At 42.9% G+C, this 144179-nt stretch overlaps 1 protein-coding gene across 4 annotated transcripts; it reads left to right on the top strand.

Annotated features, from left to right (window-relative positions):
- The first annotated feature begins 75754 nt into the window (after window positions 1-75754).
- LOC132591044 (rho GTPase-activating protein 12-like) lies at window positions 75755-143499 on the top strand. 4 transcript variants are annotated; one of them, XM_060263919.1, is made up of 7 exons: window positions 75755-76507; window positions 119489-119752; window positions 125728-125868; window positions 130232-130312; window positions 139935-140060; window positions 143015-143083; window positions 143325-143496. In XM_060263919.1, exons 1-7 carry the CDS (start codon window positions 75824-75826, stop codon window positions 143439-143441), a joined length of 1482 nt encoding a protein of 493 aa, XP_060119902.1. In that variant the 5' UTR covers window positions 75755-75823; the 3' UTR covers window positions 143442-143496. The 4 variants fall into 4 exon arrangements, with proteins under 4 accessions (XP_060119902.1, XP_060119903.1, XP_060119905.1 ...); XM_060263920.1 differs by lacking the exon at window positions 143015-143083 and having other exon boundaries at window positions 143325-143499; XM_060263922.1 differs by lacking the exon at window positions 125728-125868 and having other exon boundaries at window positions 143325-143494.
- The last annotated feature ends 680 nt before the right edge of the window (window positions 143500-144179 follow it).

Here is a 144179-nt window from a genome sequence, read left to right as displayed (position 1 = left end):
GATTAATGATTCTAGCCTTTTAGAGTATACTGAGACGTAGAACACAACTCCCAAAAGAAGATATGTACTATAATCATAACAGTTAATGCTATGCATGGGCCTAACCTGGATGGCCCAGACTAGCCTAATCTTTTCAGATCTTAGGAACTAAACAGGGTTGCCCCTGGTTAGTACTGGGATGGGAGACATCAAGGAAGTCCAGGGAAAGACAAACTCTTGCCTTGAAAACCCTACTGGGCCACTGTAAGTCAGCTAGGACTTGATGGCACTTCCCATTATCATAATCTACCATGGACATTTTTTGTTGGTACTTATGTTCAAGCCTCTGGGACCTCAAACATGGAGCAGAACACATCAACATTAATAATATGATACGTTTCATTTGAAAGGACCCAAACATTTCGCTTCCAAGACAATAATACTGATTAGTGAAAATGTAACCCCAGGAGCAATTTCTGTACTTAAAGTTTGGTCCATGCATTCTTTCAATTATTTATTTGATTGTACCCCACTTTTCTCACCCAGTGGGGGACCCAAAGCAGCTTGCAAGATCCCACCCCCTCTGCTTTCCCTCACAACAACAGCCCTTTGGGGTACATTAGGTTGAGAAAGTGTGACTGAGCCAGGTCACTCAGTGAGTTTGATGGAAAAGGGGGATTCAAACCTGGTTCTCCTTGATCCTAGCCCAGTGTTCTGACCAGTATACTATATTGGCTCTCATTTATTGTTGTTGACTTAAATTGAGATATTTGGTGCTCTTTAAACAAATTACCTGTTCATACCTTTATTCCACTACTTACCTAAGTACTGGTTAAGAGTGGTGGACTCTAACCCAGAGGACTGGGTTTGATTCCCCACTCCTCCTAAAGCCTCCTGGGTGACCCTGGGCCAGTCACAGTTCTCTCAGAACTCTCAGCCCCACCTACCTTACAGAGTGCCTGTTGTAGGGAGAGGAAGGGAAGATGATTGTAAGCTGCTTTGTGATTCCTCAGGGTAGAGAAAAGTGGGGTATAAAAACCCAACTCAGCTCTCTAACTCAGGCAAATCATTAGCTTGGTTGATAACAGATGGTACAACGGACCCATCACTGGAGACCATTGCAACGATGCATACTAATTTGGTTCACATTCCTGATACTCTGTTTCAAAGAGCCACTAGTTTTGATTTTTTTAAAAATATATATATATATATATATATATATATATATGGCTTTTTTTGAGCATGAATGCACAGGAAGTTCCGGCTGGCTTGGCATCAGGGTGTGTGGCCTAATATACAAATGAGTTACTGCTGGGCTTTTCCTATTAAAAAAGCCCTGAGTGGAACAATGGTGACACCAGGGGTGTGGCCTGATAGGCAATGAGTTCTTGCTGGGCTTTTTCTACAAAAAAGAGCTGTGTGTGTGTGTATTGTTTGTGAATAAGGTAGCTTCTAAAAAAAAAAAATTCAAGGCAATATTTTGGCATACTGCTATATTTAACTGTGCTCTTTTGGGGGGTTTCTTCTTGGAAACATCTTGCTCATTATGCTGGTTGTATAAGCAAGGCCATTTGGCTGAGCTTCCTGTGCAAAGGGGAAATGTGTTCTGGGGTTCTCTACTTCTGTCTCCAACATTTGATCTTGCGGATTGCACTGAAGCACATGAGATTCATTGCCACTTCATTGTTTGGCATATTCTATGCTGTGCAACAATTAAAAGACATAACCCTACCAGGAATGCTGAGAACTTTGATGTAAAACCAAATTTACTTTGATGGAACTCTTCGTTTACACGCAACTTGAGCTCTCAGGCCAACTTGTCTCAATGTGGTTGTTGGCTTTTTGACTTGAAGGCCATATTGAACATTTTTGCATCTGCACAGTGATCACTTATGCTGCAAGGTGATGCCCAGGTCGGGCCTCAGTAAATAAATAACATTTGTGTCCACAGATCCAGGTGGGTAGCCATTTACCATCTGGAGGCTGGCAACTCTGGTGCTAGGCTTGTCTACTTGTGCTAGACCACTATTTTTCCAGGAACCCTGAAGTATCTTGTGTGACAGGATCACAGTGGAGGTCTGCCTTCACAACCTACAAAGAGAGACAAGCCTGAAGCAAAGGTGTTGGATCCAAACCATCATTCCAAAACAGAATAGGAGTACTCCTCTTGGTCTAAAAAGGCTTCAGGCTGGGCAGTTTATACGAGACTGTAAGTAAGACCGGTGCTACCATTAAGCAGCAGGGTGGAGGTGCATGTGGCAGGTTTTGGACTACCATTAAAGGCACCAAATTGTCAGCCTTTTAGTCTCTTATCGTCTTGCAATTATTTCTGCCTCAAGTTCCAACAGGAGTTACAGCAGGATGTCTAATCAGGATGTTGATGGATTCCAAGGTATCATCAGCAAGCACAGATAGCCAAAACAGCCAGTGTGGTTTGCGGAACAATTTGTAAATGCTGGCATTCTTCTAAGGGCCAAGGGATGTGGGAGGTCCTGAGGCAGGCGCGGCATTCTCACTCAGTGATGGAACATGTGTGGTGACAAGAGGGAAATAATTTGAATTACACCAGGATCTCAATGAACTCCAGGGACTGATGTAATCATTTTTCACAAGCTGGCTGAGTCAGGGAGGAGCACGTGCTCTTGACACCAGAAAGGGGAGGGGGAATAACACATCTATGATTCATAGGAAAGTCCTCTTGCCCTCAGGTGCTGTATGGAAACAAACAGGCAGCCATGTTTTGGCATCTGGCCATTGCCATAAATTCTGTAATTAGCATCCTCTGTAGAGTGGAGCAGGTCTGAGATACAGTTTAAGACTCCAGCTGATCCCATGGTAGTATTCTCAGGCTATGGGCAAGGCTTGGTATGACAGCAAGAATGGATTGATAATAATGCCCTCGCTGTATTTATGACCAATGGCATCTTTAAGACCAACAAAGTTTAATTCTCATATCCTGAGTTAAACTTCATTGGTCTGAAAGGTGCCACTGCACTCAAACTTTGTTCTGTTGCTTCTGACCAACATGGCTACCCACCTGAATATGTATGTATTCCCCTTTTCCTAGGGGTGGAGCCTTACAGAGGAGTGGTTGATACAGACTAAAAGGTTTGCAAATAATTCCCTGTTGCAATATAGATAACATTTGGCCCAATAGACAGAATCCTGTAACTTGCTGTCCACCAATATAGCTTGGTTTGCTAAAAGGATTGGATTTACCTCTCAACATTATGGTAGTTTTTTTTTTTAAGCTGCTGTTAACTCGAATATTATGCAATGTATTCTTCTGAAGTAGTCCTGTGGCATAGAGCTGTAAAGCTGCAGTACTGCAGTCTGAACTCTCTGCTTACGACCCGAGTTCGATCTCAGCAGAAGCTGGGTTCAGGTAGCCAGCTCAAGGTTAACTCAGCCTTCCATCCTTCCGAGGTCGGTAAAATGAGGACCCAGCTTGCTGGGGGTGAAGTGTAGATGACTAGGGAAGGCAATGGCAAGCCACCCTGTAAAAAGTCTGCTGTGAAAACATTGTGAAAGCAACATCACCCCAGAGTTGGAAACGACTGGTGCTTGCACAGGGGACTACCTTTACCTTTTTATTCTTCTGAAATCTGGCCAGACTATACTGCTTACCAGCAAGATTCTGTTAGCCAGATTTCAGACTGGCAGACCATTGTTTAGATTTTATTATGATTTGTTATGGCATTATAATGGTAGAACGTGGTTTAACTAATGTTGTTAAAAACCCTATGGAGCAGGCATTCCTAAATAAGTGTTCTGTGGAGTGTGAGGTAGAGAATTTGAATAACAAATATGAGCTATGAATTTAAAATAGTGGATGATACAAGCACCTTTTATGTGTTTGTGTATATTGTGCTATATCAGGTAACTGAGTAATAACTGCAGTTGTCAGTGACTGCTTACTCTGTTTCTGAATGCAAGTAAAATGACAGTGTCAAAAATCTCACCCAGCGTGTTGGGCCACTTGGAAATGTGTCTATGAGTATCTATCCACCTACAGAGCAGCACTCGACTGGTGTATGGTAAATGCCAGTCAGTAATTCCACTGAAAGACTAATCAGGGGATCATGACCTCCCTGCACTGGAAGCTGTGATGCAGGAGGAAGTTAGAACTGGCCTCCAGCTAAACCATGCTGTGTATTTCCTTCTAAATGTCTATTCAGGATGACAACCTGCTGACCTCAGCTGCTTTTAATTCTTCCATAGCTACACCTGACATGGGAGACCCATGATCTGATCAGATACTCAGACATAAATTTTACTGTAAAAAAAGTTTTAGGAAGAGGAAATCTAAATTAGGCGTCTATCTTTTGTTATGTTATGAAAATGAACACACCCTAAGGAATAAGCCATTTCCAAAAAGGGAAACAATATGGTATGCAGGGAGAGTCAGCATGGTGTAGTGGTTAACAGCAGCAAACTGTAATCTGGAGAACTGGGTTTGATTCCCCATTCCTCCACATGAAGCCTGCTGGGTGACCTTGGATCAGCCACCATTCTCTCCGCGCTCTTTCAGCCTTATAAGATGCCTGTTGCGGGGAGAGGAGGGAAAAGGTGATTTTAAGCCACTTTGGAAATCCTTAAACTAGAGAAAAGTGGGGAATAAAAACCAATTCTTCTTCCTCTTCCTCCTCCTTCCTGCAGCTGTTTTCATAGTCAAATTACACTTTGGAGGATCTAATCTTAGATTCCCAGTACCACATGACTAGCCATAATTCTGTGGCTTGGTTTAGGTGGACCTCTGTCAGAACTAGAATAAGAGCAAAAATGGAAGCTGGCAACCTGGGTCCAGTGCTTCCTCTAAGCTGTGGAGTCTTGGGAGCAAAATTTTTACTTTGTGAGCTACTGAAATTAAAGTTGGGAGTGAGTGATTTGACTACTGCATAAATTAGTTCTGGGCTCATCCTTCCTGAGCTAAGACAAAAATGTGTGAGCCAGAGCCTTAAAAACTGTGAGCTAACTCACACTAACTCAGAGGGAACACTGCCTGGGTCCCATGAAACTTTAGGACTGTAGGAAATGGGAACATCTGTCATCATGTTGATAGCAAAGGGGCCAAAACAGATGTGACATTGGAAGATATGTGGTTGGATCTTAGTGCTTTAAAGAGACTCATAGCTTCTGGGCAGGACTATCACTGGGAGAGATGCTGATCCCCTCCCCCACCCCCCCAGACAAACACTCAGTCTGTTGTTAGCTCTTGATAAGAAATAAGACAGGAAATCACTTTGCGTATTTCCCCCCCATTTCCTGGTGTGTGTGTGGCAGTAGGGAGCTGTTTCATGAGGCAGAACTGTGTAGCGATGCAAGGGCTACATGAACATATGAACATATGAAGCTGCCTTATACTGAATCAGACCTTTGATCCATCTAAGTCAGTATTGTCTTCTCAGACTGGCAGCGGCTCTCCAGGGTCTCAAGCTGAGGATTTTCACACCTATTTGCCTGGACCCTTTTTTGGCGATGCCAGGGATTGAACCTGGGACCTTCTGCTTCCCAAGCAGATGCTCTACCACTGAGCCACCATCCCTCCCCAAATTTATTTACATATTTATTTATTTACTTACTTCATATATATCCCACCGTTAACCCCAATGAGTCAGTTTCAAATTTTTAAAATAATGGAGGATATCTGGAATAAAGTTTTGTGCCTTGCCCCTGCCTCCAGCTCTGGTATTCCAAGGACAGTCTCCCATCCAAGTACTTGCCAGGGTCGGCCCTGCTTAGTTTCTGAAATCTGACAAGATTGGGCTTGCCTGGGCTATCTAGATCAGGGCTCAGATAATGATTCTTAATTAAGGACTGATTGGTTTGCCTCAGTGAAGGAGCACCAACAAAACTGAGGCTGCAAGCACATACACTAAATAATGCACTTTCCAACTGGTTTTACTGTATGAACCGGCAAAATCCAGGCTGATTCCGCACTCACCTGATTTTTCAGGTTTACACTGCGGCAGGGCAAATCATGGATTTGCCTTGCGCAAAATGGCGGCACGGAACAACTGGTGTGAAATCGTCAGCTTGCTCCGTGTGGAAACGAAAGCCTGCCCCGGACCAAGGTGAGTGCAGAATCAGCCCCAGTTGGAAAGAGCATTGAGGTGGATTGAAAGTATTATTTAGTGTATGTGAAAGCACCCGATTCATCTGTTCATGTCAATGGTATTCACTGGAACCAATTAGCAGCCCTGGCTATAGAGAAGCTGCCACTCAGCCTTCCACTTTGGCAAAGATCCACATGATGGGAAATCATGAGGCCCTCTGTCTGAAATCAGCATCAAGTGAAAAATCTTCAAGATTACTTCATTCTCAGTGGAGTAAAGGTTTGAACAACAACATTCTTTCTCATTCAGAAATTCTGACAGTTTCCTCCTTGGGTGACTTTATACAAAACAATTCCACACAAGGAACCAAGGGATTGTACCACCTCAGCCTCTTTGGTCTAAAGTCATAAACCAGTACAGCAATAAGCTTTTGACGATGTTTGGCTCAAAAGGAAAGTGCTCGGTACCACAGAATGCCATTGTGTTTCAACTCAGAACATTTGACAAAATGATATAGCTCTTAAAAATGTATTCAGTAGGTGCTGTGAGGGAAAGAACATGACTTAATTAGTAATTCTCATTATTTTCTACCTTCTTTGCACCATTTCCACACCAACCCCAGCTCTCCCCCACTTTGTCCTCCCCTATGACCCACTTCTCTCTTTTTCTTAAATGCTGTCTGTTCTCTGAGGCTATGACCTAGAAACAGGAAGACAGCCTATGGAGCACAAAGGGTATGGATTTGATGAATGTAGATAAGGCTGACAAATACTGAAAACAACCAGACATGAAACAGAGGAAGCACAAGGCTACTGCTGCTCATAATGTGATTGCCACTGATCCCTAAATTATAGAAGTGTTAATATTCCCTTATAATCCTTGGTTCTGAGGGCAGCTTCAGTCTGGTGCCAGAGACTCAAAGGAAACAGTTGTGTTAACAGCTGCAAGATTAAAATGCATGGTGATGAGTACACTAAATCCCTTTTTAATGTGCTCCTTAATGTGCACAAACATATTACTTATTTGTTCTGAGGTAATGGGTGTTTTATTCCCAGTGGATTTTCTAACAAGCTCTTTGGAACACTAATGGTTTTTAGTTCTAGCCTGCCTTTCGTGATCTATTTCATTCTTTCTCTCTCCTGGTCTGGAACAAAATTGCTCAAGCGCTTATCTCCTCACATGGCTTAAGATCAGAAGAAAGTTATCTCACATGTGCCTGTGTCCAGAGCCTGGGGGGTGGGCAGTCTGATCGTGATTAGATTAGTCTCTAATGGGCCACTTCCAGGACTAGTCAATACAAATCAAGTATATGAATACATCAATCTCTATAAGGTTTACAAGATTTTGCTTTAGGCCTTTCTTCCTCCACTGTACTTCCAGGGATCTGTAAAAAGTTTCTTCTGGACTCAGTTTTCCAAAGTGCAAAATTGGGATTTGAAATACTTGCAGTATATTGAATGTTAAGCGTTCGTATCCTTAGCAAGTGATGATCTAGCTTTGTCCTGTAATTAGGAAGATTGATTACTGGCCAAAGAGAGTAAAGAAAGCTAGTGTGATGTAGCAGAGAGTTAAGACTTGCCCCTGAGACCTGACTTTGATCCCCACTCGGCCATAGATGTCTGTCATCATCCACTGGCTTAACCCACCACAATATGGTTGTTCTAAACATAAAATGGAGGAGGGAAGAACCATGTATAATTCTTTGAGCTCCTTTGGGAGGATGACAAGAAGAAAAATATCTAAAAATAGGTAAGCAATAGAACAATTTTTACGTACTTCACAGGATAAAGATAACTACTAATAGATTATAATAAACATGAAAGCCTGTAGTAATCCATGCTGGTTTTCTGTTGGGGTAGGCAGCTGGCTGTATACCTCAAAACTGGGTCAGAGGAGCCAGATTTTCAATAGATGTCTGCGCAGTGCAAACAGAATAATTGTTTGCTGAGAGATCTCTCTATGCTGGTGTGAGGGTTCATGTCTCAAAAGTGTGACCAAATTACGGTACTTGTCCTGCTAAAGGTCTCTTCTTTCCATAGTCGTCCATCACTTAATTATGACCTATTCCAAACTTTTTTTTTTTGGCTTGTGATTTTGTCCAATTTACAAGTGTGGCACTGCCAGCTTCCATCCTGTCAGTAAGGGTAAAGGTAGTCCCCTGTGCAAGCACCAGTCATTTCCGACTCTGGGGTGACATCGCATCACAGTGTTTTCATGGCAGACTTTTTTACGGGGTGGTTTGCCATTGCCTTTCGCAGTCATCTACACTTTCCCCCCAGCAAGCTGGGTACTCATTTTACCAACCTTGGAAGGATGGAAGGCTGAGTCAACCTTGAGTCAACTACTTGAACCCAGCTTCCGCCAGGATCGAACTTAAGTCATGAGCAGAATTAGGACTGCAGTACTGCAGCTTTACCACTCTGTGCCACAGGGCGCCTTCCATCCTGTCAATAGACCCTTAATAATTGCTTTGGTAACAACACGAGAATCTTCTGCTAGTAAATTGTCTGTCAGAAGTTTGGTTCAGATTTGCAAGAGATTGAAACACCTTCCTTCAGATGGACTTCATGATTTGAATCATACCACCAGTGTGAGGCTTTCTGTTCATGTTACTAAGTTCAGGATTGCTATTTGCTAAAATAATATAATGCCTTTAACAAAGCTAGAATATTGGTTTCATAATGGATATAACCAGGGGTCGTTTTGTAAAAAAATAGGTGGTGGAGCTCATCAAGGGACTGTTATGTATCTGCACCTGCTATTCAATGGACAAGGAGATGGAACTCTCTGAAGGAGAAGGTGGAACTCTCAGAAAGGTTTAGGAGCTGTGCTCCTGTGAGCTCCCACTGAATCCGAGGCCTGGATATAACAAAAATGTTTAAAAGTTTCAAAATAAGAGCTATTGCATCCACTCCCACCCTCGCTTTTAATTCAGACATATATAAGCCCATGACGTAAATAGATCTTCAGCTCCTGTGATATTCCTTGGAGACAGAAATGTCTATGGATGAAATGTCTTTTGTGAGACATAACGTTTTAGAAGGAAAAACTTACATCTAATAGGATTAGAAAGACTGAGCCACTGTAATTACCAGATTAATGAATGGCACTGAGTCAGATTTGATCCAACCTGAAGACTTCCATCATGCACCACTCTACAAATTCTTCAGAGCTTTTTGGAATCCACCAAACAAAGATAATGTGCTGCATCATAGAGAGGATTCAGACACTAACAGAAATGGTAAGTGGACAGTCTTTCCAGGATGGTGCCATATGGGAATGCAGGCAAGGGTTACAATGCAAATATATTTCAGCAAATGGGAGCGTTCCCCAATCTTGTTAAGCCTTTGAGTACCTCTGGAAGCACTGCCATAAGATGGCTGGGAACTTTAAGGGTGGAGTCAGGAGACTTTCCCATTCCTTAAAATAAATAACTAAAAATACAACAGTGCAGTTCCCTTGAATGCAGTATTCATCTCTTTGTCCCCCAGCAGCTGCACTTCCACTAAATGAAAATGAACACGCGCACACACACACCCCTCACAAAGCAGCCCAATTCAACATAGCAGCATGCACACACTTTGTGATCTCACTGGGCCAATTGACTCACAGGAGTTGCTGAATATAACCATGCTGTATTCCAACCAACTTCTTTTAGACTAAAACAAAAACAGAGCAGCCTAGGGGCTGGAGGTTTCCTCCAAACAAATAGGGGGCCCCTTATTTTAAGCCTGCACAGATTTAAAGGCACACAGTGGCTGTTGGGGCAGGGCTTCCCCCTGCCAGACAGACAGCTGGCTTGTGGTGGGGAATAAAACTGGGGATCCCCCACTGAGACCTGGGGACTGGGGAGCCTAAACCACCCCGTGGAAATCAATGTAGTATAGTTATTAGAGTTTTAGACTAAGATGTGCAAGATCCAATTTCAAATTCTCATTCTGCCCCATGGCAGACCTTGGGCGAGTTACACATTATCAGCCATTGAGTGACCTCAGACCAATTATACATTCTCAGCCTAGCCTATCTTGCAGGGTTGTTGGGAGAATAATCCAAAAAAAGGAAAATACTGTACACTGCTTTGGGTCCCCATTGCAGAGAAACGCAGCATATAAATGAAGAAAATAAAAATATAGCCAGGGCATTTTTTTAAAGCAGGAATGCACAGTAACGCAATTATGGCTGACTTGGCATTGGGGGTGTGGCCTAATATGCAATTTAGTCCCTACTGGACTTTTTCTACAAAAAAAGCCCTGTGTGGAACAATGGGGATGTCAGGGGGTGTGACCTAATGTGCAAATTAGTTCTTGCTGGGCTTTTTTGATATAGCTGAAGATTGTGGGCAGATAAAACTCAGCTTCATCATCGGGTGGGAAGGGGGAAAGGAAACAGGGGAAGGTGAGGATATGGTGATTGCCAGGAGGAGGAACAGAAGAAATAAGAGTCAGAAGGAAGTGAGGTGCCATGCCATTGGATCCAGCAGCAGGCAACATGCAATTGGATCTGCCCCAGCAGCCCAAAGTACAGAACTCAGCCATAGTTTTCCTGAATGGAGACTGCTGCCGGGGGAAAGAAAGAAGAAAGCTGAAGTTGGGATAGGGTAGGGTAGATAAAGGTAGACTGGCTAGTTGGAGGAAAGAAAGCAGAAAAAGGGGAGAGATTATGACGACTTTCAGGAAAGGGCGAGAGGAAATGGGAGGAAAATGAGATGCCTCCTGCATGTCCTTGTGGGTCTTCCACTTGTTTAATATAATTGCTTTGTTCATTCTTAAGTTCACTATGTTTGTCTGGGTGGATGTGGGATATTACAGCATCTTTGGGTATCTTGGCACATTAAAAATAATGTACTGTTGTGATTCTAGAGACTTTCTATCTCTGATTGCTGAAAGATAAGAAGACATTGGATTTATATTCTGCCCTCCACTCAAGAGTCTCAGAGCGTCTCACAATCTCCTTTATCTTCCTCCCCCACAACAAACACCCAGTGAGGTGGGTGGGGCTGAGAGGACTCTCCCAGCAGCTGCCCTTTCAAGGACAACCTCTGCCAGAGCTATGGCTGACCCAAGGCCATTCCAGCAGCTGTAAGTGGAGGACTGGGGAATCAAACCCGGTTCTCCCAGATAAGAGTCTGCACACTTAACCGCTACACCAAATCAAACCTGCTTTTTTGCACTTATGAGGTACTGGATATCTCTTTGAGATCCTCTATTTATATTCTGCTTAGTATATGCCATAAAATATATCGCCAAAACCTTATACTCCCAATGCAATGCTATCATGTGTTACTCATTTATGTCAACAAGGAACCTTGGAGTTAATTCTAAGCTAAAGTTCAGAGGTAGCTCAGGGATAGGCTGCTTTATATAGCCTCTGTACCTTAAGGAATTTGTTATACATAGAATGAAGACAGAACAAGGGGATTGTCTAACAAGATAAGTGGGGCAGTTAGATTGCTGGTTATATTTTCAGGTCACCACTCTTAAAACTGTAAAGAAGGAATAGAGGACTACAAATTTTGGTCACAAATTCCAGTGGAGTAGCAATGCTGCTGGTTTGTTTGTTTGGTTTTTTAAAAGACAAATGGTCATATGGTTAAGGAGGAAAAAAATTGCTAATGGCACAGTAAGAGCAATGGAATGTAACATGTAGAGGGTGTAACATTATTATGAACAATTCTTGTGTATTCAAGAAAGTAAGGTGACTATTTGCAGAGCAATAATTGGTGATAATATTTAGTTTATTTTAGAATTTTGTTTCCACAAAGATGTTCCAGAACTCTGTTCCACCATGTTCCCCCAGAAAAAAAGCCCTGACTTCAACCATGGAGAATCTCTTTGTTATCTCTCCATATAAGAGAATGATTTCCATGCCTTTATTGGTATAACAAAACTTTGTTTTTATTACTATCATTAACTTTCTATTGAAATTAAAATAAAATACTCCCACCCATCCTTACAATAACCATCTGAATAAAATGTATTTGACTCTTTCTGTCCCAATGAGTTTTTGCTTTGTACATTGGCGATGTTAGTCAATGTGTTTTTAAGGGTGCATTGTACATCTGGGTGATAAGTAGGCTTTTTTTCTTGTTGATTTGATGCTTTGCGTTATTGCTGATTTTATTGTTTTTTGCTTGTTTTATGTTGCTTTGCAGGTCTTAAGGGCAAAAAGTGGGTTAGAAATACTCTAAACTAAACAAATTAATATCACATTGTCTGCTGCCTGGATTTGCATGTAGTATTAATAATTCACATGTGAATCAATACTGTGTAGTGTGGTGGGTAGAGTATTGGACTAGGACTGAAAACCAGTGCAATATAATCAGCCCTAGACTGGGAGACCAAGGTTCAAGTGCCCAGTAGGGCATGCATATCAATGAGTGAATCACCATTTTTAATCTAATCTACCTCACAGACTGGTTGTGGGGATAAAATGTATGGCCCTTCATCATTACAGAGAGTATTCTCTGAAAATGACACCACCATTTCTTGGTTCAAATCCACTTAATTGCTCTAAGGATTAGTCATTCTTTTAATGCTCTGCAGAGGATTTCCCAAAAATCTAATTCAAAGATCAGTAAAAACAACTTTAAACATACTGGAAACATCACATAAACAATTATATGAACAATCAGGGCTTTTTTTGTAGCAGGAACTCATTTGCATATTAGGCCACACCCCCTGATGTAGTCAATCCTCCAGGAGTTTACAGTAGGCCCTGTACGCTCTTGGAGGATTGACTACATCAGGGGGTGTGGCCTAATATGCAAAGAAGTTACTGCTACAAAAAAAGCCCTGTGAACAATCCTAATCTAGATGGGCCCTTCTTCTATAATTCATGTAGTTACTGACTAATGCCATCCCAATTAAGAAAAGTGCCAAACCAGGTCCTTGAAATATTTAGATGGCATAATTTAACAGCTCATTGGCTTTCTTTTCTTTCTCCCCATTTTGAAAGAAAATAAGATGTTTTATACACCATTCTATTAATAACACCATTCATAATTAAGTATCATATATTACCGTATATAGCCCAGTTCACAAAGTTGAAGATAAATTGAGTCCAGCTGGAAGCCCTGTGTTCTAATGATGTGTTTACTTATGCTAATTGCTTTAATATGTTTGTTTTATGTTGTGATCCGCCCTGAGCCCGCTAGTGAGGAGGGCAGTATAAATTTGAATAATAAATAAATAAATCCTGAACTCATTAGCTGCAATGTATTTAAAATGATGCAGTTCTGTTCAGGATTGCACTGCAAATAGACATTTTTTTCATCTGCTGCTTCTCATGGAGATTAACCATTTTGTGAGGCTCCAAGAACTTTCACACATAAGTGCCAGATAATGAGAGCAGATGTTCAGGAAAAACACTTTGGGAAAACTGGTTTTTGAAAGGGTCATTTGTCCTTTGTGTTGCTTTACAGATTGTGAACTTGAAGTCAAGAGAGTGCCCAGAGAACAGAGTGGTCCTAAAATATGTTATCACGCAGAGCTTGAAATTGTGCGGAAAACTGTGCCATTTTAAAAAAGAAAACTATGCATAATTAAACATTCTATGTGTAATTAAAAATAACTCTATCTGCAGGAGTTGTCTGATCAACCATCCAATATTTCAGTTGGATCTATTTGTAAAGCCCGAATTATTTGGAAGTGTTTCACAGCCTTCTTTCACTTACATGCTTAAGCGCAATGGGAAAAAAGGTCTTCTCAGTATCGGTTTTATTATCTCATAATATGCCTAAATAAATAAATAAATAATATGTAACTACATCACTCTGGCAACATGGGTGTTTTGTGGGTCACGCCTAGCCCCACGGGGCATATATATTTTTTGTTTACACTACAGATGAAATCAGCTGCTGACTTCTCAGTTTTGCCAAATGTCTTGTTCTGAAGTCAGCAATTCATGTAACCAGAACCTAACAAAAAGGTGCACGCAGACAATATCAACAGTATACAAGGTATGTATTTCGAAGCCAGGGTGAGGAGAAGCAACTGTACATTCACTGTGTTTATTGTTTTGAATTATGTGACATTACTTCCAGGAATCCTGAAGTTATTATGCAGTAGTCGATCTTGTCTTTCCGGCAGATGGCATTAAGTCATAATGGATGAGCACAGCAAATGGAATGTTCTCATGGCATGGTTGGGTAGGGTGTCAACTTTAGAAAGAACTTCCATTGCTGTAATAGGGATTAGGGGAGGGCAGTCTTCTAGGAGAACCTGAGACACCACAAAAAATAACAAATTGATTGTGAAAACAATTACAGCAATGCACGTTCAAAGGAAGGAGTGAATTAATCTCTATTTATTAACCTCTCATCTTCTTGATGGGATTTAAAATAGGTGTTTAACTGTCATGTACACTGGACTTTAAAGTTGAATAGAGACCATGACTATATGAACCTGCCTTACACTGAGTCAGATTACTGGTCTATCACAGTCAGTATTGTCTGCTCTGATTGGCAGTTGCTCTCCAGGGTCTCAAGCACATAACTTTCTGCTGGAATAAGCAACTCAGCATACCCAGACATTGGGAGGCGCTACATCATTCTAAGTGTGTATATGTGTTATCTCCTTGAATGGGGTGCCTCTCTTTGTCTTAACCTGGGAGCTGCCATCTGTCCCCCTTCTTTGTCCTCTCACTCTCTCACATGGCCTTCAATGCAGACATGTCTCTGCAGTACCAGTGTGTATTCAGATCTTCCCAATCCAAAAATATACCCCACAGAAACCTTATCAATATTTTCCAGGATCCCAAAAGTATCCAGGATTTTTGGGGAGGGAAAAAAAAATCCCAGATGTATTTGGGAAATACCAGCAAACCTTGAAAAACAGTTGAGGCGCTGGGGCAGATTGCTTCCACCATTCAGCTGTTTTCAGGCTTTCTTTTGCAGTCCCTTTAAACAGCAGGTGCCTTCTGAAGGCCCTGCAGCCCACAAAACAGCAAAGTTTTCTCCCCCCTTGCTCAGCTGGGGCTCTCTTGGGCAATTTGGTTTAAACCAAAAGAATCTGAATATCATCTGATCCCAGGGGGAGAACTTTCCCTGTGGATCATCTGGTGTTTTCCTAGACAGTCTGGTTTAAACCAGGCTGCCCCAAAGAGCCTGCAAAGCTGCTGATCCTGGGGTAGAGCTCTCCCTGCAGCTCAGCTGGGTCTCTCTTGGGCATTTCAAAATGCACAAGGCAGCCCCAGTTGAGCCAGTGATGGAAGTTCTCCCCACTGATTCAGCTACTATATAGGCTCTTTTGGATAGTCTGGTTTGAACCACATTGCCCAAGAGAGTCCCAGCTAAGCTGCAGGGAGAGATCTGCATCCAGGATCAGCTGCTTTGCGGCAGTCCAGCTTAAACCACACTATTAGGGTTTGTAGAATCTTTCGGGCTCAAGTGCCGTGTTCTACTGGAGAAAGTTTTCCTTCCAGACGTTTCGTTCTCAGCTGCGGAGAACATCCTCAGTGGTGTTGCAGCCGGAGCAGGCGCTCTGACCTTCTTGGCTGGGATTGCTGGAAAATCCCAGATCTGAACACTTTACTGGTATTGGGATCCAGTTTTTTTTTTCCTGAAATCCTGAATCAAAAAGAGAAAAAAATTTGCAAACCAATCCCTACTCAGCAGGTACAGTAGATACTGTAGGTAGATCGATTCCTCCAGTAGATACTGTGCCTTCATACTTCCACACACATAATGCCAGGCAGGCTGACCAGGGAAGGTACTCTTCCGATTAGGCTGCTTTCTCTTCTTTTGACTGCAACCTGAATCTGTTTGCATAAATACAAGTTTACCTCCTTTGCAATATACTGCTTGGGAGTTTTATTTACTGCACAGTATCACAGTTCTATAACTGGGCAAAACTCTGCTATGTTAACCAAATTGGGTTATGGGTGCCCAGAGTGCATTTTAAAGTTTAAAAGGAATTTTTCTTACGTGTTTGTTTTTCTCTTGCTTGAGCAATTACAAGGCTTCACTGCCTGCTGGCAAGAACAAGTGATGCTGGGAATTTGCTTCACAGCTAGTTCCATGCTCTGAGTTCAGAAAGATTTTTTCCCCTCATTCTTTCCCTTCGTTTTATTTTACTATCATGGACAATAGCATGAACCTAGAAAATCAAGGGTTGGGAGACTTTTTTTTTTAAATGTTAGCTAGAGACCTTCATCTGCATCTGTCTATAGGAACCTATATAGATAGATCCAGGTGGGCAGCCGTGTTGGTCTGAAACAATAGAATAACGGAGTCCAGTAGCACTTTTAAGACCAACAAAGTTTTATTCAGAATGTAAGCTTTCATGCACTAAAAGCACACTTCATCAGACAATAGTATGGGATGGAGTTAGCAGTCCTACATATAGAGAGAATTAGTATAGTGAAATAGTGAAAATGTTTTTAGCAGATTAAAAAGAATGACAAGTTGGGGTCTGGAAATCGTCGGTTTGGGTTGATTGAGCAGATTTCCCCCCCCCCCCCAGTCAAATTGGTCTTAAAGTTACTATTAGACTCCGACTTTGTTCTAGGAAGCTATACAGCAATTGTGCTGCTCTGGTCACCTCTGAAGTCTGGAGACCAGTCATAATTCTGGATGGTCATCAGGCCCCATCTGGAGGTTGGTAACACTATATAATTTAAGGCTGAATGTTGTTTTATGTTGTTTCTATGCTTCTGGTTTGTTTTATTATTTCTTTATTGCTTTTACTTTGGGACCTGTCTCAAGCAGGTTTCTGGCAAACAGGTGGAAGCAAATGAACCTGAATGTGGTGAATTTGCCTGGAGGTTGGCCACCCTGAGCCTGCTTTGGTGGGGAGGGCAGGATATAAATCCAATAAAATACATAAATAAATAGGTGGAGGGAATCCAAACTTTCCCACCCCTATGGCAGTCATCCAGGCTTTTCTGTGATCTTTCTTAAATTGACACAGCAAACAGGTTTGTTTGAGAAAGATTGGAGAAGAGCCAAGGAAAGCTATGGGGAGAAAAGCCACAATGCTATGGGGAAGCAACAGTATTGAACCCAGGACAAATAACCCAGGTGGAAATGCTCCATGTTGTATGTGGAAAAAAAAGCTTTGTTCTCCACACTCCTTCCTTTCTGGGTTGTGAGGATGACTGGAAAGGATTGTAAAGTAGTTTGCAAACTTTAAAAAATGTTTTGAATACAATAAACAGCTAGTGACCTACTTGTAGGAGTTGCTGAACCAGCTGCACGTCGTTTAGCAGATGTTGTAAAGATGTCTCATTGGTGTGGCAAAATGAAAATATTCCATACTGAGATGGAAAACTAGACTTTTTGGTGTCATACAGTTCTCAGGAAACATCCGGCCCACCTCTTGCGAGCTGCTTTATAGCAGCAGCGGAAAGGACCATCTAAGACTTGCTTACAGAAAACATTAATTTGATTGTAAGATCATAGCACCGAAATGTAGAAATGTAAATATTTATGTCTTATGGTTGTTAAATTGTGTTATGGTTTTTATCCTATTTATTATATGTTATACCCATGCATATGCATGACTATGTAAGCCGCCCTGAGCCTGCTTCGGTGGGGAGGGCGGGATATAAATGGAACTAAATAAATAAATACTATAATCTGATATTGCTTGCTTTTTGTATTATTTTATTCAGATACATACTTTGTCATAATAAGAACATAAGAAGAGGCCTGCTTGATCAGACCAGTAGTCCACCCAGTCCAGCATCTTGCCTCACACAGTGGTCAAGCAGTTCTTCTGGATGGCCAACAACATTTCCCCCGATGTTGCCTCTCAGCTCTGGGATTCAGAGGTTTAATGCCTCTGAATGTGGAGATTCCCCTCAGCCACCATGATTAGTAGCCTTTGATAGACTTATCCTCCATGAATCTGTCGAATTCCCTTTTAAATATGTCTATAGCCATCACTATAGCTTGTGGCAGCGAATTTCACATTTTAATCACTGTCGGTATAAAGTAATATTTTCTTTTGTCTGTCATGAATCTACTGCCCATCAGCTTCGTCAGATGTCCTTAAGTTCTAGTATTTGGGGAGAGAGAGAAAAATTGTCTTTGTCAACGCTCTGCACCCCATGTATAATTTTATAAACCCATATCATGCGGTTTATTGTTTCAGACAGGAAATATGTTTGAGGTATCATACTGAGGAGTACAAACCTAGAAGAAATGCAATGCAAATTCACCACATTCAGGTTCATTTGCTTCCACCTGTTTGCCAGAAACCTGCTTGAGACAGGTCCCAAAGAAAAAGCAATAAAGAAATAATAAAACAAACCAGAAGCATAGAAACAACATAAAACAACATTCACCCTTAAATTATATTCATAAAACTGGCAAGAGGCAGACCATAAAAAAGCTTTAAAAGATGAAACCCCTCATTTAAAAGCCTGGATAAAAATAAAATATTTTGGCCCAGCACCTGAAGAACTGTACCACAGGTGCCAGGAGAGTCGGAGTGAGGTCACTTGAAAAGTGACTTGCCAACACTGAAATAGGCCTGCTGCTGGTTGCTGCCCACATTATATCTACAGAGGGTTTGTGAGAAGGCAAGCTGGAAAGGACAGGAGTAGGTAGTTCTTGAAGAACCCCAGCACCACACCGTCCATGCCTGGGGTGTCAAACATGTGGTCTGGGGGCTGAATCAAGCCCCTGGAGGGCTCCTATCAGGCCCCTGAGCAACTGTCATCTTCTCCTTTCTCCCTGTGTCTTGCTTCCTTCTGCATAACAGCTTGCTTTGCAAGGCTCGCTCAGTCACACAGGCACTACAGAGCAAAACCTCTGTTTTCTTCATTGGCTGAGGCTCCTCCCTTGGGGAGGAAGGAGGGGAAGGCAGAGCTTGTTTTTCCAGATTCTCTCAATTGCACAGCAGAGCTACTGAACCAAGCCTCTCTTCCTTCTATTGGCTGAGGCTCCTCCCCTTCCCCTCAGTCCCCTGGGAAAGGAAGGAAAGACCCACACAGCTTCCTTTGCCCAGTTCCCTGGATACCATGGGAGAAATACAAAGAAAGCACCTTTAAGATCAACAAGTGCTAATGTTTTAAGTTTTAAAAAATATATATATTTAATTGTGTTTGTGTCCTTTATAAAGTTTATATCTCTGCTACTTAATCTTAAATAGGTACGTACATGGCCCAGCCCGACATGGCTCAGCCCAACCCAACATTGCCCGGCCCAACAAGATCTCATTTATGTCAGATCCTGCCCTCATAACAAATGAGTTCGACATCCCTGGTCTAGGCCTTAGAAAAAAGCACCTACACTTTGAATTGGGCCTGGAAACAGACAGGTAGCCACAGTGCTGATCCTTCAGCACAGAGGTGATATGATCCCTCTAACCAAACCTCAATAGCCTGGCTCCCAAAGGACTTTCCACAGATTTCAAAGGCAGCCTTACAGTAGTTGAACTTGGATGTGGTCACAGCATGGTTCATTGCTGTCGAATCATGCTTTTTGAGGAATGGCCCATAGCAGGTGTATCAGCTGAAGCAGACAATGTGCCATTCCATATAATATTTCTGTACATGCCTCCATGTATTTAGCACCATCAGGTGACTAACTACACCAACAGTTTATGACTTTGGATTCTTGCAGAGTCAACACAGAAAAGTTCAAGAACTGTTTTTTTTAGCATACATCATTTGTGTGGCACAGTGAACTAGTAGCCTGCATCGTTTTCTGTTTTGCTCAAACAAACGCGCTTTGCATTTGTATTGGACTGCATCCAAAACAGAATAGTTCTAATTTTAAAATGTTTGATTTTCTATACTGAGCACAGTTTTACTTTATTTATACTCTTGCTTGGTGCATGCTGGGCACGGGACGAGGGAAATAGAGGAGAGGCAGCCCTTTGCCAGTAAGGGACAGTAAAGCCAAATTTTTCTAGTTGCTCAGATCTGATGCTGTGATGACTACACCACACTTCTGGAGATGCGCAGCCTAAATCCCTGTCTAAAACCCCTCCAGCTACCAGCTAAAGGCATCCTGCCTGCCTGCTTGCGTCCTGGCAATCGCCGCTTCCAAGGCATTCACAGTTTTGTAGCTACTTCACTGGCTTCAGTGCACTTTTTGAATCAGGAGCTGAGGAGCCCAATCAGCAAATGTATAACCTCATTTACTTTTGAGAGAAGGAATTGTTTATTTCCAACTTGTATTTGGGGCGGGTGGGGGGGAGTGTGTGGAAATCCGTTCAGCTCTAATTTCAGTCGCAGACAGGCCATGCATTTCCTGATGGGATCAGACATTTCTTTGACACTTCATGAGAGACAGAATAAGGAATAATAAACTGCAGAATACATTTGGCCAAACTATAACCAAGAATGGGGAGAGAAGCTTGGAGTCCTGAACTAACACATTAAAAACAAATGCACACAAGTATGTGAGCCTTATTGCCGCCAAGTATACAAGCCAGCAGGCAGGATCTTGTGGAGTTTCTTGATGTAAAGAAATGCTCTTTCCTCACCCCACGCCATGACAGCTGAAAAAGATACAGCCAGAATGTTCTGCCAGAAATATGGCCTAGTGGGAGTGAATATTTACAGGTGTCTCTGCACTATTCCAAAAGCGCCACGTTTGGCTCCAACACTTCAGTTTCATGTTTTCTAGCTTTAAAAAGAATGTTATGGGGAGAACAAGGAACAGAACGCAGCTGGACACATTCTTAATCAGTGGCTGATTTTAACAGCCAGCCAGCTTCCCATCTCCCCTCACCTGGGCCCCCAGCCTCCCAGCTCATCTTAATTCTGCAAATATTCAAAAGTTTAAAAAAATACATAAAAGCATTAAGCACGCATGGGATTCCACAAAACTAAAGGCGCTAACAAATGTGATAGCAATGATCCCTGCTAAAACTTGGCTTCTTGTTCAGTTATGCATATTATAAAGGGGGGGGGGAGTGGGCTTTAAAGACCTGTAGTCCCCTGCCTCTGTGAAACAACAATGATATTCTGGAGACCCCAAAAGGGTTAGTGAATCTGAGGGTTGAAGGACTGAAAACTTTTCCCACTTCACTGTCCCGCTCTAATCTGAGTGCAATTTGCCTTTTACTGAAAGAAGGGAATCTATGAGTGACATCACTTCTGTCTGTACCCATAGATACTTCATGTGCTCGGTCCCTTACGCTCATTTTTCCTGGCGTTGAACATCGGTGTGCCAAGCTTCTGCTTGGTATAATAATTGACTAGTGTATTCTTATGCCACACTGCTCCAATCCAAACCAGTTGAAATCAGGAATCTGAGACTGGAGCAACTCTGCATAGGACTGCACTTACAGAGTTGTTCCCACCTGTCAGGGGCATTACTTAAAAACAGGCACCTGGAAACCTAAAGTCTCTTTGACAGTTTTAAAGCCATTCATTAACCACTTACCACTAATCCACAAGGCTGTGTGAAGAATGATCCATCTCTTCAATGATCATTCTGTACGGGCGCCAATCTTCTGACAAGGAGTCAGAAATTTATTCCAGGTCTTGGTGAAAACCTTGAATCCCAGCCAATGATAATCTCGTTTAACAATTTTATTTAAAATCCCTCATTATCTTTAAAGAAGAGTAGGTTTTCACATTCCACTTTTCTCTACCTTAAGGAGTCTCAAAGCAACTTACATTCGCCTTCCTTTTCTCTCCCCACAACAGGCACTTTGTGAGGTAGGAGAAGCTATAAATTCTGAGAGAATGGTGACTGGCCCAGGGTCACCCAACAGGCTTTAGGTGGAGGAGTGAGGAATCAAATCTGGTTGTCCAGATTAGAGTCCATTACTGTTAAGTATAACACCATGCTGGCTCTTGTTATCCTTGAACAGATTAAATGAAAAAGAATCACGATTGCACTATCTAAATGAAATTAGAAATACAAGCATATATCAATGTCATCCCTTATCCTACCTAGCCTACAATTTCTAAAATGATTACCAAGCCTTTTCAGAAAAGACAAGTCTCATTGCAATCCAGATTTAAGAGATTCAGGGCTTTTAGGGTATGGCTATCTTGAATAGACACAGTTACATGAGCCCCACTTGACTTTCTTGAACTATCCAATTTGTTTTCTCTACAGGCGTGATGTTAGACACCTCTGAGCATCCAAAAGATAATTGTTGCAAACTCCATTCCTTTAGGTCTTGTTTTATTCCAGACAGAAATCCATTGGTTCATAAGTCATCTTTCTCAAGGCTGAAGCTGTGGGTTTTCTAGAATTCTAAGAAAAGGCTATGTTGTAGATTTATACACGAACATAAAAGCAAACCTTCCCTGAGCCCATTTTGGGGGAAGGGTGGGATAGAAATCTAGAATAATAAATCAATCAATAAATTTTCAGGCCTACTATGTCAAAACATTCTAAATGGTGATTTTAAATTATACAAAACCAAGTACGCAGGGCCGTTCTGACCATTAGGCAAACCTAGGAGTTTGCCTAGGGTGCCAGATAGTGAAGGGTACCAAAAAGAGGAGCCTTCTCTTTTCCATGTGCCTTTGTAATGAAAGTCAAGGGGAAGTGGCCACTTGCTTGCCACCTTTATTTCCCTTCCTCCTCCTAGCCCTGCCAAGTACCAGCTATCTCTGCCACGGCTGCTCCACCTCCAGCACCCAGTAGCTCATCTGCTGGCTGCCTGGACTGCCTGTGACTGCTGCTGGATTTGATGAGGGAGGCAGCTATGGAACAAAGGAAACACTGAGATGAGTGGAGAGGCCATGATGGCAGCAGTCTTGAGTCTCCTCCCACGTAACCTCAGGCCCCACAAGAAGACAAAGAAGAGGGGATGGTGGTGGCATCAGGAAGAGGAGCACCATGTTCTGGATGACTCTGGTCAGGCCTAGTTTAGACACAGAAGACCTAGGCACGTAGTTAGCTTTCCCGTATCAAATCACTTGACTCCTAGCAAGAGGTACCTTTTTAAATTCATTTTGGGTATGGTATACCAGTAGGGTTGCCAAGTCCAATTCAAGAAATATCTGGGGACTTTGGGGGTGGAGCCAGGAAACTTTGGGGGTGGAGCCAGGAGACATTAGGGGTGGAGCCAAGATCAAGGCTGTGACAAGCATAATTGAACTCCAAGGGAGTTCTGGCCATTACATTTAAAGGGACGGCACACCTTTTCACTTCCTTCCTTCCATAGGAAATCATGAAGGATAGGGGCACCTTCTTTTGGGGCTCATAGAATTGGACCCCATGGTCCAATCTTTTTGAAACTTGGAGGGTATTTTGGGGAGAAGCACTAGATGCTATACTGAAAATTTGGTGCCTCTACCCCAAAAAACAGCCCCTCCACAGCCCCAGATACCCACAGATCAATTCTCCATGATTTTCTATGGGAATAAATCTCCATAGGGAATAATAAGCCTTCCAAGCAGGCATTTCCCGCCCCTCCCCCCGTTTTCTGACGACCCTGAAGCTGGGGGAGGGCCTCCAAACCGGGGGATCCCCTGCCCCCACCTGGGGATTGGCAACCCTATACACCAGTAAAAATATTCCTAGAGGATCTGGCCTCCATTTTATCTTTGAATTAAAACATAATCATCCACACTTTTAACAACTAACGTAAAATAATGTAATACCATCCATTGTTTTTTACATAGAAGATTAAAGGAGAGTAATTGTTTGAACCCATTGATAGTTATTATTTTAACCAAAAGTAGGCCAGTTACAGGCAAAGAGCAGTCCAGACCAATTCAGTTCCACATGTTCAAAGGTTGTCAAAATTGCCTTCCAACAATATTTATTTATTTATTTGACTTATATCCCACCCTCCCTGCTGAAGTAGGCTCAGGGCAGCTTATATATCTATAAAATGTTACATAAAAACAATTAAAACAGAAATAGACAATTTTTAATGTATTATGTCTATATTACAGGTGCTATAACAATCTTAATATAAACAAATATTATGTCTATAATACAAATGTATAACAATCTTACATTAGTAGTATATTTAATAATGGTGGATAGCTGCCTATCCATTCTGTCAATATTTAGCTTTCCTGCTTAATAAGGGCACATCTTCTTGGCTAACTTTTTATAACTTCAAATACTATGTAAAGTTTTTAATATTCCCAAATCTCTTCTTAAAATAAACACTGTTCATTCTTGTGACCTCATATAATAACAAAGAGAATCTAAAATAGTGATTGCAGTTTTTTTATATGCATGTGATTAAAAATTATTTTTATATTGCTCATTTTGAATGCCAACTAAGTGAAATGTTCCTTTCGGACTGCTCACTTCTCTCTCTATTGAATTGGGGGACGAGCAAAGTAATAGTTCACCTACAACCCTCCAAAACCTGAGTGTTGTCCCTGCAAATGTGCTTTAGAGCTAGAGCAGCCCTCCATCAAAATCCACTGATACCTCTCTGAATAAAGTCGATGGGTTGCTGTGGGAATACTGTTAGTCACCCCACCTCTTAAATAAATATTGGCTGATAGTAAAGTTTTAAAGGGCAAGAAAGAGCCATTGCTCACTAACTATATAGACAAATGTCCAAGGAGAAGCACAAAGAGCGGGAGAAAAGAAAGTGGCATTAATATAAATTATACATCAAAGTAATGAGAATGTGAATAATGCATCAGAATTATGATAAGTGGGTCTCTTCTAGCAGGGGTTCCTCTTATTTGGGCTATTTCCTACGTTGTTGTGTGCGCAACAAACAGTTCGTGCTTCTGCAGCAAAGGCATAAGACTGAGTGCCGAGTTCCCAGCACCAGCGCAGGAAAGTATTCTGTTGTGGAGGATGAGAGAGATGCTTGGCTGTTGATTTAGGGTTGCAGCATCAGCGTTGCAGCCCCAAGTGCACCAGTGATCAGGCCCACCGGCAGAGAGGAGGGGGGCTCACCTGGAGTGCTGGTTTTCCCAGCCATGAGATTTATTTTATGAATGAGGGCTTTTGAACGAGGGACATGACAACTTCAACACAAAGAATGAGAGCTTTCCCCCTATGAATAGGAACAATTCATGTAAAAAAAAAAAAGACTCAACGTGTTAATACTTACTTCAATCACCACCTTCTTGTAGGGTTGCCAAGTCCAATTCAAGAAATATCTGGGAACATTGAGGGTGGAGCCAGGGAACTTTGGGGATGGAGCCAGGAGCCAAGGGTGTGACAAGCATAATTGAACTCCAAAGGAAGTTTTGGCCATCACATTTCAAAGGACCACACACCTTTTCAATGCCTTCCTTCCATTGGAAATAATGAAGGATAGGGGCACCTTTTTGGGGGACTCATAGAATTGGACCACCTAGTTCAATCCTTTTGAAAATTGGAGGGTATTTTGGGGGGAGGCACTAGATGCTATGCTGAAAATCTGGTGCCTTATCTCAAAAAACAGCCCCATCAGAGCCCCAGATACCTAAGGATCAATTCTCCATTATACCCTATGGGAATTGGTCTCCATAGGGAATAATTTAGTGCCCAGCAGACATTTCCTTCCCTTCTTGCTTTCTGATGACCCTGAAGTGGGGGAAGGGCCCACCTGGAGATTGGCAACCCTACCTTCCTGACACTAATAACTTTGATCACTCACGACTCCCCTGGCTCTGAGAGGATCTTTCAAGTTCATTATCATCCTTATCACGCTTAAATGAATCATCCAGGGAGGGAAACGACTCTTTTCCTGATATGACTATTTAGATGGCAAAGGAGGGGAGGAATGTAGTAATTTACAGTGAATCCTAAAAAAATTCTCCTGGGATTAAGCCCCAATGAATAAATAGAATTTACTTCTGAGTCGACCTACTTGGGATCACTCACTCATTATTTATCCAGGGAAGGTCTCATTAGGCAAAAGTTTCTGAACTAATAAGGGAAAGTTCTTGTTGCTTCTGATGCTAACAGCTTGTGAGTGTTAAAATACAGAGCCGGAGTTACAGATCCATCAATCTTCTAACTGAAGCCCAACTGGGAAAAACAGCATTTCCATCTGGTATAAAGGGCAGCCTCTGTAGCCCTGATGGAGATGCCCCAGAACTAAAGAAAGGATCAAAGGCAGAGACAGAGCTGGCTGTTTATATAGCGGTGTAATTAATGCTCCAAAGCAGCTCCCTAGAGTTGAAGTCAACTTCATCAAGTTATCATTTATGCTTATTTAGATTTCTGTGCAGACTTTCAGAAGCATAAACATTGCAAGGTGCATAAGGGATATGAGAGAGCGCTTCTGGGCTTTGCCGTTAACAGCGCGTCTATGGAGGAGTGCTGTATGCACAATCAGGATCTTTCTTTTTGCAGGGGGCCCAATTAAACAGAAGAGGCCACATCACATGCCTCCGTATATATGGACAGAGGCTCTCTGCAGATGTTCAGATGCCATGCTGAGGAATGAGGCCAGCAGGTGAAATCCTGTTTCACTGTGCATATACAGTGCCTGCAGTTCTGAACTCTTGCACAATGTATAATCCTTGAACTAGGTATAGAGAGGGGAAAGCACATACTAATAAGCAGTTATATATAGGTGCGACTAAGTGATGCACTAGCAAAATATAAGGTACAGTTTCGATTTAATTTCAATCCTAGGATTAGTTGTGCTCGACTTGAACCAATCACTAAAGACAATTCTGAATTTTATTCAGCTTTTACTCGGGATTGGTAATGGAAAGGTTGTATTTATCTATTCTGTGCTTCCTATAGTGTCACTCTTGCTTATTATATGATTTGATATAAAATGTTATGCTGATATTCTAGTTTATGCTGATGGCTTTAAGTGTTTTCTGTTGTTCAGTGCTATCCTTTGGAAGAAAGATAAAGTTAAATTTAGGGGGGGGGGGGGATAGATTTATGAAGAGATTTGAGATGTGGCTGTGGTTCAGTGGAAGAGCCTCTGCTCTGCATGCAGAAGGTCCCAGGTTCAATCCTCAGCATCTCCAGTCAAAAAGGACCAAAGAGTAGGTGAAATGAAAGACCCTCTACCTGCAACTCTGGAGAGCTGCTGCCAATCTGAGTAGACAGTAGTGACCTCACAGACTGTTGGTATGACTTGGTATAAAGCAGTTTCAAGTAGGATTGCAAATCCCCAGGTGGGAGCAGGGGATCCCCCGGTTTGGAGGCCCTCCCCCGCTTCAGGGTCATTAGAAAGTGGGGTGGGGGTGGAGGGAAATGCCTGCTGGGCACTCCATTATTCCCTATGGAGACTGATTCCCATAGGGAATAATGGAGAATTGATCCTTAGGTGTCTGGGGCTCTGGGAAGCTGTTTTTTGAGTTTGAGGCACCAGATTCTCAGCATAGCATTCAGTGCCTCTCCTCAAAATACCCTCCAAATTTCAAAAGGATTGGACCAGGGGGTCCAATTCTATGAGCCCCAAAAGAAAGTGCCCCTATCCTTCATGATTTCCAATGGAGGGAAGGTATTTGAAAGGTGTGTGGTCCCTTTATGGCCAGAACTCCCTTTGGAGTTCAATTATGCTTGTCACAACCTTGCTTCTGGCTCCACCCCCAATGTCTCCTGGCTTCACCCCTAAAGTCTCCTGGCTCCACCCCCAAAGTCCCCGGGTATTTCTTGAATTGGACTTGGCAACCCTAGTTTCAAGGTTGTGTTGCTTCTGTGTTATTACTGTTCATGCATGCACTGGGAGACTGTGGCTGGCATCTGCACCACAACACATGTAAAGATGATAAAACAAATGTGTACCCAATCTTGATGCATGCTACTGTACTTGACGAAATGTTTCCCCTCCTATGTTTTGGGTATGCAGTATATGAATCAGTCTTCACAATCAAGGTACTAGCAGGCAGGGTTTGTTTAGGGTTTTTTTGTTAGGAAAACCCTGGCAGGAACTCATTTACATATTAGGTCATACCCCTGACATCACCATTGGTTTGCACAGAGATTTGTTTGAAGAAAAAGCCCAGCAGGAACTCCTTTGCATATTAGGCTACACCCCTGACACCAAGCCAGCTGGAACTGTGTTCCTGTGCTTTCCTATTTTTTAAAAAAACCTTGCTAGTAGGTAACCTTTTCTCTCCTAGCTATAGTTTGCCATGTAGATTCCATAATGGACTTACAAGGGTGCAACTCTTGGGAAGGTGCACTATTAATCTTTTTATGTTACTTTCCCCCTATGTCTTTATTATGTAATGCACACGCCAAGCACAGAAGGCATACATATCCCAGAAAAATTTCAATGCTATTGATGTCACTTTTTGTTTTACAAAAGTGAGAGAGGGAGACAGATTGAGAGGAGACATGTGGGGACAGACAGAAGCCCTTTTCTCAGACTGAACATGCGTGGGCTGTCAGGCTGGAGTCAGTGAGTTAATGCTGGTAAGTGGCTCTGTTCTTTTGTATTGTATGAGTCTTATTTTGGGCAGGGAGGGGGGTGGAGCGTGTGAAGATCTGAAATGTGGTGGCAACCCTTTCCTTCCCCATGACTTACATGCATTCAGCCTTCTGTGTACAGTCCCCATAGCATGGGGACACTGTATGCACATAGGCACTCTATGTGCAGTTTGGGAACCTCACACAAATATCTCCAGTAGTGTGAACAAACAATGCAATGTTTGTATGTGGAAGGGAACTGTGCACACAGGAGTAGAGCTCATGTACCTAGGGCGGGGAGGGGCTTAGTGCTGCAATCCCAGCTCCTCCTGTGTGCTTTTACTATGTGTGTTTTGGTTGTTTGGAAAGGGCTGGAGTGTTGTGTCTTCTTATATTTTTCAGCAGTAATGCTTCAGGGAAGCGTGTTTTCTGCCAGGAATACTGAGTTCAAGCAGTTTTGTTGCACTCAGATTCAGCTTATATCTACACTGCTTTCAGGCAGTAGTCAGATGTGTCATGATCATCTCAGGGACACAGGACTAAGCTGGGGCCCCAAAAAACTAGACGAGAATACTATTTTGTTTTTGTTTTTTTGGTTGCTCCAGCCTCAGGTTTTGACCTTGGATCTTCCAGGTTTGTTTTTTTTAAATCAGTATCTCCGAGTTCAGCTCTGGAGTGTCTCTGAATATTTCTTCCGTTCCAGTAGACATAATACCAAGACCTGAAACAGTTGCACCAAGTTAAAGTCTCCTTACTTCCTGTTTCCATTGTTCCGGCTAATAATGTTTGCAAGGTTTGCTGCTTACTGGGCTGATTCAGCACAGATGGGCTGGGATTGCTAATGCTTTGCAAACAAAATTTCATACTCTGCACTTCTGTGGCATTTTCTTTGTAGAATCTCAAAATACTTATGTAAATAATGTCAAGCGGAAAAGATGAAAAAGGTGGAGGAAAACCAGTTTGGCAACAAGGCACAGCATAACCCAACTCCGATCTGTACAAGTGTTGAAAAGAAACCCTACTGAAAATTTGTTGTGGGAACATTTGGCCATTAAGCCTGAGCCACTTGCTGGGAAGGGCGGGATATAAATCATAAAATAAATAAATAAATAAGTGCCCTTTGTGCCCTTTGTGCTTACATAGAAAACGAAGCATATTAGCAAGTACATAATAGCGTCTTATTAAGAGCACAGATAGTATTAAGGGATGAGAATCTTTTAACCAGAAAGAATGCACATATTATGTATTCAATGTACTTTTCCTGTGCTTTACCCCCATCACCATTAAAATCCAAACAAGACTATATTAGCCACACACCTAGCTATTAATCATATATTTGCAGTGGTGGCACCTCCCACATCCATATCAGTTTTTTGTGTAATTTGTGTGTGTGTGTGTGTACATTTACAAACACAAGATATATGAACTCAAAAGCCTGGGACCTGCTGCTTCAGTCTAAATATCACTGTCTGCGGGGGTTTTTTCATGTGAGATGTCTTGGTTGCTAGACATGCAAGTAGGCCTGATATGAGGATGTGGACTGAAGTCACAGCTACTGATGTCCTAAAGACACAGATATAGTTGGGGAAAGCCGTGATACTAGTTGTGTTAGAGGCAAAGGTCCCTGGGAAAGGTTGCCTAAACTCTTAGCTTTCCAATTATCACTTTCTTACCTACACTAGCAAAGCTGTTGAGGAGGAGAAAGCTGACAGACTTGTAGTTATAAATACTGAAGATGTTAATTCCTGTCCTGTCCCAAAGGCTCAGCTAAAAATGTGTCTTAAAAAGCATTTGCTTTTTACAGCCAAATGGAACATGACTTCCGATGGAAGAATGTCTTCTGTAGTGGTCCCATTCTGTCAGTTGAAGTGAGGGCTGTCTCTTCATTCATTCAGTTTGGGCAGCACTGTGCTTTCATTCAGTTTGGGGGGCGGTTTGCCCAGCTTGCTTTTAATAGTGTTTATAAAACACTTGGAGCAATGAGGATAAGCAGTGTAGAAATAGTCTAAATCAATAATAAAGTATCTAGAATTCTATTTATGGAATTGCAACAGCACACAGGTTAAAAGTCCTACTGGTCTTACATCCAGTCTGGTGTCTAACAAAAATTTGTTGTTCTCGACCTTTCACCCCAAAATATTTAGACAGCCTTACCTGTGTTATGTCCACCTGTTTCTATGATACTAGTGGCAGCCAGTGATGGAAATCACATGATGTAATGCTTTCATCACCATGGGTAAATTTCCATTAAAAAGTATTTGGAATGGGGGGGGTGGATACAAGGGTGGGCAGAGCTTGACACGGGACAACCAATTTCAGCAGCAGCAGCAATGGTTCTTTTTGAAGCACCAGCATGTCTTGCTGTGCCACTGTATGAGTAGAGAACAAACACATATATGATAGTATCTTTGTTATCTAGCATCCTACAAGATATCCCAGTTCTTTCCTATTTCCCGCCCCCCCCCTGCTGTTTCTCCACCCCCATCCCACTCCCTAATCAAGCCACTTCTCAAATCTGTTCTTGAATGTATTCTGTAAAACCAACCAGTGTTGCTATCTTGTACTGAACTCTGTGCTTACATGGAATCCCTGCAAACTTTGGCTGGGATGTCTGTGAGCCCTAAAGGTATGATTCCAGGTAGCAGCTGCATCACTTATGTTTCCATCCTTTGATGCCCCCCTTTGAAGTTGATATTAACATTCAGATTCTGAAACATTGCAATAACTGAGAAGTAGCTTGGATGGATAGTGTCTGGAGCGAGTTCATCTGAGGAAGTTAGAACTGCCAGGTCCGTGTTGGAAAATACCTGGAGACTTTGGGGGTGAATCTGGGAGAGGGTAGAGTTTGCGGAGGGGAGGGGCCTTAGCATGGTACAATACAGGGCTTTTTTGTAGAAAAAGCCTAGCAGGAACTCATTTGCATATTAGGCCATACCCCTGATGTCACCATTGTATCACACAGGGCTTTTTTGTAGAAAAGGCCCAGCAAAACTCATTTGCATATTAGGCCACACCCCTTGACACCAAGCCAGCCGGAATTGTGTTCCTGTGCGTTCCTGCTAAAAAAAAAGCCCTGTACAACACCATATATTCTACCCTTCAAAGCAGCCATTTTCTCTTCTTTTATTCTTTAGCCATATAATTACCCCAGGTTTTCTTTGCTTGTTGATCTTTTCCAGGGGAGCTGACCTCTGTCAGCTGGGGATCAGTTGTAAAAGCAGGAGATCTCCAGGTCCCACCTGGAGGCTGGCAACCTTAGAGGAAGTTAATGCCTAGACCCTGAAATACCACTCCTGTTTATATTTTATGCTCATCTATTAACTCCAGATAACTATTTTTGTCTCTGGCCAAAAGTATTGATATTAATCTATAAGAAATGGTGATCTTCATGGCTGTGAAGGAATTTGGACTTAGACATTTCCAACAGAAGTCTGTTTTCAGTCCAGTGTATTCATTGGGGTTTCTTCCTAAATCAACTGCATATTTTGTGGTTAATTTCTGGAAAACAATCTTGTCAGAATGACACAACAGCACCTCCAAAGGCGGCACCTCTCCCCTCTGCTCCTTCAGCTCCTTGGCAGCATCTTCCTACTCATCCCTTTATAGCAATTCTTTTAACCACCTCCTCACATAAAACAATACAATCACCTCCTCCTCCGTGTTCCCTTGGTTAACCCAAGAAAACATTGCTGGTTAGAAGCAGGAATTCTACTTCTCATTCCTGTAATTTTGTTGTTTTAAGCTGAGACTTTTCAACAACAACTGTTTTTTGGTTGTTCGTTGAATAATTTAAAATCACACACATGGCTTTAGTTTGTTATATGTCTGCTGGGATGTTTCCTGGTCTTGGCAGTCTTGAATATCAAAAGACCAGAGTATTAGTCCGTTCATATCAGAGAACTAATCAGATGGAATGACAGGACAATCCTAAACTGAATTAAACTTATTGACTTCAGTGGACTTAGAATGGGTAATTGTGCTTAGCTCTGACATTCCCCCACAGTTTTCCTCTCAGAGTAGCTTCTGATGTGATGATGCCATAGGAAAACAGGAAGCACAAGTACCCAAGGTTTCCTGTTCCTTCAGATCTCTGTTAGAACTTTTGTACTGTCGCCAGTGTTCCCTTTTAGCTGCAGAATCTTGTGAGCAAAAATTCTACTTCGTGAGCTACTGGCATTAAAGTTGTGAGCTACTGCATAAATTAGTGTGCTCTGGGGTCATCCTTCCTGAGCTAAGACAAAAATGTGTGAGCTGGAGGCTAAAAAAACTGTGAACTAGCTCACGCTAACTCAGCTTAGAGGGAACACTGACTGTCACCCTCCTCATAGGAGATACCCTTGCTAAGGTTGAGAACAGACCTGAAGAAAATGGTGCTGTCCTTTGAACAGAGGCATAATGTGTGTAAAGGAACAGTTGAAGCTTTTCATGTAATAGAGGTAAATGGTATCCCGTTAAACTTTTATTAAAGGAACAGGTCAGGTCTCCAGGTCTGCTGGCAACCCTAGCAGTTGGCCCTTTCTGATTCACTTTTGATAGTTTTCACATGCACATGAGGAAGCTTTTGTCCCTGTGGGGAGGGGGGGGGAGGGAAGAAATGATTTTTTTTTTCCTTTGGAGGTTTGAAATGAGCAAAACCTTCACTCTGAGTTCTAAGTCTCTCTGCCCCCCTCCGGGCAAGCAGGAAGGGGAAAAGTCAATTCAGTTGCTTTCCAGACTTACCTCAGTCCACCTTCATACAAATGCTAATAGGTCTAGACAATGGGATGGTCAAGCTCCCCCCCCCCCTCACTTCAAGCAGGGAACAGAGATTTAGAGGAACTAATCACTAGAGAGGCTTCATGAAGGAAAATTCTGGAGACTTCAGGAAAAGCTTCTCTGACTGGCCTGACCTGATCAGTGGGCGGGGGGAAAAGATGATAAAACTCGGAGGAGCAAGGAGGACGGTCTCTGTTTGGTGCACAAAACTCTTAACTGAGGTCTCAGGGAGGCAGGCATTCAACATGTGCTGGCCTAAGGAGCTGAAGGAAACTTCAAGGTATTGGTTACTCTTGAGAAATCTGTAGCTTCCTAAGCTAAGGCACATGTCCTATATTTTAACATCTGATAGGGCATATATAGAGAAAGGGACAGAACTGCATTTTACCCCTTTCTTTTAAATCCCTTGCTCAGTCTGATGCTAAAAGTATTGTTGTGAACATTTTCTTTTTAATAAATACTTTATAACCTTTGCTGCTGGTAGTGGTTCTTTGTACCACATAGACCTCCACCACCTTGGATGTGCTATTGTAACAGGAGCACTGGGGGAAGGCAGTCAGTCAGCAAGTGGTTATTCCTCCAGGGGCACACAAAGCAGTAAACGGTCCCTATGGTGAGCTGGAGCTGGGGAGTGGGAGACACAAAGGGAAGGCCTCAGAACTTGGAAGGGAAGCTGGGAGTCCTCCTGACCCTCCCAGTGGGTAATGCCTTGCACAGGTCAGATGGTGGCAGTGGGTTATCCCGGAGAGAAAGAAAAGCCTCTCCAACCTGAGTTAAAAGCACTAGACATTAGATAATGTGAAATACCTCAGACGGAGATCCTGGAGAGCCACTGCAAGTCTGAGTAGACAATACTGACCTTGATGGACCAGTGGTCTGATTCCATATAATCAACTTCATGTGTAAAGTGAACTTACATGGGGGAAACACAGCAAGAAGAAAGGGATGCAGAGGGGCATTATCCCAACTTGTGCATGCTTCGTTAACTTACACTCCCTCAAATATATACATGGGGCCACTGCCACAGAAGACTAGAAAAACTTGTTTGGGGAAAACCAAGTGGGTTGCAAATTCCATTGTTACAGGAACAAGAATGCTGTGATAGAACTATAAATAGAATGCACATGGAGACACTTTACTCAGCCCTGCTTCTGGTCAGGCAATGGCAGAGAGAATGTTGCCCTAATCTAGCCGTAAGCAAGCGTGGTTTTGCTTGCTTCTGGGATGGAGGGTGAGGGGGAGTAAATGAGGCATCTGCAACTACTTGGTGGGTCACTGAAACAACAGCGCATGCTGTAAGACTTCCTGTGGATGAAAACTGAGGAAGTGAAATGGAAATGTCTACACAGAGCACCCAGAATCTCTTGTGACCCCTTCAGAGTCACCCCTGAACTGGGCAGGCTGGACTGCTGCTATCCCGTATTTTGGGGGCTTCTTTTTCTCATTAAAAAACACTTTTATCTTACATTGATTGATAATGGATTCTGTCTAAGACAGGAATAGGCCATTTAGCTCTAGCATCTGAATACAATGGGACAATCTAATAATGTTCTGGCTGAACCAGAATTGTAAATATATCAGCTTTATTCTAGCCTTTCCTTTCGATAACAGCCTTCCAACACTTATGTAGACCTAGTTTTCATTTTGAAAGTTATTAAAGGCCCACCTAGGTGAATAATAAGAAGTTAGTGCTGAGAAGTCGCTCTCCATAAAAGCAGCTCTTTTATGTGGTTGTACTTTAGAGAATTATCATCCACTTGACCAGACTCCAATCTTACTGGCAGGCAACATCTTTTGTCTGTTTACAAGGTTGGCAACAGTAAGCCCTTTTGGTAATAGACCAGAAAAGGAGGAACACTTCATCTCTTTGCAAACTAGAAACATCCAAGAGGCAGACCAGCAGTTAAATGTCCTCAGTTGTTGGATTATGCCCAGGGCAGGCAGTTTTTCAGAATTTAGATGATACAGCCTAAGTTGGGAGGTACCTAATGATGAAAGCCCTTGGAGGTAAACTGGTCACCATACAGTAGAACTGCTGACATTGAGGACAGATGATATAACTAATTATGTAAACATGTGGTCATAATATCATGTGACAATCTTTGAGTTCCATAGCACCCCAGGATAACATGGCATTGTACATGAGACAGATTTTTGCTCTTAATTTTAGCCTTAAAAAATGATTTTCCCACAAAGTACTTGTTGAAAGGGTAGTCCCTAGATGCTGAAATATCACAAATTGCTGCAGAATTACTGCTTTCCCCCAACCCTGGCCAAAATTAATGTTGTTGTAGATCTATACACCTGGACACTGGCTCCTCATCTCCAGTGGGAGAATCTGAACACTCTGAGGAAGTGGGGGTCCTGGAATCAACCCAGGAGACAGCCTCCATCTGAAATACTACCCTTCCTTCAGGGGTGTTGTGTTGTACCATGGCACAGAGTGGTAAAGCTACAGTACTGCAGTCCAAGCTCTGCTCACGACCTGAGTTCTATCCCAGTGGAAGCTGGGTTCAGGCAGCCGGCTCATGGTTGACTCAGCCTTCCATCCTTCCGAGGTTGGTAAAATGAGTACCCAGCTTGCTGGGGGTAAAATATAAATGACTGGGGAAGGCAATGGCAAACCACCCCGTAAAAAAAGTCTGCCATGAAAATATTGTGAAAGCGACGTCACCCAGAGTTGGAAATGACTGGTGCTTGCACGGGGGTTTACCTATACCTTTAAGGATCACAGCAAGACAATATCAATTGTGAAGCACTTTGAGCACTGCAGGTGCTATGTAAATCTTTATAATTGCTAGTGAATACTTCGAACACATTAAGATGTCTTATACTAAGTCAGGCTTGTGGTCCATACAGCTCAGAGCTTCCTGCTCTGACTGGTAGTTGTTCTCCAAGGCCTCAGCCTGAAAAAGGTATTTCCCAGCATTAGGTACCTGAGATCTTTTTGGGTGCAGAGGAGTGATGTGGAGTGCCTCAAGGATCTGTGCTGGGACCTGTTTTGTTTAATATCTTTATAAATGATTTGGAACAGAGGGAATGCTTATTCAGTTTGGAGATGATACTAAATTGGGAGCTCTTGCAAATACAGCAGAAGACAGTCAGGATACAGGATGATCTTGAGAGGCTGGAAAACTGGGCTAAAATGAATTTTAACAGGGATAAATGTAAAGTTCTTCATTTAGGTAGGAAAAATCCAATGGGGAATGGGGGAGACTTGTCTTGGCAGTACTAGTATGTGCAAAAAGGATCTAGGGGTCTTATTGGGCTGTGCAGTGAACATGGGTCAGCAGTATAATATGGTAGCTAAAAAGGCAAATGCAATTTTGGGCTGTATCAACAGAAGTACAGTGTCCAGATCACGTGAAGTGATGGTATCCTTTGCTCTGGTTAGACCTCAGCTAGAGTATCGTGTTTAGTTTTAGGCACCACAATTTAAGAGATATATAGAGACAAGCTGGAACATGTCCAGAGGAGGGCAACAAAGATGGTGAGGGGTCTGGAGACCAAGTCCTACAAAGAAAAGTTGAAGGAGTTCGGTATGTTTAGTCCGGAGAGGAGACAACTGAGAGGTGATACGATCATCATCTTCAAGTACCTGAAGGGCTATCATATAGAGGATGGTGCAAAACTGTTTTCTGTTGCCCCAGAAGGTAGGACCAGATCCAATAGGTTGAAATTAAGAGTTTTTGGCTAAACATTAGGAAGAACTTCCTGACAGAGTGGTTCCTCAGTAGAACAGGCTTCCTCATGAGGTGGTGGGAATATCATTTTGATTTTCCTGCATTGTGCAGGGGATTAGATAATATGACCCTCGAGGACCCTTCCAACTCTATGAACTTTTTCACACAGCCTATGTATTCTGGTATGGAAGCTGGTCAGTTACTGAACAGTAACGGGTTTCTGCTGGCATTTCAGACAGACCTGACTCAGTAACTGGCTGCTACCGGAATACTGTCACCTTTTCACACAGTCCCACGGCTGTCCTGGTAGTGAGGCATGCCTGAGGCGTTACTAACAAAGAGCAGCTTCTTCCAGTTTTCAACCCCTCCTTCCGGGTTGAAATCGCTATGGGGCGCTGTGTGAAATGTCCAGTATCTAATCCGGGAGCAGTTTTCGCGCCCTTTTTTGCCCGTCGGCACGCGATCTCCGGCTTTTTTTTGGAACATTGGGCTAAGATCGCTTTAGCGCTATAGCGATGTATCACAACAGCATCACCATAGGGATGCCTGGGTTCCATTAAGATGCCAGAGATCACTGCCGCTGAAACTTGGTAACTTATCTCAATGGAGCCTAGTTATCTCTATGGTGGTGCTGTTGTGATACGTCGCTATAGCGCTATAGCAATCTTTGCCGACGTTCCCAAAAAAAATAATAAGCTGGAGATCGCGTGCCGGCAGGCAAAAACAGCTGGCGCTGGTGGAAGCGAGATAAAAGCGGAACAGTGTGAAATGGCTTGCTTCAATCACGAAACCCTACCGGGAAAAAAAAACACGTGTCTGAAAACTCCCATCCCTGTCTTGGATTACTGCAAGGCGGCACAATACCGACTCCCTTCTGGTTTCCACCGGTAAGTGTGAAAAGGCCCTATGATTCTATAGACCCTCTGCATGTGCTTTACCACTGAGCCATAGTCCCTAACAAATAGCCTGTTGAAGACATATTTTTTAAAGACATGGTGAAGATGTTTTTAAAAAATCCTCCCAAGGGTTGTTCACAATTCATAATGAGGTCATCCTGTCCTGTTAGTGAGAATCAGGAAAAAAATATGGCAACTAGAATTAGCAATATCCCTCTTTCAAATGGCATGTTACCATTAGTTACCAAACACTGAATCTAGCATTGTGAATAATGAAGTGTTAAAATCTAATCTCACCTTATCAAATATGAGAAATTGATTTGCTATACCTTTGGAATTAATGTATCTCATTTTATTTCAAATGTACAATTAATCAAGTTATTTCCCCGGGAGATGGGTTGCATGGAAACAGGCTTCTTCTTCTTCTTCTTTTAAAAAAAAAGCTTATTAACACACACACACACATTGTGAAGTACATTGCCTATGAAATATTAAAGGCAAGAATAGAACAAATCAGTACAGTTATGCAACCACTTGAAAATCTTTTGATCCATGCATGTCTGACTTCCAGCTTCTGCATAGATTTCCACAGATACTGCCTAGGAAATAGTTGAAAATTAATTCTAATGCAAAAATTATTTAACTTAACTGATTAAAATTTATCTTCTCATACCCGAATCTCATGATTGGTTCTAAGTCAATCTACACAAGGGAAAAAACATTACAAAAATAATGTCATAAGATGGAAACTAATGGTTTTCAATGGCCAAGTGGAGCGCATGGTCCGCACCACCAAGGAGGCCCTGGGGCACATAGTTCAAGGGGATTGGGATCACCGCCTGTCCGCCTTCCTATTTGGGAACAGGATCACCCCCAACCTGGCCACCGGCATAAGCCCCGCCGAGCTGCTCATGGGCAGGAGGTTAACCATCAGGCCAGACAGGTTGCACCCCGACTGGGCCCTGGACCTCCGCTGCTCTCCCGAGACCAGGGAGGCCACAAAGGGGTTCTTTCTGGGAGATCCAGTCTATGCGAAAAACTTTGCAAGCGGGCCTGAATGGATACCAGCTCAGGTGGTACGGGTCACCGGGTCCCACTCATATGAGGTCTCGGCAGAGGGGGGGGCAGCTCCTTTGCAGACACATAGACCAGTTGCGCCACTGCACCCTGCCAAAAGAACTGGCAGGGCCTGGTGGAGGGGGGAACGGAGAGGGTGTGATATTGCCACAAGAAGCAACCCTGCCGGCGCCAGCCTTGTGGACGGAAGAGCCCTCTTCAGTGGGGGAGATACCTCCGCAGGCTCTGGACAGTGCTCTGCCGATATCACCCCTCAACGAGGAACCAGCGGCGACGGACTCCATGGCCGCAGCTCCTGCTTCCTGGATAGAACCTCAGTGATCACACAGGGAGCAGCGGCCACCCGTTTATTTGAAAGACTATGTATCTTTAACTAGGGGGAGGAGTGTTGTGTCTTGCGTTTCGTCTCCGGAAAGTATAGCATAGCGCACCTGCGGGCGGCAACCAAAAGGGACAAACGCAGCTGCCTATGATGATCAGTGGCGGGAAGTTTAACTGGTCAGGATTGGACCTGACCAGAAAGAGGGTTGTTCCGGGTAATGTATATAAGAGGGGACCTGGCCCCGCCATCGCCCTCTTGTGCTGCACTCGCCAATAAAGCATGTTGTGTTCTAATCGTCTACAAGTCCAGTACATTACAGTTTACCAAGGGAAAACTGACATCACTTGTTGCTGCCAGTTCATTATTGGTTGATGATGACCTGCCATCAGGTAACTGATGGTCATTCAGCACTTGCAGCAAGTATTGACTGGGTGATGTGTGGCTGATTCTGGATAGAGGAATCTCCCCCGTTTTCAGTCACCCAATTTCTGAATTTTTTTTTGCATCCACATGACATTTCCCATTCACAGTAGTCAAAAATGGCTTACCCTTGTTGCAAAAAACTCTGCTTTTAGAAAACCTAACCCTCCCCACCAATACTCCCTCTAAGCTCCAAGCTGTGAGCAAGAATTCTACTTTGTGAGCTACTGCCTAAATTAGTTTGCTCTGGGACCATTTTTTTGTGAATGAAGACAAAAATCTGTGAGCCAGAAGCTAAAAAATCGTGAGCTAACTCTCACTAGTTCAGTTTAGAGGGAATACTGCTCCCCACCCAACCTGTTCCCTAGTATGATATTGCCAGGAATCTTTTTCTTGGGTCCAAAAGGGAAGGTAAATATTATGTTTGAATGAAAGCAAACATCCCCTTCCCCTGCATTTTCACTGTGAACTGCCAGCCTGAGTTTACTCATTTATTGGAGGAGGGATCAGGGCAACCTTGTAGCACAGTTACTGAAGTACAGGAATACAGTCTCAGGAAGATGGAGAAGGGAGAGTATTGAACCCCTGTGCATGTCATTTGGACCTTCTTCCCTCAAGTTTGTGGGATGGAGGAGAGAGTGATGTTATAATATAGTGGGTTCAATGCATGGCAGAGGTGAGGTGCTAGTGATTCCTCAGCCGTTTATTGATTACAGCATCTTGAGGCATACATATAAGACTGACTAACTGGGCCCACAGGGCCAACTATATACACTCTCGTGTTCCCGCGCAAGCGTTTGATTGGACCATTCAAACCAGCATGGGGCCCGTGATTGGAGCAGGGCAGCAGGGTTTTGGATCCTGCTGCCCATTGTTCCCAAGTCCCCAAGCTCTGGCCATCTGGCTTCAATGAGCCCGGCAGGAGCATGCTTTCAGTTCTCACTTGAGTCCTCATACATTACCTCCCTCCCCTCCTAGTTCATGAGCCCTGACATACATAGTCTTTGAGGTACGTCGGCTTGTGGTGCTTCCTTGTTGATTGCCTGGTTGCCGGAGAGGGTGGTGGTGCAGAGGCCGCTTTGGGCACGGTGGACAGAGGAGCCGGGGATGTGGAAGGTTTTGTTGGCAGCTCCCAGCTCCCGGATGCATCCTGCTCTGGCAGAAGGTCAGGGATCAGAATTGCAGCCCCCGCCAGTCCGGGGTTTGTCGGAGCCGGAACCACCAGTGGGTCCTGTGTTCCGCTGTCTTCTTCACCCTCTTCCCCCGCGCGCCTCTTGTGACCTCAATTGGTCTATGTGCCACTGCATTGTGAACCCCCCTTTGGTGGTGATCTCATAGATGACCAACCACATCTCCCAGGAGATTCTGGCTGGAAGCCATAATGGGCCACCCCCAAAGTTCTTTGTGTACACTAAGTCCCCTGTATCAAAACCCCTGGACGCTCTGACTGTGTCGGGTATCTCTTGCATGTCTGGGGCCCAATCGGGGTGCATGCGATCTAGGAACATCAACAGCCGCCGGCCCATGATGAGCTTGGCTGGGCTCCGGCAGGTGGCGGTACAGGGAATGGCATGCTGGGCTAGCAGGAATTCTGCGAGGCGGGCCTCACAGTCCCCCTGGATGATGCGGCAGAGGGACTCTTTTGTGGATCTCACCATCCTCTCTGCTTGGCCATTGGTGGCCGGGTGAAAAGGGGCTGACCTGATGTGCTGAATTAGATTCCGGCCGCAGAAGTCTTGGAATTCCCCTGACGTGAAGGCAGTCCCATTGTCTGAGACGAGAGTGTTGGGGAGCCCCTGGGTGGCGAAAACCTTGTGGAGCACTGTAATGGTAGCCCGGGAGGAAGTGGAGGCCACCAGGACTACCTCCAACCACTTAGAATAGGAGTCCACGATTAGGAAAAATAGCTGGGCTTGGACCGGCCTTTGAAGTCCAGGTGCAAGCAAGACCACGGGTTGCGTGTGGACTCCCACTGCTGGGCTGGCACTCTGGGTGGTGCTGGGCGGGTCTTGGGCACCTAGCTACCCAAGACTCAATGGCGTCATCGATTCTGGGCCACCAGACGTAGCTGAGGGCAAGGGCTTTCATCCGTACTATTCCCGAGTGCGAATTGTGTAATGCAGTGAGGACTCTGCCGCAGAACGGGGAGGCACCACTACCCGACCCCCCCATAACAGGCAGCCCTTGTGGACTGATAATTCGTCCCAGCGGGAAATGAACGCTGCAAACTCTGAGCCCACCCGGCCTGTGGGCCATCCCCTCCACACCCAGTTGAGAACCCAGGAGAGGGTTTTGTGCCTGGCCGAGAGACGCGCAATGTCCTTTGCGTGAGCTGGGTGGTTGGGGAGGTACTCTAGTAACATTATCTGGTGTGCTGGCACCGGATCCAGGTCCCCGGATGGTAGCGGCAACCAACTCAAGGCGTTCACGTGGCCCATAGCCTTTCTGGGATGGTATTGCAAGTCATACTGATACCCTGCTAGGAAAATGGACCACCTCAGGACCCTGGCCAACAGCATCTGGGGTGTTTGGCGGTTGGAGGCATAAGAACATAAGAACATAAGAGAAGCCATGTTGGATCAGGCCAACGGCCCATCAAGTCCAACACTCTGTGTCACACAGTGGCAAAAATTTTTATATACACACATACACTGTGGCTAATAGCCACTGATGGACCTGTGCTCCATATTTTTATCTAAACCCTTCTTGAAGGTGGCTATACTTGTGGCCGCCACCACCTCCTGTGGCAGTGAATTCCACATACAATCCCAGGAGAGGCTTATGATCAGTGAGTATGGTGAAGGGCTGACCATACAGATAATCATGGAATTTTTTAACCCTGGCTACAATAGCCAACCCTTCCTTATCTATTTGCATGTAGTTGCGCTCCGGTTTCTTCAATGTCCTCGAATAGTAAGCCACCAGAACCTCTCGGCCATCTGGCAGCACAAGTGCTAAGACCGCCCCCACCCTGTAAGGAGACGCGTCACAGGCTAAGACCACGGGCAGCCGCTCATTGAAGTGCGCCAGCAGGCTGTTCGACGTCAGCTGGTCCTTCACCACTTGGAATGCGGCTGCCTGCCGGTGGCCCCACACCCATGGGGCCCTTTTGTCCAGCAAGTGGTGGAGTTGTTCTGCTACCACCGCCTTGTGGGGAAGGAAGGTGTGGTAAAAGTTGAGGAGGCCCAAGAAGGCTTGTAGTTCCGCTTTATTAGTTGGGGTGGGGGCGTCGCAAATGGCCTCCACCTTTTCCTTCGAGGGGTAGATCCTGTTCGCATCCACCGAGTACCCCAGGAAGTCGATCTTGGGCACCCCCAGCATACATTTCTCCCTCTTCACCTTTAGGCCCGCTGAGTTGAAACGTTGGGGTACTGAGCAGAAGCGGGCTGCAGCGATTAACACATCGTTGAAAAATGGCTGGACCCCAGGGATACCTTTCAAAAGAGAGTCCATTAGATTCCGGAAGATCTCCGGGGCCACGCTGATTCCAAACTGGAGGCTGGAGACTTTGAACACGCCTCTATGCGTTACTATCGTTTGCGTCTCGGCTGTGGCAGTGTCCACCGGAAGCTGTTGATAGGCCTGGGCCAAGTCCAATTTCCTGAAAATTTTTGCCCCTCCTAGGGAGGCCAGCATGTGGCTCACTACTGGCACTGGGTAGGCATGGCCTCATAGTGCTTTGTTTACAGTACACTTATAATCCGCATAGAGGCGGACGCGGCCATCAGGCTTCACTGGGGTGACGATGGGCGTTTCCTAGCGTGTGTTAGCGACTGGCTCTAGCACTCCCTGAGTTACCAGGAGGTCTAGCTCCTCCTCTATCTTATGTGTGAGGGCAAAGGGAACTCACCGTGCCTTCAGCCTTACGGGCTGGACGTTCGGGTCCAGTTGTAGGGACACTGTGGGGCCTGTGTAAGTCTCCAGGGTCCCGTCAAAAACTGCTGGGAACTCCCCACAGATGCTCTGGAAGTCTCTGGGCCATGTGGGGACCTGATGTAATCCTGTTACTTGGATCCCTAAAGGCCCAAACCATGTTTGGCCCAGCAAGCTGCAGAAGTCCCCTTCCACAACTGTGAGGGACAACCATCCAGAAAAGTTGCCGTACTTCACCCTTGGGAGCCCCACTCCCTTAACTGCAATCTCCCATTTCTGATAGTCCCAAACTATAAATGGGGATGGCTGCGGAAAGTCCTCAGAGAAATGATAGTCTGTCCGGCCCCCGAATCTACTTCTATTTTGCATGGTTTGCCCTTGATGTTAACAGTCACTTGCAATTTCCTGGGGGAGGGCAGGGGAAGTTGGCATACCTGCTCTTCTGAAGTGGTGATGTAGTGGAGGTCTTCCACCACGGCGGCATCCTGGTTTCTGCCCGAGTCCCGCTGGCTGGCACTTCTCAGGGTGGAGCACTTGGGCTGGGAACTTTTGCAAGATGGCACGTTTTTCCACATTGGTGGCAGACTGTATCTCGGAATCGGTAGGAACATCACTCATGGGGGTCCCCGTAGCTGGCACACTCTCGAGCAGGCGCTGTCTCGGATGCATGGTTTGGTGGTTTCTTCTGTGCCGTGTGCTGTAGTTTGTGTGCATCGTCTTCCCCAAAGTCCTCTGACTCGGATAAGGAGGCGGCAGCTCAATGTGCAGTGGCTTGTTCCTTCCTCGATTTCTCATACGCTGTAGCCTCCTTGATGGCCTTGGCTAGGTCAGTGTCATCCTTTCCCGCCAGCTTCCATCTCAGTTTCTTGTCCTGAAGGCTGAAGATTAACCGGTCCCTTAACGCTTCATTGAGAACTGGGAATTCACAGCGGAGTGACAACCGGCAGAGGGTGGTGATGAACTCTGCCACCACTCGTTTGGATGTTGGTAGCGCTCTGAGAACTCGAGGTGGTGGGCCAGGATGGTTGGTTGTGGGGCGAAGTGCATCATGAGGGCCATGATGATCTCATGGAAGGTGGCTGCCTTGAGGGTCACAGGCACCATTAGCCCTTGGGCCAACTCCAGGACGTCCATGCTGCAGGAGCTGAGCAGCAATGACTTCTTTTTGCGCCCTGTGACCTCGTCGTAGTTGATGTGGTACTCCAGTTGCTCTAACCAGGTCTCCCACCTCTCTGGGCGGCCCACATCGAAGGCTTGAATTGGTCCTGGCATAGTGACCATCTTGTCATTGGTGGCAGGCCGAGCGCAATGCTGGATCTGAACAGTGATGCGCGATGTGACGCCGGCTGGGCTGCTCACCAGGATCCCATCCTCGTCACCACTATAATATAGTGGGTTCAATGCATGGCAGAGGCGAGGTGGTCGTGAATCATCAGCTCTTTATTGATTACAGCATCTTGAGGCATACATATAAACATACAGACCACCAGGGCTCTCTCCTCTTACCAACCACTGAGGGAAAAGTTTCCTCCTGGAGCCTGAAGATTCCCAGCAGCCGCAAGAAGTGAGGCACCAACACCAGTCAAGAGGTAGCAAGGACAGGCAGGCAAATGCCTGTGGGAAGCTTGGGCTCACCGTGTGTGAGGCAGGGCAGCAGACAGCAAGACACCAAATTGACCAACAATTACACTTGCAACATGACCACCATGGGGAAAAACTTTGTGTGGAATCAACCACGTTAATCCTAGCCATAATTATTGTTTCCTGTTTGTGTTTATTATGTATTGTGTTTATTATCCTGCCATAAGACTTAGTACTCCAGTTGCAAAGTTCTAATTTGGAGGGAACTGCTTCCAGAAGTAAGCAATGGAAATCCTCACTCGGATTGGATAACCATAGCTGGTCTCTCATAGGGTAACCATAGCTGGTCTCTCATAGGGTTGCCAGCCTTTAGGTGTGGCCTGGAGATCTCCTTTTTTTAAAAACTGATCTCCAGTTGGCAGAGACCAGCTCTCCTGGAGCAAATGACTGCTTTGAAGGGTAGTCTCTATGGCATTGTGCCCTGCTGAGGCCCCTCTCCTCCTTAAACCCCACCCTCTCCTGCATCCACCCCCCAAGTCTCCAGGTATTTTCCAGCACAGACTTGGCAACCCGAAGAAGGAATGACCACAAGGCTCTTTTATTGTTTTGCTACAACATGACTAGCCTTTCATAACTTAGTTTTGGGCATCTTACTTTTATTTGCAGTGATCCTGGTCTGGAATACACATCCAGATTGTGGCTGCTGGTTCTGGTTTGGCCTTCTTGGGATTAAGAGTTTGCCTCTGTAGCAAGGTTTAATTGCTGAAACAATAATCATATGGACTTCAGTTCTCAAGGTGAGGTCCAAGGTTCTTGCCCAGCATTTTAGAAATCTGTTACATGCAACAAAAGTATATTTTGGGAAAGGAAAGAAAAGCACAGAAGTAAAATAGAAATGATGGTCTCTTTGCAGCTGGACATTATGTGCAGTTTAGATTTTTGAAAGAGAAATTGGGGCATTCTAAAGTTAACCTGAAAACTTAAAATAGAGATGAAAATGTCATTAAAAAAAAAATCTTTGGAAGGTTATCCCAGTAGACCTCCTGCTTCATCTGATATCTGGTCCTCTGTAACCTTCACAATGACATCTCTCTCCATTTGTGCATACTTTCCATCCCAAAGGACTTTAGATGCCTGCTGCTGTATCAAAGTCTTAATTTATGCCACAGCAGTGGGAGTTGCAGATATGGTTTGAGGGCATTAAATAGCTGGGTGTAAGCACCTGAATCACTTCTCCTTTTGTTCAGGAACAGTCAGAACAGAAGAATGCATTTGGCAGGCATTCTTTATCGGCAAAATAATTCGATTCAGTTTCTTTCATGAAATGCCAAGAAATTAGAAGGGTATGTATTATGCCACGTCAGTGGAGTTAAAGGGAAGCCACTTCTAAAATGGAAAGCAGACTAGTGATGTCAGTGGGAGAAAGTGATACGAAACACAATGAATGGTTCTCCTATGGAGCGTAGAATAATACTTGCCTTGCCATAATAATGAGACGGAGCGCACTTTTTGTAGGCTACATCTAGATCACAGAAGGCAAGGACGGCTAACTTCTTCAACCTGGAGGGGCTGAATGTCCCTCAAACAAGTTTCTCAGCAATTATGCAACTCCCCCGCCCCCCCCCCCCAAAAGCCAGAAATTCTTATGCTGGGATGGAGGCCTCGTGGATGAAAAGTAGCCTTCCCCAGAGTACGAAGAAAGGTAGAGGCATATTTCTCATGGAGCCTAGCTAGCTTTGGGTTGCCAGATATCCATTTCCAATATAAGCCAGAGGCCTCTTCTTCATGATTAACTTTAAGTTATTCATCAACTAGGCTTCTGATTGAAAAGGAAAGCAAAGACCCAAGAATATGAAAGACCTGTTTATCTACTGTGATACAAAATTTTAGAGAGAAATTTAGCAGATATTATACATATCTAGCAACACAAGTCTATGTCTACAGGCAGGATGCTCCCATAAGAATGCACCCTACCCCTAGCTCGGGCCAAATTCAGTTCACCATTTTTTTTACAGAAGAAAGTCCATGAATACCTGGATTTCCATCTTACTAGTATGTGCAAACTTTTAAAAAATGGATCAATTTTGAAACCAACCCTATGTTTTCTGCTGCATTTAGCAACAATACAACACCAGCCATTCTTGCCAAAGCAGTTAGTTCCTACAAGCATTTGCAGTTGAATACAAGAGAGTCCAGCTGGCCTGTGTTGTAGGCAGACAGGCAGGTTCTTGCTGTTCAATCACTACCCACCCATTGCTATTCAGCATTCAATGCACTGATCAGTCTTTTTCTCAGCAGGATGAATGGTCCTCCAGTGGTGTGTTAAACCCTGAAAGGATAGCTTCAGCATGTTCCAAGCTGTGGCACAGGCCTCTGTCCTCCTCTCTTATAATGGGAGAGGTTTCCTAGTAACTTGCCAGCACTGCATGCTACAGCTGGTCACTAATCTAAAACAAGATAAAATGAATATGGTCTGCAGTTCCTTTCCCCCTCCCTCCCTCCTCTTCAACAGCCTAATGTATTCTACTTGCACTGAGACAGCCCATCTAGTGACTGCATATGTAGAGTTGTTTTATAATTACCGCTGGAACATGCTGGGCTTCAATAGCTTATTAATTAGAAATTATTTCTTACCATGTGCCTTCAAGTAAATTCTGGTTTAGCTTCTTCAAGGAAGACATAACCAGGTTTCACAGCGCTAACACCAGGAAGAAAATGCAATTGAATTCCCACTTTCTTTATGTGTTATGAACAAATTATATATATTTTGCCAGCAATGCTCCCTCTATTTTTTATCATCTGTATTTTTCCTGGTCCACAGAACATGCTTTCCAAAAAGGAAGGCTTATGAGAGAAGAGGCAGGTCGAATATTTGGAGATAAGTGAATTTTTGCACCTGAGTTCCCAGCAAAATGTATTACTTGTCAATGGAAAGACTACACAGGAAAAAGGTAGCCGTGCACACATAGACTAAAGAGTTATTTTTTTCTTTATGGAGAAAGTAAATGCCCATTGATTATATATTGCTGTATGATCATGACCTCCAATCTCATTCTCTGGCAAAAGTTGCTCACATTCATGCATTGTGTTATAGGAAAAAGAGACAGTGTAGGATGTTGTGGTTCAGGACTAGCACTGGTGAAATCTGGGTTCAAATCCCCATTGTGATGCAAACAGTAGCCCCATGCAAGTGTCAGAGCAAATGCACATACATCCTAGAACCAACATGCATTCACTTTACAAATGAAACTGGGGAGTGGTATTATTATTATTTATTGCATTTGATTAATCACCCTATCCTGGCTAGTGCCAGGCTCTGGGCGATGTACAACATTAAAAATACATATTGTTGTGTCCTAGGCTTAAATGGGAGAACTGTTACTTTTGGAACTGTTACTTTTGGAGGGAAGCTGAACAAGCCAAAGCTTGTACTCCACACCAGGGTTCCAGAGAAGGCCTAAGCGTGCCCAATCAGGGAAGGATTGAAACATAAGTAGCCAATCAACATCTAGGCTCATACTGTACCCTGATAGGCCCTTAGGGCCCTGTAAATAGCCAATCCATGTAGATAGTTAAGGACCAATCAGAAGGGGGCAAGAATTGTATAAAAGAGGGGGAAGTTTGAATAGAGCTCAGTCTGTGTGTGTGTTCCTGAAGTAAAGCTTGCTGAAATCACTCTCCGACTCTGGTCTCTTACTGCGCCAACCCCAGTACTTTACACTGGCGACGAGGATGGGATGCCAGTAAGAACCAGCAACAGAACCAGGAACACGGAAAGGTGGCTAAATCCAAGCCATCTGGGTCCGCACCTCCGCTCTGCGCACACCCCAGCTCGCAAGCCGCCCAGACATGCTGCCAAGAATGGAGGCTCCAGCCAACCTCCTACAGCCCTTTAGCATCGATCGCCCCGAGCTGTGGGACTCGTGGGTCGAAGGCTTCCAGTCATACCTGACCTTCCGGAAGATTACAGAGACTACCATGCAGAGAGCTCTGCTTATCAGTACGTGTGGCACGGAGACCGTGGACTTAGCCAGGGCTCTTCTCCAACCCAGGAAGCTCTCAGAGACGCCGGTGGACGACATCATCAGCGCTCTGGAGAAGTATTTCCAGCCCCAGCCAACCAAGCTCACCCGGCACTGGGACTTCCGACAAAGGACACAGAAGGCAGGCGAAACCACGATGGCGTTCTTGACAAGCCTGCGCCGGGTGGCAAGCCGATGCAGTTTCGCAGACCTCAACGAAGCCCTTCTCGACCAGTTTGTATGGGGCTTGAGGGACGAAAAACTAGTACAGAAACTCCTGTCCCTCTCCGAGTGTGACCTAACAAAGGCAATCGATGTGGCCACCAGCTGGGAGAAGGGCAGATCAGCAGAGCCACGGCTGACAAGACAGGCTGCGGCACACCAGATCAACCCTGAACCATCTACAGAGGACTCAGACGAGGACAAAGCTCTACAAACCGGCTATCGTTCAGCAGGAAGGAAGACCACCCATGTCCCACAGGGCATGAGACACAAGACACTACCTGCATGTGCAAGTTGCGGGGGCCAGCACGAGCGGAAGACCTGCCGATTCCGGAATGCCACCTGTCGACTCTGCAACAAGGAAGGCCACATCGCCTGCGCCTGCAGATCCAAATCCCGAGCACGCGTCCCGCAAAGATCTGCGCACTCCGAAGGCCAGCCAGACTTCGAGACCGACGCTCTCCACGCCCACCCATACCCGGTACAGTACCTACCCTCGCCAGTCAGGCCCTCCAAAATCCGGGTCAATGTAGGGATCGGGGGGGTGTCCTGCCAAATGGAGGTGGACTCTGGGTCAGCATCATCTATTATAGTGGCAGAGACATTTTTTAAAATTCCCACCAGGCTGAGGCCTCGTCTCAGGGACCCGGGGTTTACCTTAGTGGACTTCCAGAAGAATAAGGTGCCTATCTTGGGAGTGGGCCCGGTCCCAGTCCAATACAAGGGGTTCAAGGGCCAGCTACAAGTGCTAGTGGTCAAGAACCACCTTACAAACCTTTTGGGTCTCGACTGGTTCAAGCCCCTGGGAATAGAGATCAGGGGGGTCAATAAGACTGTCGGAGTGGACTTTAACAAGGTTTGCGAAGAGTTCCCGGCCGTTTTCGATGGCACCTTGGGCTGCTACACGGGTCCCCTGGCTACACTACACCTTGACCCCACAGTGTGGCCTATTAGGCTTAAAGCGCGGCGAGTTCCATTCGCGCTCAAGCCTAAAATTGAGGAGGAACTGGATAAACTGATTGCACAGGGAATACTAGAGCCTGTCACCCACGCAACCTGGGAAACTCCCATCGTGACTCCAGTCAACCCCAGTGGGGAGGTGCGGATTTGTGCAGACTATAAGTGCACCCTCAACAAGGCTCTTCAGGCCCACGCATACCCTGTGCCCATCGTCAGCCACGTTTTAGCCACCCTAGCCGGCGCAAATTTTTTTGGCAAGTTGGACTTGGCCCAAGCTTACCAACAGCTGCCGGTGGATGAGGCCACGGCCAACGCCCAAACAATTGTGACCCACCGGGGGGCCTTTAGAGTAAAGCGGTTGCAATTTGGCGTGAGTGTGGCTCCGGGGTTGTTCCAGGAACTCATGGACTCTCTTTTAAAAGGACTTCCCGGAGTCACTCCATTCTTCAATGATGTGCTGATCGTGGCAGCCTCGCCTGAAGAATTCGCCGCCCGCCTTAGAGGAGTCCTACAACGTTTTGAAACAGCCGGCCTCAAGGTCAAACGGGAGAAGTGCCTCCTGGGCGTGGATCGGGTGGAATTCCTGGGGTTCTCCATCGATGCCCAGGGGGTCCACCCCTCCGACGCCAAGCTGCGTGCCATCAGAGATGCTCCAGCGCCCACCAACAAGCAAGAACTCCAGGCCTTCCTTGGCCTCCTACATTTTTATCATGCTTTTCTCCCCCACAAAGCAGCGGTGGCCGAACCCCTGCACCGACTTCTAGACAAGAACCGACCCTGGGCGTGGGGCCGCCAGCACGCTAAAGCCTTCCAGGATATCAAGGGCCTCCTGATGTCCAACTCCGTCCTTGCCCATTTCGATGAGACCCTGCCCTTGGTCCTTGCATGCGACGCATCCCCTTATGGCGTGGGGGCAGTTCTGGGCCACCGACTCCCTGATGGGACCGAAGTTCCTATCGCGTACTACTCGCGGACCCTCTCGTCAGCGGAGCGGAACTACGCCCAAATCGACAAAGAAGGGTTGGCAGTTGTGGCCGGCGTCAAAAAATTTCATGATTACATCTACGGCTGGCCCTTTACCCTCTATACGGACCACAAACCCCTCTTGGGCCTCTTTGCATCGGACCGGCAGACCCCTCAGGTGTTGTCCCCACGGGTCCTCTGTTGGTCCAAGTGTGTGTATGTGTGAGAAAGAGACACACAGAGAGAGGGGCAGAGAGAAAGAAAGAGAGCAGGCACAGTCCCTGTACTTTTCAGAGGAACCAGAGCCAGTAAGTGTGTGTGTGTGCTTGTTTTACATTGTTTTCAGAGTCTTTGTATAGGAACCTGTTTATGGAATGGAGGAAAACTCCATCTTTCTCTCTCTTTATTTGCCAGTGTTAGCCTGAAGAACAGTAGTTCCTGTGAGTAAAGCCCCATTGAGATCACAAAAATGTCAGCTTGCAAACTTTGCATTTTGGCTGCTTTTTCTGTGTTTACACTTTCATTTACTAGAATTGCAGCCATTGGGGATGAGGAAATGATGACTATTCAGGTGAACTGCTGTATTTTTATGTATTTATTTTGGGAATGGGAAAGTCTGGCTTCATCCAGTCTCCTGGCTCCACCCCCAAAGTCCTCAGATATTTTCTGAATTAGACTTGGCAACCCTAAACCAACTATCATCAGAATGGAGTTCAAACACAAAGCTAGACATAGAAACAGAGTAATGCAGAGCCATGATGAAGAAACCATAACAGCAGAAGCATAAAAACTGGAGCTGAGAAGTGCAAAATGTTCTTTACAATAGATCCAAAACGATTGCAAAGAGTCCTCCATTTTTCAGGAGTGGCTGAGCAATGACTTAAGGTGTTATTTGATGTAATGATCTAATTATTTAATTTAATGATATGCTAATTTAATTATCTTTTGGATTTCCCCATTGCTGCAATCCAGTATCAAATGAGTCTCATGAATCAGATGAAGCACGTATAATGGGAACCTGATGGCGACCGTAGGCTGCTCAGTGTGTCGACTGGTAAACTGTGGCTTCAGTTTGTAACTCACTCACTCAAGTTTCATCAAAATATGTACTCCAAAGATGCAAAGCTAGTAAAGTTAGAGAACCTGCAACTAATGAAACTGATTCAGTGACAGGGAGTTTAAGAGGACAGCTGTGTTGGTGTGCACTAGAAAAGCTATATTTGAATCCAGTAACACCTTAGAGGCAACAGGGTTTTGGGAGACATCAGCTTTTGAGAGTCAAAATATCTGACAAAGGGAGCTTTGACTCTTGAAAGTTTATACTTCTAAAATGTTATTGTTCTCTAAGGTGCTACTGAACTTGAATCTAGCAATGACAGGGAGTGACTAATGAAGCTTGCAGTCTGATTTTCCCTTCAGTGTAATGTTATTTGAAAAGCAGTATGCAGCAGATGTAACACACACAGGGCTGGAGCGCCCACTAGGTGAATTAGGTGATTGCCTAGGGCGCCGATGGTCCAGGAGTGCAGAATTGGATGGCGCTCCCTATGCCTTTTGGAGTCTCTGAGAGGTGCAGGTAGTGTGGCTTTCTTTCTGCTTTTGCAGCCTCCCTTGCATGCCTGTTGGAGTCTCATTCTCTGGGGTCAGGCAACAGTGGCAGCCTGATCTCTCCATTCTATACTATGAGCCCATAGAATAGAATGGAGAGGTCAGGCTGCAGGTATGATGCTAGATAAGGGGTTTTAAACTCTCGGGTTGGGCTGCAGTGGCAGCCTGATTTCTACTTTCTATCCTATGGGCCTGTGTGTGTATGTGTGTGCACTCATGTACCTGGAAGTCATGTCAGTCTCTGATGACTGACCTCTACTGGGGGCCTGGAGGATATTCAGAGAGGTGGCTGAATAGAGTCTGCCCTCCCAACTTTGTTATTTCAAGGAGGTCTCCCATCCAAACACTTGCCAGAGTTGGCCCTGCTCAGCTTCCGAGATCTGGCAAGATCAGGCTTGCCTGTGCTATCCAGGTCAGGGAGCAAGTTTTGTGTTTTTCATTCCCCCCCACAATTCATCTGTTTTGAAAATTGGTTATCAGTATGGGGGGAGGGGTGCAAGTAGTTAGCCTTGCCTAGGGTGAAAAACAGTATGCGGCATATGTAGCATGCATATTATAAGCATGCGGCAGATCTGATGCACAAAGTTCAGATCTGATGTACATTTTCCCTTTACATATGGACATTTATATCTAATTTAACTCAGACAGTAGTGCTTGAGATCTCTGTAATGTTATCTGGTTCAGTGGAAACTGCTCAGTGGTTTGGTATGGTTCCTAGCCAAAACCACGATAGGTTTCTCTATCTTCTTTCATTTCCTATATAAAAATGTGATTAGTTTTTGCTGCATTCAAAAGTTTACAGACAGACATTATGCAACAGCGTCAAATGTGCGGGGCCATTTTTTGATATAATGCAGGGATGGCCAATGGTAGCTCTCCAGATGTTTTTTGCCTACAACTCCCATCAGCCCCAGCCAGCGTGGTCAATGGCTGGGGATGATGGGAGTTGTAGGCAAAAAACATCTGGAGAGCTACCGCTGGCCACCCCTGATATAATGGATTGGACCCATTCATCTTTTCCACTGCTGAAAGAGGAAGGTGAGCGGTCCTTTTGATTACCCAAAAAATTTATGTTGGGAATCATTAGTTAGTTTTATTTCAATCATCTCTCAGCCAGCAACACATAAAGGAAATAAGTACATGTAGTAAAAAATTCATAGCCTTGTAATAAACTAATTTCCGTGATACATGCATAATTAATAAAAAGAATAAGCCAGATGCTTCCTTATTAAACAGAATGAAGCACAGAAGTTAGCCTCCTTAAAGGCAGGGGGGTTTTTTTTACGCAAAAAAAGGACATATAAAATTTGTCTGATCTGCATGGAAAATTAGTAAGATTTAGGGTAATATATAAGGAACAAAGGGCCTTATAAAATAAACAATACAGTAGCATGTTTAACTATTTCAACCACATTTGGCAAGGGCAAGCACATCAAGAATAGGAGGTACGTGAATATACAAAGAGAGCTGAAGGGAAAACACTAAAACAGGCCAAAGTGAAGGGTCTTTGAAATTTGGGGGATTCCTAGCCATAAAGATATTTTGCTGGGACAACATTTTTGCTGTGGTTCCCTGCTGCCAGATAAATTTAAATCCATACTCTATCAGCTTGGAGAGTTGTATTCCAAATATGTTATTGAGTATATTTTATGTTCCCCTAAACCTAAGATGCTGTAGGGCTGTGGGAGTAATAAACTCAAACTCATTAAGTTATAATTTCTCCTCAACAGCATTCATCCATCCGAAATGGAAATCTCCAAGAATTATTGAAGAGGGCCGAAATTTGACTTAAGCCAAAGACATATTGCTTGGAACCATCCACGTGCTTCAGGCAGCACCATCTCCAATTCGATTTAGTTCATATTGCTTCCAGGGAACAAACATCTTTATAAAGACATTTCCGTGAGTCATACATGACTTGAGGTATCACCTTGCCCTGGAAGGCTTTAATGTTAGGGATCATGAGACCTGCAGGAGCAAAGGCCATACAGGACAGAGGCTGTAATAAGCAGATCTGGGGGGGGGGGGGGGGGCAGAAGGGGGTGTTTGCCCCAGGCACCGATGGAGGGGGGCACCAAATTGGGTATGGAGTCCATTGTATTCTATGGAACCATAAGATAGAATGGCCCATAAGGGGGCGTCATTTTTTAATCCCCCCCCCCCCAATAAAAACATATCAATCTGGTCCTGGTAATAAGTAGGAGAACTGGGTGAGAGCAAACAAAAAGAGTTGGTTGGATCCAGCCCAGATTCACCATGTTAAATACGCAAAATTAGTTTGCGAAAAGATTCATACTGCGAATTCAAATTATTCACAGAATAAACAGCAATAGCCAGAAAGTATGACAAGATGTTGTGTATGTCAAATGCTCATATTTGCTGTCGGCATCCCTCCGTTGCTTTGGCCCTACCATGCCTCTTGATGCTTAGCTTTATGCTCTGAGTTGGCAAAGAACGTAGGGGGTCTGGTGTTTGAAACCTTACTGTAATGTTTTGATCTTTTCTGAGACCCTTTATATGTTACACCTGTGAAACCACTTCTGTATAGTGTTCTGACCTGACTTTTGTTATGCTGCCTCCTTGTCTTCCTTAGCATTTCCTACATATTTTTGCTGCCACCAAAGACTTTTGCCTTGGAATTCTTAGGTAGACTTAGTTATATGTGGCAGAATGACACAACGGTCGTCCTGTCGGGATGGCTCTGAGATAAGCTGTTTTCATTTAAGCAGAGTACAAGCTGCCACTACCCGCAGGGCTCCCCTTTACTGGGCCTGCCCCCCTTTGTCCCCTCTGGCCTCCCTTGTGTTTTGCCTGGGGCTTCCTTCTTTCATCTCTGTCTTTACCTGGGCACTGTCCTTTTCAGCATTGCTGGAGTTGTTTAAGTGTCATGAATACGATTCTCTCTGCCAAGCAGTTTTCAATAAATCACACCCTCTGTGATTCTGAGTGTAAAAGACCTTTACAAGCACACATCCTAGAAAAGCACAGATACCTGGGAACAATTTTATTAGGGTTGCCAATCTCCAGGTGGGGGCAGGGGATCCCCCGGTTTGGAGACCCTCCCCCCGCTTCAGGGTTGTCAGAAAGTGGGGGTGGGAAGGGGAGGGAAATGTCTGCTGGGAACTCTATTATTCCCTATGGAGGTTATTCCCATAGAAAATCATGGAGAATTCATCTGCAGGTAACTGGGGCTCTGGGGGGCTGTTTTTTGGAGTAGAAGCACCAAATTTTCAGTATAGCATCTAGTGCCTCTCCCCAAAATACCCCCCAGGTTTCAAAATGATTGGACCAGGGTGTCCAATTCTATGAGCCCCAAAAGAAGGTGCCCCTATCCTTCATTATTTCCTATGGAAGGAAGGAATTGAAAAGGTGTGCCGTCCCTTTAAATGTGATGGCCAGAACTCCCTTTGGAGTTCAATTATGCTTGTCACAGCCTTGATCTTGGCTCCACCCCTAATGTCTCCTGGTTCCACCCCCAAAGTCCCCAGATATTTCTTGAATTGGACTTGGCAACCTTAATCTATATACATGTAAGGGAGAACGTCTAGGAAAGAATCAAAGGGTGAAATATTAATCTTTATTTACAGCCTCTACATTTCTGTTTCTGGAAATGGTTCCAAGACAGAGCTATTGGCCCAACCTGATATCAGAGTCTTAACCCAGAAATGTCACCCTGGCTAACTTATCTTCCCTGCAGCATGGGAGTTCCTGCCTTGAGCCAGCCAGAAATTACAGTGAAGACTCAAAGTTTCCCTCCAAACCAGTTCTTGACCAATCACTGCAAAAGGTCTGGATTAAGGGAGGTTAGCTTGTTGGAGCAAGAATCTACATAAACCCAGTCTGACAGCCACAGTATGACAGCTGGTGATCTAGCTGCCAGGCTAGGTCACAGTGACCTGATCAGCAGACCGGCTTGAGCCGGCAGAAGCCAAGTGATGCAATCTGCTGAGTCAGCACGGCCAGGATTGGCTGCTTGGACTATATATGATCTGTGTGTGCATCACACAGGTCTCTCCCTGTGAGATGGTGGTTAGGCGAAGCACTTTGTCCGTGGAGGTGATATTGTATAGACTGCACAAGAGAGCACTTGTTGTGTATATATGTTTAATACACCTTTTGGCACTAGTTGCACGTGTCTGCCTGATTTTCTTTCCTGAAGCCCTGTGTCGGGCAAGTCATCTCCCTCACTCTGCTACTCCCGCTCCGACAGGGTTATGGGCCCAGGGCGGTTCCGCTGCGCGGAGGAGAGAGTTGAGAGTTGAGCTGACTGTGAGTTTGGAAAGAGCCGGAGGCGAGGAACGCCGGTGAAGGACACAGAAGCACCACCGTTCTCTGTTTGAGAGCCAGAGGGACGTCGGCAGCCAGCTGTGAGGAGGAGTCGGCACGATGGCTCAGCAACAGCTTGGAGTAGCCGTTGAGAAGCTCACCTCAGCCAACTACGCGGTGTGGAGCCTGAGAATGCAACACTACCTCAAGCGTGAAGGGCAATGGCTGTTCGTGAGTAACCCCCCTGCTGACTTATCTCCTGCCGAGACTGTGTTATCGGATAAGGCACTGGCCAACATAGTGCTATCTATAGGAGATGACCAGCTGGTTTATGTGCGAGGGAAGGACACTCCCAAGGCTGCCTGGGACGCGTTGAGTGCGGTGCATGTTAGCACCACTGCTGGTTCCCTCATGGCCTTGACAAGGAGGATGTTCCGCACCGTTATGCCGGCTGGAGGGTGTGTGAACGATCACATCAAACGGCTAACGGACTGTTTCGTTGAGCTGGAGGCAAGAGGCAAGACTGTAGCTCCAGACGACAGAGTGTACATTTTGCTGTCGTCGTTGCCACCTGAGTACACTCCCCTGATAACTTCTCTGGAGACGGTGGACGTAGCGACCCTGACCATGGAATACGTCTGTGCCCACCTGCTTGACTTCCAAGAGAGAATTGCGGCCGTGAGCTGTCCGGGGGTGTCGGCCAGGCAGCGTGCTGTTATCGGTGTGTCCGGGAAGACAGCCAAGAATGAGCCAGCTTTTGCCGCTGGCAGGCGTCCGAAGGTGGAGGAAGTGGAGCCGACTGCGTTTGCAGTCCGTCGCTGCTATGGATGCGGGTCGTCGCAGCACCTGCTCCGAGCTTGCCCTGAGAGGGAGAAGAGGCGGGGGCGTGTGCGGCGAGAGCGGAGGACCGCCAGCCCGTGTGAGGAAGCAACCCGGCTGGTCACGTCTGCAGTAGAGAGCACAGGGTCTGCTTGGATTTTAGACTCCGGGGCAACGAGCCATCTCTGCTGCGAGAAGGAGTTGTTGAAAAACATTGACAGTCCTGAGCATAAGTATGTGAGATTGGCTGATGGGACCACTGCCAATTCTGTTTGCTCAGGCAATGTGGAATTTCCTGCACTGAAATGTATGTTGCAAAATGTGTTGTATGTACCCTCACTGCAGTCTAACCTGTTGAGTGTTAGTACACTGTTTGACCAGGGATACCAGGTGAGATTTGAGAAAACCTGCTGCAAAATCCTGGGAGGTGGGGGAAAGTTGCTTGTGACAGGAAAGAGGGAAGGTAAACTGTATGTGGTCCAGAGTGATTGTGCCCAGGTGGCTCAGGTGTCGAATGAGCCTGTGCACAATAATTGTATACATTTGCTCCATAGGAGACTCGGGCACTGCGGATTTAGGGCGTTAAAGAAAACCCTGGAGCTTGTGCCTAGTTTGAAAGTAAATCCTTGCAAATGTTACTTGGATTGCCAGGTCTGCAAGAAGACCAAAAGCAAGGCGTGTGCTGTTGCTAAAGAAAGCTCAAGGGAAAGCACACGAGCCCTGGAACTAGTCCATTTAGACGTTATTGGCCCATTGCCAAAGAGTCTGTCGGGGAGGAGATACTGCTTGGTGGCCACCGACGACCACACGAGGTACGCGTGGGTTTTCACCATGGTGCATAAGTCTGAGGTGTATAAGACATTCACCAAGTGGGTCAAAGCAGTGGAGAGACAATTAGGGGTTAATCTCCTGGCTGTACAAACCGACAGAGGGGGGGAATTCTTATCTAACCAGATGAAACGTTGGCTGGAGAACAAGGGCATCGCCCACCGTCTGACGAACCCGGCAACGCCCCGAGAAAATGGGCATGGGGCTGTATTGCAGAATGTGATGTATTGCATGTTAGAGGATGCACAACTGCCAATGACCTATTGGGCAGAAACCATACATGCAGCTGTTTTTTTGCAAAATAGGGTTTGGTGTAATACTGTGAAAAATGTGCCTTACAGGTTACTGTTGAACAAGACCCCAGATTTGAGTTCTTTAAAAGTCTTTGGGTCACGGGCTCGGGTTGGCATCCACTCCACGAGTAGCGGGGAGGGGGATGTCCGGGCAGAGAGCCTAATTTTTCTGGGCTACAAGCCAAGGGCCAGGTGTTATCGTTTCTGCAATAGCAAATGCAAGATAACACTTAGTAAGAGTGCCCAGTTCAATGAAGAAAGCAGCTGGCCAAGGTTGCACTCCTTGCAGAAACAATTTGTCCTGCTGCCAAGTAGCGATAACGATGTTGGAGCGCAGCCCAGAACTCCAGCCCAGGAGGTGGCACCCAGTGGGGCTGGAGAAGGTGAGCCGAATGCTGGCACAGAGCCTGACGAGCAGAGTCAGGAGGCAGAGCCTCAAATGCAGGAACTGGAGGTAAAGTGTGAGAGTCAGGAGGTTCAACACCCAATTACAGGGGCAGAGCAACCAGCCCAGGAGGTGGGAACAGAGCAACCCGAAGAAGACAAAGCTGGTCCAAGCACAGGGCCACGGGTGTCTGCCAGGTCCACCAAAGGCCAACGTCCCGCTAGGTACAAGTGTCCCTATGTCACTCTGACTGTCAATCCAGACCCACCCGGATTTGAGGAAATGTTAAAAGAAAAGGCTAAGAAATGGAAAGCCTGGGTGGCAGAGTGCGAGGCAAGGGAGAAGGAGGCTGAAGCCAAGCGTCTGAAAGAGCTGGCTGAACAGGAACACGATGATGTGTTTTACAATCATGATGAGTTCCTGAACGAATTCCGGAAAGGGTTCCGAGCTACGTAAATATGAACTGTAATGTTGCTGGTGGACATGTATGTAAACTGTGTAAAGTGTTTTGGTGCACTGGGTTTAAATAGATTAGGAGGTGTGTTGGAGCAAGAATCTACATAAACCCAGTCTGACAGCCACAGTATGACAGCTGGTGATCTAGCTGCCAGGCTAGGTCACAGTGACCTGATCAGCAGACCGGCTTGAGCCGGCAGAAGCCAAGTGATGCAATCTGCTGAGTCAGCACGGCCAGGATTGGCTGCTTGGACTATATATGATCTGTGTGTGCATCACACAGGTCTCTCCCTGTGAGATGGTGGTTAGGCGAAGCACTTTGTCCGTGGAGGTGATATTGTATAGACTGCACAAGAGAGCACTTGTTGTGTATATATGTTTAATACACCTTTTGGCACTAGTTGCACGTGTCTGCCTGATTTTCTTTCCTGAAGCCCTGTGTCGGGCAAGTCATCTCCCTCACTCTGCTACTCCCGCTCCGACATAGCTTGCCAGAAAGGAAACTAGTACATAATCTGTCACCACCACTTGAAGCTTGGCCAGATGGTGAAATTGAAACTGCGATTCAGTTTCCCTTCCACAATCAATCAGTTGTCATATATCTGTCCCTCACTTCCTGAGATGTAATTTTAGGATTTAATTGTCCCAATAGATAAACTGGTGTTATTTTAAGCACATTTTATTATTTCCAAACAGGATACATCATAGACCAGTCTTTATTCTCTCTCCCCAGGGAACCTTGGGAACTAGGGATGCCAACCCCCCAGTTGGGGGTAGGGATCCCCTAGTTTGGAGGCCCTTGCCCACTTCAAGGTTATCAGAAAGTGGGGAGTGGGAGTAGAAATGTCCACTGTGCACTCCATTATGCCCTATAAAGACACCCTCATAGGATATTATGGAGAACCTATGTGTGGGTATCTGGGGCTCTTGGGAGGCTGTTTGCTGAGTTAGAGGCACCAAATTTTCAGCATAGCATCCAGTGCCTCTTCTCAAAACACCCTCCAGCTTTCAAAAGGATTGAACCAGGTGGTCTAATTCTATGAGCCCCCAAAGAAGGTTCCCCTATTCTTCGTTATTTCTAATGGAGGAAAGGCATTTAAAAGACATGTGGTCCCTTTAAATGTGATGGCCAGAACTCCAAAGTTCAATCATGCTTATCACAACCTTTCTCCTGGCTCCACCCCCAAAGTCTCCTGGCTCTACCTCCAAAGTCCCCAGATATTTATTGAGTCAGATCTGGCAACCCTAGTAGTTCTGTTAGGGTATTGATGGATCTTGAACTGTTAGCACCATTACCAGTTCTCAGGATCTGGGAGATGGAGGTAAGCCATCTCAGTTTAGCTGGTATGAAAATTATCCAAGTATCTAGTGTATATATATGCCATATAAGAGGCAACAATGGACAGATGCACTTCATTCAAGACAACAACAGCTGCTCAGATCATGAAAATAGGAAGTGAGGCAGAACTGAGAACAGAGCTCAATGGGAATTACAGTGGGACATTGTGCAAACAGTGATTGAGTTTCTAAGTGAATATTGGAATAAAGACAAAATAAAGAGTCATTGAAATATCTGAAGGTTTCTTCACACAGTCATTTTTTTAAAAGTAAACGCTGAAGAATATCAACAATAAGATCAATGACTCTTGATTTATATCTATTTAATTCTGGAATAATTTATAATGCAAACTGTGGTAGGGTTGTTATCATTGATGGGTGGAGGTTCACATTTCCATAAGGCAACAAAGAGACTTGGGGATGACTCAAAGTAGTCAACTGAAGATGAAACATTGTGTCTGAATCCTAACTGTGGAAACAGGGAAATTATTTGCAGGACTCCTCTGTGTATACATATTAATGTGATCATACATATTTAAAAGTTGTGCTACTGCTGGTAGCTGGAGGCATTTTTCCTTTGGTATTTAGGAAAAGGCACACAGAAATATTTAATCAGCACATTGTACAGCCAGCTGTACGAATGGGATATTTGATTGTTTCAGAGCATTAGAATTAGGTTGGAAGATTACAGTAATAGTGTACAGCTAGTCTGCATGTTCGGAAGCATTACATGGAATAGTCCTCTTGGAACTGTATTAAGAATGGTGGTAGGGAAATGACATGTTTGAATGTTCTCTCACATAAAACAAAAACAAATAACGCTTCTCTGTACCTAACAAGACAACCTGTTATCCTTGAGGTACTTCTCTAATGTGAGGAGCTTTTTTAAAAAAAGGGGAGAGCACTCCCATTAACTGTTAAAAGTTACCTTAAAAAAGGATAAACATTATTGTGTACAACATCCTAAGGAGACCGTATTTGTTTCTCTGATTAAACCAGGTATAAAAAGTTTATCTGTTTATTTTATCTGTTTACATTATTTATAGACCAATTTTCTTTCAGGGAGTCAAGACAATACAATCAATATGCACCTAATAAGCTATTGCAGAAAGTTGAAACAAAGCTGTCATGTGAACAAAGCATAAGGAATAAACATGATATTTTAAACAATGCAAAATGTAGTATTACATAAATAGAAACCCAGTGCGGTGATGTAGCCCTATTTCCTTTATAAAAAGGAATGTCTTGAAAAATTCTTGAAAAAATGTCTTGAACAATTCTGCTTTACATAGTTTACAAAATATCAGTAGGATGGGAGCCTCCTCAGATACACCATTCCAAAGGTTGATGGCATTGGCTACTACAGAGCAGGCATGTGTAGAGGCAGTTGTTGATACCTGCAGTGCAGAAGGCCCTGCTCAGGTGAGCGAAGTTGTCTTGGCAGAACATAGGTGGACAGGAGGCAATCTTGCAGATATGAGGATCCAGGGCTTTTTTTGTAGCACAAACTGTATTGCATATTAGGCCACACACCCCTGATGTAGCCAGTCCTTCTGGAGTTTACAGTAGGCCCTGTAAGCTTGAAGGATTGGCTACATCAGGGGTGCATGGTCTAATATGCAAAGGAGTTCCTGCTACGAAAAAAGTCCTGTGAGGGTCCAAGGCCGTGATGACCTTTGTATGTGACAACCAACACCTGCATGTTTGACACCCTTGATCTAGTATTAGATCTCTGATGGTAAGGGAAATTCTGTTAATCAAGTTTGGAGCTGCCTTATGTCCTCCATGACTTCCTGTCTTTATAATTCATAATCATCTGTGAGGGGAATGGTCTTTCACCTGTGTAGTGGGCAAATGACTAAGAGAAATCAGAAAAGGCAAATGAACAAGAGACTAAACAAACAGAGTGCTGATATCAAGATGTTAAGGTTTTTGGCATCAAGTATAAGCAAGACTAGTTTTTCTCAAAAGAATAATTGATCACATAAGATAGAGTGTCACCGAGACAGAGAACCAACTCATATTCCATCACAGTTTCAACTTGTTGAATGTCACCCTGTTTATTATTATAATCCAAAGCAATACAGTGTTTTGAGATGAGAATGTTTTTGGCATTGACACAATGATCTGAGAAATGATATAAAACAGTACAATCCTCAAGTCATTCAAACCCACATATGCAGGGCAATGCTAAACAGAATCAGACCCTTCTAAACCCACTGACTTCAATTGATTTAGAAGGGTGTAACTTTGTTTAGGATTGGACTGACGGGCAGTTGTGTGGCTTGGCTGATGAATAGGCTATAAGTGGAAGAAAATTTGTAGAAAACAAGACTGAACACAGACTAGGACATAGCTTCATGACTGTGGTGGTTATGGCAGTGAAGTGCTCATACTTGTCTGTCATCATCACGTCTGTGCAAATTCATCCCACTGAGCTTTTTGAGTTGTGACAAGGCTTCTCCATCTTGTACCTGATTGTGTTAACTCAGCTACTTGCTCTGACTTGTTTGCTAGTCATTTGTATATTAGAACCTGGACATCATTCTTTTGGCAGGATTAGCAAGATCTGTTTCAGTCTCACTTTCAGGCTTGTTTTGGAACTGAAACTGTCATAGTTGCTTTAACTGATGACCTTCGCTAGGCAAGAGACCAGAGTGCAATCTGCTGGACCTGGTGGTTTTTTGTATATAGCCTATGATATTCTTCTGGATCAGTTGACAGAGGTAGCTACATCCAATGGTTCCATTTTAATCTCATCTAATTATCTTCTCAAAGTAATTTTTCTCCAGCAATAACCATTTTAAAAGTTAATTTTGGAAGATCAAGCCTTCTCATTGTGGAGAAAATGGCTTTATAAATATCGAAGTAGATAAAATAAACATTCAGTGAACTATATCAACTTTTAATGATCACACAAGCAATAGTTTAACTGCTTTGTTGTGGCCCATAGTCTGAATGTAGAATATTTGGATGGTAAGAGTGGAAGTTTGACATTTTCTCTCTTGTTCCACTGATTGCCTATGTAGGCTTTAAACTGCTTTGAGCCTTGCTTATGTAAGAGTGAACCCCATTGTGCTAGCAAGAGATTTTTTCCTGGTTATTCATAGTCAATTGTAGTTAGTGCCATGTTAGAAGAGCATAAAGACGGCAAGTGCCTGGTATTCAGTCACTCCTGTAATTTTTATGTAGTTGATTGACATTTAAGTACCCCATGCCTTGAGAAATTGACAAAATGCATGAATAGTGAGTTAGCAAGATGTTTAAAATTTAAGTGTTGCCTTTATTTTTGAAGGAACTGATGGAACGCTTCCTGATGTTAGTGGAGATGGTGGGTGTCCAGATTAATTTCTGAGTTGTGACAAGGCTTCTCCATCTTGTTTATTGTCACTATGAATAGGCCTAAATTAAGCAATTTATCACCTATAACATCACAAGGAAGTAAGTACCTTTGAACACTTCCTCATATCTGAAATATCACAATCCAAGATAGGTAAACCACTGCTTCCTAAATAGCAAGAGAACAGTCCTCTCTAGTAAAAAGCCACATATGCAACATTTACAGCACAGCTTCCCACAAGGATTTTTGGCAGTTACCCAGGCAGAGTTCTATCTTTGCAATCAGGGCCAGCCTTAGATTGTCTGGCACCCTAGGCAAGGCTAACTTCTGGTCCCCCCCCCCCCCAAATAAAACCACTGTCACATGGGGGGCACCCAATTTGGTACCCCCAGAAGGCTGGCACCCTAGGCAATTGTCTAGTGGCAGGGTCGGCCCTGCTCGTAATTATTTCCAAAGATTAAATCTTCTTTCATAAGCCTATTTTGGAAAAAAGTGGGGATATCATCCTCTTTGGCTGCGGAAGCCCTGTCGACGCGGACGGGATTTGCTTCCTAAATCCTGTGTTGCAGCCACTCAACGGGAATTACCGTAGTTATTAGATCCCAATTCCAGTCATCAGATTAGGTTGCTGAAAACCTCAAGGTCCCAACCGATGGGTACGAACAATTGGAATCGCCTGGTGTCACCACGACGCTGATGCAAAGGACCAAATAAAAAAAATAAGGGATTTAAAAAACATTAACTAATCCGCACAAATTGATCTGGGGGTGTGTAGCTTCCAGGTTGCTGTAGCAGCGCTCTAGTTTGCAGAGGAGCTGACACCGGCTCGCTCAACCACAGGCTCGAGCCTAATCCTGCAAAGGGCGGGTGTGGATTGTGTGACTCCCAAACGTCTGCGGGCAGCTCTATCAGATCTCCCCTTTCAAAAGAGGAAGCCTCTGTCTGCCGCTCCTTTTCTAGGAATGGCGGAGTCTTGCGGCGAGGCTGGATTTATTTCTCCCCCTGTGAAGTGAGAGGCTTTCCTGTTTGGAGGATTATCACCAGCGGTATGTTTGTGAGTCCCCGCCGTGAGGGACAACGAAACAGAGGCAGCTTATGTGTGTCTTTGTGCGGTTTCTGATTTTACTTCCAGCGAGCTTTACTTATTGACCTTCACGAGCCCTCGCTCAACCCTCACGGCGGAAAAAAAGCCGGCAGCCGTTTAACGAATTCGCCAACCCTCTCCTCCCCCACCACACTTCTTCCCGCCTATTTTCCCCTCCCCCCCCGCATTTCCCCCCTTGCCCCGCCTTCCCCCCTGACACGTGACGGGGACCTCTGAGGCCGGGCCGCGCGATGCCCTGGCGCTGACACTCGGCGCGGAGCTGAAAGGGGGCGGGGCCGCTGGGGTGGGTCGCGGCTGGCAGAGGAGGGAAGGAAGCGAGGCGAGCGCAGAAGGCGAGCGGAAGGAGAAGGAAATCGCGGAGTGTCGGAGCGGAGCCGCCGCGCGACTGGGAGCTTTTACTTGAGGTGAGGGGCTGTTATTTAACGGTTGGGACCGGGGGGGGGGGCGAGCGCGGTCTAAAGAGCACGCGGTGGCCCCCTCCCTTCGGGATTGTGGGGAAGGGGCGCCTCGCGTGGCTCCTTTTCGTTTGCTGGCGAGAGGGTGGGTGGAGGAAGGAGGGAAGAAGGGGCGAATTCGCGGGCTGCTTCTCCATCTCTCTCTTTCTACGTCTTATAAACACAGAATCCCATGCTATTCCGCGTTAACAACTCCCGGGATAACTGTACTCTGCCCCCCTTTTCTGAGCTTCTCGTCGCTTGAAGTGGATTACGGTCATAGATGGGACAATTGAAAGGTGGCGGGCGGTAGGCTGTTGCGGGGAAGGACCCTTCGAGACCTGGGGTGCCCAGGGGCAGGGAAGAGGATCGCCTTCCTCGCTTCACTGCAGTGACATATGGGTGCCTCTGTAGGGTCTCCTAACCACCTGTTGGGCTTAAACTGGCAAACATGTCCAAAAATCAGGCCGGCGGGGAGATGGAGAGAGCAAAGGCATTTTCAAGATTTTTGTTCGTTTTCATGATTTTTGCTTACATTTTCGAGGGGTGGTTTTTTTTTTTTTGCTTTTTGTTGCGTTCTTGTAAATTGCTGGGATGCAGGTGGGTTCCTAAAAGAACTTTCTGTGTGGTACACGTTGGTTGGAGTCTCGTTCTCTGCAATGGAGGAGAAGAATAGCACTCTCCCCCCCCCCCCCCCCCGCTGAGGTCTCCTCGGAAGCCGGAGTTGAGTGGCTGGGACGGGTGCAACCTGCTTCCGGAAACATGTAGGCATCGTCGTCTTAGGACGTCCCCATCGGCAGCGCTGCCTGTGACTGGTTTGTGCCCGGAAGCGTTAATGTTTGTGTGGTTCGTGCCCAGCTGGAATGGCACCAGGGTAGTGCAGTTGTCTGCCCCCTTCCCGCCAGGCTTTTCCCCCACTTGAGCTTCATACATCGCTGGCGAAGTGAAGGCTTGTTGCTGTGGCGTATTTTGCTTTTGCTGGAAAGGCTGATAGATGGAGGTGCCACCTGCCTGTGTACACACAGCATGAAGGGTATTTACAGGACCGTGCGTATTGGAGAAAATAACAAGCACCTCTTGGGTGGAATAATGAAGAAAACGTTACATAACATTGTTTTACCAGTTGAGAAGAAAGGTGGGTGGGTTAGAACTAGTAGCTAAGCGCAAAGTGGAAGCTTGGCATTTTCTCTCTTGCTCCACAGATCGCCTATGTAGGGTTTAAACTGCTTTGAGCCTTGCTAATGTATGAGTGAACCGCATTGTGCTAGCAAGAGATTTTTTCTTGGTTATTCATAGTCAGTTGTAGTTAACGCCATGTCAAAGAGCATAAAGATGGCAAGTGCCTGGTATGAAGTTGCCTCTAATTTTTATGTAGTTGATTGACATTTAAGTACACCATGCCTTGAGAAATTGACAAAATGCATGAATAGTGAATTAGCAAGATGTTTAAAATTTAAGCATTGCCTTTTTTTTTTTAAGGAACTGTTGGGATGCTTCCTAATGTTAGTTAAGACAGTGGGTGTGCTGGAAGAATTAGACCATGCTTCTGGGATTGGTCTCTACTGTCCATTCTTGCCATCTGTGGCGTTTTGTTTTTATCCTCATTTTAAAACTATTTCATACAAAATTCAGTACAAATGAGTCATGCAAGCTGTCAAGCAAAATTATTCTGATGAAATTTCAGTGTGTGAAATTGATTTCCCTCAGTAAATATGAGGAGAATGTTTTTGAAAGCTGGGGACTTGGCATTCTATGATGTGTTTGCTTTTCTGCCATGGTGACTAGAAATGTTTCTGTTTTTTTCTCTCTAGATGACTCTTTTCTTGATTTTTGTCAAGTGTTGATCTTCAGTAGTCAGAAATGTTGGCCTTTTGTATTGGATTCCTCTACTGAACAGAATCCTTGCCTGAAGTAGGACTGTAGGTTGTAGGAATAATCAGTATGAAGGACAAAACTGTTATGCCAGGAGAGGTGCATTTTAGTTCCCAAATGAAATCGTGGGCTTTACGGAAATGTGTTTGAATCGGAGCTTGTTCCTTAGATGCTGACAGGTCACAATATAAGAAAAAACATTTATTGTGCAGAGGACTGTTGGCTGGATATTATTTCATCTGGCCTTGAGTTGGTAAGAACTTATGAGGTGGGGGGAATCTAAATGTCCTCCAATGCCACTTCAATGACTAACTTTGTTTATGCCTCAACATCATTAATGTGTTCATTGCAGCTGTAGGGAATAATGTTTGGCAGCGCAATGGTCTGTAGTGAAGAACAAAGCAATTATGTGTGCTTTTTCGGGGTTACATAAATGATAGTAAGCCTTTTTTTATCCCAGTTTTCACTTCACTGAGTTTTGACCACCGAACTTTGACAACTTTAAAGTTATGTTTTGGGGCCTTGGCTCCTTGAATATGAACTGATGGCAAATTATGTGTGTGTTTAAGAAGCTTACAGGAAGGGAAATGCATCAAACCAGAAATGCAGCACAGTTATAGTAATATTATAGTGATTTCTGTCATGCTAGAATTTTTGTTGTTGCTAATTTGGGCTGAAGTAGATCAGTTGCAATGCTTGCTTCAGAGCATGCTTGTGACTGCTTTGATTTGCACTGGCTTATGAAGTATAAGGATTTTGAAAAAAAAATGTTGCTTTCAGTATCTCCTGCATTGCACCCAGTTGGAAAAATATGAATTAGTAAGCTGTATTTAAAAACTAATCACACTTTGAGAGGGATTTTATAATACCTTATGAGGATTTGTCTATGTGCTCTGAATAAGATGCTGACTGTTAGACTAACATAATCACAGTAAGAAAGAAGACTGGACTGCACAACACAGTAGAATGAAGAGAAATCAAAGGCTGCAGGGCAGGTTTATTGATGAGCTGGTTTCCTAGTGTGTTTTGAACATAAGTGTTTTTCCATGGGTGAAGCTGCTGACATGAGCTTGATTTCAGCAGACTTTTAAAATCTTCAGTTTATTTCAGACCAAAAGGGCCATTTTAATAGGCGTAGAAATTATACATTGCATTTGGTCTTTCTGAGTACAGAAAAACTGTTTTTGCTATCTTTGCCTGGCTGAAATAGACCACAATTAAACCAGAATGTATATCTCTCTAATTTTCTCCATCGTGTTCCAAAATAAATGGAATGTTTCAACTAGTTGAATGTGAAAATTGAAGGTAAGCTTGATGTTTAACTGCAGTAGGTTTTCTTGCCATGATATATAAAGTTGCTGTGATGGGACAAAAATTAATATTTATTAAAGCTCGTTATTCCATTCTTCCTTTACAATTTCAATAGAAAATAGTTTGAGTTCCTAGGACTTCTTTATACCTGGTTTCCAACAAGCAGTAGTATTAAAACATTGCCACTAGGTTGTATAAGTGCTGCAAGGTGCTTCTGTACCCACAGTTGCAATGTTCCTTCTGTGCAGCGCTGCAAATGGCTTCTAAAGACGAAAGAATGTATTTAAAGCAGCTTTCAGTTCAATCTCTAGAAATATTTTTAAAGACATAACTAGCCTGAGAGAGGCGCCCCACACTTATATCCTATATTGTCAATCTTTTCAGTATTTGTAGCTGATATCTGTGGAGAGCCAGTTTGGTGTAGTGGTTAAGTGTGCGGACTCTTATCTGGGAGAACCGGGTTTGATTCCCCACTCCTCCACTTGCACCTGCTAGCATGGCCTTGGGTCAGCCATAGCTCTGGCAGAGGTTGTCCTTGAAAGGGCAGCTGCTGTGAGAGCCCTCTCCAGCCCCACCCACCTCACAGGGTGTCTGTTGTGGGGAAGGAAGGTAAAGGAGATTGTGAGCCGCTCTGAGACTCTTCGGAGTGGAGGGCGGGATATAAATCCAATATCTTCTTCTTCTTCTTCTAGCTGTGTATTGGACATGATTATGAGGTTATGGTAGTATGTTAAGGACTTACCTTTCCATAATTCAGATAAGGAGATAGATCTTCAGGCAGAAGAATGCTTCAGCATGCATATTGGGTTGAATGCACCAGGAGAGTACACAGGAGGTTTTGTAGGAGCAGGTATTCCCCCACTGTCTCTTTCCTCAAGCAGCCTGCTGTTTTGACCCCAGAGGATCAGATGATCCTTATAAGCAAAATATGGAAAGGACACTGGGCTGCAACAATGATGAGCAATCAAAGTACAATGGATATTTTTCTCTTATTCTGGCATAAGCGCTATGAGGAAGATGTAGGGGAGAGTACTTTTACTCAGGCCCCATCCTGTGGTGTGTTTTATTTGCCATGCTCTCCTGATTCTCAGAGAGGAATTTCAGGTGAAGTTGAAGATGGGGGAAGATCTGCTGCACCTATATCTTCTGTGAACTGTTCTGGAGGATAGCTAGCCATGTGCTAGCTATATGGTCAGAGCTGTATCTGTAGGCAGACAGAAAACATCAAATTAATTGATCTTTTTAACCTGCAAATGATTTTTGCTTATAAGAGTTTATTTTTCTAATAAGATTTAATATATTCCCATATGAGCTCCTTACAATTGGCCACTAAACATCTTCTGACCAGCCCTGGCCCTGACCTGGTAGAATCAGCTCCCCATAGAGGTTGGGGCCCTCTCAGATCTGTTGCCATTCTGGAGGGCCTGTAAGATGGAGCTGTTCCGCCAGGCCTTTGGCTTAGGCAGTTGGGCGTCCCTGTCTTGCTATAACATCTAACTGGCCTCCCAACACTGACACCACCGACTACCATCTGGACTGAGGAGAAAATTGGGCCGATATAGTTGGCATCTTTGGACACCAGGCCGTGTACTTAAGTGTGCACACTATCCACACTGTTACTAGCTTAACTGTTTGAATTTTAAATGTTTTTAATTGTTTAACTGTTTTATTATAATAGTGTAATTATTTGTTTTACTGTTTGATATGTTGGAATCTGCCCTGAGCCCAATTTGGGAAAGGGCGGAATATAAATCCACAGAAATAAATAAATAAAATAAATATTTGTAAATTAGTGTACACTAATTAAAATTGAAATTATAATTTTAATACTGAAATGTGCGGTAATTTAGTTAGTTATGTCATCTGTTCTTACATTAGATGGTTTTAACTGTTTTAATTATTGAACTATTGGATTTCTAACTATTGTATTACGTTTTTTGTTGTAATCTGTCCTGAGCCCACTCGTGGGGAGGGCAGAATAAAAATCTAGTAAATAAAATAAATAAAACTGTTACGTGCATGTATTTATCTTTTATTCCGCACCTTTGTCCAATGGGGGTTACATGGTGCACAAAAGTACAGAAATTGCCACGAAATCTTTTTAGTGAATGTGCACTGTTCATGTATTTCTCAAGGATAATAGGGTCAGTTATGACCCATGGGCTTAAACTCCCCATAAGTCTTACTTTCAAATAAAATGAAGTAGCTGCTAGAATACTGCTGGGGTATGGTTGAGCTCCATTGGACTAAAAGAGTGAAAGTGATTAGTAATCATTGAGGTTTTTTGGTCCTGCTTACAAAATGACAAAATTTTATAGCAGGTTATCATATTTTGCCACTCACTCCCCCCTCCCCCCACAAAAATTAGAAATGTATTGGGAGTCAGTTATACCCCTTGGGAAAAGCTGTTTACCATGACAAGTTTTACGTAACAGTTAACACCACAGTTAACCCTTTAATAATATGAAGCTTCAATACAGGTTCTTTTTACTTGCAATCAGTGCTGAAAAACAATATCCTGCAGAATTTCCCTCCTCTTTTATGAGGCCATGTTGTGCCTTCCTATACAGTAAATTTGACCAGATAACCAGATTGGTGCCTTACTGTCCAATGAAGTTACTAAGATCACAGGACAGCTGAACTCCTGGGAGATGTGAGGGTTCCTGACCTTTGCTAATGCTCAGATTAATGTGTATTAAGGACTTTTATGGGAGGGCCATTGGGAAAAACTATATTTTCCTGTATCGGAGGATTTCCCTGGTTATGTAAAACTTTCCTTCACAATTTGATATGTTACTTTAAAGCCATTTTCAACCCCACTCTATTTGTCACTGTGCTCCAGTCCCAGATCTTTATTGTAAAATGTAAATTTTGCATCAGCGAAAACAGGGATTAAGTGCAAGGGGAGAGGGAATTTATAATATAGCATATTTTACCCTGTTCTCCCCCCCCCCCCCAGCAGCTCAAAGCAGTGTGTGTGGTTCTCTTGTTTCAGTCAGGAGTTTTTATCTCATCAGCTTCTGTTTTACTTGGTTTTTTAATACTGTGTTTTTTAATTATAAATTGCCTCGACCAGGACTCTGAACAGGCAGCATAAAAATATTCTGAACAAATAATATTCCCTTCCCTCTTCTTGTGTGGGCTTGATCCAGATCAGGTGTGCATGCATCCACTACCTTTTACAGACTTGGACCCATATTTTTTGACTCTATGACGTCTACCTACTGATTATATGAAATACTATCTTTGCAGATAGAGCCGTTTCAATTCTTGCAAACTGAATTGGCTTTACAAGATATAAACTGCCATTCATGACCCTTTAATGCCCTCATGCATATGCCCTCGAAGACATATTGACTATTGATGAGAAGGCGGGGGGGGGGGGAATAGAAGTGGGGGGGACTGTTTCCCCCAAAGTCATTTCCCTCCCCCCAAAATAAAAATAAATGATTATGGAATATTTTTGACTATAATGATAAAGAACAAGTTTATGACAAGGTGTTAATATATTTAATCCTTCAGTATTTCTAAAAACTATGCAACGTGAAGGAAAAGGAAAGGTCCCCTGTGCAAGCACCAGTCGTTTCTGACTCTGGGGTGATGTTGCTTTCATGATGTTTTCACGGCAGACTTTTTATGGGGTGGTTTGCCATTGCCTTCCCCAGTCTTTTACACATCCCCCCCCCCCCCCAGCAAGCTGGGTACTCATTTTACTGCCCTTGGAAGGATGGAAGGCTGAGTCAACCTTGGGCCGGCTACCTGAACCAGCTTTTGCTGGGATAGAACTCAGGTCTTGAGCAGAGAGTTCAGACTGCAGTACTGCTGCTTTACCACTCTGTGCCACGAGGCCGCTACAACATGAAGACTTTTATATAAAACTATATGAAGTATCAAATCATTGCATTCAATTCCTGTACACTGAGGATAAGTAATACTGAGGATACAATTCTCAAATGCAAGGGAAAGATGCATTTTTGTCTCTAGGGGGCACTGCAGTTGTCACAAGAGAAGGCAAAAGGTTTGTTTCCTTTTTTGTCTTTCAGGACCTTGTATTTCCATTTGTAACAAAAATATTTTTTTTAAAAAGTAAATTAAATTTATTATTTCTGAATAAGCTGTACTTTTAATATATTCAACGTGATAAAGTTATGCCAAGCTAATTTATGCACACAGTATTTTATGTTCCCAAAGTAACAAAGTGACTTTCAATCTGTAAAGAGTACTAATATTGCATTTTTTTCATTTTTTCCAAAAATTTCTGTTTTTCTGAAACCCCCTCCCCCTGATTTTTCCCATGGTTTTTGAATTTATGGAAATTTTACATCTAAATTCAGTATCTTTAGTGTTAGGTAGTATTTATGTACAAGAAACAAACCTTAAGCATTTTATGTTAAGCTGGAGTCATTTTCAAAGCAATCACATGCAATATTTTTGAACTCTAATGTAATTGGAGCTTATAACATTACTGTTCCCTCACTAATTTAAGATACAAGGGGTTAAGAAAAAAGTAGTCTGCAAATCCTGAATAGCTAAAATGTTATAATTACCCATGTCCATTTAGTCCTGAATGCTAAAAATCCATGACAAAACAATCAAGGACTTCCAGAGATAGTAGAAGTATTTAGGCTCATATTTTGGCAGAATGCTGTGGAAATGGAGCTAATAACTGAGGAAAACCTCTATTTGCATGCCCTTGCTGTTTGATTATAGTTCCTAGCTGATACGTTAAAAACATTCTGATAATTTTGAACAGGGAGCTTGTTAAGTTTTTGGGCATTTTTGGAATTCTAAAATTATAATTGAACAAAATCTTAAATAAGATGTCAATTATGTAGGCCAAGAAAACTTTCAGGTTATAATGTAATTATCCAAACATTGTGACTGTGATGGATGATCTTAGTTACCACAAGGAAGGCTTTGCAGGGTCAGGAACTCTAACAGAAGAAAATCAGTTGAAGCCAGTACTAGGAAGTCTGTGTACCATTAATGTTGTTTGGAGTATTATGAAGGTGGTGAATAATGGGATGGGTTGAAACGGTGAGAAGTATTAATCTTTCATTCGCTTTCTCCTTTTCTGACTCTGCTTGTAGTAAGTGTACCTCTCCTCTCCCTTTCCATTTGTGGTACATCCTTTGTTGAGGTTTCAAGCAAATGCCCCCCCCCCCCGGTTCCTCCAAGGAAAAATGGAGACTGTCACTCTTTAAGCTATGGCTACTGTTTTGCAGTCAGTGACTGAAGCTTGGCTGTATCCCTGTCACGTTGTTTTCAGCACATCTTTTCATCTCCCTATCACCTTTATTACGCAAAGCCCAAGTGGGATGAGGTTAAGGGGAGGGAAATTCCAAGAGAGAAAGGGGGCAGAAAGGTGACAAAGGAAAAAGTAGAGAAGGAGAGTGAACATGGCAAGGGAAGGCAAATAAGAAAAGGGAATTTTAAAAGAGATAATCAACATTTTTTTCAACATTTTGAAACAGATAATGAAGGGATGTGGAAGAGGTCAGACAGCAAGTGAGAGCTCGATGGGTGCCACATTGCCCATGGGCACTGTGCTTGGGACTGCTGATCTTGAAGGTCATGTTGCTACAAAAAGTCTGACTGTATTAATGAATTAATAATTAATGCACATATCTTTCAATTATTCCCAGGAAATAATATGCTTTCAGTTACTCACCTCTTTCAAGAACAGCCCCACCTAGTGTGCTTTATGATATTCTGAAAGTTAGAAAGATACAGATGTTTACTAGCAGGTTCCAACTAGGTCAAACCATTAGCAAAATAAAGCATCATGGTATTGGAAAGGAATATGGTCATTTGTATACATTTAACTCATCCTGTTGTCCAAAATATCTTGAATCAGATATTCCAGTTTGTCAGCTACCAGCACCGTATATCTGGGTGAAACACATCCATAACTTCTGCAAGCTATGGTCATACTATTTGCTTAAGGCATTACTTTAACAAAGTCATCTTCTGAAGGTAGAAGGATGTTTTAAAAGTCTTTTATGACTCCCAGAGTTCTTTCCCAAATGTTAAAATCAGAATAATAGAATTCAAAAGGGACAACTTGCAATACCTGTCAGTGATTATTTATAGTATAAATGATATTTTTAAGGGTGGAACTAGTGCAGTTATGTAAAATTTAATGGCAGTTGCTGAATTCATAAAAATACATTGAAGGAGGTGGGAGGTAAAATAAAACAGTCCTTTCTTTTCCCAAGATTTAATAATATCTGAGCTACATAAATAAATCCTCTATGTAAGCAAGAGATTGCCTTGAGCTAAACAAAGATCTGATCCATTTTGTTAAGTAACTGAAACAATAGGCTTACTAGATAGCAGGTAAAATGTAAACAACTAATAGTTATGCATGTTCAGAAAAGTTATATCGCTTTAATATATAATGTTCACCTACAGAATCTGTGGGCAGGGAAGTAAATTTTGTGCATCACTGGACAAAATGGATATGCATCAGATTCTTAAGACCAAAGTACAGTGGTGCTTAAAACTAGTCAGTATTGCAAGAGAAAATCCAGTTGCTCAAGAACATTTGGTAAGTTGGGGATGATTTCAGAAATTTGTTCTGATTATGGGAATGTTATGCTAAAGGACGGTTGGAAAGATTCAGTTAATTTGAAGCTGAAACTTGTTAGGTTATATGGTAATACTTATATTTTTCTTTCCTTACAGCTGTGCTGAAGAACTGGAGGAAAACAACCATAATGCAGCTTACCTTTCACCTTAAAAGGTGAATGCAACTTGACAAAGAGATGGCTGACAAAGGTGGAAAAATTATTTCAGGGCAATTGTACATTGAAGTTGAATACGACTATGAGTATGAAGCAAAGAACAAAAGGATTGTGATAAAACAAGGGGAGAGATACATCTTGCTGAAAAAGACAAATGATGACTGGTGGCAAGTCAAAAAGGATGAGAATTCCAAGCCTTTTTATGTACCAGCACAGTATGTGAAGGAAGTAACTCGCAAAGCACTAATGCCACCTGTTAAACAGTTGGGTGGAGTGCCAAACAGCTCGCTCAAACTTATGCATGGCTTACAGAGGTCTACAGAAAATGTGAATAAATCTCCAGAGCTTTCTAGTTTTGGAAAATCATCTCCAGTTCAAGTGTCTGGTCTAGTTCGGGATGCCAATCAGAATCTGGGACCAAACAGTAGCCCAGGTCAGACTTTTGGACTGAGCTTGGACCTTGCACAAAATAACGGAAAACTTAATGAATTACTGTTTCCTAAGGTTTCTACTCAGAACAGAACTTTCTCTGTGTCCTATTTTCCTTATTCTGAGTGTATGGAAATAGAAAAGACCAGCTTTTTGCAAGATCAGGCCTGTGATTCAGCAGGAGAAGGTTCAGAAAAAATCCACCAGGATTCAGAATCTGGAGATGAACTCAGCAGCAGTTCCACAGAACAAGTGCAGGTAAGATGAGAGTTCATTATATTTAAATATTGTCTTTTCAAACAAATGTTATGATGTTAGTATTTCTGAAACAATATTAACGTGGGCTCCCTTCTGAATACTCAAGTCTTAAGTATAGAGCTGAAGTTCTGTCCCTTCTTTTTCAAGCGTAACTAGTGGGGATTATTGGCTTGTCATGCTGCAGGGCAGTTTATATTGAATTTCTTTGGTGACTTTGTATTGTTTTGTTCTTCACTGGTGACAAGTCAAAATTATCCCCAAATTTAGCATAACTATGAAATTAAAATGTATATGTAATGTGGGACATATAGTTGAAGGAATTAGGTGGCACTGTTGGCAGCACAGGAAATTGTATGTACCTTCTACCAAAGGTTTAGAAGTTTGAAGCAATCTGCCTACTGAAGTAGTGCTTTAATAGTCTGTAGCATCTGGTAGTGGTCAATTATAAATACTGGAAATTGAGCCGGACTGATTCGTTTTCACCTAAACTTCCTTTCAGGGCTTAACTGTGATACTTTCCACATGTGCACTTAATCTGGAAATGCATTGTCTGTCTGGCCATTGGGAGAGGGGTTGTGAGGGAGGGAAAGGAGAGTGCTTAGGCTGCTGCTTCAGTTTTGTAGCACAAGCTAAGGTGGGGAGAGGAAGAGGTTGAGGGGAAAATATTGCAATGGCTGAGGTGGATGTGTTAAGGCAAAGGCGACAATAGCAGTCCTACTTCAATATTTCACTATATTTCCCCATTGTGTTGGAGGGAGGCTCTTTCCGTTAAGGTGCATTTCTTTTGTCAGTGTGCAGGCTCCATCTGGACTGCATGAGAGCATCTCCCAGGTGATCTGTGAACTTAGTATATGTGAGCAGCCGGTAAGGTCAAAGTAGAATAGTTTGGCCCTATCTGATATTAAACTCCTGCTCTAAAATAGTGCCTTGGGGTTGAATAATAGATGGGTGCAGTTAGCTTAAATTCTTAAGATGAGTGGCTTTTGCATCTTCAAATTTCTTTTCTACCTGCTTCCTGACTCTTTGGATTAACCTGTGTGTCTGTAATTGCTTTTTCTACTCCCATTCCTATTTTTTGGTTCAGACTGTTTGATGGTAGCACCAGCACTCCCTAGGAAAGATCATCCTTGGTAGCAGCAAATAAACCTATAAAATAGTTGGTTCATGCCTGTAAAGTTAACTTTGTATGTCTGAAAAATTTTAGTTCCAGTGTTAATGTTGAAAAATTTAGTAGTGTCTGGGAGACCCAGGTTCGAATCCCACACTGCCATCAAAGCTTGCTTGATGACCATAACCTGTCACATTCACTCAGTCTTACCTACTTCACTGTGTGATTTTTAGGATAAGATGGAGGATGGAGGTGGGATGCATTATTATGTAGGCCACTTCATTATGTTAGTTAGTTCCCATTGGGAAGAAAAGTGGGATAGAAATGAAATAAATGTTGTAGTGATACTAAATTTGGAGAAAAGCCTAAAACATGTCCAAGAAATTGAATCATAATAATGTAAAAGTGAAATAAAAAGAGAACATGTTAAAAATAACTTTGCTCTTTGCTGTTAAGACTGTAGAAAGATGTAATATGCTAACAGTGTCTTCCCACATTTGTATACCATCTACATTACTCTGCTGATTTTTTCTGTTTTTTGTGGTTTCCTGTCTTCATATTATGCTTTTGTGTAGCCTTTTAGTTACAGCCCCTTTATCTTGTCTGCCGTAGCGGAAGGCAAAGTACAGAAGTTTGGGCTAATACAAAAGTTGTATAAAAGCAGATTTTATGTATTCATGATTCATTGAAGTTGCATGCAGACGAGAGGATGTTCATTGTACCACCACTATATTATGTGATCTATAAAACTTCTAGTAGCTTGAATTACTGGTGTTGGCTCTCTTTCGCCCTCTTTCAGGTTCAACAGAAAATTTCTGATAATATTGCTACTTATATTTATGGGAGAAAATTCCAGTTTAGTTTTTGGTTTTGGTTTGATCTTGATCATCTGCTTGTTCTCTTTTATGTACTTTTATTTAGTTTATGGCCTAAACAGTTTAGTGCACTGTGTTTTGTAGGGGAAATGCGTTGTACAAAGAAAAGTGACTTTATACCTTATTAAACTGTGGTTTAACTGTTCTAAAGCTTCTTTTATTTTATGGCTGTGTGAATCTATATATTAAAAAGTTTTACTGAAGCTACATAACTTCCACATAAGAGGAATTTTCACCAGAAGTAGACCCCTTTTAGTTTAAGATTTTAATTTCTATTATTGGCCATATAACTACCTGTCCATCAGTTTGCCTTGCAGATAAACAGATATAAATGTTTACTTTTAAAAATGAATTTTAACTAGCAAAAAATTAAAAGTGTTTAAGAGTGATGTGGGAGTGAACAATTTCTAGGTGTCATTTGTAAGGACCTGTCCAGTGTTCTTTCTCCTTGTAGATCTGGGAGCTCATTTACTGGTGTGAAAGAATGTAGGTGTCCAGTTTCCCATCAAAATCAGACCATTGCAACCAAGCTGAGACACTAGTCCTACAGTGAGCATCCCCTGTGGTGGAAGACTATTCACCGCCCTCCTCCTCCATGTCTGGCCATCTACGAAGATGCAAATGGTGCTGAATTAATCAGAACTAGGGACTGTGCCAGCTAAATACACTGCTTTCTATAAATCTTTCAGTAATGACCATTATTTGGCAGCAATTGGCTGTGTAGAAATGAGAGGTTTAACAAGCTGTTCTTATTGGTGCCAGAACGTGAAGTTCCAGACTGCATTTTTTTAAAAATAAGTGCTAAGCCAAATGCCGAAAAGTGAACTGCACATGATGTTTGTGTCTTTCATTTGTAGGCTGAAGGGAAAAATCTCTTGAGCAGATTCTTGTTAACATACAGGCACCTGGTGCCTCATTCCTGCATAACTTGAAGTAGCATGTGTGGAAGAACTAATTTTTTTGTAGTGGGCGGGGGGAAGAAGAAAAGGAGTTGTAGCTCACTTTTTAATAATCAGTGTTGCCATATTTAGACAATAAATCTTTTAAGTACATAATAGTAGTTTCACCCTTATATTTCTAATGATAGTTGGTTACAAGATGCTCAAAGTATTATAATATGTACCTGACTGATCATACTGCTTCCCTTTTTGTATGATTTGCTTAGCTTGCCGTAAGAAGCCACTGGTCTTTCCCTCTTAGTTCATTATATTTTCAAATGAGGGGACAGAGTCTAAAATCAGTATAAAGACCAAGTATAAATACCCTAGTTCACTGAATATATGCATTTTTACTGGTATTATGTTCATATGGCAGGTAAATAGTTACTAGAATAAAGTGTTTAAAGACATCTTAAAATGCTGTGTATCTCACAAGCAGTCTAAATAAGGATGGGGCTTCTTATAAGAGATGGCCCTAACCATTTTTAGAACAAAGCACTGTCTCTGATGCTTTCTGACAGGAAATATTTCATTTCATTTTTTCATTTCATTTTATTCAATTTATATCCTGCCCTCCCCACCGAGGCGGCTCAGGGCAGCTCACAACATAAAATTCTAACAATAAGATTAATGAATATTAAAATACGGTACATTAAATAGTTTACAGCAGCTAAAACAAGAAAACAATCTATCAATGTGCTATCCTACAACCTTCCTTTGGGGTTTTTCAGGTACCGGTCAGTTATATGCCAACCGGAAGAGGACTGTCTTACAGGCCCTGTGGAACTGCCCAAGGTTCCGCAGGGCCCTCACCTCTTCCGGTAGCTGGTTCCACCAGCAAGGGGCTGTAATCGAAAAGGCCCTGTCCCTGGTTGACTTCAGACGGGCCTCCTTCGGCCCAGGGATTGTTAGTAGATTTTGAGAACCAGATCTAAGCACTCTCTGGGGAACATGTGGGGAGAGACAGTCCCTAAGGTAGGCAGGTCCTAGGTCATATAGGGCTTTAAAGATAATAACCAGCACCTTGTACCGAACCCGGTATATTATTGGCAGCCAGTGCAGTCCCTGGAGACCCGGCTGAATGTGCTCCCACCTGGGGAGCCCTAATAACAGCCGGGCGGCGGCATTCTGCACTAGCTGCAACTTCTGGGTTCGGCACAGGGGCAGCCCCATGTAGAGGGCATTACAGTAGTCCAACCTTGAGGTGACTGTTGCATGAATCACTGTTGCCAGATCGTTGTAAGAACATAAGAACATAAGAGAAGCCATGTTAGATCAGGCCAATGACCCATCCAGTCCAACATTCTGTGTCACACAGCGGCCAAATATATATATATACACACACACACTGTGGCTAATAGCCACTGATGGACCTCTGCTCCATATTTTTATCTAACCTCCTCTTGAAGGTGGCTATGCTTGTGGCCGCCACCACCTCCTGTGGCAGTGAATTCCACATGTTAATCACCCTTTGGGTGAAGAAGTACTTCCTTTTATCCGTTTTAACCTTTCTGCTCAGCAATTTCATGGAATGCCCACGAGTTCTTGTATTGTGAGAAAGGGAGAAAAGTACCGTATTTTTCGCTCCATAAGACGCACCTGAGCATAAGACGCACCTAGTTTTTAGAGCTGTTTGTGTGAATTTAGAGGCATTTGTGTGAATTTTTTGCAGTATTCGCTCCTTAAGACGCACACACTTTTCCCTCCACATTTTTTTGGGGAAAAAGTGAGTCTTATGGTGCAAAAATACGGTATTTCTTTCTCTACTTTCTCCATCCCATGCATTATCTTGTAAACCTCTATCATGTCACCCCGCAGTCGACGTTTCTCCAAGCTAAAGAGCCCTAAGCATTTCAACCTTTCTTCATAGGGAAAGCGTTCCAGCCCTTTAATCATTCTAGTTGCCCTTTTCTGGACTTTCTCCAATGCTATAATATCCTTTTTGAGGTGCGGCGACCAGAACTGCACACAGTACTCCAAATGAGACCGCACCATCGATTTATACAGGGGCATAATGATACTGGCTGATTTGTTTTCAATTCCTTTCCTAATAATTCCCAGCATGGCGTTGGCCTTTTTTATTGCAAACGCACACTGTCTTGACATTTTCAGTGAATTATCTACCACGACCCCAAGATCTTTCTCATGGTCAGTCTCTGCCAGTTCACACCCCATCAACTTGTATTTGTAGCTGGGATTCTTGGCCCCAATGTGCATTACTTTGCACTTGGCCACATTGAACCGCATCTGCCACATTGACGCCCACTCACCCAGCCTCAACAGATCCCTTTGGAGTTCCTTACAATCCTCTCTGGTTCTCACCACCCTGAACAATTTTGTGTCATCCGCAAACTTGGCCACTTCACTGCTCACTCTCAACTCTAAATCATTTATGAACAAGTTAAAGAGCATGGGACCCAGTACCGAGCCCTGCGGCACCCCACTGCTTACCGTCCTCCACTGCGAAGACTGCCCATTTATACTCACTCTCTGCTTCCTATTACTCAGCCAGTTTTTGATCCACAAGAGGACCTGTCCTTTTACTCCATGACTCTCAAGCTTTCTAAGGAGCCTTTGATGAGGAACATTATCAAAAGCTTTCTGGAAGTCAAGGTAAACAACATCTATCGGGTCTCCTTTGTCCACATGTTTGTTCACCCCCTCAAAGAAATGTAGCAGGTTAGTGAGGCATGATCTTCCCCTACAGAACCCATGCTGAGTCTTCCTCAATAACTCGTGTTCATCAATGTGCCTACTCATTCTGTCCTTGATAATGGTTTCTACCAACTCCCCCGGTATTGAAGTCAGACTGACTGGCCTGTAATTTCCTGGATCTCCTCTGGAACCCTTTTTAAAGATGGGGGTGACATTTGCTACCTTCCAGTCCTCAGGAACGGAGGCAGATTTCAATGAAAGATTACAGATTTTTGTTAGAAGATCCACAAGTTCAACTGAGTTCTTTCAGAACTCTCGGATGTATGCCATCCGGACCCGGTGACTTATTAGTTTTTAATTTGTCTATTAGTTGTAGGACCTCCTCTTTTGTCACCTCAATCTGACTCAGGTCTTTCAACATCCCTTCCAACATTAGTGGTTCAGGGGTGGGCAAAAAGTTGTCATCTTCCACAGTGAAGACGGAGGCAAAAAATGCATTCTGCTTCTCAGCCATTTCCCTATCCTCCCTCAGTAATCCTTTTACCCCATGGTCATCCAAGGGCCCCACTGCCTCTCTGGCTGGTTTCCTACTTCTAATATATTTGAAGAAATTTTTATTGTTGGTCTTTATGTTTTTTGCAATATGCTCCTCATAGTCCCTCTTTGCCTGCCTGATCACAGTCTTGCATTTGATTTGCCACAGCCTGTGTTCCCTTTCATTAATCTCACTTGGACTGGTTTTCCACCGTTTAAAGGAGTCTTTCTTACCTTTTACAGCTTCCATTACTTTGTTTGTTAACCATGCAGGCCTTTTCTTATACCTGTTTGTGCCTTTCCTAACTTGTGGTATGTATTTTATCTGAGCTTCTTGGATTATAGTTTTAAATAGTGTCCAAGCTTCCCCAAGGGTTTTGACCGTATTTACCTTTCCTTTCAGTTTCCTCCTCACATGCCTCCTCATCTCAGAGAATTTACCCCTTTTAAAGTTAAACGTGGTTGTGGCGGTCTTTTTGGGCAACTCCCTATTTATACAAACGGTGAAATCAATAACATTATGGTCACTGCTCCCAAGCGGCGCGATCACTTTTACATCTCTCACCAAGTCTTTGGCATTACTTAGGACCAAATCCAGGATCGCCCCACCCCTAGTAGGCTCTGAGACCATCTGCTCCATAGCACAGTCATTGAGAGCATCAAGAAACTCAATCTCTTTCTCTCGACCAGAGCACATATTGACCCAATCAATCTGCGGGTAGTTAAAATCACCTATTACGACACCTATTCCTATTAAAATCACCTATTACGTGTTCCAGGAAAGGGGCCAGCTGCCTTGCTCGCCTAAGATGACAGAATGTGGACTTAGCAGTGGCTGCTATTTGGGCCTCCATTGTCAGGGCAGGCTCCAATAGTACCCCCAAGCTCTTGACCCTATGTGCCATTGTCAGTGGCACAGCATCAAAGGCTGGTAGGGGAATTTCCCTTCCCGGACCACATCGACCCAAGCAAAGGACCTCTGTCTTCGCTGGGTTTAGTTTAAATCTACTCAGCCTGAGCCATCTAGCCAAGGCTTGTAATGCCAGGCCCAAATTTTCTGGGACACAGTCAGGCTGGCCGTCCATGAGTAGATAGAGCTGGGTGTCATCAGCATATTGGTGACAACCCAACCCATACCTCCGGGCAATCTGGGCAAGGGGGTGTATGTAGATGTTGAACAACATCGGGGAAAGCACAGCCCCCTGTGGCACCCCGCAATCAAGCATGTGCCTCTGGGACAGTTCACCCCCAATTGCCACCCTTTGTCCCCGACCATCGAGGAAAGAGGAAACCCATTGTAAGGCCAGCCCCTGAATCCCCGCGTCGGCAAGACGGCAAGTCAGAAACCGATAGTCAACTGTATCGAATGTTGCCGATAGGTCTAACAGCATCAGTACCGCCGAGCCGCCTCAGTCCAGATGCCGCTGAAGGTCATCCACCAGAGCAACCAGCACTGTCTCCGTCCCGTGACCCGGGCGAAAGCCGGACTGATGGGGATCGAGAACGGAAACATCCTCCAGAAAACTCTGTAACTGCAACGCCACTGCCCTCTCAATGAGTTTACCCAAAAAGGGTAAATTTGAGACCGGCCAATAGTGTGCCAATTTGGCTGGATCTAGCGTTGATTTTTTCAGGAGAGGGCGGACCACCGCCTCTTTAAGTGGCTGCTATTTGGGCCTCCATTGTCAGGGCCGTTCCGGGTCCATCTGGCTCCGCGGGCGAGCTAAAATACGCTCGCCGCCTAAACGGGCTTGGGGTGGGACATCCACACGAGCCTTAAGGGCATAGTGGTCCGACCATGGCACTGCTTCAGCAGTAATATCGTCCGCTAAAACTCCCGCTGCGAAGACCAAGTCTAATATGTGCCCCGCCTGGTGAGTGGGCATTATAACAATTTGGGAGAGTCCTAGCGTCGCCATGGATGACACTAGGTCCATTGCCTGACTGGAGGTCGTGTCATCGGCATGGACATTGAAGTCACCCAGGATCAAAAGCTTCGGGTACTCCAATGCCCAGCCTGTTGTGGCCTCCACCAGGGACGGTAAGGCGCCAGCTGGTGTGTTAGGCAGTCAGTACACCAGCCAAATCGCCAGCCTCTCCCCAGCGTCCCACACCAGACTGGCACATTCAATGCCCTTGATCTCTGGGGCCGGGAGAGCCCAGAAGGAGTAAGCCTCTCGTATGAATAGAGCCACCCCTCCCCCCCGCCTGCTAGTCCGTGACTGGTGAAAGACCGAGTATCCTGGGGGGGCCATCTGGGAGAGAGCTATGGTTTCTGTTTATAAATTAGTAATCTGTTGACATTTCCCAGGGGTATGGGTGTCTGTGTAAAGTGCCATCAAATCACAGCCCCCATAGGATTTTCAAGGCAATAGATGAACAGAGGTGGTATGCCACTGCCTTCCTCTGCACAGGGACGCTGGAATTCTTTGGTGGTCTCCCACCTAATACTAACCAGGGCTAACCTTTCTTAGCTCCCAAGATCTGATGAAACTGGGCTAGCTGATGAGACTGCAAAAATATTCTCTGGAGAAGTCAATAAATGGTAACACAACCAAGCATGCCTTCAGCTCTGCAGATCTTCATGTGATGTAAGAGATGAAAGCATCAGAAACTGTTATTTGATCAGATTCAGTGTTCAAAAAGGTGACCCATTGGTAGTGATGTTTTTTCACTACTTAAGAGGAAGTAATTCATGCTCTTACTCTTATGACACCCTTTAAGGCAGGGGTGTCAAACTCATTTGTTATGAGGGCTGGATCTGACATAAATGAGAACTTTTTGGGCCAGGCTGTAAGTGTACTTATTTAAGATTAGTTAGCAGAGATATAAACTTTTTAAAGGACACAGACAAACACAACTAAAGTTTTTTTTTTTTTAAATCTTAAAATAAAACATTCTTAAAACATTAGCACTTGTAGGACTTGTTGGACTATAAATTGAAAAAAAAAATGAAATTTAAACGTGCTTTCATTGTATTTCTCCAATGGGATCCAGGGAACTGGGCAAAGGAAGCTCCGGCTCTCCTCCCCCTTTCCAGGGGACCAGGAAGGGGAGGAGCCTCAACCAATGGAGAAAATTGAGGTTTTGCTGTGTAGCTCCTGTGCGATTCAGCAAGCCTTGTAAAGCAAGCTGAGATGCAGAAGGAAGCAGACAAGAGCCACTTGTTTGGGGGCCTGATAGGGCCCTCCAGGGGTCTGATTCGACCCCCGAGCCGCATATTTGATACCCCTGTTGTAAGGAGCTTTGTTCCACATTGGAACTACAGATTGTCTTGTGTTTTTATGAGAGTGATGTGAGTGTAGATTGTACATCTGAACATATAGCTGTTGGGACAGGCTCTGGGGATTGTCTGGTTCTCCGGGCTGGAGGGTATGGGAGGGGTCGGGAGATAGCTGCAGGATGCTGATAAGCGAGAAAGGCATACTTTAGACCAGGTCGGAGGGGAGGTTAACGTCTCCTTGATCCTTCTCGCGACCCTGGCTCTTGCTTGCACTTTCTTTGTAACCAACAATTCTGCAGCCCCGAGCTCTTTCTTCCAGGTGTAGCCCTTCTCCTCTCCTTAAATTTGGTCCTGACCATCCTTGCTCCCTCCCAGCAACCCACTGGAAGGTTTATTAGGATTCCCCAGGTGACTCGCGAGTAGCAGGGCAGGGTTGTTGATTCTGGCTGTGAAGAGTGGCATCTGTTCTCGTGGTCTTGTTGGCTCATGTCCCCTCTGGAGCAGGAAGTGGCAGCGGTCAGACCCGTTGGTTGGACGGCTGGTCTTGCCCCCGCACCCCCCGGTGGGAGGCAGTGGTTCAAGGCCTGGAGAGAGAGCTCACAGGCTTGACTCCCGGACAGGTTTATTACCATACTTTACCATTTGGTATTAAGCATGTTATTTTCTTTTGGTCTTCTTACTCCCCCCCCCTCCCAATTCCTGTAAAGAGATTTCCCATGAATTATGTAAATTTAAAAGCCTTTTCTGCCACAGTGACTTGTAGGACATTAGCAAGTAAGTCATCTTCAGTCTTGATATGCCATTGTTATGTCGGAGTGTACCCGTGACCTACATTTGAGCATGTTTTCAGAGCAATTCTGAGAAAGGTTAGAGGCAGTTATGTTCATTCTGTTGAATTTCAAACTGCCACTGTAAAGAGTCAGTTATCACTGATCCATAAAGGTGTACTGATTGGAATATATGGTTGTAGATGACTTTTCCCTCCTCCTTCTGCATCCCCTTCTCATTATTCTGTAATAACACTGTGCACGTGGGTAGATGCAATATTGACTCCTGTGGCTTCTACATCAGGAACCAAGCTTGTGAGCTAGGCCTTGACAAATTTTCTTTTGCTCTAAAGACAAACTCAGAACTTTCTGGGTTAATACTTAGCGCTGTATATGATGATAGTTTCTAATTATTGCTCCCCTCCCCCAATATTAGACACTTCTGAAGAAGTACGTTTTTTCTTTGGAGGTTGAAATGAGCAAAACCTTCAATTTGTGTATTTTAAAAGGGTTTTTTTCCTTTCTAGGCAGAGACAGGTAAGGAGGAGAGTCAGTAAGTGACTTTTCAGGCTCACCTCAGCTTCTTTAAATAAATGCTAATAGCTAGCTAGAGACAGTAGGAGAGTCCAGTCCCCCCCCCCCCCCAGCAGGGAACAGAGATTTGGAGGAATTAAATACTAGAGAGACTTCAGGAAGGCACTCCAGGAAGAATCTCCAAGAAAAGCTTTTCTGACCTGACCTGACCTAGTCAGTGGATGGGGGAAAGAGGTGATAAAACTCAGGGGAGCAAGAGGGAAGATTTCTTTTGTGCTGAGTCCATCAGAATAGGCAGACTTCTTAACTGAAATCTGGAAGAGGTGGCCATTAATGTGTGCTGGTCTTGACAGGGGGAGGAAACGGCAAAGTAAAAGTAATTCTGTTGAGATCTGTAACATTCTAAGCTAAGGAGACTGCCCTATATTTTTACATCTGATAGGGCATATATATTACAATAAAATTTCTAGGTACTGCTGTGATCTATAGTCTGGGGTTTACCAAGCCTTGTTTTTGCTTTTTTTCTCCATACCTTTTGCTGTCTTCCCCATGTTCTTTCCTCCCTCCTCTTAAGGCTCTGAGGGCTCCTGTTGCATTGCACTAAAACAGTGAAGCAAATCATGTTGGGAACTGAGGAGGCATGGTGAAGCAGTATGTGTACCAGAGGCTGGTTCCCCATTGGCAAATGATGACTTGCCTGAATGCAGCTTTACTGACAGCCTTTTGTACCTTTCAGGACTTGTGACCTGAGACTCACAGGAAACCCCAGATAACTGGCTTCCTCTGGCAGAGCCTTCTCTCTCCACATTCCTGGTGCATTCTTAAGTGCTTGGTTACCATTAAATTTAGGGAAGGGTATAGTTGCATCTCCTTCAGGTTCACTTGAAGGAGATGTTTTCTATCTGACATTTTTGTCAGCTTAAAATACATGTACAAAAGTACAAGTTACTTTTTTTTTAAAAAAAAGCTTTTTTTCTGCAAAACACTTTTATTCCTTGAGTTGGGTTACTAGCCAGCTTTTGTTTGCCACAAACTTCCTCTTGATTTCCTCTTCTCCTCTCAGTTCTGTGGTATTGTCAGAGAGCTTGTGGAAGAAAGTGTTTATGTGGGGGTGGGAGAGATGAGAAACAGCTGAAGTCTGTTGGATTGTTGTGAAATAAGACCCCTGTGCCTGCTGATCTCAAAATTTATGACCATATCAGAGGAATCTGGAGGGGGAGCTGGAGTCTTATTCAGTTTGCTCTAAAATTGCGGAAGATAAGATACGAGAGACTCCTGCTGTTTATTTCTTCCAAACTGTAGTACAAGTGAGAACAATATGAGCTGCTGGGCATTCTTCTTGCTTGGTCTATCACCAGGGAGCTCTTGCTCCACTAACTCCAGAAGGTGGTGCTCAACATAAATGTTGTGGGGTCCTGCAAGGTCCAAAATTGTCCCCTGTGCTATACATGAAACCACTGGGAGAAATTATCAGGAATTTGGAGTAAGGAGCCACTAATATGAGGATGACATGCCTAGCTGTGTTTCTACAGATGAGTCAGGTGGGTTTGTGGAAGTCCTGAAAATGTTCCTGGAGTAGGTAGGTGGGATGGATGAGGGCTAATAAAGCTCAGCCCAGACAAAACTGAGGTGCTGCCAGTCAATGACTGTGTTGCTGGATGATGGAGGAGCCAGCTGGTCTTGGAGGGGGGTTGCACTAACCCTGAAGGAGCAGGTTTGTAGTTGGAGGTACTGTTGGATCCTGGTCTGTGGTTGAAGTTCTCTAGTTCTGTTCCATGGCACATGAATGATCCATGATTTGATTGCATCCAGGCTAGATTGCTGTCATGAACTTTGTGAGACTGCCTTTGGACTTGCTGAATTTTCTGGATCATGTCAAGACCTGTGGTAAAAGAGCTGCATTGACTGTCCCTTTGTTTCTGAGCACCATTCAGAGTGCGAGTTTGTACGTTTAAAGCCCTAAATAGCCTAGGGCCAGAGTACCTGAAAGGCTGCCTTCTCCCATATTGTGCAACCTGCCAGTTAAGTTCTGCCTCACAAGCCCTGCTGTCTATGACCCTGCCTTCAGAGGTGAGAAGGGGTGGCTACCAGAGACAAGGCTTTTCCAGTAGTGGCATCTCACCCTATGCAATGACTTTTCCCTTGAGGCTTGCTTGGCACCTATGCCTACCCTCCTTTAGACCAAATCGTTTCTGTTTACACAGGCTTTTAATTAAAGAACTGATCTTTTAACACCATCTTTATAGTGTTCTTTTAGCCTTCAAGGTGTTATTCGGTGATTTATGTTTTATGCTGAGTTTTAATTAACAACTTTTAATGTTTTATGCTTTTATGTTTTGTTTTATAACTGCCTCAGGGAGGTTCCCTGGAGAGGAGACATACAATATATCAAGAGAAATGTGTAAGCAGTTTTATGTGGAATGTTTTGGAAGGAAGGGGAAGGAGAAGCTGCAGGATGACTGGTGCTGGGTTAGCTAACCCCTTTCTGAACAAATTCATTCTTACCTGGTCTGGCTTACAAACTTTTCTCCTTGAGTCCTTTGCTTCTTTCTTGTTTGTTTCTCTAATGTTTCCAGTGTCAAGTGAGAGCATTAGGCATAATTAGGCATTGCCTTTGTGAAAGAACAGATGCCTCTGAGGATGCGCAGAGTGCCTTTTGCTTTGTGAATAAACACTGCCAAACTCCTGTTCTCACCTTCCTTTAATTTGGGATCAAGCTTGAAGAGACATAATCAGACAAGTTTAAAAGTCCATCATCTGTAACTACAGCACCAAAAAAAAAAGTACACCTCACTCCAGAAGGCCAAATGGGCTAAGGAGCATAACATCCAAGCAGCTTTAAGCCACACCATTTCTTACTGCAGGGGGAAAAAGTATTTGGGAAATCTAAATAGATAAAGCATAATTACTTTGTGCAATAATGATACTAAAAACACTCGGGGCATATGCAGATCAGTTACACAGTAACCAAAGACATCCCCCTAACCATTACCCCGAGATAATTTCTAAATTGGAGGAAATGATTTGCAGGCAGGTATAATGCAGGAACCTCCCATTTTAGTCAGTAAAGTGCACTGATTAATCACCATCTCCTCTGCTCCTTGGCTTTCCCAACACAATTTTGAGTCTTATCCCTTAGCCTTTATGCCTTGCAATATCTTAAGAATCAGCACAGTGTAGCAGTTAGAGTGTCTGGCTAAGTCTGGGAGACCCAGGTTCACATCCCCTCCTCTGTCACTGAAGCTTTCTGGGTAACCTTGGGGCAGACACACAGATCTTTTTCACACAGCCTAAGTATTCCGGTATGGCAGCTGGTCAGTTACTGAACAGCAACAGGTTTCTGCTGTCATTTCAGACAGACTTGACTCAGTAACTAACTGCTACCGGAATACTGTTACTTTTTCACACAGTCCCACGGTTGTCCCGGCAGTGAGGAGTACCTGAGTTGTTATTAACAAGGAGTAGCTTCTTCAGGTCTTCAACCCCTCCTTCCGGGTTGAAATTGCTATGGGACGCTGTGTGAAATGTCCCATAGTGACTCTGGGAGTGCCGTTTTCGCACCCTTTTTTTCGCGATCTCCGGCTTTTTTTAATGTCATTTTTTTGAATGTCCGGCTTTTTTGGGGGTCATTTTTTTAAATGGCTCCATTGAGATGCTTGAGATTGCAGACATGTTTCTGTTTTCTTCTTCCTGGCTGGTGCTCTATCTCTTTCACTTCACAGCAACCACTCCCTATTTTCAAACTGGAGAACGGATTGCTAATGACCATCACCTGCACCACCTCCATAAAAAGTCTCAGTACTGTTGTGATGGAAACCATGACTATTAGAACAATAGAATTAATAGAACAATAACCTTCAACACAAATCGCTCACCCCTCTCCAGGTGGCAACAGCCCCTCCCCCCATGTGCCTCAGAGTAACCTACAACCAGTCGCACTCCACTGACTCACGTGTGGGCATGGAAGTGATAGCAACAGGTGACAAACCAATGCCTGGTGCCCTGATCTCCTGCTTGAACTGTGTATCCAATGGGGCACTTATTACCAAGTGGCAGTGGCAGCGATCTCAGGCATCTCAATGGAGCCCAAGCATCCCAGTGGTGTTGCTGTTTTGAAACATCGCTATAGCGCTATAGTGATCTCAGCCCAATATCCCCCCCCAAAAAAAAGCTGGAAATCGCACGAAAACAGCTGGCGCGCCCGTGGAAGTGAGATAAAAGCAGAAGAGTGTGAAATGGCTGCTTCGATCACGGAAGCCTACCGGGAAAAAAAAAGTGTCTGAAAACTCCCATCCCTGTTCTGGATTACTCCAGGGTGGCACAATACCAATTCCCTTCCGGTTTCCTCTGGTAAGTGTGAAAGGGGCCACAGTCTCAGCCTAACTTGCCTCACAGGGTTATTACTGTGAGGATAAAATGGAGAGAGCTATGTAAGCTGGTTTGGGTCCCCATTGGGGAGAATGTAGATGCATTAATTTATTATATAAATGGAACTGTTATAAGTATACATAGTAATTAAATCACTGTTTCTTGGATAGCTGATGGTATACCGTATCAGAGATATATGGTGGCTTCTAAGAATTATGCCTCCCTGCTTGTGACTACTGCATATGTATGTTGGAGATGGGAGGCAGTCGGGCATGAACAGCTGAACAGCATTTTATAACTATCACATAGCTAGTTTCCATGTTTTAATTTTTTTAGTCTGGCAAATAGCCCTTTTCTTCTAAAACCATAAAACTGTGACTACACTCAGATTTCTAGTGGCATGTGCCACTAGAATGCTTCTAATCAACGTGACATCACCTGGTTCCATCCCATACCATCACGGAGTCTTGCCAAATGGACTTCAGAGTTTGTGTTGATGAGAAAAAAAAATCAACTCTGCCTCCTTCCACTCTCCTCTCAGTGTATTCAGCCTCCTCAGCATAAGAATTCTAGCTAGGGGCCTGCTTCTGGCCAGAGGGCTGGGGGCACTTGGTGAATGAGTTTGTTCAAAGCTATTCTTAAATATGGTGCAAAGACTGGAGGTAAGCTTTCAGTACCACTGCACTTGGAGTGTTCCAGTTTCCTTTTACTGTATCAAAATAATTGCTTGCTTTGATTCTGACTGTTATGTTAACATCCTTTGTCTTTCCTTTTTTGCAATGAAAAGCTTGCATCTGGAGCCTAGCTTGCTGCTCTACATTTAATTTAATTTCAAACCCTTATTTTTGCCTGCTTGAAGGTGTCTGTACTTAGATCTAATAATTCATTATCACACTTAAACATCACCTTCTCCCATTCATAGAAAAGTTATTATTAGTAGCAAGCTGGGTTGATCATTACAAATATAGACACTGACCTATTTACAAAGATTGCTCTGTCTTTCATCCTCTTTAGTAATAGACTATTGCATAAACTGTGAAGCACTAAAGGGGATTATCACCAAGAAGACAGTATCTTGCTTTCATAACTTTTCAGTGGTGATGATTTCTTTTCAGCTTCAAGTTTATACTGCAAATCTGCAGCTTTGTTCAAATAATAATTAATAATAATTCTTAGGGAAATGTGTGCTGGTAATCTCTGAGGTATTCTTTGTCTCTTTGTGCCCCCCCCCCCCACAGTCAAATGTAAGTTTTATATTGGGCAGCATTTTTGCATGAGCCTCTGGATTGTAATGGTTGCTCTATGGGTGTATGCATGGTTGGTAGTCTGTTCTGTCAAACAGTTAGTAGAAGAGGGAATTGGTATTAAAATAGTACATGTTCTCAGAATTTCCTAATCTGAAATACTAAAGCATCTTTACCAAAATTTGACACCTCCTGCTAGGCACAGGAGCATTTCTCACTCAGATTTTATTGTAGTAGATTTTCTCCATATCACCTGGCTGATTAATTTCTTTCTTGTATCTGAGTGTGCTGTGAGCCCAAAAAGAATGCTAATTATTATCAAAACTGCTGATGCTGACATATGGCTTTGAGGAACTGAGATGGGAACTATCCTTAATCTTGTATCAAATGGCAGATGGTATTCTCTTTCTGTCACAAATAATATTGTGAATTAAAATGATGGATCTGAAAGTAGAGAGCTTTCATATCTCATTACTAATCCCTAATTCTCAATTATATTTTGTCTTTTTGCATGTGTTTTGTTAATCTGGCATTTTTCCTTCAGTGATTCCAGTCACTTAGGAGGGAGTACCAGTTTGTTGGTTAGAAGACAAATTGGGAACAAAGTTTCTTGTCACCTTTTGTGTGTTAAACTTGATAGTCTAGAAAAGAAGTTCCTTACATGTGTAATCACTTGAAATATGTTCCTTTATGGGATTATGCATGAAAAAAAACTCTTTAGGATAAATTGATGCTAGCCAGAAATGATGTAGTGCTTCAAAGCTAACTTGGGTGCCTATTTCGATTAGCTTTTGGAAAAGTAATAAGTTTATCCTTTTTGACTTAAAAGATAGAATAATCTTTCTTTTGAAGGAGCATACTCTGTTACAGCATCATTCAAAGCATTTCCAGAATGGGTGTAGTGAGAAAGTCCTTACTGGCTTTGCTAAAAACAACAGAGTTCCATCTGGGCTGAGGGGTTTTTTGGTGGGTTTTTTAAAATCTTTGCAGGTACATAAAGCCCGGGTGGAAAAAAACTGTGGTTGCTTGGGAAATTGCTGAAAATCTGGTGGTACATCCTGGGCAGGGTTTGGGGTAAGGAGAGACCTCTGCAGTATATAATGATGTAGAGTCAACCCTTAAAAGCAACCATTTTCTCCAGGGAAACTGATAAGTGTGCCTTAAAGATTAGTTATAATTTCTGGATCTCTAGGCCCCACCTGGAAGTGGACAACCATAGTGGGAACAGAGGCGTGAGTCAAAGGATAACAGCCAGCCGACTCTTGACCATTGGTTCTTAGTCTGGGGCTCGTGGCCTGTGGTGTGGCATTGTCAGCAGCATCTCTGACCAGAACTGTCCTATGACCTCTTCTTTTCCCCTCAGTTCTATTTCAGTAATATTATGAGTTGCTTGTGGTTCCTTTGGAGAAAAAGGGGGCTTATAAATTCCATACATAAAACCAGTTGGAAGATGAAACTTATTAATGGGAAGGTGCAGTAAACATTTTCAGTAGGCTAGCATTTGTGCTCAGCAGTGGATGGCCAGATTGTTGTCCATGCATGGTTCCGTGTGTTTGTTTAGGTTCCTTTATCAGAGCTTGTTGGCTCGCTCTGTCTGCCATGTGTGTACCTCGGCAATTAAATCCTGCATCTACTTTATGGAATGGGTTGCTAGAGGAAGCTTATGGAACACCATCACATGAAGCCTTCTGTGACAGTAATGGAAGGGTTAATAGGAAAACTAAGGACACATAGAGCCTGAGTCAGATGATCTGAGGGTGGGGGCCGGAGTGCTCGGAACTCTCAGGAGGAGGGATTGACAGTTAACGGCTGGGAGTGGTCAGTGAGTAACTGTCAGAAGGAGACTGCTGAGGAGAGCAATTGGTTTTTTCAGAAGCAGCAGAGACAGGAGCTGAGGAGAGACTTTGAGTGAAGTCAAGCTCACTGCTAGCTCTGTAGAGACAGCCAAGGGGCTGAGTGTGACAAAAGGAGAGTCACAGTGACCACAGCGAGAGGTCACAGAAACATATACACTTCTCTTAAGAACTAACGAGGTGGTTGAGGGAAAGATGTGGGTCTAGAGGAGTCTGAAGGACTGGGAGTAGAGACACCAGTCTGCTCAAGAGAGACCAGGCACATTACGCCCAAGAGGCCAACCTAAAATAGTGTTGGAGAGTGAAGAACATATGAACTGTGAACCCTCAGAGACATAAGTAAAATCTGTACTATAAAGCCTGAACTATCGAGCAACTGTTATTTATTTGAGATACAATATAGCCCATGTAAATGTCTCCCATTCCCCAGTTGGAGACTGTGTGTGTAAATAAAATTCTGTGGTTTACTTTTAAGTTCTCTGGTGCCTGTATATTGGAAATACCCATCAAAGCTGCTGTGATCCCCTACAAATTGAGTTATTTGCTGTGATCCCCTACAAATTGTTAGCCGCCCTGAGCCGCCTAGGCGGGGAGGGCGGGATATAAATGTAAATATAAATAAATAAAAATAAATAAATTATCCATCCATCTGAAAACAAAACAAAACCCCCGAAGAGACTAGTACTGAGAAATCCATATTATACCCACCCCTGGTGTTCAGTAGTCGTGAGGTAAAATTCAAAAGGAAGAACTGAGGCTGAAGAGGGGCTGGGGTCGCCATAAGCCTCTTATAGAAGCGAACAAGACAGACAACTAGGCAAAGCTGTTATACCTTCCGTAAGACCTGTAAGGATGTATTTTTGTTTATGGATATGGAAATCTGGTTTATAAATAGAAGTGAACAGACCATAATATAATGGTTCAGTGAGATTCCAGTTTTATTGGGTTATTCATATTTTACCTTCCATTTGATCCCCAAAAGAAGTCCAAAGAGGCATAATTTTATTGCATAAACTGTCTTGACCATAAGCAAAGGTAGGGTATAAACTTATCTTTTTCTGTAAATTTTATTTACTGAAAAATGCCATTATTCCTGGCTGGTAGGATAAATGTGTGTTTAGGAAACCTATGCATGTAAACTAAGCTGCAGGAACTAAGGAAGTGAGCTAGTCTAATTTTTACTGGCAACAGATGTGCCATTTAAAGTAATTTGAAGCATATCTTTTTCTAGTATAAATGTTTTAAGAATGCAGACTTTACTCTAACCAGATTCCAGATTTGCTGTGAGCTAGTATTTGGTATTATCTTTTTCTGCTTCTGGTTTTGATTTTTTATTTGTTTGGAGCAGGTAGGTAAGTTTTATTTATGCTTGCTTTTTAAAGCTGTCTTATTGTGTGAACTGTAGCTGCTTGTGTTTTATGGTACATATATAAGCTGCTTTGAAAACTTTGTTGACTGGTGTTGACTGATGGGGCACATCTTTTAATCTGTTTCTGAAATATTTAGCACATTTTCTTATGCAGTCAGATAGCTAATGAGAATGTGAGCAAATGCAATTTAATTTACAAAAGTATGTGCTTCAGGATAGGCTGTGACTTGAAGTTACTTTGCCTTGTGGAATCTTTCCCCAATATTAGACTCACTTAATATGCTTTGGTCATACTTGTATCTTGCCTTTCAAGTTGTTCCGGGTAGTGTATATGAGGTTGTCTACTTTTAGCTTCTAATAACTGAGACATATTATTTGGAAAGGTTGACTTGCACTTGTACAGTAGTCACAATTTACTAGGTGTGGTAACCATATTAGGAAGCATTTGTTAATTTGAATATAGAAAGAATACAGGTCTTGGTCAGTACAGCTGTGAAAATTGGTTGTGCATTGTCTGGTTGCAGATGGTTCATCTTTTTTAACATAGAAGACTACTGAGGCAAGAGAGCATGAGGACATTGCTGTCATACTCAGCTTGTTATATTATGGCTTCCAAGATAACCTGTTCATAACTTCTTTGGAAATGCTGAACTCAGCAAGCTTTTCAGTATCAGAAGTTTTAATCTGTAACAAAGGTGGCTTCTTGGTTTCATGCTAGAGTCCAGGAAGTGGACTTCCTGAACTTTGGTTTTCTACTTGATTGATAATTAGGGTTGCATAAGTATTTCTATTTTAGTTACGTAGGTTCTTGCCACATTGTCTGGAACAGGTTCTGTCTGCTATATGTGTTTTTCTGTAGGCAACATTCTGTGGTATAGTCAGAAGAATATTTTGACATAACTTTCAGTGAATGAAGATGAAAAAGAAAAGTGAAGCAACGCTAGAAGTACGAAGCATTCAAGTAAGTCTGCTGACTAAGCTTTATTGTTTTAAACCTCATGTTAGGGCTTGCAGATGGGAGTTTTTCTCCCCTGATTCTTTGCAGTCTTGTGTCTCTGAACCAAAACTGTCTCTTCTTTGCAGAATAGCACTGGGAAGGAACAACTTGTGGGATGAATGTTTGGGGGAGGGATATCCAGCACTTGTACTCGCTTCCCTCTGTAACCTTCAAAACGTTATTTTGTTTTTTGAACAGGGAAATAAAGAATGCCTTGGCTAATGCCTTAGTTGGTATAGCAAGATATTTCAAAGATTCTAATGATAGTACCAAAAGGTAGGAGTCGGGGGGCGGTTTCCTGTATCTGTAGGATAAATGGAGTTGGGGGAGCAATCGTAGACAAGTTGTCCTATCTCCTTGCTAAATCAAATAGCTGCTTCCTTGGAGTGCTGAAGGAGCGGCTAAACTGTTTTTAAATTTACTTTATAATCATTAGTACTGGTATGTTGCTCCCACCTCCTCCCCAAATACCTTACAGAACTGTAGCAAAGTTAGTTGCATAGCATGTAATAAGAAAATGGCAAAGAGAGACTGATAATTAGCCTAAATGTAGTATACTTTAGAGCGGAAGCTCCCCCCCCCTCCCCAGTTCTTTGGAATTTCAGTATCATTTTTTCCTTCAATTTGCTCTCCTGATTAGCAAGAGTCTTTGTCCACCTTAAAAATAAACAAATGTATTGTGGCACAAGTTTTCATGGACTGGAACTCATGTCATCAGATTTATGAAGTATGCCTGTGTGTGTGTTATGGTGTGTGTGGGTGGGAGGGAGTTGTAAAGAAAAGCACTGTAAATGGCAGGATTGTCATTCTTGTGTGTGAAGCAGTAAGCACTCTTAAAGTCTGCATCTTATGATGGTTTTTTTGGTTGGTCCTAGTGAAAAATATGATGTGCCATTTGTTTTTGCTTTTGTTTTTTGTGTTAGATTAATTTGGTAGGCTATAATGCCTTTCTTTTGGTGGTGGTAGCTATGTGTTGGGATACGCTGAGAAATTAGTGCAACAGATTTGTTGTTTAAATGCTTCCCACAGTAGAGTCTACTCTGATCTGCCTTACAGTTCTGTGTTATTTAATATAGCGACCACATTTTGTTTAGAAAAATAAATTGGGAAGATTGTTCAGCTTGCCAGTTTCTTCATTCCCAGTAGTGGTGGGATGAAGAGTTAAAACATACAAGCAGATGTAGGAATTGGAAGCTTGGACTAGAGGTTGAGATACAGATTGGCTGTAGTAAACAACCAAGGAAAGAATAGCAGTAGGTTATTGGAATAATGAAATGTTCGGCTTGGGACAGACCAAAAGAGAATACACGTGTGACCTTTACTGCTTGAATAAGTCACACTTGACTTATTCAGAGAGGGGCTCAGTTTGCTTCCAGAATGTGTATGTTGGCTACCAAACAGATGAATTTTGATTTTTTTTTTGCAAGAAAATTTAATAAAATAAAGAAAAACAAAGAAATAAAAATGTACATTGTACTAATATGGGACTATGTGTCTTTAAAATGAATACCCAGTTTGCCGGGGGTGGGGGGAGTGTAGATGACTGGGGAAGACAATGGCAGACCACCCCGTAAAAAAACTCTGCCGTGAAAACGTCATGTTGTGACATCGCTCCAGAGTTGGAAACGACTGGTGCTTGCATAGGGGACTACCTTTTACCTTTAGGTTTCTTTAAGAACCTTTGACTCAGAACCCTGGCTGCTATCTTCTCTGCCAAAGGGCACTGGTAAGAAATTTGTTGGGACAAGATGGTGGAAAGAATGCTCAACTCTTTCACCTGTTCCCCCCACCCCAAAGTGGCTCGAGATTCATATTTGTGACTTACGGTTGCCAGAGTATTTTTTGGGGGGTGGGGGTGGGGATCCTGTCCCTTTCATAAAGGCTTAATGTTTGGAATGGGCTGTTAAAGCTTTTAATGGCATGGCAGTAAGTGACATCACCTGGTAAATCTCTCTCTCTCTCGGCTTGACTTCGCGAACGAAGATTTAAGAAGGGTGCAGTAGTTCACTTCTGCTGCAGGCTCGCTGATGGCTGACAAGACCAATGCGGGACAGGCAGATCCGGCCACAGTGGCTGCAGGGAAAAGTCTGATTTGGGGTTGGTGCTGTAGCAGTGCGATTCTTTTTTGACCGCAAGTAAGGATGCCCGTTGACCGCGGCTAGCCAACTGGGGGGGGGAGGGAGACGAGCTTTGTTTAGGCCACCTTTTCTAGGCCCCTCTCCGTGCGGAGCAAGCAGTGCTGTCCCTAGATAAGGCTGCTTGGTCGTTCAGGGTGCTGCCGAAAAATGCTTTCGTCTCCGGGTCAGCATCAGGCGACCAATACCCTGAACCGCCTACATGCAGGATCGGGACTGCGGCTTCCAGTGGCATCTTCCACCTGCCGTTTCGCCCCTTGCCCATCGCTGCAGGACTTGGTGTGTTGTGGGTTGTGGATGTGGATATGCCCTTCAGGCCTGCGCAGAGGAATTTTTAGGTGAAGCACAGTGTGCGTGGTACTGGCTCCACCCTTTCACCTTGGGGTCATCTGCCATGGCCCAGTAAGCCGGGATGCCGGCAGCGAGTCCTCCAGGTGGTAGGTGTTACATTAACGAGCTCTATCTGCCCGGGTTTGATGTTAGAGTTTTCCTTCTCTTGGCTGGCGAGGTTGGTGAGCCCAGCCTGCCCATCCGGTTATACCGCCGGACATTCGGTCGCACCATGACGTGGCAAACTCTGTGAGAAACAGGGGAGGACCAGCGGGAAGGTGTTGCCACGGATGCAGTAATGCAGGAGAGGCCATTGCAGTGACCATCTGCCAGGCATAGCCGGACAGTGACCACGCGGCGTTCACTATACCGGGAAAGGAGAGGCTATGTAGAGAGGCTATGTATTGCACATACACTTTCCCTGGGGGGGGGCAGGATACCCAAGAGGGAGCCCCCTCCCCCTCCCAACCTGGTAAATAACATCCCATTAAAGGGACAGGATATTTTTTCTCTGGACTATTGGCAGCACTGTTGTGACTGTCCCAGCAGATCACTGCCTTTTATTCCAGGATTGTTGTCAAGGATTCGCCAGGAATGTTGAATGAGAGTGTGGATCTGGAGTAGCAGCAGAAGTAGTTTTATGTTTAGGTAATGTTGAAATTCCATTTCCGTTTATCAACTCTACAAGGAAAGGTTTGAGGCGGTATGTAATTATAGATTTAATTTGTGATCACCCACTCTCTTTTTATTATTAATCATACGAAAGGTTTTAATTTACTTAAAGTTCATAAGCTTTTCAAATGCACTAGCAGCTGCAGAGTTCTGAATGCTAAACTGCACTTGGGGATTTTTACATAATGATAAAGCTTGTGAGTATGCAGTGTAAAGGCCAAAAAAGCTTGCAAATTAATTTTACTTTAATGGTGAGGAAAAAGTAAAGGTGACGGATCTTATTAAAGTTGCTGTATACTAAATTGAAAGAATTTGCTTGTGGGCAGACATATAAATTAAAGTCTGAATTTGGCCTTCACTGTGGCACATGGGTACATAGTTATGCTCACTGTGTAAGGCTACACCTCAGATAAATGAAATTTATTCCCTCCCTTGCTGTCCAACACAAATGAATTAGGTGGAGCCAACTGTAGGTAAGATGAAGAGCATATGAGAGGGAACAGAAGGTAGATTAAATAGAGTAAAGTGACCAATAATGGTTACACCAGCCAGAGTTGATAACGATGGACTTAGATGGTTTTTAATTATATCAGAGTTCAGAGTTGGTAAGTTTCAACTTTGTCTCTCTCTCGGCTTGGCTTCGCGAACGAAGATTTAAGAAGGGTGCAATAGTTCACGTCTGCTGCAGGCTCGCTGGTGGCTGACAAGACCAATGCGGGACAGGCAGGTCCGGCCACAGTGGCTGCAGGGAAAAGTCTGATTTAGGGTTGGTGCTGTAGCAGTGCGATTCTTCCTCAATCTCCTTTTGTCCTCAAGACCAGCTATGCGTGCGTTCTCAAAAGAAGAGACAGCCTGGTGGATGGTGTGCCTCCATGCTTTGCGATCTGAGGCTAGGTCAGACCACTGGTGATGGTTGATGCGACAGGTGCCAAGGGATTTCTTCAAGTAGTCCTTGTACCTCTTCTTTGGTGCCCCTCTATTTCGATGGCCGGTGGAGAGTTCGCCATACAGGGCAATCTTGGGAAGGCGGTGGTTTTCAAACTTACTAGTTTAAAATAAAATCTTAGTTTAGTGTGTATGTGTATGTTAAGGTCTATGAGTTGCATCCAAAGCACCACAAACAGAATGAAGCTAGCAGAACTCCTGTCTTACCCTCTTCTGCAGAGAAAGCAAGAAGCTCTCTCGCATAATAGAGAATGATGTAATATGGAGTAACAAATTAGTCCAATAATATACAAATTACAACAGCAGCATAGTCCATATCACTCACCTGATGTACTGTTTACCATTGTGTTATGAAAAATCGAAGAGCTAATTGTGCCCTGTCTTTATACAGTACTACCTAGTGGATGCTGACCAGGTTTCTGATTTCTCTTTTGGATACATATTATCTGTCACCTCTTGAAAAAGAAACAAGCTGAACTACCATAGAGAACTTAACGCAGGAGATGAAAATATTTATGTCAATTTTGCTTGGAATCAGTCTCTTATATTTATTGATACCTACACATACAATTCTCAAAACAGAAGTTTCTGGAATTCCTTGTACAGTGCTTGAAGTTTTCATTGTTGGTTCTGTGACTGTCTTCAGAGGGTTTGTTCACCTTGAGTTGTAATTTGTATGTTACTGGATTAGTTTGTTATGTATACACGTATTACATAATATATAATTCTCTTCTTGTTTTTTCTGTTTACTGACTTCCCTGCCATGGTTGTTCATCTTTACCCTCTTCTGCAGTAGCCCTTTGTACTCCTTTGACATTCTGTTCTTGTGGGTCAGGGGACACTCAGCAGCAGTATGGGGTGGGGCGGAGTAGGAACCTGCAGTGAAGGCAGAAATTGATAAAACTGCCTGCCCCTCCTCCACCTATAAACAAGGGATTTTGCCTGCAAAACAGCATCTTTGGATCTAACACTTTGTTTATAATGACTTTAACTTATCTTTTCCCCACTCCATTTAATAATTTTGTCTTTGGATAAAAATAGCTACTTTTTTTGAGATTGAGCATTACAAATGTAGTACAGTAGATATTAGTTGGTACTAGAGATTAGCCACTCTTCATCAGACACTAGGATGCAGCCGCTGTCTCCAAGAGCCAACAATTCTGTATGTTATAGCTATCTAATGAGAGTACACGAGTTATTTTCTAAACCTAAATCTTGGAATACCTTGCCTATTTAATACTTTTATTCCCCAGGCAGTCTTTTCACCTTGTGTCATACTAATCTGGTCTGTGACTACAAGTCATCAGGTTCAGTCCAGTGAAAATTTTCTGCTGATGGAATAAGGGAGGTTTTTGAAGGTTTCCCTTTTCCACTGCAAACTCCTCCCCCTCATGTTGTTCTGTGGCGAGGTCCTCTGACCTCCAAGAGCAACATCTGAGAGGGTGTGTTTTTTTACACAGTAAGTTGAAGTTCCTTTAATTTCAGTTGCATAATTAGCCATGTTTTTGAAAACTTTGGCTGCTGCATGCTCTGTGCTTAGATAACTTAAGTTATTAGAAACTAAATATGTGGATAACAAAATCTGAATTAGTTCCAGTCATTGATTTTAAATGTTGGGGACCCACAGAGAAATCACTAGGAAAGGAGAATACCCCCCTCCCTTCTCTGCCAGTCTGGTCCCACTCTGTGTGTGGGTTACCACCCTGATGATTTGGGGTGGCTTTGGACTTTATTTTATTCCTATCCCACCCTTTCCGCAAGTGGGCTCAGTTACATGTTACTTTCTGCCATGAGCCACAGCAGAAGATCTCTGCTGGCCAGGGTGACTTTAAAAAAAGAATAAATTTTTAGGTTTGGTTTTAAATTTATGTAGTATTTGAAATTTGTTTAAATGCAAACAATATGTTTTTTAAAAGCTGATTATAGTCAAGCATTTTTTGATGACAAGTCTGCTTAGGGTCTTGCTGCTGTGTCAATTAACAAGATGGGAGAATAACTGTAATTAATATATAAGGCCTGGGAAATTTAATGTTATACTTGGATTACCCCAAAATATTTTTTATTTCTTAATATTTTATTTCTTTTACTTCTTTTAAATAACACATTTCATATTATTTTTAGGACTGGAAAAATTGCTTTTAATCTTTTCATAACAATCAGTTTAGATTAATTTGACATCCGGAGCCACATATTTTTCGCATTTTAAAACTGGTGTGCAGTTTCTGTGAATTGCTCCACGTTCATTTTCTTCAAAGTGAAAGTTGTGTATTATAGGTTGGTTCTATTCTATGGGAGGAAGGTTAGTGGAATTCCATTAGGAGAATGGGACCTTGGGGTCGAACCCACCATGTTCTTACAAACTCTGTAGCTATAAATGAAAAAAAAAAAAAGAGGTGGACTTCATTATTGGGTACCACAGCTGTGGGCTTAAATGCTGACAGCTCTGGAAAACATTTTGTGCTTTGCTATCTTGTGTATGGTGTGCATGTAAAAACAAACTAATGTCTCACTTTGGCCCCGATTGGAATTTTACTGTTCATTCTCTCTTTCTTTGTTTAGGCTTAGTGATGGTGGCTGTTGGTTTAGATTTATTTGAAATATTTATAGGCCCAATGGCTTGAATTTTCCTGTTTTAAAATACTGCAAAACTGGTGGGTAAAATAGCCACTGAGGCATCCTTTATTTGATAATGACTAGAGCTGGGGTGTCGAACTCATTTGTTATGAGGGCCGGATCTGACATAAAAGAGACCTGGTTGGGCTGAGCCATGTTGGGCTGGGCCATGTGCGTACCTATTTTAGTAGCAGAGATATAAACTTTATAAAGGACACAGACAAACACAAATCTATAATTTTAAAAAACTTAAAATATACTTAAAACATTAGCACTCATTGATCTTTAAGGTGCTTTCTTTGTATTTCTCCCACGGGATCCAGGGAACTGGGCAAAGGAAGCTCTGGCTCTGCCTTCCTTCCCCAGGGGACTGGAAGGGGGAGGAACCTCAGCCAATAGAAGGATGAGAGGCTTGGCTCAGTAGCTCTGCTGTGCTATTGAGAGAGCCTGGCAAAGGAAGCTATTCCTCCCCTCTTCCTCCCCAAAGGAGGAGGCTCAGCCCATGGAGAAAATACAGGTTTTGTTCTGTAGCTCCTGTGCAACTGAGCAAGTCTTGCAAAGCAAGCTGTTATGCACGAGGAAGCAAGATACAGGGAGAAGGAAGCAGATGACAGCCAGTTGCTCGGGGGCCTGATTAGAGCCCTCTGGGGGCCTGATTCAGCCCCCGACCTGCATGTTTGAAACTCCTGGACTAGAGCTTACAACTAGGTTCCATCAGTTTTCACTGTTAAAAACAAAAACAGAGTTTTATGCTTGGTTGCAGGCTTTTCAGCCACCTGCTGTTTATGTTAATTTTACAAATTCCACAGAGGTAACTGTGTTGGTCTGCTGCAGTCACAATCACAGTTTCTTGTGGCACCTTAAACTAGAAATTGTTGTGGTATCAGTTTTCACAAGCCAGACCTATGTCATTTTATAGGTTAGCAAGTTACTACGTAATGCTAGTTTGTATGTGACAAAGTAGGCTATGGTTCCCCCTCTGAGGCAGAGGCCATCTTGTGGGTGATTCCCAACCCACTTATAGGGAGGCAGGACTAACTTCAAACTTCCTCTTCCTGTTGGGACTCACCTCACTCAGTTCTTTTCCTGCCTCAGTAGGGAGAGCACCTAGTTATAGGCTGTGCCTATTACCTCAGTAGTTTACAAATTCTTATCTCTATTCAATTATCCCTCTTTACTGCTCTATTCCTGCTTTCTCATTAACTAGCCTTCTGGTACCTGTCTTACTCTCCTGACTCTTCATTCCTTTCCCTCAGTTGAGTGCGGGCTTCGGCTCCCCGGCGGCCATTTTTTTGTGCTCTTTTTTCCTCACGGAGGAGGATTAAGGTGGCTAGGAAACATGTCGCGAAGAGAAGAGGATGATGGATTCCTATCGGAGTGGGAGGGTCAGAACCTCACCTTCAGATCAGCGAACTCAAAGGGAGCCGGCAAGACCCAGCAGAGGCTTGCGTGGGACTCCCTGTTGGAGCCGTCATTTCGCAATGTGCAATGAGAGCGCACCAAAAACGCTCTTGTCACTGAGACGAGGCTGATGGCTTCGGGCCCAGCAGAGTCTTCCTTCTCATCCAGTGGAGGCGGTGAGCGTAGCTACCCAGGAATGAGCACCGCAGGGGCCCCCTTAAGCAGCAACAGCGGAAGGGAGGGGGAAGGAACGAGCCACTTTATTCGTGACTCGCGAATAGGCCAGTTTGAAAATCCCCAGCCAGGAGATCTCATTCCCGTGCTTCTCCCTCAAGAATTCTTCTATGTGATATATGGGATGAGACGGGTTCCTTCCATAGAAAGTGAACCAGATCCAATAGGTCCCCCTCCGCTCCCTCCTCGAGATCCCCTTCCCCTCACAGAAGATCCAGGCCACGAAAATGCCCATGGCCAACCAAGGCAGCCCAGAACCACATGCTGGCCCAGGGAAGAGATAGGACTGAAGAAGGGTCCTCCCCTTAGAGATGGACTTCAGACACCCAGTGACAGGGAAGAGGGTGAATTTTCCTTGGAAGAGGACCCAGATATAGAAGTCCCAGAGCCAGTGCAGAGATTTTTCAAGGCGGAGGACCTACAATATCTGCTTTGGATCTCCATGATGATCCTGACATTGAGGAGAAGGAGGAGGAGGAGACCAAGTCCAAGGTCAAGCACAAGGAGGAGACACGGAATTTTTTCCAAAGAGGGCTTCATATGCCAAGGCCTTTCCCTTCCCAGCTTATTTTGAAAGGCGAATGAGAGCAGAGTGAAAGAGACCACTAGCTAATAAACAATACCCAGGGTTTCAAAAGAAAATGTATCAGGTTTATTCCTTTACTAATGAGTTTTTGCACATCCCCCTGGTGGATGCACCGATAACAGCACTGCAGAGCTATGGCCTAGTCTCTGAGGATGGCCATGGAGCCCTGAAGGACAATATTGATAAAAAAGCTGAATTCGCCATTTGCAGAACTCATGAAGCTGCGGCAATGGTGCTCAAAGCTTCAGCGATGGGATCCTTGGTGGCCAGAGCAGCTATAGTATGGATCTGCAAGCTAATTGGGAGGCTACCCCAGGAGGATCATTGTTCCATGGAAGCTGCAAATCGCATCTTAAGGGCCATTTCTTTTCTGGCTGACTCTACGCTAGACACTATGGGATTTACTTCCAGATCTATTTCTTCATCATCAGCAGCTAGACGTTCTATTTGTCTAAGAGCTTGGTCAGCAGACACCTCCTCTAATAACATTGTGATGGCATATCCCTTCTATGGGGGGAGACTTTTCGGTCCAGCTCTGGATAAGATCTTAGTGGAGACCAGGGATGATAAGAAGGCAATGCCCAAGTTTAGATGGCGTCAAGACCAACGATCTTCATATCAGCCCTCTATGTCTTCTTTTCGTTCACAGCATACCATTTTGCGTTTTTGACAGGATTCCAAAAGACCATCATGGAACAACTCCAGGCAGTCTTTTCGTCGCCCAGGTTTCTCCAAATTCAACAGAGCCAGAGCTAAACAGCCCAATAGACCGGCGAGAGACCAGAATGGCACCAAACCATGACTATGCCCTTCTTCCTGTCAGGGTATGTCTGCTTCACTTTCGACACCAATGGGAATCCTCAACAGCAGACGCCTGGTGCAAGGAAATTGTCACCCATGGATAGACTTTCAGATTATACCACCGTCTCGTTTCATTCCGTCACCAGATCACAAGTCGGCAGAAAAGCGCCTCAGAACTTTACAAGCCATTCAGCATTTACTAGGCATAGCAGCCATTGAGCCAGTTCCCTCATCAGAATACGGTCAAGGTGTTTATTCGATCTTCTTCACCATGCCAAAGTGATTGGGGACTGGAGAGCAATTATGGACTTAAAATTCCTCAACAAGTTTGTGCGTTACAAGGCTTTTCGGATGGAGACACTACGCTCCATAGCGGAGGCACTTCAGCCCCAGGAATTATTAACGTCAATAGACTTAACGGAGGCCTACCTCCACATTCCAATCTTTCCAGGACATTGGAAGTTTCTTCGATTCAACTATGGTGACTGCCACTACCAGTACAGAGCCCTTCCATTTGGCCTGACTTCTGCTCCTCGCATCTTCACCAAGGTTCTGATCAGTGTTATTATTCCCCTTTGGGAGCAGGGCATCCTGATCCATCCCTACCTAGATGATACTCTTATCAGGGCTCCCTCAAGAGAGAAGTCCGTTCAGGTCATGGAACAAACTATTCAACATATGCAAGAATTTGGGTTCTTGGTCAATGTCCAGAAGAGCTCCTTGGTACCCACCTACAAGCTACAACATCTGGGGGTGGTTATAGATACCAGGTTGCAACAAATGTTCCTCCCAATGGACAAGGTGCAAAAGATCAAGGAAGCTGTGTCCTTGGTAATCCAGAGTCGTCAGTCCTCCTTGATGTCTCTCGCTTCTCTACAGGGGTTGATGATAGCCATGTTAGATGTGATATACTGGGCCAGGTTTCATGCTTGACTGCTTCAAAACTTTCTACTTCCTTACTAGCTTCAGATTTCCAGGAAGTCGGATTTGCAAATACAGGTGCTTCTGAAAATAAAGACCAGCCTGCATTGGTGGACAATGTTGAAAAATCTTACCAAAGGGAAATACTTCTGGATCAAAGATCGGATCCAAATCTTCACAGATTTAACTAAACTAAACAGATGCCAGTCTTACGGGCTGGGGGGCCACATGTCAGTACCAGTTCACCCAGGGTCTCTGGACCATGAAGGAGTCCATCAACTTGTTGGAGTTGAGAGCTGTAGGTTGGGCCTTGCGTCACTTTCAACGTCAGGTCAGGAATTGCCATGTTTTAGTCAGAACAGACAACATTTCAGTCAAGGCCTACATCAATCGCCAAGGAGGTTCCAGGTCAAACAACCTACACAGAGAAGCTTGTCAGCTTCTGTCATGGGCTCAAATTCACCTTCAGTCCATCCAGGCGGAACATGTCAGGAGACTCCTCAACATCGTGACGGACTGGCTCAGTCGTCAACAAATTCGACAGGGCGAATGGTTGATCAACGGCAGGGTTTTTCAGCTGATAGTGAATTGATTTGGTCTACCCCTAGTCGACCTATTCGCTTCTCTGTAGAATCACAAACTTTCCCGTTTCTTCACTCGATTTTACCATCCTCGAGCGGAGGATACAGATGCCCTGACAGCTCCGTGGCCGCGGGGATGTCTCTTCGCCTTCCCGCCGACTCTGCTCCTACCTCGCCTACTCAGGAAAATCCGAGACCTGGAAGCAGAGGTAATTGTAGTAGCGTCATACTGGCCTTGCCGCCCATGGTTCGCAGAACTGTAGGAGATGTCAACGCAACAGCCCATGATTCTACCTGTTTCAGCAGTTCTCTTGCAGCAGGAGTCTTCCATCCGCATCCAGAGTGCCTCAACTTGACCACGTGGTAATTGAAAGGTTGAAATTGCTTCGGTCAGGATACTCTCCTCAGGTAGTCAATACCATTCTTGCCTCAAGGAGACCTTCCACAGTGAGAATTTACAACACAACCTGGAAAGCCTTAGTCTGCTGGTGTAAGAGAAAGCAAGTGGATTCTCTTCGTCCAGAGATTAGGTCCATCTTACAGTTCCTCCAGGATGGTCTCGATTCAGGCCTTAAGGCAGCGACACTAAGGTGTCAGGTGGCAGCCCTTTCTTTGGTCCTTTCCTGAGATTACCATTCCGGTTTGTCATCTCATCCTCACATTTCCCGTTTTATCAGAGGAGCTTCCCCCTCAGATCCATCATTTTCCAACATGGAGACTGAACACTGTTCTCACGGCCCTGACCAAACATCCGTTTGAACCCATTCAGTCTATCTCCATGGCCTTCCTTCACATGGAAAGTTTTTCTAGTTGCAGTAACTTTGGCGAGACAAGTTTCGGAATTGGGGGCCTTGTCAGTACAGAAGAAATTTTGTATCTTTCACAAAGAGAAAGTCGTCTTGAGGATCAATCTGACCTTTTGCCCTAAGGTCAACATGGCCTTCCACAGATCCCAGGAGATCAATTTGCCCCCATTTTGTCCGAAGCCCATTCATCCAAAGGAGAGAATCTGGCACACCCTAGATGTACGATGGCCTTTGAAATGCTATATTCAGAGGGCACAGATCATTCGTAGAACAGATTCCTTGTTCGTCAACCTTTTGCCCCCTCATATGGGTAAAAGAATGTCAAATGCAGCTATCAGCAAGGTTCTCAAACAGTGCATCACAGAAGCTTGTGGGTGAGTCTTAACAGGAAGAAGTAGTTTGAAGTTAGTCCTGCCTACCTACAAGTGGGTTGGGAATCAGAGGGTTGCCCTCAGAGGAGAAGAACCCCTCACGGTAAGTATCCAATGGTCGTTCATACACTTTCTACAATGTGTGTGTTTAGTCTGTAAGGTGCCATACGTTTGTACATGTAATTTTGTGAGATGTACTGAGTAAGACCACTAGTCCATCTATATCAGTTTGATGTGCTCTGGCAGAAAACATATCACATTTTTAAATGTTCTTTTAACCTCCCCCCCTCCATACATGAGGCAAATTGGCATTTGAGGTTGATGCATAATTCACTGTAAGTAATTTATAAGTGTTTCCTAGGAAAGTCCGAAGTGTAAAAAGCAGTACTCAACCTAAACCAGGATGTGGTCACAGACAGAATTTTAGGCAGGAACTTGCATTTCAGCTTTCAGTAAACCACTGGAATTGCTGTTAGTTGCAAATTACTAAATCTTCAGAAAGTTCCCTTCCAGCTCTAATATTATCCACTTTTTGTTTCTTTGCTGATGTTCAGGTCTGAAAATGTCTTTGCTGTCTGGCTGAAAAAGCCCCTGAGTCTCCCCTACTAATCTAGTTCTTGTAGTAATATCAGAAAAACAAGAATAAAATAGATTGCTGGAATTTTCAGATGCAGCTTGTTGTTTTGGTAGCATGCAGAGATGTAACATTTTCAGCGAAGCCATGTATATTTTGTAAGAATTGAAAATGACTGGAGATTGGTGCCACTTTATCATCCTGTTACTAGTTTTAAATGAGAATGTTCTCCAACTATTTGCTGTTCCAGCTGATCCTCTGAATGCTGAGCATCCTATTATAACTGACCCATGTGTGTGCTGAATGTGTGTGGAACAGGGAGGGAGAGAAAGAGTGTTGTAGCAACTAATTACTGTATGTTGCTTTGTCAGCTTCCCACTATTCCTGCTATCTCAGCTGTGGGAGCACTGTTCATGATTCATTCTCCTTACTAGGTATGTTTGTCTTAATTTTTTTCAAATGCAAACAGGCCTATCTTTTCAAGGGGAAGAAAATACTGTGTGTGTTTGTGTGTGGAGATGGCAGATGAGAAGAGAGGCAGGAGCACTTCCGCCTTTTCCGGCCTTGCTGTTTTGTCACTTGAAGTCATCTCAGACTTGTTACTCTTGTGGGGAAAGCGTATGGGGAAAAGAACAATAGTTTTCAAAGATGAATGCTAAAGAAAACATGGTTTCAAACAATGGGGAAAAATAGAATGCTCTTCTTTCTGGAGTTTTAAAAAAGCAGGCTGATGCTTTAGTTGGCATGACACAATACATATGAGACTTTACATCATGTAGATTAACCTGTGTTTAAAAGCAAAACTGTATATTGGCCAGGCTTTCAAAATATTGTTCGTAAAGTTGCTAGAATGGGAGAATTTTGTACATTCAGTCAGTCTCATCAAATCAAGAATATGTTGTATGGAGTAATTTAAAACAAAAATTGGCTAATATTGTAGATGCTGAAGCATGCTTCAAACTTTGTACACAGTGACATTGAGCAGTTAGGTCTAGTTGAAAGGCTTCATACTGGAAGGAGGAGCATGTTCCCAGTTGCTTTTGCTAATCCCTTTTGTGTGAGTTCATAATCTCTTTTGTGTGAGTTACAGGTATTCTTGCTTGTTTTAAATATCACACTGTGTTCCTATTCAGCTTCCCTGAGCCCTTAAACCTGGGGTGTTGAATTCATTTTTTACGAGGACCGGATCTGACATAAATGGGACTTTGTAGGGTCAGGCCATGCGTATCTTAAAATATAATGCCAGGTAGTGGAGACTACTCCCAGAGGAGGGAGTAACTGGGCACAGAGACCTTAATGGAAAGTCCATGCTGCATTTTCTTTGCAGCTTTGTAAGCCCAGAATTGCTTCTTGCTTCAGCCTTCAAAGACACGGGGCTCCATTGATGTCTGCATCAAGGGTGAAGAGCTTGGGGGTATTTCTGGATGCCTCTCTAACCATGGATGCCCAGGTTACCACCACTGCCAGATCGGCCTTCTTCCATCTGAGGCGGATCAGACAGTTGGTCCCGTATCTCAACTCCCGCGACCTGGCCACAGTAACTCATGCAATGGTCACTTCCAGGCTAGATTATTGTAACTCTCTCTACTTGGGGCTGCCCTTGACCCTGGGAACTTTGGCAGCCTTGGAGCTTCAAAGGGTGAGGACAGGAGGGGGACGGTGAAAAGAGCCCAGCAGGTCTGATTAAAGCCCTGAGTGGGCCAGTGGTGGCCCATGGGCTGGACATTTGACATCCCTGCCTTATTTTTTATTTATTATTTAATTCGATTTTTAGCCCGCCCTTCCAGTAGAACAGGCTCAGGGCAGGTTACATCATAAAAAGTCAACAGTAAAAACAATAAAAGACCAGTTTAAAATATATAGAATCTAAAATTAGACAGACTAAGATGGCAGATTCTGCCTCACAGATGTGACCTATTGTCCAGGTCCAGCAGATCTTGTAGCGCTGGGTTGGAATGATGGGGGGAGGCCGATAGCAAATGATGCTCACTGCCTCAGCTGAAAGCCTGATGAAAGAGCTCTGTTTTACAGGCCCTGCGGAATTGAAGCAGATCCCGCAGGGCCCGGATCTTCAGGGGGAGCTCATTCCACCAGGCAGGAGCCAGGGCTGAAAAGGCCCTAGCCCTTGTCGAGGCCAGATGGACGTCTCTGGGGCTGGGTATTACCAAAAGTTGTTGGTTTGCTGATCGTAAGGATCTACCGGATTCATACAGGGAGAGGCGGTCCCGAAGACATGCTGCCCCCTGGCCATATGGGGCTTTAAAGGTAAGTACCAATACCTTGAACTGCATCTGGTACTTAATGGGTAGCCAGTGCAGTTCAAACACCACAGGATGGATCCGTTCCTGTACAGGCGATGAAGTCAACGTCCGTGCAGTGGCGTTCTGCACCAGCTGGAGTTTCCGGAGGAGGGTCAAGGGCAGCCCCACGTAGAGAGAGTTACAATAATCTAGCCTGGAAGTGACCATTGCATGGGTTACTGTGGCCAGGTCGCGGGGGTTGAGATACGGGACCAACTGTCTGATCCGCCTCAGCTGGAAGAAGGTAACCTGGGCCTCCATGGTTAGAGAGGCATCCAGAAATACCCCCAAGCTCTTCACCCTTGATGCAGGCATCCATGGAGCCCCATCAAAGGATGGGAGCCTGATCTCTGATCCCAGTCCCTTATAACCTAGGCACAGCACCTCCGTCTTCGATGGATTTAGTTTCAGCCGGCTCTGTTGCAGCCAGCCAGCCACAGCTTCCAATGCCCTACCCAGTTCCTCTGGGGCCGAATCCGGGTGGCCATCCATCAGCAGATAGAGTTTGGTGTCATTTGCATATTGATGACACCCCAGCCCATAGCTCCGGATGATCTGGGCAAGGGGGCACATGTAGATGTTAAATAACATTGGGGGGAGAATTGCTCCCTGCGGCACACCACATTGTAATGGGTGCCACTGGGATAGTTCATCCCCAAGCTCCACCCTCTGTTCCCGACCTTGGAGAAAGGAGACCAGCCATTGTAGGGCCAGCTCCCGTATCCCTGTGTTGGCAATTTCCTTTTTTGTTTGAAACTGCCACACATGATACTAAATTGTGAAAAAGCATCTACAGTAATTTTTGTGAAGTTGTTGCCGCAGGGCATGCAGGTTATTTGCCCACAGCATCCTTTCTGTATACTTCATTTTGACTTGCTGGTCATGGATGGGGTTGCATTCCATTCACTGTGGTCTAGATACATTCATTGTTTTGATTAAACTAGAAAGGTAGAACAGAAACCAGTGTATTCTGACTTGTCTTGCATTCAAGCAGAATTCAGGGTTCTGCGTAGTCTGCACTTAACACTTCCATATTTGACTAGATTTCACAGCCTAAGTAAATCATGTATATTTGTCAGATTTATATATTTGCATCTTGAATATATTTTGCTTCTGCTGGCTTTTACATGGAGTTCTTCTGATCACTGGAAATCCAACAGTGCTGTCTTATGAACACTTCTTTAGGAATAAGCCCTATTGTTGTGCAGTTGCAGAAAAGTGAATGTAAAAAGCCTTTATAAGCTTTTGTTATTGAAGAATTGACAACGGACTCTGTAGAAGGTATATCCAGATGGATAGCTGGTGTTAGTCTGAAGCAATCGAACAAAGTTGTCTGACGAAGCGTGCCTGCACATGAAAGCTTATCTCGAATAAATTATTGTAAGTCTCAAAGGTGCCATTCGACTCTTAACTTGACTCTGCAGAAGATGTTTGAAAACATTAACAAACCTCTTAGCACATAAGACCAAAAAGTGATATAGAACTATTTTAAAAGTAGTGTGACCATACTTCCTTGTGAAATCTTCAGTGCACAGAAATACGCTGTGGTTTTAGGGAGGGGTTTTTTTTTTTGTCTTCCCATGATGGACTGAGTGGCTGAATGATGGCTAGGTGAAAATATCAGACTGTTAAATAGAAGATGATGGAGGTGACTGCTTGTTTGGAACTTGAACGTCCCTTCTGACTGACTCAGCTAGATGAATTTGCTAGGATTGGGAAGAGGGAGAAAAGTGTTCTCTGTACAAATGCAGAGGAACACTCTTTACTTCCTACCCTCTGTGTGGTGAAGCATCCCAGGGGCTGTGGTGGACCCAGCAGCAGCAGTAGTGTTTCAGGCTGGGGGTTGTGGTGGGCCCAGTGAAGCAGCCTGATGGCCACACTGTTTATGGCAGAGGCAGCAAAGAGGGCTGGAGGACTTTGCTGGTGAGAAAGTGAGATGGAATCCCCCCCACAAGTCTCACAGGCCCCCATTTGTAGTTATTCTTTACATGTGCACCCATGGCAACCCTTCTTTTAGTGAATCAGACCCTTAGAGGAATTTATGGGGCATATGATCATCATCTCACTGGTGTCCAGCGACCTTGGAGGGATAAAAAGGAGGGGGCTTGAGGTTCTCTAAAAGTAGATTCAAGTATCTCCTCATGCTTGCAGATGCTGTTGGTCACTTACAGCGGGAGCTGGGGATCAAGACAGCTACAGCAAATATACATGTGTCAAGTGAATATTTCAGATAAGTTATGAATAGCATGACAGTTCTGTGAATGGTGTGTCCAGCATTTGATGTTTAAAAATTATGTACTTTTTTGGGAAGGAGATTCTCATCAGGATTGTGGTGTGAGATGACTGTGGTTTGTGTGTGTGTGTGTTTAATAGCTCTGGGAGTAGTAAAATGACATGGGGTGAAAGTTCAACCCATATTCCCTTGCACCTATTGGAATCACGCTGTCCCCCTTGCATGTTCATTGAACTCCCAGTGTTCTGTAGGTCTGCATAGCTGGTAGGCATCTTGTACTTTTTGTTTAATCTGGGCTGTGCTGAATTAGTAGCCTTTTAGACCAGGTATAAAAATAGCCTCCCATCTGGTAGCCTGGTAAACAGAAATTTCCGAGTTCCTAAACAGATGTTCATAAATTGGTCTGTTCCCCCCTTTGAAGTCCAGATGACACTGGAGGTCCCTTCCAACTCTGTGATTCTATGAAGTCTGCAAATAGGCATGCGTCTAGGTAAGCTAGGAAAAATTGTGGATTTGTGACAGTTCTAGAATTTACCATTTGTGATTTCCTGCCTGCTGATTTTTTATTGGAAATGGAGTTTTTTTTTTAAATGTAGGTGAATACCATGTTGCCTGAAAACCATGGCAACCCCACTTGAGTCATGAGTTCTTGTTAACATGAACAGCAGCGACTCCCGGAAGTTTATACCCTGAAACTCTTGTTGATCTGTAAGGGGCTACTGGACTTGAATCTGTTTCACTGCAGACCATCATGGCTTCCCTCTGAAGCGGTATACATGTAACTCTGAGCAATGGTTTAATGCCAGCATGGGGCATATCTATAAACTGTGTTTTATGCTGATGTAATAGTGTTGTATCCAGTGTTCCCTCTAAGTTGAGTTAGTGTCTGCTAGCTCACAGTTTTTTAGCCTCTGGCTCACACTTTTTTGGCTTAGGAAAAATGGCCGCAGAGCAAACTGATTTATGCAGTAGCTCACAACTTTAATGCCAGGAAGTAGAATTTTTGCTCACAAGACTCCACAGCTTAGAGGTAGTGTTGGTTGTATCATATATTTCACTGTGAAAGTTTCTCTTGGAATTCTTGGTTAGCAAAAATGTTATGCTACTGGTTTGGCATTAAAATTATGGTCCATGGGTTAATTTTTTGCAACAATACAAGCAGAGGTCCTTCAAGGATTTGCAGGGGGCATCTCATTCCCTGCCTCTACTTGGCACATGTATATCATCTGTAGCTGTCCTGATCTCCCAAATCTTACTCCACACATTATTTTCTCTTCCCCCTCCATGCACTGCATGGCCTCTCATCTTTCCTTGCTTCATTTTCTCCGTCCTGCTTCATTTTCTCCGTCCTACCCAGCAATTTACCTTTATCTGCTTTTCCTTCTATCCTACCACTTACCTACCCTTTTCTATCCTCTCATCAACTACTTCTTTCCTGTCCATCTTGGATCTTTTCAAGGCTTCTTCTCTCCTCTGCATTTGTCAGGAACAATGGCTTGGAAGGCCAGCAGTGTTGTTACAGTTGCCTAGCAACTCCAGAAACTGCCATTGAGATCTCAAATGTAGTCTCAGAAGATCTCAGTAAGCATTCATTGCTTCAAACTACAAATGTTGTTCCCTTAAAAAACAACAACCTCCCCCTGTTTTTTTTATTCTTTTAAAGATTCCATATATTTCTGCAAACCTGGGACTTGCCTCAGGTTTGTAGACTGCCACCCCCCCTTCTGTCCCTGGCCCCACTATATGGATTTTTTAAAATCTGTATTGTAGGGTGTGAATTTTTAAAATCTATATGCTAGGGTTTGGTTCAGAATAAGGTATGGTTAAACAAAAGCTATAATAAGAGTCCTGTGGTAAAGCTGCAGTACTGCAGTCCAAACTCTGCTCATGACTTGAGCTTGATCCCAGCGGAAGCTGGGCTCAGGTAGCCGGCTCAAGGTTGACTCAGCCTTCCATCCTTATGAGGTCGGTAAAATGAGTACCCAGCTTGCTGTGGGGAAAGTGTAGATGACTGGGGAAGCCAATGGCAAACCACCCTGTAAAAAAGTCTGTCATGAGAACTTTGTGATGCGATGTCATCCCAGAGTTGGAAACAACTGGTGCTTACACAGGGGACTACCTTTACCTTTAAACAAAAACTGCTGTAAATGTACATAATATAAAATTTGCAAAGGAACTTAATTGATATTTTATGATTGTTTAAGAGCTCCGCAGTGACATCTAGTGAGTGAGAAGGGAATTTGAACAATATTCTGTGACTGTATCCCTCAGTTTAGTTATTTAGTCTAGTATAAAATATTTAACTGAAGGCTACCATTAATAAAATATAACAATATAATGTTAGCAAGTTGTTCCCTATGAGTGGTAAGGCAGCTTCTGATACTGTAGAGTTGCTAAATTTTAATTGCTAATAATTTTACTAGTAATAACGTGGAAGGGAGACCATTGGAAGCCCTAAAAATAGTGGGTTATAAATATGTGAAATAAGCAAGATGAGAAACCATCCTAGATTTTGTGAGAGTTCTTGGATTAGAAACAGGACACCCTGTATTCCAGGGTGCCTTCTTTATGAAGCATCTGAACTGTCTAGCTGACCTTATGTAGATGAGACCTAACTCTTACTCAGCAAGGCAGTCCAGCCTTCCTAGCCACATGGTGGCCATCCAGGCTGTTCTGTGATCTTTTTCAAAGCTTTGCAGCAAAGGAAAAATAAGAGAAAAGCCAGAGAAATATGGGAAATGCATGAAAGTACAATGATGCTATGTAGAAGCACACACACACGCACAGACGGTTTTCCTGCAGTGATCAACTTGGGGCAAATAACCTGTATGATAACAGCCATTTGTAAACTGGTATGGAAGAACCTGAAAGTTGATGCAAACTAGTTAAAGTGCTTTGTTTTAAACGGAGGTAGATGTTATGGATAAATTATTCCTAGTTAATCCAGTGCTCAGGTGTGTTGGTTGGTATGTTCTTCCTGCGTCTAATAAAGAATTTAGTGGCTTCAAATGGTGTACTGTGTTTAGGGTTGCATAATAAATAAACGTGAAAGACAATGCAGCTGGTTTCTCTGAGCCTTTGAGGACTATTAAATTCTCTCAGATTTAGGATACTTGTCCTTTTTAAAGCTCTTAACCCTTTGAATTTGCAGCCTTGAGACAAGGAATGATAGATGGTTCCTTGAATCTCATAGCTTAGTATTCAGTCTATCTCTGTGTTTAACTTCTAGCAGTTTTTCTGGGTCAATAGTCTCTTCCACAATAAATCTTACAGCAAAATTTGCATTATTCAAGTGGCACAGCAAAAATAATTTATTCTGCAGTAAGACAGGGAGGCTAGCTTTGTTCAAGGCTAAGTAGCTCTTTCTCTGTATTTCACTCACTTATCTATAATTTCAACCTACAGCAGTCCTATTTGAGCAATACTTGTTGGAGCTAATGAATAAGCAGACTGCAAATTAGCTGTTTAGTTACTAAGCTTTCTGCTTTTTTGCTTAAGAGGGACAAAAAAAAATCATGTGTTCTAAAAGGCTCAGCTGTGAGTTTAAAACATCTTTTTCATGTAGCACAGATGTTTGGGAAAAGTAACCCTACACATGTGATCTCCCTCCTTCATGCTCTGTATCAGGAGAGGTGTATTCCCACCTGGAATTAGTTTTTTATAATAGGCTCACTACAGTTGTGTTGTAGGACTGAGTGAGTCTGGGCAGCTTAAATCTTTATCTGCTAGGTTAGGTTCCTTTATAAAATTATTTTGAGATGACTTTTAAAAATTAACTTCTATATAGCTGATTTTTAAAAAGCATTTTATTACAAGGTGTGTGTGGAGAGATTGTGGAATAATAACTTGGGGAAAACAATGTGAAAAAGAAGAATAACTTGGAAAATTCCATCCCTCAAAATCTAGGATTCTGTAAGGTGTCATGGGCTTGAGCAAGCAGATTTCTCATTCCCTTCCTTTTCTCCTTTAACTGGCACCAAGCTGTTCTCAACTATCGTCCTTTCTGGAGCTTATTTAGTCATTTTCAGATCATTTGAAGGGTTCTTCCCCACCCATCCTCAGTTGATTTACAGATTCATATTTTTCTGCATACCTGGGGATTACCATGAGGTAGTAGATACCTGGTCTGTGGGTAGTGTGGGTTTGTGTCTTTCATCATTCGCACAGTGGCCAGGCAGTTTACTACACAGAGAGCCAGATTGGTGTAATGGTTAAGAGTGTCAGAATAGCATATGAAAGGCCAGAATTTTAATTGCCACTATATATTTTGACTGCGGCAAGAATTTTATTTGCTAAATTTTGGAGGTTAAAGGTAGTCCCACAAAAGGAAGATGTAGTTCAGAAAATTCTTCAAGTTGCTGAAATGGACATTTTAGCCAGTTTGGTTAAAGGGATGCCACGTTGCGAAGCGAAAGAGAAATGGGAGAAAGTATATAAGTGGTTGGATAAAAACTGAATGTTATTTATTATGATTAATAGTTTCTTTGTTACATTTATGTAGATAATGATGGATATTAAATTTGGGTGGCGAGTTTTAAACCACAATTCATCTCTTCTTGTAAGTAATTGTGTGGTATAGGATGATGTTAATCCTTTGTTTTTCTTTCTTTTTGTATTTAAGTTGCTATTTTTTTGTATGTATTAATTATAAAATTGGAAACATAATTAAAAAAAATGGGAAAAAAAGAGTGTCAGAATAGCATCCGAAAGGCCAGAATTTTAATTGCCACTCATGCCAAAGAAGCTTGCTTGGGTGACCATGGGCCAGTTGCTCTCTCAGCCTAACCTACCTTACAAGGTTGTTATGAGGATAAAATAGAGGAGAGAAGAATGATGTAAGCTGCCTTGGGTCTCCATTGGTGGAAAATGGAGTGAAAATTAAATGAGTAATAAGTATTAGATTTGCTTGCTTAAAGCCCTGAATATTCCCTGCATCATATCAGTTCAGTGTCTGTTGTTGTACAGTCATAACATGCACTTTTAAGTAATGCAGAACTTCTTTTCTTAAAACAGCCAACAACTCCGCCAAGCCAAGGAAGGCCAGATTCACCAGTTTATGCTAACTTGCAAGAACTAAAAATATCTCAGTCTGCACTCCCTCCTTTACCTACAACCCCTCCAATTCAAATTAATGGAGAGTGGGAAACCCACAAGGATAATACAGGACGCTGTTACTATTACAACAAAGGAACACAAGAAAGAACCTGGAAACCACCACGCTGGACTCGGGATCCAAGCATAAGTCGAGGAGACTCTCTGAACCAGATTGATCAAGAGGTAAGCTTACTGTTAAGTGTGAATTGTGGAAAAAAATTCAGTTGGATTAGAATGTGCGGCTCTTGATATGGCCTTAATGTCCCCTCATTGGGGAACCTCCAGCTTTTTATTGCATCTCTCCCAGAATAAAGGTCTCTGCTTTAAACAACCCAGGATTTGATCTAAGGGCTTCTTTATTCTAAGGGGTGTTTTTTTTTGGCAGAAGGGGATAATTGGATCCAAACCAAAAAACCCTAAGAGATTCTTTTACCTAATAGATGGACAGATCCCACCTTAGCTTGTAATAGTTACATGACTTCATTATAAATAATAAGGTTAAGGCAAGACAGCTTCAGTCTAAAGTTACTACATAATTAGTGCTTGCTTATCAGATCTACATTGAAACTGGGATAATTTTGAATTAACTTTAGATTCATGATAAATGTGTACCATTTTGATCTCTGCCAGGTATTCCAAAAGCATTGGGTTGGATCCCGTGAAATGGTTCTCCTTACACTGGTGTTTTCCTCTGAAACGAAGACCCTTGTGCTGGCATAAGAGGTTTTCCCACTGGTGCAAGGAGGGAATATAAACTGTGTAAACAAAAAAATATGCCACTGAGAGTGGAAAGGTCTTGTAGAGCCCAACCCAATCCCTCTAGCCCCTAGAACCAGAAAAACACAAAGTTGACGCATCTATGAATGGCGCATCTTAGTTTGGAGGAGAAAGAACAGATGGTCTCTGTGCTAACGCAACTGGTCTGTCTAGGTCCAGTGCCTAGTATGTGTGTTGTTATCAGGGGTGATATTAGCAACTATATGGAGTGCAGCGTAGAAGATAAGTTAGTGAGACATAAGGTTTAAGAAAGGAGTGTTTGAGGAAGGAGGAAAAAAATGTTATAGGGTCATTTGCTGCCAGAGGCTTTTACTTTGTTACATTCAACAGGATTCACCTTTCTCTTTTCTTTGCCTGTTGACTTTGTTGTTGTTTTTTGCTTTGGTTTACTGGCAATCCATATTTGGTAAGGTTAAAATGGGTTTCACTATTTTGATAAACTTCTGCAGGATTGATCTCAGAACTAAGAGAGTAGTTTTATTAAATATGATGGTATGGGATGTTAGAGACTTTGTGTTCATTTTCCAACTCCCCAAAACTTGCAGTAGAATACAGCATCTCTGATTAATGATAGCTATGTTTCTTTATTCCTAAAATAGTTTATGATAAGAATTTCAGCCTTGAGGAAGCAGCTATGAAATTCTTGTAATTTTAGCTGGACTGGTGTTGCTAGCTTGTGATGCTATTTACATTATATCTTCAGTGATAGCTCAGATTGGCCATGACTTTGAAACCTTGAGACGCATAATCTGTCTGCTGTTGTATGTGGATTAGGTGTTATTGTTTATGTGATTCTTGGAAAACTATGGCATCCATGATAGAGAGGACTCCAGTGAAACAGCTTGAGCTGTGCTTTGGTGACTGTTCCATGTGTGCTTGAGCTTAGTGCCATTTTCAGTGTAGCTCCCTTAAGAATCCTAGCTGTGCTCTGGAACTGAAGTATCATGTGGGATTGTTCTTGAAAAAAAGGATCTGCTGCAGCTGGTAATTGAAGTGGCAGATGAGCTGATTGTGGGTGATCAGTCTAGGTGATCAGTTTGTTTACTCTGTGGACAGGGTGAGTTGTGTGTGTTCTTGTAGACACTACTGTGTGGTTGTAGTGGAACATGGTTTCAGAAATGTTTAGGATTGGAACATTGGTTGAATTTAGCTCTGTTTTGAATTAAGATATCTGTTTTGCCTGCATTATTCCAAATACTAACACACTGGTACTCACTTTGCAACTCATGGAGAACCACATTCACAGTTATCAGCAACCAAAACAGTCAGATAACCACCCCACCAAACAATAACATATTATATCTATACAAGTGTGGGCCTGCAAAGGTATTTGAATACCTTCTATGACTACAGTAATTGTAGTTCACTCTCTATCAATTATGCCAAATCTAAAGTAGTTGTCTTTTCAAATTGCTGGCGCCCACAGAGGTGGTTTATTGGCAACTCAACAATTGAGCAAACAAATTTTTTTAAATATTTGGGGATCACTTTTAATCACAAGTTAAGCTGGGTTTCACATCGTAACAACACCGTCAATTTGGCTAAATGTTCAGTTGCTCAAATTAAACAGGGTTTTTTTGCAAGGGGCAACCAATTAGTTCTGGCAGCAATTAAGGTGTTCAAAGCTAAAACGCTAGCCCAAATTCTCTATGGTATCCATATATGGATCTCAGCATTTACCAGGAAAGTGGAGGGCATTCAAGCCTCATTCTTTAGACAAATTCTTGGTATGCCAAAATGTGTGTCCTACTTTGCTCTCTGCTCTGAAGTGGGTCAGTCTTTGGTGGAGACAAAAGCCTGGATTGCAGTGTTTAAATTCTGGCTCAAAATTCACTTTGGAACAGCCTTCTTGATTGTATGAAAAAGACTCGTATATCTTATCCTGGTCAGCAGTTCTTATGTCCAAATTTAACCAGTTGGGGTTAGAGGTTGATGATTTTTTTACTTCTGATGAGTCATATATCTTCAGATGTATTAAATTGAGACTGTTGGAGTTGGAGGAAATGAAACTACATCCAACAGACCCTTATATTTGCGCCCCAGCTTCCTTAGGTCTTTATGCTTTCTGCAGCAAAATGCCCCATTATCTATCAGACTTAACCATTCCAAGTCATCGCAGGGCATTTATGTTTGCTAGACTAAATGTGTTTCCCTCCAAAGTTTTACAAGGGAGATATCATCGAGTCCCTTTAGGCGACAGACTCTGTTCCCATGGAGCGAATATTCCCAATTCAGCATGTATTGCTTGATTGTTCCTTTTATCATAATCTCCGTAAAAATTTATTTTGCAAGCTTTCTTCTCCCCAGATTTGTCTATTCTGCCACCCTGTTATTATTTATTGAACGATTCTGAGGGGGAGGTTAATGAGGCTGTGGCAGAAATTTTGGCTGACATCCTTAAATTTAAATCTGACCATGTATGAATGCATCTGTAAACTCGGTTTCATTTAGATTTTATCTCCAATGTTTAAATTTTTATATTTGTGTATTTTTATTTGCAACTGTTATGCCATTAAAGGTTTGGTATGATATTATATCTATAATATTAAATATAGTATATAACCTCTTAAATTACTAGGGTACATCTAAGCTTATAGGGTTGTTTTTCTCCACCGCTTCTGAACCTTAGTCAGTCTTTTTGTATCTTGAGTGAGGGGAAGAGCTTCCTGCTTTGCCTTCTAACTCTGTTTTCAGCATGAGGTTCATCAGGTCAGGCAAGACAGTGAGATTGCTAATGTGCCTGGAGAAGAACTAGTTAGCTGTGGAGAAAGGAGAGTACCCCCCAAAAAACAACAACAACAACAGTGTTCCCTCTAAGCTGCAGAGTTTTGTGATCAAAAATTCTACTTTGTGAGCTACTGGGGTTAAAGCTGTGAGCTACTGGCATTAAAGCTGTGAGCTGCTGCATAAATTATTGTGCTCTGAGTCATCCTTCCTGAGCTAAGACAAAAATGTGTGAGCTGGAGGTTAAAAATATGTGAGCTAGCTCACACTAACTCAGTTTAGAGGGAACACTGCCCCCAACTACAGCAAGCTTCTTCTTTCTTGGGTGGCTGCTGTGGTGGTGGTGGTTTTACTCATGTTCAGTAAGTTTGTTCCCTCCCCCAAACTGCTCTAGTACTGGGATGAGAACATGATGGCAGCAGAGAAAGGTGAAGATGGTGGTTGGAGAGCACAGACCCTTTACTTCCATACCTGATAAAAGACCTGCAGTTCAGGAAGGCTCACAGTTTACACATCCTCCAGCCCTTCCAGCAGGGGTGACTTTAGAGAAGAAACTACCAACCACAAATGCTACCAAACAATGACCTTGTCCACTTTTCTGGTAAGGGTGCCATATTGGGGAACAGCCACAGGCAGTATGTCAAAGAGCCACAAGTGACACTGAAGCCACTGAGTGAATATCACAATAGATCAGTAATAATCCCCAGAATTATTGAATAATGTATGTGAAACACTGTGTCTTAATGGTTTTAGTACCTTGTTCTTTTATCAAAAGTTTTAGTTGCTTTTCCTGCTCCGTTAGCTTGAATGTATGAGGAAAAAACTATCAATGTGTCATGTAGTTTCTTTAGGTTCCAGGAGTAATCTGGTTTTTTGTTTTTTCATTAACCTTCTCTGTTGCCTTCAATTGATAACCTCCTTTTTTTGATAGCTGCTATTTTATTGAGGGTGTGTTCGTTGGGTAATTTTAATTTCTTCCCATTCATAAAAGTGTCTCAAAATATCACTGGGACCGCTATTGAATAAAGTGCTACTGATAGGTTAACGTGTAGGTTTTACAGATGAGCTTAGCTTCCTCCCATTTTACTAGGAAAAGCAGAAAAACAATTAAAATAGAACTGGTAGCTCAGTTTCGGAATGAGTATTTTGCCAACCTTTGTCTCTGCCATAAACTTGTATTTGAACATGTCTGATATTATGAAATAACTAAACTCTGTGTATTAATTCTGTGTGTAAATGAGAATAAATACTCAGAAGCAAAATTTCTAGAAACCTTGGTATTCCTTTTCTTCTAGGTTACACTGGAAATAATAAGTAAAAGCATCACTTACAAATGGCATGTTTTTAAACATTTGTAAAGGATGCTAGTTATATACATTCTCTGTTCAAATTAGAAATCGTGGCAGATAGAATCTACAAGGAAAGAAAATGTGCTGAGTCAAATTAAGTAGCATAAAGCAGTGGCAGCAGTGTCGTTCACACTGTACCTAGCCCAGTTTCCTAATATAGTTCATAAAGCTGGATGCACACTCTTTGAACTTTCTAATTAAAGCATTAGAATTGATTTGTTACATTCCAGATCAAGACTTGGGCAAATGAAGGACTACTGCTTGATAGCTATATGAAACTTGAAGTACTCATCCATTTTTGCCATGGTGAAAAATGAGAAAAGATAATTTATTGATAACCTGCCTTTCTCACTGAGGTTCAAGATAGATTGCAAAACAATGCAATTTAATAGCATGAAATATCCAGTAAGCAATATAATAAGACTATCACCTCATTTGATATTTCATATGTTCAGTAGCATCTCAGATGTTTTGGGGACATAGTGTCTTCCTAGTTTGAGTGGAAGTGTGAAAAGGGTGAAAATTTATTTTTAATAGTGTTGTGCGCATGCAAACATTAGTTTGAAGTTTGATGTTAAAAATGAGAATGTTGGGTTTCCTGGAATTCAAAGGCATGTGTGTATATAGGTCTAGCCCAGTGGCAATCATTCGTTATTTGGGTGGAGTTGCCTGTAATGCAAATAGATGCCCCACATGACATTGTCTGAAGAAAGGAGATGTTGGAATGATCATCTCTAGTAAAGGAACAGATGGGGACAAGCTAGACTTAGCTTCTTACACACTTATTTGTTCTTAACTACAAATGCCCCCTCTGGCCAGTTCTACTTCTGCTACACTGACTCCTAATTTTGGAGAGGAGAAAAGACTTTTTTAAAAAGGCCAAGACAGAACAGGGGGGAACATAAACAACTTAAGTCATGCGCTACATGTGCAGTTCTTGACATTTTGAAACAATGCTAGTTGCATGTGTTCATCCCACAAATGTTTCTTTCGCACATGCTGCATTTACTTTCATAGTTAATTAAGATACAGTTCAGCCAAGAGAAGTCCATTTAGTTTTTCCATTGATTTCAACAGAAAATTCCATTTAAACTTCAGCATGCACGGAGGGTGTAGGAATCTCATTCAGTCCATTAATCAGCAGAAATTGGGGGGAAACCATGTAAAGGGATCTGCTATCTCCAGTTCTTACCTGTAAAACTCTGGATTCATTTTTCATTTAAAGTATTATTTCCTAGGCTGAATCTTTCAGAATTTGAACTAATATCAATTCTCAGTACTTCTGTGTGTGTGTTTGACCATTTGTAGACTCTGTCATCACAAGAAAACTACCACAGTTCTTGTAACAGCCAGTCAGATAGTCAGTATGGTTCTCCTCCCAAAGGGTGGTCAGAAGAGTTGGATGAACATGGCCAAACGCTATATACCAGTGACTATACTAAGGAAAAGGTACATGCTTTTCTTCATCTCATTTCCTAAGTCGATAGAAACTTAGTGGTTAAGAATTCAAATAGGTGTGATTTTATTTCAGTTGTGGCAGAAAAGTGTTGCTTAGTGCCAGCTTCTTCTTCTGTTTTTCACAGTTATACTTGCTTCTAGCTGCTTTTCTTTCTTTAAGGAACTGTCCTTCTAGATGTTTCATATAGAAATGTAGCACGCTGTGTATGTTACTTGTTGCTTATTTGATTATAGAGATCATTTCTGATTTCCTAATGTGATATGAGAAGTTGTGTACTCCCATGTAACTGAATTTCAAACGAATATGTATCAGCATTGGCATGTTTAGCAGGTTTCTAAATCCCACAGGCTTTTTCATCTAATGACTGCCTAACATGTCATTTTATCAACAGTGGTTTTTCATCCTGTTGTGTTAAAACAGCACTGCTCATTTAACAGTTTTAAAAATGGTGTTCCTGCACTACTGCCACTTCTTCCTGCTGGAGTGAGGGATGTAGTTTACTTCTTTCAAATTCAGTATTTGAACTGGAGAAGTCTTACTTAAAACTAGAGACTTCTGTGGAACAGCATTTGAGTTGCCTGGAACATAAATAGTTGCATTGCCTCATTAAGGGTTGCCTCCAGGCAACCAGGAAAAGACTTGATAGTTCAGTTGTCCTGGGATTCTGGGAACAGAACTGAAGTCTGCTTGCTGGGTGGGTGGTCTCTCTCAGGAAGAGGGAGATATTTTTGTCTTTTAAATGGAGCTCTGTATTATGCTCACTGGCTGGCTGGGTTTGACCCTCTCTCCCTTCCTCCATGGAGGGGCATGGCAGAAAGAAAAGTAGGTTCTAGCTTGTCTGCGCTTGCTGCACTGATGAAATGCAGCAGAGCTTGTTCCTACTTTTCTTTTGTACTCCAGTGTCCCCAGCAAAAAAGAGAGGGACAGAAAGTGAGATTTGGAAAGAGTTCCACCAGTAAACAAGAGGGGGAAGGGAAGAAGCAAGCAGAATAGAGCTAGTTCTTGTTCTTTCTGTTCTCTTTTTGTTGTTGTTAGGGAGATACAGGAGATGGGAGATCAGTATCCTGAGCTTTACTGCCCTCCCCAGGGCATATTCAGAGGGTGGCAGGTAGCAGAATGGGTCTCTAAGGCAGCACTGTTTTCTACCAAGGAGATGTGGAATTTATGCAACTAGCACAGATTCCCAAGTTACTAGGCCACAATAGGTCACTTTATTATCCCCACCTGAAATAAGATACTTTTCACTGCTTTCCACCAGCAGAAGCAGGTATAGCTTTTAGTCTTCCTGTCAATCAAAAATTTCCGTTTTAGCAGTTCAGTTTCAGGTAGGAGTTCCTCCTCTTTCTCTTTGTACCTTGGTAAATGTGTGTCTAGCTTAGACGTGTGAGGCTCATAATAAAACACCAATTTCATAAAAAGGAGAAATTAACTTTGCTTGTAATTAAAGAAATTTATCTTCAGAAAGGGGAAAAAGCACCCTGAGCAAAGCATCTGTCTGCAGCACCAAAGGGCAAATAAAAATGAGTGAAACTGAGCTTTATTTCTCTATGACAAATTGTGAGAGAGACAGAATAAAGTTAAGATGGCTAGATTTCAGGTTCCATCCTTTGGTACCAGTTCCTAAGTTAACTTGAAAAACCAGCTTTTTCTTCAGCTCAGTTCATAGCCTTCAGTTATTCCCTAGCCAGATGAAAAGACAGCTTTTCCAACTTTCTCACAACTGCTGTCTCAGAGTCTTTAAGGATGAGCTACTTCTGCCTTGTGCTCTTGTTATAAAAATGGAATAAGTTAAATTATTTCTCTAACACCAGAATCCTGCTTTTAACACATGCCGCTTACTTTCTGGTGAAACATTTTGAGCTCTCAGATCCAGAACATTCTTAGGAGGGTTAGAGTCCTCAGAGGGAAAAGCCTTGTTAGTACAGTAGTTGACAGGAATATGCCCACAGATAATACTGCAAATGGTTTTCCTCTGCCTGCTGAGAGAAGAAAACTGAACTTGAAAAGAAAATTGAATTCAGAATGAATTTTCATTTGAGTGATCATTGGAAGGATCTTGAATGTGGGATCTGTAATTGGTATCCTCCAAGTTAGGTTTTTTTTCTCCTCTAATATTGCTACTGTGATGAGGCATTAATTGTACTGATATGCAAGGTTGTTAAGCCTGTTTTTGCTAATTGTTCCATATTTTAGCTCTGTTCTCGGAAGGAGGGACACTGCACTCCCTATTTCTGCTTGGGGGGGGGGCGGTGAGGTGGAATTCTGCCCCCAGCCATAGGAAGATTTTTATACCCTAACAAAATGGCTCTCCAAGAAGCAGCAGTAATTAAATTTCACAATACTTCCTGCTTTTAATAAACTGTGAATAATGTGCTAATAAATTTCTCCAGTAACACATGTGGAGATGTTGAAGGATATGAAGAGGCTTTTGGGCTGCACTTCTGGCCCAACCCCCCACCATCTGCTTCTCTGACCTAAGCAAAGGTCCAAAGCCTGTAAAAACTTTTGACAGAATTGTTGTCACCCTGATGAATGTGTTTCCATGGATATCTTATGAATTCATTGGTCCCCAATATTATCTCAGTTTAATTCAGTGAACATCACATCACATGACAGGATGGACTGAGTATGTGAGATCCTGAAGGCATTGTGTTGAATTTTTAAGTGAAGTGATTTACTATAAAGAACAGTGTGTATATCATGGCATTAAATGATAAAAAGGGGGAAAAGAACCTTTGACTAAAGGCATCAATAGAAGTCAAATATAGGCTTTCAGTGCTGACTGGTGCCAGGCCTTGAATCAAAAAGGTAGGAAATTTAAGATGCAGTCCATATTCAGAATGCAGTCATGTACATGGGCTGGCTCAACACAAAGATGTCAAGATAAATGGGACGGTAAAAAAATGCTTTGCTTGAAACTGAAAAACTAGAGACAATAGAACAAACCAGAGTGTGCTTTTTAGCCACTGTTACAAAGAATTTAAATGTTAGCATGGCACAAAGGATTCAGGTAGGTCTTTTAACTTGATGTAAATGTATGACCTTGGTAGACATAGGCTTTCTCTCCTTTGGCATGTGGAAGACAGTGTGCACACATCCTTCAGCAGAGAAGTTGCTGCAGCTGGGATGTGAGATGTGGGATGTAGTCTTGGGCTGTAGAGAGGATGCTGTGTGTTCAGGTGGATGGACCAAGCTTTAAAATTCAGCAAGTAATGACTGGCTTTGCCAGATGCACCTAAGATATTTTAATTGGTTTTTACTGTTGATTGTCTTTTATGATGTAACCCGCCTTGAGCCTGTTCTATGGGAAGGACGGGCTAAAAATTGAATAAAATAAAAACTAAATTATAGCTGCTGGATTCAAAATGTAGCTGTTCAGCTGCATACAGTGAGATATCTAAAGAGATCGTTGAGCATCACAGTGTTCAGATAGCTGCCTTTCAGTTCAATGACATTCTGCTCAATGTGGTATCAAATAGGTGTCCTGAAGTTAGCACGTTACTTTCCCCCCCTCCAAATGAGCTTCAGTGAAGAACTTGATCTTCCAGAGTCCATGCTAAAGATATCCACATTTAAAGGATAAACTTTACCTTTAAAGCCCCTTTACTTTTAGACAGACTATCCCCTTGAAGATACTTTATTATAGCAGTGGGTTGAATGAACAGTAGGTTGTGATCCACTGGTGAACAAGTGACCAAATTCTGTGATCACCTAATGCCTGTAGGCCTTTGAGGGGCTTGTGAAGGATGCTGAACTAGATGGACCTTGTCTGGTACAAGGCAGTGTTTTACTCTTGAGTAAGAGAATATGCTGAGAAGTGCAGATCAGATACTCCTAGCCCTTAATGAGTTTTGAATATTATCTTGCCTTGCATATTTAAAGCACAGTGGTGAACCACAAGGATTCTAGTAAAGAGAAAGTAGAGCACAGTCCATCCCTGTAGTTCCAAAGATATGAGGCCTAATATTTTTGTTGTGACATCATTAGTAAGGAACAGGGCTTGTATTGGAAAGACAGTGTCCCCCCCCCCATTCAACAGCTACAACGATGAAATTAGGCAGTAGTACATATTTTCGTAATTATTTATATTTGTGCAAAATATTATTAGTGTTCTCAATTGGAAACAATCACAAACCTTAAAATTGATCAGATATATTTTATGTTTTTAATTCACTGTGATTCATTGCATATGCATATGTGACAGATGTACTTTGTGCTTCAGATTATTATAGTTTTTGCTGCTTTAGCCAGATTTTGAGTAGAACCAAGATGGAGATTCTGGCTATGTTCATCTTTGGTGGAGTGAGAAATTTAGTTTACTAATAAATATTTTACTAAATTTTGTTTCTGCAGTGGATAAAACATGTAGATGAACAGGGTCGACCATATTATTATAATGCAGATGGATCACGATCGGAATGGGCACTGCCAAAAGTAAGTAGTAAAAACAAAAGTGTTTGTGGCGCATGATGAAGAAGCAGGCATTGCTGTAATTTATACAAAAGATGCACGACATCTGGAATACATGATTTATTTATTTTTATTGTACAGCAATTCTAAAATCTTGAAGAAAGCTGTTTCTTTTTCTCTCAATATGTAGTCCAGTTCTTCCCGAAGACCTACAGAACCTTGAATAAATTAAAAGTAAGATGTACAGCCATTCATGTGGCACTTGTTTTAAAACAACTGTAACAATATTTTATGTTTTTTCCAAAGAATGATTTCTTAGATTGTGAACTATTACAGCACCTACTGTGTGTATTCATCTGGGACATAAGTCCATTGAAGAGGGCATTGGGGTGTCACATTTTTAGTTCATTTAAGACTGCAGATGGATTTGAAATTTAAGAAAGCAACATGTTTCTCATGTGAGCATAACCTGTAGTTTTGTAGTTTGCTCTATTGAGCGGTATAGATTGTTCACAGAACTCAGTAAGAAGCTAGTAGACATTTCTGTTTGATTTGACAGATTTTAAAGCAGGTTGTCGTTTACCATGCCCTAGGAGGAATTGGTCATATCCCTTATTTCATCAGTCTTTGAAAGCACCTGTCAGCTTATTTGTCCCCTGAATAACTTAAAAAATCCTGAATGCAGTTAAAGTCATATTAAATAAACAGATATCATAGAAGTCCATCTTGATTGGGGTCTCAGATGATTGTAATTAGCTTTAAAAGATTCCAGGAAGATCTCTGTGTTACCTGTTCAGCCTCAATCATAAGTCAAAATTGTCCATCATTGTTCTTTATTTCCTTGGGGAGCTGCAATGCTAAAACCAATATAAATCTTTAAAAAGAGACATGATTCTGTGAAAGTTAATATGTAGTTTATGTTTCAGAGGATAGCCATGCTGGTCTACAGTAGAACAGCTATCCGGTAGCATCTTAGAGACCAACAAGGTTTTGGGGGTATAAGGCTTTCAAGAGTTGAGGCTTCCTGTGAGTCGATTCTGATGTTTGCAATATGATCATGACAATGCAGATCCTAGACTGTTCTAAGAAATAGGTGTGGTAGAACATTGCCAAGTTGGCATTTTACCAGCTGCACCAGACAAGGCAACTGGCCTCTTTCCTATCTCGCCCTGACCTGGCCACAGTAATCCATGCAACAGTCACGTCCAGATTGGATTACTGTAACTCTCTGTATGCTGGCCTGCCCTTGAGACTGATCCAGAAACTTCAACTGATCAAGAATGTGGTGGTGCAGTTCCTGACAGGAACGCCATGGACAGCACACATTCAGTCTGTGCTGCAGCAGTTGCACTGGCCCCTGGGGGAGTACTGTGTCAGGTTTAAGGTCTTGGTACTGACCTTTAAGACCTTGAGCAGCCTAGGACCCACATGTCTTCAGGACTGCCTCCTCTGTAGTATGTCCCCTGAAGAGCTTTACACTCTGCTGAGAATGTAGCCCTAAAGATGTTCAGCTGTCCTCGACCAGAGCCAGGCCCTGGTGGAACTTTCTGCCAAATAACATCTACACCCTGCAGGACCTTGTGCAGTTCCGCAGAGTGTGCAAGGCAGAGATGTTCTGCCAGGCTTTTGGTTGAGGACAGCAATGGGTACCGCCTTACTGGGAGGTCACTTCCCCTCCCCCACCCTGCTCTCTCCTGCTTATTGTGAGACAGTAATGCAAACTGTAAACTTGCTTTGGTGCCATGTGATGTTGTTCTAGGTATTTTAACTTTTTTGGGGTTTTAATTTGTATAGGCTTCCATTGTTAACTGCCCTGTGCTCTGTGAACTCAAGAGAAGGGTGATATATATATAAATCTAAATTATAAATAAATAAAAATGTTCACCTGTCATGAGACAGGTGACTTAGACAAAGAAGGAATGCAGGAAACAAATGGAGAATTAGGTCTTAACATCTTGAGGTCAGCCACCAAGTGGTATAATCTTTATATAATTCTGCATGTTCTTAACTTTAAAACATGGAATCCAAGTTCCTCACATGTGAGGTAGCTTTAGCTTTGCACTGTGCTGCATAGCAAATACCGGTATTTTTGAAATCGGTGGAACTTTCAGAAGTGGTTTATAGCATGTGGGTCTTCTGTTCAAAGAAAAATAACCAAAACACTGCTTGCCATGCCAAGCCTTTGGTATGTACCTAAAACATTTCTTCAGTTTCCAGCCCTGTTAATCTTGTGGCAATTGCAGTTCTGGCAGTATTTCACTGATAGGAGATAAATAGACTTGAACTGTTCACTTCATTACAACTGGGTAAAATAGGTAGTAAAATTATTTTTAAAGTAGCTATGGATTCCTTTGTAAAACTGCGGTTACTCTGTGTATTAAAGAAGCTGAGTATATTACCTATTTCAGGCTACTTTCCCACCAAATTAAATACTAAGTTAATTAACAACAATCATCTATCATCTAAGGCAGCAAAAGAAGGCAGACTATAAACAGAGTTTCACTTAAAGAATAGCAATCAGAACTGTGTTCAGGAATTTGGAAATATAGAAGAATTCTTTTGCTTTGTTCCCTATTCCTCTGTGCACCGAGAAGTGATTTAGCTGGTAACAGACCAGAGGCCAACCTCAGCATCTGTATTCCCTCTTCTCACCCTCTCCCAGCAAATTAAGGCACCCATAACTAAAGAATAGAAATGCTTGTGGGAAGAAATTTAAGAGCTGAGGAGTTGATTTCAGAATATTGACTGGCAAAGGTCTTCATTATTTAGAAATACTTGTGAGACAGGTGTCTGAGAGAAAGAAGGAATGTAGGAAATGAGTGGAGAATTAGGTCTTAACTGTTTTCAGCATATAGATCAAAATCCCTGAAGACAATTTAAGCATCTGCAATCAGAATTAATTTCCAAGTTTTTAAAACAGTTATAAATGACAGTAAAATCTTTGAATTCAGTATGCACAGTGGCTTGCAGGGCCAGACTTTTAAACTGAAAATAAATTTTTAGGCAGCCTGATGCTCTTCAGCCCTTTCACTAAAACAAAACACAATTTGAACTTGAACTTCTGGTATGCTTCTTGTGTAATCCGTATGATCCAGTATGAATGACAGCATAGTTTTCAAGAGAGCTTTAGCATGAAAACAGTGAAGTTGCAGGAATGTCAGTAAGTGTTTGGTCATAAGCCAGATTCTTTTGCTAAATATCTGTTACTGTTTATCAGAAAGAGGTAAAACTACTGCTTTTGCAAAATGACTGAATGCTTTGTTCCATTTTTTATATGGCCTTTCATGGAGCCAAAAGATACATACATGGAGTTTGCATGTGATTTCCCATCCGTGCTAATTTAGAATTATGTAGCTTCGAAGAGAGACGTTTATCAGATTAGTGATAGGCTTCCTCAAGCTTTTCTCAGAACTGGTCTTGGATGAATCAAGCTTATTTATAAATGAATCAATAAGTTAATGTTATTAAGAATTTGATCCAGCGTGCTTGGTGCACCATGACACTTCCAACATCATCAAGAAGCTACATAGGTTCTTCCACCTCACCCTAGAAACAGCTCAGAGAAGGAGAAACTCTTGTTGTTTCTTGAATCCATATTTCCTTCCTTCTCTCCCCACCACCTCATCCCAATGACTGATGTATGGCATCCAGTAAATTCTGGGGATCCAGTGGATGTTGTACAACCAGTTTACTTGGAGAGAGGAAGAGGAGGAAGAGTAACAAGAATTTTGACATCTGAGCCAGAGATCACTTTGTGATCTTTCAGAGCTTCTGAAAGTCAAGAGGTGCAGACTTCAGAAGCGTCTTGAGTTTTCACCCTGTCCAGGATACTGATTATGAGCTGTGGTGGTGGTGGTGGGTGGGAGAGGAGTGATTGAGCCGGGTTGGCTTTTACTTGATCAAGTTATTTCCCCAAAGTTGCCAAAGAAAATCAAAGATGATGGACAACAGTGATGAGCACAGGAATCCTCTGTTCTCTTGCATGAAACAGCGCTTCACAAAATCTATATTAGTAACAAAGATCAAGATGTAGAACAAGGAATTTCTTTTTCTGAAACATCATTTAAAAAAGAAGCAAAGCCAAAGTGGTACACATGTGTTTTGTTTCCATGAGCTCCTAGAGTACCACTGAAAAGTTCTAGTGGACAGTGTAACCTCTTTCAAAGCAAAGAAATACTCTTCCTAATTCCTGGGATTCGGTAATGGGTTTTGAGACTTTGCAGTGATTGACTCCAAGGTATGATAAATATTAGCCAACAACTCTAGCTTTCTCCATCCCTTCCCTTATTTTTTTTTGAAAAGGAATAAAGAAAGAACAATCCGCTATATCTGTTGCCTTAGGCAAACTGCAGAGGCATCATTTAGCAAAGAATCCAAGTTGCTGGTTACAGCCTTCAGTCACATGTATTTGAATATTAGTGCCAGAAAAAATGCATTAATTTGATTGGGGAGTGTGGACCAGGGAATAAATATAGTCTCAAGCGATAGGAGATGTATAGGTTTATAGATTATTATGTGTATCATCTCTTCCCCTTTATGCTGACCTCAGACAATCTAATGCCATCATTTTCAGTAGCAGGGTTTGAGGAGGGGAAAATTTCAGGGCTTGCACATCTGTGCCAGTATTTACAATTAACTTTAGCATTGTATTGATTTTGGATTTGGAAGTAGCTTCACAATGGCATGAACTGAAACCGAGAAATAGACATGTCAATGTGCAGTTTTGTAGCAGTGCTAGAACAGCTTTAAATGAAACAATTGAAGTTGCATCTGTATTTTGAGTGCAACTGCAGCTGTACCTTTTCAAACATAGTAATTCTTCTTTAAAGTAGAGAAAGGACAGTTCAGGGACAGCTGTCTGGAAAAAAAAACGAGGTTTAGAGAATTATGGTTGGTTGCACAACCACCCTGGGATGGTGGCGATGAGTTATTTTGTCAGATAGCAGCCTGCCGCATCTGGGATCAGGTACCTCAGCATTGAATGGGAAATAGTAGACAACAGCTGTTTTTCCTACTTCACAGCTGCAGTTGTCATCTTATCTTTTGTAGCATCAGGAGGGCTGATCTAGAAGGAGCTATCATCCTTCTGCAAAATCATAATCCAAGACTTCTGAATGGTTAAGTTTTCATTGTGGTCTTAGTTGCTTCATGCCTCTATGCATGTAAATTGCTGAAACTAATACCAATTCCGCAGTCGCTGTTGCTCCACCCCCTGGTTTCTGCTTTCGCCAGGTCAAGCGATGGATTCCCCACCAGTTGCTGTGCAAGCTCATTCTGACCCACGGCTGCCTCCAATTCTCCTCGTGCCTTCCCGATCTCTTAAAAAGGAAGCACGGGAAGAACTGGAGGGAGCCATGGGTCAAAATGCACCCATGCAGCAACTGGTGAGGAATCCATTGCTTGATCTGACAAAAGCAGAACCCTGGGGGCGGAGCAGCAGCGAAATCGGTCTAAATGTATCTGAGACATTACTGCCTCTTCCTTTTCGGAGGCACTCACTGCAGATTTGGTGAATCACTTGTGTGAGCACTGCATGGGCAAGGAGGCAGGTTTCTCTGTGTACTGTAGGCTCATGTTCGGTCTACCTTCTGCAGCTTTTCACAGCAGAGGGAGAGGATTAACTGTGGATCTAATTGCCACTGGGGAAAAAACGGAGGGAAATTCACATTCCACATACTGCAGACAGGTGAGTCAAGGGTGCTTACCCCTATATCTGTGAAATGCCAGACCAAAGAGACCCATAAAATACACATTTTTCTACCCATGCCGACCACCGCTTTGGAGTATCTGTTTCCCCCTGTTAATGCCACAAAATTAGAGAACGAGAAGAGGATCCCCTGCATTCTCATTTGCCTTCTTGCAAGCCCCACAATAGCCCACCACTTCCTCGCAGAAATTACTATTGTTGATTTTGATTACAAGTATCTTCTGGGGAATAGCCACTCTGTCTGTGCATATATTTCCCGTGTGTTGCTGGTTCTCTCCCAAACTATGCTTAATCCAACCTTTTTGGGCATGAATAATGATGCAACTAGAGCTGCATGGGTTGAGTTGATTCACAGAATGTCACTGCCTGACTCTGCATGATTTGGAATACCACACGAATGGCATGGTATGTTCTGTTCCAGAGGCTTGTTTATTACTAGCTAGCAGAGTACCAAAGAAACTGAGTACCATAAGAGTTGGGTATAGCATTGCACTTGATCTGAAGGTTTCATGAATTTGTATGAAAGAAAATGTAGTTGCAGTGCTTTACATTATATAGGCCTGTAAAATAAACTAGCATTATTCTCTTATTACAGGCTGGATGCTGAGACTGAGTGGCTTGTTCACTACTTAGTGAATTCCTGGCTGTGCTGTGCTCACATGTCGTAGATAGATTCGGTGGTGATACATCACTGGAATTTCATTACCCTAAATATTTTCTTCAGTTGTTAAAAAAAAAGTTTAAAAAACACAATTCTAATCTGGGCCTGTGTTGTCAGCGTGTGTGTGTGCGTTTAGGAGAATAGTGCTGTTATACCATTCTTTTTCTTCTAACAGTGTACCTATTCAAGTCCAAGACTGCATATCCTGGCCAAATATTTTAGTCTTTTTATGAGCTTTTTTGTTCTGCATATTTAGTGTTCATACTCATGTTTTTCCCCAATCTTTTTGCTATTAAGACAGCATAGCTTTTTAAACAAAATTATCTAGCTGCTCAATTTTATTTCTGTTCTAAGGTTAATATCCAGTTTATACAATTTCTGTGTTGTAGAAACCCCACAAAGGACAGGCTTGTCCAGTGATGACCCTGAAAAGACATTTTCAGCTACAGGCTGGTATCACTTCAAATTAAAACAGAAGTCTACTGGCACTTTAAAGACTAACAACATTTATTCCAACTTTTGCACATCAGAGTTTGCTTCTTCAGATGTTTATCACTTCAGCGTCTTATTATAGATGAGGATGAAACTTGTAGCATAAATGTGTAGCCGTTCCTCTGTGTCAACACTATGTCAGAAGTTAGCCACAGAGCTGTACAGCATAGCCTTTAAATTGGTGGAGGAGTCTTAAAATAATGCACATAGATCAAAACAGACCTTTTAATGGTAGTTGACCCATATGCTGATGGTTTTCCCAGATCTTATATGAACATATGAAGCTGCCTTATACTGAATCAGACCTTTGGTCCATCAAAGTCAGTATTGTCTTCTCAGACTGGCAGCAGCTCTCCAGGGTCTCAAGCTGAGGCTTTTCACACCTATTTGCCTGGACCCTTTTTTGGAGATGCCAGGGATTGAACCTGGGACCTTCTGCTTCCCAGGCAGATGCTCTACCACTGAGCCACCGTCCCTTCCCTCAAGTAGATTTCTGGGGTTCCCTCTGGTTTGTGAGTAAAACATTTTATGTGATAGCTGCTGAGATATGGTCTACACGTAGGTGCTTGATTTTGAAAACTTTTCAGTCCTGTATTATATGTGGGGTTGGAGGGCAGCATGACTGTTTTTCTTGTGCTGCTTTCTGTATCACAATATTCGACTCTCACACAGATCAGCTTTATTGTACAAGAAAAAAGTCTGTGTTTCTCCCATGTAATCAATAAGGATACGCCATTATTAAAAGGATATGTAGCTTTGCACAGAATGATAAATGTCTTTCTGGATGGAATGAACCTCACTTTGTGTTTAGATATCTGGAAAATTGATTTTGATGGTAGCAGTACTGCTGGATATCAAGAATAGATTTTGCCTGAAGAGAATTAAAGAATTAAAAACAACAGAGTTACATTTAATTAATACTGTTTTTGGTAATACATAAGCTAATGTTAAAAACATTAGTTGACTGTTTTTATTTGAGAGACTGCTATAAATGCAAAAGAAATGGATAATGATTCTTCTCTCATTTAAATAAGGAAATTGTTTCAGCAGAAAATATTTAAGATCCTTTAATGTTACGTTCCATTAACTAAGATTTCCTGCCTGTCTTGCATTTCTGTGGACTGAATTAATATGAAATAAATATTAAAACCCTCACAATTCCAAATTCTGTTTATATGGTTAAGGTCTGGTAATAGATGAAGCATGAATTCTACTGTTTGTTGTGATGTGAAGTTTGAAATCTGACAAGCCCTGTAAAATATCTCATGAGCATATGTATAAAACTGAAATGATGGGGGTGGGGACAGGGACATACCTTTCTGCTACCCACCACTGAAACACATCTGCCATAACATCAGCACAGAATCTATATGGATGGATCATTGCCTGCCACTGGCCGTGTTCCTAGCTGTGGGACCTATTGCCAGTATAGTTTGCATGCACATAAGCTGCACAGGAAAGGGCAGCAGGTATGATATTGCCCTCAACAGGTATTCCATGTAAAAGGCTCGTGTTTGTGCAGGACTATGGCATGTCTTTGTACCATGTAAAAAAAGGTAAAGGACTGACCCATGGGGTGATGTCACATCACAACATTTTCTTAGCAGACTTTTTATGGGGTGGTTTGCCATTGCAATCCCCAGTCATCTACACTTTCCCCCCAGCAAGCTGGGTATAGCTCGGTGCAAATTAATGACAAGTTTATTTAAGATATTATACTTTAACATTTAATTTCTAATGTTGAGAAACTTCAGCGGTGGTGTGCCACAATGTTCCTAATTGGTAGACATTACATGGAATGTGTATTGTAAGAACAAAGTGTGGGGCTTTGGTTCACCTCCATGACTAGTTTGGGTGGGTGGTATTGTTTGATACAACACTCCAGTTACTTGTGATGTTGTCTTGCAACTAACTTAATTAACAAGTCACTTCTTGTTGCTACCTGCTTGTTAAAGCTGCCACATTATATCCTTTGTAAGATTATGAAGTGTGGTTTCATCTCATTTCATCCCCCCCTTTCTCCCCATCTAAATTGATTGTGAAGTTATAAATTTCACTGACATAGATGTGTATGTCTCTAGGGTGAGCAGTTTAATATATCCAAAAAACATTGTGCTGGAAGGTTGCACTTTGCATACTAACCTGCATGAAATCATCATAATTTCTATATGCAAGTGGCAGACAGGACATATTATATTTCTGTGTTATTTAGCAGTCATCAGATTATCTGTGGGTTTACATCATAACCTTTCTTCTTGTTGCTTGTTCTTTTTGACATCACATTTTCACGCTTAACACTGAAATCATTAAATCGTTCTGTTTTTGAAGCCAAGCTTGGGGACACAAAGATTTGAATTAGGGATGTTGGGAGGGGTGAAAAATCGTGCCTTGAGGCCTGTCCCTATTTCTTCTATATGCTTGTCCCTCCTACACAACAGAACTTGCTGTTGTGGATCATGGTTGCCTATGGCCCTCATTACAGATGTCACCATGATACATTCTCATGCTAGTTTGTCATTTGGGAAACTCTGATGTCAGTGGAGCCATAGCATTTGCTGTGAAAGAGGCATCCGCTATGGAGCCTGTAAACTAAACTCCAGGACCTTAGGCAAAATTGTGCCAACTTACTTGGAGAAACTATTAAGGAGGGAGATGCAGGTTTTCTGCTTGCATTTTCATATATGACGTGAAAGTAGCCGTTAATGGATTGCATTGTGTCATGGGGTTTTCATTTGTATGACTAGTTTGGTTTTATTTACAGTGTGTGGTTTCCCCTCTTTTTTTAGTATAGTGCATCACCACAACAGCAGAGAGAGATCATTAAAAGCAGGAGCCTGGACCGACGGCTACAGGAACCAATTGTCTTAACCAAGTGGAGGCACAGCACAATTGTGTTAGATACCAATGACAAGGTAGGAGTGTCTTAACATAATATTATTTGACTGTTAACATATAATAAGGTCACTGTTGCCTAATTGTTATTTGCTGATCCCAAAAGGCTATTTAATCTGAATTATATTTTCCACAGAATCATTGTCCCATTCTACATTTGCTTCCTTGATGAATATTAGTTTGTTTGTTAGATATACTAATGTATTTACTACAGAATTATAAGAATGCACTTCAACATGACAAGCTGTGTTTGCTTTCATTCAGTCACCATGAGCTATTCATTCTTATGGAAGAAAATTAAGTAGCTGCAGCTGGGAACACAACTGGGGCAGACACTGGTAATTTTCAGGATATGGGATGAGGGTTGTACAGCAATGATTTCCTTGGTGGCAGCTATTTCACTTTCTCCCACAGAATGAATAGCATGTATATATCGCTTGTGGACATGAAATTACTAAACATTCTGGGAGAGTTGGGGGGAAGGTGCCTACCTATGCTATGCCAAAAAGATACAGATTGTCCACTGTTTTTTTCAGTTATTAGCAGGACAATTAGCCTTAGACTAAAGTCAAAAGTTAAAACCCAGTTTCTTCTTAGGAATATGGGAATACAAAAAATCTTGAGACAACAGTTGCAGGTAGTCCAGTTATTCATACTAAGTTCTGGCAGATACTGAACATGATATTCTGTTATTTTGTTCACTGGTGACTTTCCCAGTTGAACGAACTCAGGTGCTTTCTCATATGGCTTTATTTTATTACATCTTTTGAATGACTAATTTCATATATATAGATATCAGAGAACAGCTGAACTCCCAATCTTGATATCACTCTAGTTTTGCAGATTAGTACACACTTATGGCGTTGTTGTTACCATGTGTTATTGCAGAGTCATTTTGCACCCCCTTTTCAATTTGGTCCAGGCATTTCAGTAGGGTAGCTTGAATGTCAGGAAGAAAACCTTTCTTCAGTCTTCTGATTCTTAAGAGCTACTAGTTTAGGTCTTACAGCTGATTTAAGGATATTAGCCACATCTTGGCAAAGGGCAATATAGGTTGCAATCTTGAGATATTTGCCAAAACTGATGAAGCTTTGGAAGAAGTATTGAACTGCTGAGTGTAGTGAAATCCAAGAGAGGTTTATTGAAGGAAATCATGAGCACACAAGATAGTCATAAGAAATGGCAACAGTTTCACATACTGGAATGCCCACATTAAGGTGCAGTAAATTCCAGATGTTAGCGCACACTATGCAATGACCATATCTTAAGAGAAGGCAAAAAAATCAAGAGATAGAGCAAGAGTGTGAAGCACAAGCTATCTATCTGTGAAGGTTCTGGGGGTGCAGTGGGGGTGGAATCTGAAACAAGGGTCATCTGCATGAGCAGCCAGTAACTCTCAGGGGTAAGCCAAAAGAGAAACCACTGAGCAGAGAAGTATATATTTTTATAATGGGGAAATGATGATAGCAAAATAAATGCATGTAGGCACTTCTAGGGAGCAGTTGAACACAGAGAAGTATTGCACACAGAGTACCCAGAGTGTAGCACAAGTACAATTTGGGGTCAGATTTTGGCTTTATTTATAGGGCTTAATGTTTGAATGAAGACTGTTTTTCCTTGGGCTTGGAGAAAGGGGAATAGGTTCTAGATATGCTCTGATTGACTGAGGCTGAAAAGGAAAGAGTCCCCCAAATTCTGGGAATATTTTCAGGAAAGGGAGAGTTCAGGTTGGGAGGAAGATTTCTTAGGATAGTTCTATGGACTTCTGCCTCCACCAAGTTGGGGTTTTGAGGAGAAGTTCCAACTAGTCAGAACCTTTAGTTGAAAATGCTAATCTGATTCTAGATTTTGTCAAAGGAAAGTTAACACAGAGGATTCCTTGTTGTCTAAATGTACCTTGATTAATCACTAAGAAAGTGTAATTAATTGTCTGGGGTTAGGCAAAGGAAAGGCTTGTTTTTTTTGTTAAGGCTGCATTCCCCGCTGGTGAGCATGATGCAATAATGTGAACTGATTCCCGCCTTCTCTGTTAGCCATCAGCCTTTGGTATTGTAGAGGGCCTGAGACTTGTTTTCTGGGTCTCAGGGGACTGGCAAAGAAGAGCTGGTCTCAGCACCAAGTTGAGAGAGAGGGAGTAAGTTATGCCAAAATAGTCTTAATGGCTGCGACATCTCTTTGATTACTTTATAAATTCTCTTTCATTGAGAATTGTTAGGAGGCAGAAATCAAGAAGGTATGCATATGAGTCTCTTACTGAATTGCAATTATTGTCAATAAGTAAAAAGCAGCTCTTCAAGAGATTGTATGTATTGCCCTGCTCATTTGTAAAATCACGATGTTGCTTTTATGAACCACTTGGAAACTATGCAGCTGACTCTTCTTTAGACCTTATTTTTTTAACGAGTGAGGTTAATCATATGAATCTAGAAAAAAGGAACAAAGGAATTAGCCTGCAATGTGTGTATAGTTTTTTTAAAAAATGCTCAGGTTTAGGGAGGCAGATATATGAAATGCTTTGAGTAAAACAGGATACCGTGTAAAGGTAAGGTAGCAATTTTACAGTTTCTTAATCTGGCATCAACATTAAAATTATCTGATGAAATAGTTGCCAACAATACAATGCCTTATGTAGGGAAAAATAACCGCTACAGGGCATTTTTGTTAGCCATCTCTGCTGGGATTGCATTTTTGCTTTTTAATGGAAAATAACCATCCAGTGCCTTCAGGAAAAATGCCTCTAATTTCTTTTCAACCTCCCTAATCATTGAAGAGCAGAGTATTTTGGTAGGCTGGTGTGGGAGCATTACTGGATGCATAATTTGTGCTTATTTAAGAAAGCTTGGCTATTTTCTCTAAAACATACAAATAAGTTTTGATCACACATTATTGAAGTATAAATTACTTTAAACCAATCCTGACAATAGAATCTATAAGAAAGTAATGTTATATTAAAATAGTTCTTGTATTTTTACAGTTGCCTACTAATTCTTCTGAACAGCTCTTGCCTAATCCTGCATATTTGTTTCCAACACATCAGGACCAAGTTAGTATTTGAAACATGATTTATGTATAGACAATATTAGTAGATAGAGTGCTTTTGTACAAGAGAGAAAGAGTGCCTATAATAATTAATGGAATGAGAGTTAATTTAATCTTGAGTGTATTTGTCACTCTCATGTCTTAGTATCGGATGCCTTTTCAGTAATTCTGTCCAAATTCTATAAATCTTGCGCTTACATTTGATATTTGTGGTGTCAGTATTTCAATGTACTTTCCCTTTCTAGGATTCTTCATCTCCAGTTGCTTCAAAGGCCACTTTTCCTGACAGTGAGTCATCCTCTCCTTCCTCACCAAAGCATCATGCCACAGTCAGTATAAACTTTGTAATATGTCTAATATAACAAGTTCATCAGATTTAGACAGATATATTATTTTTTATGTATGTTAAGGATGTGAGTTGCTTTTCTCAGCACATCAACTAGCCGCGTCTAGAGAAGCAGTTGTAATTTTGAACCCTCACACACACTTGGATCGTGTTCAGCTTTGGTCAGCTAGGCAGATTCCTTATGAGCACTGTGGACAAATAGGTAGAGTTGTGCAGCCCTTGAATTTTTTGGTTTTCTCAGTAAATCAGGCACATTTACTAAGACAAGCAAAATCCTCCTTTGTCAGGGTGAGTTTGTCAGTCCCCTCTACCTTCATTCAGTGCAATCCCTACCAGGGATCTATCTCCTATCCTGGATCATACTGATTACTACCAACTGTTCACACATCGATGGGGAGCTTTCATAGAATTGCTTCATTTGGACCAGTCTTGCAAACTGGTCCAAATGGAGAGCCAGTTTGGTGTAGTGGTTAAGTGTGCGGACTCTTATTTGGGAGAACCGGGTTTTGATTCCCCACTCCTCCACTTGCACCTGCTGGAATGGCCTTGGGTCAGCCATAGTTATCACAGAGGTTGTCCTTGAAAAGGCAGCTGCTGTGAGAGCCCTCTCCAGCCCCACCCACCTCACAGGTTGTTTGTTGTGGGGGAGGAAGGTAAAGGAGATTGTGAGCCGCTCTGAGACTCTTCAGAGTGGAGGACGGGATATAAATCCAATATCATCATCATCATCATCATCATCATCTTCTTCTTCTTC

The sequence above is a fragment of the Heteronotia binoei genome, unplaced genomic scaffold (genome assembly GCF_032191835.1).
Source record: "Heteronotia binoei isolate CCM8104 ecotype False Entrance Well unplaced genomic scaffold, APGP_CSIRO_Hbin_v1 ptg001370l, whole genome shotgun sequence".
NCBI lineage: Eukaryota > Metazoa > Chordata > Lepidosauria > Squamata > Gekkonidae > Heteronotia > Heteronotia binoei.
This window is presented reverse-complemented; position numbering and strand designations above follow the sequence as displayed.

What these genes read in the sequence shown, in the direction of transcription:
- LOC132591044 (XM_060263919.1), top strand. Translation starts at nt 75,824, where the DNA reads ATGCAACTTGACAAAGAGATGGCTGACAAAGGTGGAAAAATTATTTCA. An exon ending in GTTCCACAGAACAAGTGCAG is followed by an intron (nt 76,508 to 119,488) that starts GTAAGATGAGAG and finishes TTCTTAAAACAG; the next exon opens with CCAACAACTCCGCCAAGCCA. An exon ending in TGAACCAGATTGATCAAGAG is followed by an intron (nt 119,753 to 125,727) that starts GTAAGCTTACTG and finishes GACCATTTGTAG; the next exon opens with ACTCTGTCATCACAAGAAAA.